General features: G+C 41.2%; 5 protein-coding genes and 1 long non-coding RNA gene across 15 annotated transcripts; 2 read left to right on the forward strand and 4 right to left on the reverse strand.

Annotated features, from left to right (window-relative positions):
* Positions 1 to 337: 337 nt before the first annotated feature.
* brd1a (bromodomain containing 1a) lies at positions 338 to 11,210 on the reverse strand. 6 transcript variants are annotated; one of them, XM_058077869.2, is made up of 13 exons: positions 10,752 to 11,210; positions 8,713 to 10,108; positions 6,600 to 6,756; positions 6,344 to 6,475; positions 6,148 to 6,276; positions 5,759 to 6,068; positions 4,736 to 5,026; positions 4,011 to 4,538; positions 3,767 to 3,908; positions 3,563 to 3,696; positions 3,028 to 3,137; positions 2,641 to 2,795; positions 338 to 1,692 (listed from the first exon to the last, which is right to left on the reverse strand). In XM_058077869.2, the coding sequence occupies exons 2-13, from the start codon at positions 10,089 to 10,091 to the stop codon at positions 1,509 to 1,511; spliced, it is 3,651 nt and encodes a 1,216-aa protein (XP_057933852.2). In that variant the 5' UTR covers positions 10,092 to 10,108; positions 10,752 to 11,210; the 3' UTR covers positions 338 to 1,508. The 6 variants fall into 6 exon arrangements, with proteins under 6 accessions (XP_057933852.2, XP_057933851.2, XP_057933850.2 ...); XM_058077868.2 differs by having other exon boundaries at positions 4,011 to 4,541; XM_058077867.2 differs by having other exon boundaries at positions 4,011 to 4,541; positions 6,588 to 6,756.
* A 309-nt stretch (positions 11,211 to 11,519) lies between these two features.
* zbed4 (zinc finger, BED-type containing 4) lies at positions 11,520 to 17,933 on the forward strand. The gene is made up of 2 exons (XM_058077870.2): positions 11,520 to 11,787; positions 13,323 to 17,933. Exon 2 carries the CDS (start codon positions 13,500 to 13,502, stop codon positions 17,187 to 17,189), a length of 3,690 nt encoding a protein of 1,229 aa, XP_057933853.2. The 5' UTR covers positions 11,520 to 11,787; positions 13,323 to 13,499; the 3' UTR covers positions 17,190 to 17,933.
* Positions 17,934 to 18,804: 871 nt separating this feature from the next.
* On the reverse strand, positions 18,805 to 48,613 carry alg12 (ALG12 alpha-1,6-mannosyltransferase). 4 transcript variants are annotated; one of them, XM_058078438.2, is made up of 10 exons: positions 48,425 to 48,613; positions 22,270 to 22,402; positions 22,135 to 22,190; positions 22,017 to 22,054; positions 21,655 to 21,849; positions 21,484 to 21,588; positions 21,168 to 21,390; positions 20,656 to 20,825; positions 20,513 to 20,588; positions 18,805 to 20,433 (listed from the first exon to the last, which is right to left on the reverse strand). In XM_058078438.2, exons 2-10 carry the CDS (start codon positions 22,399 to 22,401, stop codon positions 20,187 to 20,189), a joined length of 1,242 nt encoding a protein of 413 aa, XP_057934421.2. In that variant the 5' UTR covers position 22,402; positions 48,425 to 48,613; the 3' UTR covers positions 18,805 to 20,186. The 4 variants fall into 4 exon arrangements, with proteins under 4 accessions (XP_057934421.2, XP_057934417.2, XP_057934420.2 ...); XM_058078434.2 differs by adding an exon at positions 41,407 to 41,474 and having other exon boundaries at positions 22,017 to 22,190; XM_058078437.2 differs by lacking the exon at positions 48,425 to 48,613 and adding an exon at positions 22,627 to 22,808.
* Positions 23,044 to 26,108, forward strand: creld2 (CRELD disulfide isomerase 2). Of its 2 annotated transcripts, XM_058078443.2 has the most exons (10): positions 23,046 to 23,388; positions 23,488 to 23,570; positions 23,756 to 23,866; positions 23,955 to 24,046; positions 24,421 to 24,597; positions 24,665 to 24,763; positions 24,844 to 24,927; positions 24,996 to 25,091; positions 25,782 to 25,922; positions 25,991 to 26,108. In XM_058078443.2, exons 1-10 carry the CDS (start codon positions 23,245 to 23,247, stop codon positions 26,035 to 26,037), a joined length of 1,074 nt encoding a protein of 357 aa, XP_057934426.2. In that variant the 5' UTR covers positions 23,046 to 23,244; the 3' UTR covers positions 26,038 to 26,108. The 2 variants fall into 2 exon arrangements, with proteins under 2 accessions (XP_078645254.1, XP_057934426.2); XM_078789128.1 differs by lacking the exon at positions 24,996 to 25,091 and having other exon boundaries at positions 23,044 to 23,388.
* Positions 48,614 to 51,039: 2,426 nt separating the features above from the next.
* pim3 (Pim-3 proto-oncogene, serine/threonine kinase) lies at positions 51,040 to 54,541 on the reverse strand. Its single transcript, XM_058078571.2, has 6 exons — positions 54,083 to 54,541; positions 53,888 to 53,997; positions 53,752 to 53,802; positions 53,300 to 53,663; positions 52,453 to 52,629; positions 51,040 to 52,362 (listed from the first exon to the last, which is right to left on the reverse strand). The coding sequence occupies exons 1-6, from the start codon at positions 54,168 to 54,170 to the stop codon at positions 52,157 to 52,159; spliced, it is 996 nt and encodes a 331-aa protein (XP_057934554.1). The 5' UTR covers positions 54,171 to 54,541; the 3' UTR covers positions 51,040 to 52,156.
* Positions 54,542 to 89,490: 34,949 nt separating this feature from the next.
* LOC144898141 (uncharacterized) lies at positions 89,491 to 109,847 on the reverse strand. Its single transcript, XR_013627042.1, has 3 exons — positions 109,731 to 109,847; positions 92,407 to 92,468; positions 89,491 to 89,694 (listed from the first exon to the last, which is right to left on the reverse strand). It is a non-coding gene; the product is annotated as an uncharacterized LOC144898141 (long non-coding RNA).
* Between the last annotated feature and the right edge of the window lie 34,332 nt (positions 109,848 to 144,179).

Consider the following 144,179-nt stretch of genomic DNA (forward strand, 5'->3'; position numbering starts at 1 on the left):
TCAAGACAATCCTGTCTCGCAGGTCTACAGACAGTTCTTTTGACTTCATGCTTGGTGTTTGTGCTCTGACATGCACAGTCAACTGTGGGACCTTATATAGACAGTTATTATATTTCCAAATCATGTCCAATCAACTGAATTTACTGCAGGTGGACTCCAATTAAGCTGTAGAAAGATCTCAAGGATGATCAGTGGAAAAAAGATGCACCTGAGCTCAATTTTGAGCTTCATGGCAAAGGCTGTGAATACTTATGTAAATGTGATTTTTTTGTTTTCTATTTTTAATAAATTCAAAACATGTCAAAAAAACCTTTTTTCACATTGTCATAATGGAGTATTTTGTGTAGAATTTTGAGGTAAGAGATTAAATTAATACAGTTTGGAATGAGGCTGTAACATGACAAAATGTAGAAAAAGTGAAGCGCTGTGAATACTTTCCGGATGCACTGTATAATGGTCAATTTCATAGTCTTATTACATTAGTCTTATAACTTAATACAGTAGAGATCAGCAAGTCAGCATTGAACAAGAGTGACATCAGCCTAGTTACGTGAGAAAAACATTTGCTAGTTGTATCATTTTTTTTATTTTTTGCTTTTCATGTGACTTCATAAAAACTACTAAATACAAAATGAAATGACGCTAACCAATGCTATATCCAGAAAAAAAAAATTATTCTACAGCTACAAAAAAAACCTTAAAAACCATTCAGAAGAATCCCATCACTAAATGTGCCACTTTACCACAATTGTTCCTTGGATATAAAGTAATAATACTTTCAAATAAGTTAGTGCAGCTCCTACAACTACAGCAAACACAAAATAATAAAAATAATAAAAATCGCACACTTAAAACCCTGCAAAAAATAAATCTGGGTCGCAACATTTTTGGTTTGTTTGTCCACAAAATCCGACTTCATACATACTGTATCACGTTGTATCCAAACCATATAAATATACTATATAGGAACAAAAATAGACTAAAACTATTTCATACAAAAAAGGATTAATACCAAATGATTATAAAGGTCAATAATTTAAAACAGGAAATACTTTCATACATGTTCAGGCTTTGTAAGGCTTTTTTTTTTCTCTCTTTTCCTCAGCACTCACGCCTTAGCGCCACAAATGCATCAAGAGGTATAAATACAACAAAACTCTAGAAAATAAGTTAGTGTCGAGCAACTATACATATTTACAGTTTAAATACAAAGGAGGGACTTTTCACATGTGAATGTCGTATGGATATAAATGTTGCTGGAAAACGGCCAACATGGAAACGTTTGGCTTGAAATGGTGGAGGAAATCGTGGCGTGGACAGTGGAGGTGGTCTCTTCAGCACAGTGACAGGCCTGGAGGTGACACACGTGTGGCGGGACATTCATTTAAGCAGCATCGGCACGTTGAGGAGTGTGTTCAAGTGGGAATGGAGTGAGGAATAGTCGACGCCGCCGTAGAAGAAGAGGTACAGGAGAGGTGTGGGTTTTGTGCAGGTGGGAGGGCGCGGCGTCAGTCGACGTCGCTGAGGTCGCTGACTGGCTCGTCCTGCACTATGCTCAGGTGGTTCATGGCGCGGCTGAAGGCCACCTGGACCGCCTTGCGAATGCTGGACGTGCGGCCTTCCATCATTTTGATCTTGTCGATGGTCTTGTCCATACCCAGAGGGACCATCTTGGACCGAGGAAGCCACTGCCTGAGGTTTTGCAACATGTAAGAAATACTACAATCATTTGAATATAAGACGCTATGTTTTTCCCAGGTTGTCTTATATTTGGGGTCTGGAGATTTACACATGCATGGGGCGCCCAATGACTTCACCTCAAGCGAGTCAGAGCTTTTCTATGTCCAATTCCCTCCCTCAAAAAGTTGTAATACAACATGGTCTTTCAAAAGGTATGATTGACATGTTCATACCCCTTGATGGCACTATTGGCTTCCCCCCTCCACTATTTGGAAGGTGGTGTCATGTGTCACTGTTCACTTTTGCTCTGAAAGTGCTTACAAATGACACAATCACCATGGTGAACATGATGGATCTGGTTTTCACCTTTTAAAGGCCCGTAGGCAGTTTGAAGTTGAGATAATGCTGATGTTGAGCAGCTAGGAATAGAAATAGCTAGAAATATTATTTCCAACTGAGTGACATATTACAGCGGAATAGACATTGTGGGCTGTTGTTCACTCACGCTAGGCAAATGTAGCTTCCGTACATTGTACCATCTGCAGACACAGCTGCCCTTACGGAAACGTGGCTGCCAATTTGCGCCTACGGCCTATCCGACCACCACCTTCATACACCAACGTGGGCAGCATCGGAGGCAAGGTGGGTGAAGCGCCAACAACAGTGACTGGGGTGGAGGGAGCGAGAATCGAACCGCCAACCTTTGACTTTTAGGACGACCTGAGCCACTGCCGCTCTTTGAGTTGTAACTTCAAAGCTACTCCCCCCTCCCAGAAAGGTCCTAGATTAATAATTCATATTCAGGAACATATCATGCATGTGTAACGGCATGCAGCAGACAGCGGCTGTACAAGAGTACGTTGCTGAAGTTGCACCCAGTGGGAAAAGTGGCTTTGGGGGCAAACCTGCATGGTTTACACAAAAAGTCTCTGCTTAAAAAAATGAAAATAAAAACCTTACCAGCTGCGTTTGTTGTCGAAAAAGAGCACAAGGTAGAGTTTCTCGTCCGATTTGTACTGCATTTGTTCTCCGATGCGGAGCACGTCCATGGGGGGCATGGGGATGGACACCCCGTTGTGCTGGCAGCCCACACGCGGCATGTGGGGGTCGATGATCTGCAAAGGTGCATTCAATTCACTTGTCATTTTATCCACTCTTAATGTACGTGTGCATGCAATTACACTAACAACTTGGTCACGGTGGTCTTTTCACGCAATTAAATAGCAAGCAGTTGAATGCTGCCACCTAGAGGACACATTGAACAGTAATATCTATACAGTAGCTTGATCCATAACCCATAGGCTAAAAGTTTACCGGTGATGCTTTCTTTGCCTACAAAACACTCACCAAGGCAGGGTAGGAGGGGTATCCACTACATTTGGCCCAAACTAGCTTTAGGGGTTCCAGCGCAACAGTTGCAGCACTAGCGGGCATCCAAATATTGCTGTTGCCAACCTCTACAGAAGCGGGGACACCGAACAAGGATACAGGTGGGTTTAAAACACAGGAGCATCACAAGCAGGAGGGTGGGACATCCATATGGAACAGACAGATAAGTCACTTTACACGCCATGTTCTTGTTCATTTAAATCAGCCAAATGGGAATTTCTGATGGTCCAGATGTTGGCTTGTTGGATGCCATGGCGGCAGGAGTTGCAGACACTGCCAGAACACCACAAGAACTTGGCGGGAAGCAACTGTGAATCTCCAACACCAGGTGTCTGCACCTTTCTAATGCATTTAAATATGACATTTAAATGAAATACACCTTATAAATTGTCAGTGTTGCTTTATTTTCAGACATCCTGGAGATATCTGGGACTGTGCACAACAAAGTACTACACTACCTTGACATTTATGTGGCAAAGAGCAGCGTACGTACCTGCCGCAATCCGTGCAGCTTTGGCAAAATTCCCATTTTCTATGCAGGCGATTAATTCGCTCTTATCATCTACAGTGTTTCTCCGCACCATGGCCGGTTTCCCCTTTCCACACTTCGGAAGACTGAGGATGGTGCTGGAGATGCAGAAGTCGAGGTGTAAATGAAATGGACCTAACCATGACATGGAGTGGTTTATACCAAAACCTGGGTCCTCCTGGTAGACTGCTGCAAGAGGAAATGGACGACTCTGATGCACAGCGTCTTCGTGACTCTATGGGTCGGCTGGCTCTACTGGGCTGCTCAGGCTCCTTCATCTCTTCTACGTCCAGGAAACCTCTCGACAGCCCTGAGCGGGGAACAAAATGTACATTGTCAATAAAAAAACGGGGGACATATTTGTAATGATGTGCAGTAATGCTGCATTGAACTGAATGAGTCCATAAAGTACCCATATCAAGTCTTTTAACTGAAGACTTTCCCTCCTCTTCATCTTCACCCTCAGTGTCTCTCTGCTTCCTCTTCTTGCTGTGAAGTAATGTCTCCAGTCTCGGAATGACCACGGACAGGAAGGATTTGGTACCCAGCTGTGTGCCGCCATTATCCACCTCCCTCTCGCTCTCTTTTTGGTCAGCACTCTTGGCACTGTCATCGCTTGGCACGTGGGGAACGGCGACTTTGGATTTGCGGAAGAGCACAGCGGTACGTCGGCTCATGGTGCCCGCCAGCTCGGCCAGGGTGGATGTGGCCACCACGCTGACGTCGCCGTCAAATAACGAGTCCTGGGGGCCGTCGTGAGAGTGGCCATTGAGTCGTGGCGGCGACGATGGCGGAGGGTCGGGTAGGTCACCGTTGCATTTATCGTCACACTCTGGGGCGGCATCTATCGGTTTGAGGGTGGGGGGCCCAGGGTCTGTGTCTGAGTGGATGAGAGGAGGGATGGCGTCTGAAGGCTCAAGTTTAGGCGGGAGAGACTTGTCTGCTGGAGGAAACAACAAATATTATATATATAATAATACTATATATTTCTCAACATAACGTAAAAATGACAATGCGTCTAGAAATGTATACAGGTGGCATCAAACTTCACCACAAATCAGAGCTCGTCTTACTGTCTCACACACACTCAAATAAGACTATTTATGGAATACGGGTGATTTCAGTACCAGCACATACCCTCATCTTCTGGTAAATGTCCATTTGCCTTCCATTTCTCCTTCTTCACACCCTTAGATTGGGCTGTAGATGCCGATGCTGATGTGGAGGGGGCTACAAAAGACGACGGGACTATCTTCAGGCTCATTTCGCTGCGCACGTCATTGATGGTCTTCTTGAGCAGCTTGATGCGTTTGCTGCGAGAAGGGCTGGACTTCATGGCGCAAGTCAGGTCAAACTTCTCCAGGAGCTGCTGCAGCTGCTTGTCCGGGGGTAAGTGACTGCGATTGGCTGGGACGAGGAGACGGTCCACTGCAGGAAAGATGGGAGATGATCAGTTTTGTTTCAGTTATTCTGCCTGTACAGGAGATGGTGGGTTGTCTGTGTGGAGTAAATTTATATTAACTCTTCCAATCCCTGCACGGCACAGCAAAAAGTTTCATTGTGAAAAGGCTTTATCATTGGTTAGATGTATTTTTGTACTTCGGATACAGCTGTATTGTGATTGTAAAACGTTCCCCTTCGATTTGGTATTAAATTAATAAGCAGACTGAACCCATAGCCACAACAAAAGTGAAGATGAATCCAACCGATACAAACAGAAGGATGCCAACATCCAAGTGAATGGTTAGTTATTCCTATTACCCAATATGGTTAATAAGCCATTTAAGACGTAAATAAAACTCCTCGTTGTGCATGTCACAGTGAATGTGTTCCCAAGCAGACCTTAGTGGCGGGCGGACACATGTGGAGGACGGGATGTGACATGGGAGATTCAGATTTGAGTTTTTGCTTGTTTCGGGTTATGGCCCCAACAGTATTATTATGGTTATTATCTTATTATTGTGCCTCTTGTGAGATCATTTAAACTTCTGTCTGTCTGGCCCTTGTCTCCTCCAACTTTGACACAAAATAACAACAAAGAAAATTAATTTGCAATTCCCATAGCATCCATAGAAATACAATGCACTTGAAATTTAGATGAGCCTAATATGGACAATCAAAATGTAAAAAAAATGGACGTATAGATGGATGTCTGCCTACCATCCTCCCAAGAAAAGGACGTTGTCTTCACTTCAGGAATATCCATAAGATGCATGCCGCTCTCTGCGTCAAAGCCAATTTTCTCGGCATCACGTCGAGCCTTCCTGATCACGGCTCCACCCTGATCTCGAAGACGGACAGCTGCCCGGTAGAAATATGTGTCCTTGGCATTGTATTTCATGCAGTTGTCGACAATGAGGTTGAAGTCCAGCTCAAACTGGTTGAAGTTGGTGTAGGTCTGGGCGTCGATGCGCTGACGCATGGTGGAGAAGTCCATTGGGTGTTTGATGTGGTCAAGGTAGTCGGGCACCTAGAAAAGATAAGACATCAGCACATTAGTTCTGCCAGGTTTTATCAGCATGCGGAGGAAGCAGGTGCAGGAAATTCACCTCACTGACGTCAACTGGCTGACTGAAGATCCGAGCTTGGTCTTTGGACTGTAGCTGGTCTAAGAGGTTTCTCAGCAGGATACTAAAGGGAGTGAGCTGCATCTCCAGCAGGCTCTCGTGGAACTTTATCTACAACACATTGCAAAGCAACATGACCACATGCGCTCGATTTTGTACGCACCAGTTGTTCTATTACCTCCTCCCTTTTGAGCTTCTCCCTCTTGCGAATGAGCTCCAGCAGGAGCCGAGCTCTCTCGAGATCGTGCCGGAGCCGGTGCCACTGCTTCAGCTGGTCCTTCAGCGCCCGCGTTTCCTCCTCGTTCTGCTTCTGCCAACGAAAAATAAATAAATGCATTTGACAACATAAGATTGGCTGAATGTGCGCTACAAACTACACTTCCAGAAAGAAAAGACGACCAAAAATCATCTGATTGACTGACTGATGAACAAACCGGCTGAGCATTCTTCTGGGATTGCAGGCTCGTCTGGAGGCGACGTATCAATGGCAGGCCGTTCCTGGATTGCCTTTTAAGAGTCCAGTAATTGAGGACCAGCTCCACGAATGCTTTCTTTTTCTGGATGGACACCTGGTTCAAAATGGCTTGTAACCTGGCCGAGGCATGAAGAATGACAAGAGGGGTTCAAACATTAACAACTAGCACATGATCTGACAGTCAACAAATAGTGTGTGTGTATACATATATACAGTGCATCCGGAAAGTATTCACAGCGCTTCACTTTTTCTACATTTTGTCATGTTACAGCCTCATTCCAAACTGAATTAAATTAATCTCTTACCTCAAAATTCTACACAAAATACTCCATTATGACAATGTGAAAAAAGGTTTTTTTGACATGTTTTGAATTTATTAAAAATAGAAAACCAAAAAAAATCACATTTACATAAGTATTCACAGCCTTTGTCATGAAGCTCAAAATTGAGCTCAGGTGCATCTTTTTTCCACTGATCATCCTTGAGATCTTTCTACAGCTTAATTGGAGTCCACCTGCAGTAAATTCAGTTGATTGGACATGATTTGGAAATATAATAACTGTCTATATAAGGTCCCACAGTTAACTGTGCATGTCAGAGCACAAACACCAAGCATGAAGTCAAAAGAACTGTCTGTAGACCTGCGAGACAGGATTGTCTTGATGCACAAATCTGGGGAAGGATACAGAAAAATTTCTGCTGCTTTGAAGGTCCCAATGAGCACAGTGGCCTCCATTATTCGTAAATGGAAGACGTTTGGAACCACCAGGACTCTTCCTAGAGCTGGCCAGCCTTCTAAACTGAGCGATCGGGGAAGAAGGCCCTTAGTCCTTTTACTAAGGAGTGGCTTTCGTCTGACGAAAGCCACTCCTTAGTAAAAGGAACATGGCAGCCCGTCTGGAATTTGCCAAAAAGCACCTGAATGACTCTCAGACCATGAGAAACAAAATTCTCTGGTCTGATGGCTTTCGTCTGGCCACTCTACCATACAGGCCTGATTGGTGGAATGCTGCAGAGATGGTTGTCCTTCTGGAAGGCTCTCCTCTCTCCACAGAGGAACGCTGGAGCTCTGACAGAGTGACCATCGGGGCCTTGGTCACCACCCTGACTAAGGCCCTTCTTCCCCGATCGCTCAGTTTAGAAGGCCGGCCAGCTCTAGGAAGAGTCCTGGTGGTTCCAAACATCTTCCATTTACGAATAATGGAGGCCACTGTGCTCATTGGGACCTTCAAAGCAGCAGAAATTTTTCTGTATCCTTCCCCAGATTTGTGCCTCAAGACAATCCTGTCTCGCAGGTCTACAGACAGTTCTTTTGACTTCATGCTTGGTGTTTGTGCTCTGACATGCACAGTCAACTGTGGGACCTTATATAGACAGTTATTATATTTCCAAATCATGTCCAATCAACTGAATTTACTGCAGGTGGACTCCAATTAAGCTGTAGAAAGATCTCAAGGATGATCAGTGGAAAAAAGATGCACCTGAGCTCAATTTTGAGCTTCATGGCAAAGGCTGTGAATACTTATGTAAATGTGATTTTTTGTTTTCTATTTTTAATAAATTCAAAACATGTCAAAAAAAACCTTTTTTCACATTGTCATAATTGAGTATTTTGTGTACAATTTTGAGGTACGAGATTAATTTAATTCAGTTTGGAATGAGGCTGTAACATGACAAAATGTAGAAAAAGTGAAGCATTGTGAATACTTTCCGGATGCACTGTATACACACTAAAATATTACACATTATACACATAAAAATACATTCAAATATTTGATCGTGATTAATCGCATTTTTTTGTACATAGTTAACTCACAATTAACTGCATTTAATCGCAGATGGAAATACATTTTTAGCTAAGTATAAGTAGGGGAAATCTCTTTGTACCAAACGATTCGATGTGCAACTACTCAAAAATTTGGTCACACTCCCGTTTCTTTTTTTGCATTTTGAAGCTCTACTTAGAATGATGCAAAAATGGTGCAAAATATAATTTTTGCAATTGATCAACTAGAGCGGGTTTACATATGTAGTGTGTGTATTAATGAAGTATGGCATCTTTATTTGTGTACCTAGAAGCAGGAAACGAAGGCACGGCAGAAGGGGTTGCATCTTCACTTTCAACTTCAGGCTCATGTTTCCTCCTCTTCTTCTGCTGCTGCTGCTTCCGACTCGCCTTGTCCACTTGGCTGCAAAGTCCATTCTTGGGTTTGGCCTCATCGTAGATTGTAAGCTTCCTCCTCAAGCAGCCGTTAGGAGTGTGAGCGCCGCAGTAGGCAGTCTTTTTCACCGAGAAGGTGGGCTCTCCAGACTCGGTCAAGTCCTTAATGGGCTCCATCTTCATAAACAAGCCGGCTTTTTGTGCACAGCTGACGTGGAAGGCCGTGTAGCAGTTAGCTTTGTGGCACTGAATGCATGCCCCCACGCCTTTTTCTTTGCACAGGTAGCAAGTGAGCTTCCATCGGGCGGGCGGGATGTGGTTGACGCCATCGATGGGCTCGATAAAGGTGGTGTTTGAGAAGCCCACCTCGGGGACCCAAAGGGCGCAGACCACGTGGCCCCAGCGACCGTCGTCTGTCTTTTTCACAGCTCCGCCCTTGCTGGGGCAAAGGATGCAGCCTGCGGGTTGCGTGGGCGACTGCAGGCAGTGTCGGCAAAGCCACTGGCCCTCTGGGATGTAGGGCACGCCGTAGCACTCCTGGTGCACGGCCACATCGCACATATCACAGAAAAGAATGGCGTTGCTGTTGTGACACTCGTCATCCATGCAGATGCAGCAAACAGCATCCTCGTCGACAGAAGCTTGCCTTTCGCTGCCCTTTTCCAAGCCCTCCAGGTACAGCTCTTTTTCAAAACGGTCGATTAAGAACTCAAAGACATTATAAGACACTTGACTGACACCTTCACTTCGCCGTTTGTCGTTGACCAAATCAAGCCAGGCGTAATCTTCCTCATCCATGTCGTACTCCGTCTCCTCATCGAGCTCTTCTTCTGTTTTCACTTCAAATTTATAATAAGAAGGAGGGCGTTTAGGAACCGCAGGTAGGTTATATTCCACAGTCTGAAATTTAGGCTCAGGAAGTTTGGGTGCAGGATTAGCACAAGCAGGATGTCCGCCGCCTCCTTTATGTGCAGTGATGCCCAGTGCGGCGTTTCTCTTCTCTTGGTTGTTTTTTAACCGGACCGACCGTAACAGAACCTGCTGCTGCGGTTTCTCAGAGTTCTCCTTGTTGTTAGCCCATTCCGTCATCTCCTGCACCACTGGGTCGTCATCCGAGATGACGTCGAGCTTGTCGAAGATACTGAGGCGGTGGATGTGGCCATCAATTTCAAACTCGACCATTCTTTGGGCCTGGGCGTATGTCAGGATCTGCTTGTTGGGCGAGGGCTTGATGGGCGAGGGTGGCCTCGGCGGTGCCGAGACACGGTGGCTCCGGGCTTTCTTCTTCATCTTTTTGCTCCGTGTTTCTGCTGGGAAAAAAAGACATATTTAGGGTGCGTTCACACCAACAGAATAAAACTGACTGGTTAAAAATGGGTGATGCCAATCTTCTTAGCAACTTTGTCAAGCTAGTGCAAGAAGGGAAGGACATTGAGTGGGGACTTAATGTGCTGCCCGACACACAGCTGCAGATATCTACAGGAAAAAAGGAGTGTTTACGATTTATGTGGGGTGACGTTGCATCCCTCAGGCAAGCCAGATGAGCACCACTGCTTCAGGCCATTTTAACCGAAATGGTCAACTGTGAACGTAGCTTTACTCCTCAGTATGCAGTGATTTGTCCATGTCAACACCGACATTCTCTGTCCGGTGCATGCCTTTAATACATGTATTTATGATGAAAAACATATGCACCTTACTCCCAAGCATTCTATAAAGTTAGCTGCAGTGGGAAGCTGGCATTCTTGGCTATTGCACAAATCAGAGATACAGAAACAACTGCTTCAGTATTAGCGACTCCCAAGTAGCCAAGCAGCTAACAATAACATTAGCTCGCAGCCACTTCGCTAGCTAGCATGAATAGCTATCCGCAACTTACACAAAATTCAACACAACGTTACTTGTGGAGTATTACTGTGAAAATGCATAAATAAAGTTAAAATGACAAACCTTGTTGGTGAAAAGCGTTGCGTGTTGAATACCACAGCCAGCCACCAGCCGTACAGAGCAATGGCGACACGGCCTGCTAAGTGGCTCTCGCTCCGAACACACAGCTCTCATTCAACGGGCAATTTACATCAGATACAAACATAAAAGATGCTTGGGTGTCTGTTTGTTCCCCCACAGTGTGGTCCACGCTAATATTTGCTTTAAATGGCCGTTCATATCCTGCAAAGTAGAGCCGGAGAGACGAGCTATAAACGGCAGCCAAGCCTGGATGGCTCATCCCCCAACACAACAATGCATTTTTTTCACCAGACAACTCCCACCGTTCGGCGTGTGACGCTGGAGGTCATGTTGATAACGAGTCGTATTTCACACAAAAGCCCATCTGTCACGCAATCAATGCATTTGGCCTTCTGACGACACACGCACATAGACATTCTCGCACACGCACACGCGCGCACACACACACACAGAGCTAATATTGTAACAAAGCAGTAGTGCCATCAATTTATTTCGGTGGTGACTTTACGTACTATCATATGCTGGGTCATTGAATAATTTAGCACACCAAACCCATATTAACTATTTTATTTCTTCTAAAACCACCTACATTACCAATCCGGGTGGCAAATTCATACTCAAACCCTTAAAAATGTCAACTTAAACATATAACGTTCATAAAATATGCACACAGTCAGCTATTTAAAAATGACACTGAACGCAACACACGTTACCACTTCCTCACTTTAACGTGACGCAAATCATCACAAAAACCTCTGCAACATGGATATTTTATAAGCGCGTCCATATCAAAGTCATGTCGTGTGATGAATTAAAAGATACATCACACCTTTGCTACCCTAAAGACCTCTCTGCGCCCGGCCGGTGACATCATTAAAAACGGTTCCTTCCGTCCGACGCTGTGTGGAGCTGCTCCGGCCGAGCTCACCAGGAGACAAAAGCAACCAAGTGAACCACCTCCTGCTGCCGGATCATCAAATGTTTCACGTTTAACCGTTTATGGACCCAACACTTAACTGTAAGTAAGATAACGACACATATGGGGAACTTTTAATGTCGGGCCGGGCATAGTTGGGGAGAACTAATCCGAACTGGGTTGGGTTCGGCTAGGTTCTACCTCGCTTGTTTGCCTTTGGGTGTATGGCCTAGTTGTTTGCTAACCGGATCAGTGACAAATTTGTGGCGAAACGTGTTTTATTAGCAGTAGCACTCCGGTAGAATACTACTACAGAATACTATCTATCATACACAATAGCAGTGTTATACGTTGATGTTTGTTTTGGTGAGTATTAGCCTTTATGCTAGTTGTTAGCACCAGGATAGCCACCATGTTTACTGATGATGTAGCGTAACTACCTGGTTATTATTAGGGAATTGTGCATGTGTGTACGTTTTGCCATTATGTGCGGTTATTGACCAAACATCCAAGTCAAAGCTGGTTAAATTAGGCGCCACTACTACACTATGTTGGCCGTATTCTGTTGTCCTTCCGGACTAGCACTTTAGCCAAACCCGGAAAAGCTTGCTGTCAGTTAGCACGCACGAAATCCCTTGCTTTTTTGTTCAAAGGCAGTGCAAATGAACACAAATAATCACATCTTTAACTTATATAACCAATATTTTGTTTGTGTAAAAATGATCCATGTGCTGACAGTGCTTGACCATAGAAGGTTTGATAAGTTAACATTAAGTGCTATTTTCTATTCATTGCTTTGATAGACAATACAGACTATTTGTTGTACATAGTTTCAGATCTCTAGTCCGGGGATTCTCAACTGGTGGTCTAGGACCCAAAATTGGAACCCATGTCTTGACTTTTTAGGTTTAAATTAATATTCATATTCATATTTCATATAATCGGTCTTATTCATTGCAATTTTTAGAAGTGGATTGCTGATCCATTCCGGGTGGGTAAATAAATGTAATTCAAATATGTCATATAGGTACAATTGATTTTGGTAATTATTTTCTAATTTAAGTTTACTAATATGTGAGTCACCCCCTCTTGGGTATATGTTCTGTGACAACACTACATAGACAGTTATAAGGGAAATGTTTGTGGTCTATTTGATGTTTCTCCTCATTTTCTTAGTGAAATACCTTAATTACTTTAAAATTCACTTTGGACATGTATTTGTGGGTTCTAATGTTTCAAAAGACTAAAAAAACATGCATTTAGAAATGTTTTATGCATGTGTATGCATCTAAAAAAAGTTCAAGTGACATTTTTCAGTCAACCAGTGATGACATCATAGTTGGGTGACATGGCTGACTTCCGGTTGCTGTTTCCATGTATTACATGACAAGATGTTCACTATATTGTACGCTAAGCGAGGCAAAACATTTCATGTTAACCGAAAACACACAGTAACCAGGGAGGTTTTGCGTTTCCGCTGAAGTCATATGGCACCTCCCAGGAGACGCCTGCTCGGGCTCCACAAGGATAAGAGATCTAGGGTTTTAGTTGGTGTTATGCAACTGGTCATGTAAACAGAGTACGCATGCCACTGATTGTTTCAGAATGGACTCTGATCTTGTTTCCCCTCTCTCTAGGTTGTGTGCAGAGAGGTGCAACTATTTGGGTCATAAATGGAGAGGGACAAGCTGTCACCCAATGACCCGGACAGCCGCACAAACACAAGCCCTGCATGAAAGCTGCCCAGTGGATGTGTAGAAGTGATCAGACCTGACAAACAGGACAGAGAGAAACCTTTTGGAGCAGCCACCGTCATGGACAGGGAGGAAGATGTCTCGCACACGGGTGAGGACGTGCTCAGCTCCATAGACAAGAAACGAGAGGCAAAGGGGACCTGCTTGAAAATTGAGGGTCAGGACGGCTATGTGTTTAAATCCTACAGCATGAACCCACGCGAGACTGTGGATGCCAAGTCGTTGTGTTCCTCAATAACACTGGATAAAGACCTTCCCCACGCCATACGTGCATCTCAGGGTGACACAGAAAAAGATCCGGCGTCTCCATCTCATTCAAACAAATGGCTTGGCGTCAGCACTGATGAAAATACAGAGAGTGAAAACTATGAAACCGGCAATGAGCACATTAAAGAAGAAAGTCGGGATACAAATGATTTGGAGGACGAAACACAGGACTTTGAAAAATTTGAATTTGGCAACTCATTCGGCCCTTTTTTGACAAGAGATGGGGACGACTACAATAATATACTAAGTGGCTACACAAGCACACTTTATGACGTTGCCATGGATGCAGTCACCCAGAGCCTTCTGGCGTCGATGAGAAGTCAAACTAACCCAAGGAAAAAATCCCCCGCTTGGAATCATTTCTGCATATCACCAAGAGATAACACCAAAGCAATCTGTTTGTATTGTATGAAAGAGTTCAGTCGAGGCAAGAACGAGAAAGACCTTAGTACAAGTTGTTTGATGAGGCACGTGCGAAGGGCTCACCCTATCATGCTCTGCCAAGATGGCGCTGACACATCAGCACATAATCTTAGTACTTTAGCATCCTCCATCTCCCCGTCGCCAAACTCGCCTAAAAACGGTGACATAAACAATGTCATGTATCCTGGGTCAAAGAACACTTCAACGTCCACATCATCTGCTGAAAATTCCGACCTTTTGTCCCAGGATGTGTTATCCAAAGTTGAAACAAAACCCGAACCTGTTGGCAACGCGCTCGCACCCTCCCATTCCAGTGAAAACAACCTTGAAGAGATGCCTCCTGACGGAGGGACCGAGCACCTTTCCGGCCACACAAAAAGCTCTAGCTCCCGTCGGAGATCGGCCGTATGGAAACATTTCTACCTTTCACCCGTGGACAGTTCCAAAGCGGTATGCATCCACTGCATGAATGAATTCAGCAGAGGCAAAAATGGGAAAGATCTTGGCACAAGCTGTCTAATACGTCACATGTGGAGAGCTCACAAAGAGGTCGTCATTGAGGAAAATGGACTGGGCAATCTCATTCCCCCGCCCTACTCAAATCCCCCATCACTCTTGTCCCGCACTCAATTACATGACCCACTGGATATTAAAAAGGAATCACCACTTCCGTCTTCACCCGAAACCACATCAGATGAAGTACCACAAGCCATGATGGAAAGCATGGATATAAAAGAGGAATCCAATGAAGACATGCAACTGTCGGAACAAGAGTCCTCTCTCACGCTGCCCTTCAGCGCTCATGGGGAGGATACACCGTCAACCTCCTCACCATGTGATATCTCTGAAGCTCCCAACCTCAACCAGAATCATGTTATTTTCCAGCAGAACAAGAAAATAATGAAACGGGTGAAATCAGAGGTCTGGCAACATTTCATTGTATCACCTATTGACCAGTTAAAAGCACTGTGCCGTTACTGTACATGCGTCATCAGTCGAGGGAAACGCGGGGACTTTGGCACAAGCTGTCTAATGAGGCACCTCATGAGGCGGCACCCAGACGTCCTCCAAAGCCAAAAAACCACAGACGACAAGGAGCCATCCCCCCAGCCCCATGTTGACATGACGCCAGATGCAGTTTCAACCAAAGAAACTAAAAGCCACAGCAGTGAGAAAAAGCCACAAACAGTTTTCAGTAAGAAGACGTCCAAACTGTGGAACCATTTCTCAATTTCACCCACTGACCCCACCAAGGTGATTTGTTTGCACTGTAGCCGCACTATAAGCCGAGGCAAAAAGACTACAAACCTCGGCACCAGCTGCCTATTCAGGCACATGCAGAGGTTTCACGAACATTTTCTTGAAAGCAACAATACTATCTCAGGTGATGTGCCGTCTGCTGAAATCCGGGTCAAACGGGAACGCGTGGATATGCCAGTTAACCATACGGAGCAGAACCACGAGAGGTTTGATGAACACCACCCAGTTGCCAAAAAAATAACCAAACTCATTGCTGAAATGCTTGCGCTGGATCTTCAGCCATCATCGATGGTGGAGAATGCTGGACTGAACAGATTGCTCGAGTACCTCCAGCCTCAGTATTGTCTACCACCCTCTTCTTACTTTACCAGCACCGCCATACCAGATATGTACGAGAAGGTCAAAGACATTGTGCTGACACACCTAAAAGAGGCTGAAGGTGGAGTCGTCCACTTCACGACAAGTATTTGGGTCAGTAGCCAGACAAGGGAGTACTTGACCCTCACTGCGCATTGGGCCACATACGAGTCCAGTGTCAGACCCCAGGGCCAGGATTTCCACTGTTCAGCTCTGCTAAGTGTGTCCCAAATAGACTGTGATCAGGATATGCACGACATCCCAAAGCAGCTGGAGTATCTGTGGGATTCTTGGATCACCTCATCGGGGCTGAAGAGGGGTTTCACTGTGACCGACAATGCCAGCATAAGAAACAATCTGGAGGACCACGGCCTCGTCGCCGTGCAGTGTTTTGGCCACACCATTGACCTCATCGTTAGCGAAGCCATAAAGAGCCAGAGAATGGTTCAGAACCTTCTAAGTATCGCACGAAAGATATGCGAGCGTGTGCACCGCTCTGCCAAGGCGAAGGAGAAGCTGGCCGAGCTCCAAAGGGACCACCACTTACCGGAAAACCAACTTATTCAGGACATCCCTTCCAAATGGAGAACCTCCTTTTTAATGCTGGAGCGGCTGATGGAGCAAAAGAAAGCCATTGACGAGATGTCAATCGAGTGCAATTTCAGGGAAATCATCAGCTGTGACCAGTGGGAGGTGATACAGTCCCTCTGCAATGCACTGAAACCCTTCGAGGTGGCCTACCACGAGATCAGCAACCGCACTGCCACTCTGGGACAAGTGATACCACTCATTCATATCCTAAATAGAAAGATAGACCTGCTGTTTGATGAGACCGTGGGCATAGACACCATGCTCAAATCTCTGAAAGAAGCCATGGTGAGCAGGATGTCGGCCACCTTGCACGATCCACGCTTCACCTGGGCGACCATGCTGGACCCCCGTTACAAGACTTCATTGTTCACAGAGGAAGAGGCAGAGCGATGTAAGCAAGACCTGATCCAGGAGTTGGACTTGTTCTCTTCTACCTCATCTGAAAAGTCTTCACTGCCCAACCGCTGCAAGGAAGCCCTCGTGTCTGACGGCACCGCCATTTCCGACAAGGACAACATCTGGTCTCTGATGGCTGACTTGAGACAAAAGGTAAAACACGAGGAAAAGTCCAAGTCCTCCGAATTGGCAGTGCTGGAGTACCTTGAGGAGGACATACTGGATCAAAGCTGTGACCCGCTTGACTACTGGAACCTTAAGAAGTTCCTGTGGCCCGAGCTTGCCAAAGTAGCCGCCCGTTACGTGGGCTGCCCTCCCAGCATCGTCCCAGCAGAGGCGCTGTTCAGCACGGCAAGCGTCAACTGCGCCCTTAACCGCCCCAGGCCTTTACTGGAAAACATGGAGGGGCTGATCTTCCTCAAGGTCAACCTCCCTCTGATTTACTTTCAATACTGATGAAACATTAACTTGAAAGCCCTTTAATAATAAGGACCAAGTGACATAGCTGTGAAATGGGGGTTTCTATATTGTGTGATGTACAGAATCATTGTATACACTGATTTCTTACAATGCTGCAACAAGGGGTTGGGGGGGTAATTTTATTGTGTGTACTACTGTTTGAACACTTTGAAGATCACGAACTGTCTCAGTAAGAAGTGTATCAGGGAGGGAGGGGTTTTCTTGCTGTTGTGTGTTTGCATAATTATTCATGTGTGTTTTCTCTGGACTTTCTTGTGCCTTATCCAAATCTACTTCAGGTCAAAAATGCTGTAAATATTTTTTGTTCAAATCTGCGCAATCCACTTCAGGTTGCTTTTGAATATATTACTGATGCAGTTTTCTTTGTGAAAACATGGCCCAAAATAAATGCTGTGACTGAAAGATGTTTTAAATTAATGTTATTTAATTTTCATTGTGAAATTTGTGGCTCATGGTACTGTCATTTAGAGCTAGACTTTTTTTTTTCTTAAACTTGCTGAAGTGTTTTTAATAAGACTAAGATATTGCTGTATTTTCGGATTAAGACATTTGGAATTTACAATGTGTCTCTTAAGCACAATTTAGGTGTATGTTCAGGGGATTAATTTATGGGTTTGAGTAAAAATGTATTGTACATTTTTATATGGAACCTAATTTGATAAATGATTTAGCATTGAAACTGGAACCAGTTTGTAAATAAAGTTTTTTTTCTTTACGCTAGATACGCGAGATGTCTTTTGTTATATTTTAAATTAAGTTAGCATATTCCTGCTTCATTTGTATGTAAAATAAGAATGTGCAACTCTCCCAACAGACTTCTATTTCGCATATTATTGCAGGTAATTAGTTATTAAAAAACATTTAATAACTAGGACTGTAAACTGATTCAAATATCTAATCAAAATTCATTTTTATTCAAATGAATCATTTCCAACTGTGAAATCGTCCCATTTGTAATGTACTTCATGAACAAAGGACAGTAAATACAGTTTAAACTGAAAATATATATCGGAAAAACAGTTTAACGCCAGTCTCTCGACACTTAAATCGCACTTTTGTACAAGGTTGTGTTCAAAGACACGTCACTGAAATTCACATTTTGAGTGCACGTGATTTACAAGCACACATACTTGAATGTAGCAAATTGTGATAAAAATATCCACATATTGTTTTTTTCTCTATTTAGACCACACATACACTCATAATAAAGATGTGACGTTCGGATTCGGAGTGTTCCTGAATGCACCTTGCATGGTTGATTGACAATCTCCATAAATGTGTGCATAACTTAACTTACCCACAGAGCTTGCAGGCATATGCAGTCCTGAACAACTGTCTTGATATCTGACCGGATTCATCCGGACAGAAAGCCCATACATACTGGGAAAGGAATATTGAATTTGTATAAAGTATTTATTGAAGAGGTCTCACCAACACTAGAAGTCTGCATCCAACTGGCATGGGCATCCACGGTGAGTCCACGAAGGGATGGTCCTGTCATCCTTCGTCTTCTATCTCCTCTGCCAGTCGTAGCTGTGGTTCTCGTGCTGCTGCTCACATAGCCTAGTAAAATTCAGGCTGGTATCGGCGATACTTGGTGCCAATACACCAGATGTGTCTGGTCAATTTTAAAGCTTAGTGTATTTCAAATAATAAAGAATACAGAGCATCAGAGTTGTTTATTTTAAACTCAAGTGAAACATTAACCAGCGGGACAATTTGACAATATAACAAGCTAATATAAAGCGACAAAAAAGTACAAAATATGTGAAAATGGTGTTTTAAACAATACAAAATGAAGCAATATAGAAATTAAAATTAATTCACAGTTCCCACATGATATGTCAACAATCAGCCATCATTTCAACTGACTGACTATTGTATCGCTTACACATGATGTACTTACCCAAGTGAAAGAAAAAGCAGTTCCCACTAACCGCATATCATTTAGTCAATATCTCAATAATTCCCTTCCACTGTGTCCCTTCGTTTATCGCGGTTCATTGGTTCCAGACCCGACCGTGATAATTGGAGGATTCAATGTTAATACGTGGAATGTTTTCATAGTTACACCATTAAAAACCTCTTTATGATTTTCTAAATACAGGGTTTATTATTATTAGAGCCCTGTAGACATGAAATAACATTGCCGGGACTTAGATGGCCGCCGCTAGCATGGCAAACTAGCAACCTAAAGTGTTTGAAAAGGGGTGGAAAACACACGAATTGTACCCAATTTCTTAGCTGGAGGTACTTTAATTTTTCTATATCCTTGAGGTTGAATGTATTTTTAAGGTCTTTAAATGATGAAATATTACTTGAGGTTATAATGAATGCCACTACCCTCCCAAGTCTTCTAAATTAATATTTTATTTCGTACTTTAATTGATGGATTATTCCAAATTTGGATGGGTAAAGAGTCCCTATTTCTTGTCTTTTCTTGTCTCATCGTGATTTTTCCACACACTTCAGGTACTACTGACAACGAAATGATCTTTTTTTCCCTTGAAAAGACAGCGGCCAGTAAACTAGCCGGTTGTAATTGGTAGTCTTATTATTATTATTAAAACATTTCAGCTGCAATCTGATAGAGTCCCATGTTAGGGGGATTTAAACCTCCATCTTTTTTTATACAGCCAAACATCTTACCTACTCTCATTCAACTACTTATTTTCTTTTCTGTCTCTCCCTCCATCAATCAGATGATAACAATTCAACGCAAAACACCTCCAACCAGCGCCTGGGGAAAACTCATCACTGGCATGCCTCGAGACATTGATCATATACTATGTTATTGATCACATCCTTTACACATGCATAAAGTGATGTAAAAATGTTTAAACGCGGACCGTGAATAGCCCCCCAGTGCACTGCATGTATTGCTTACCCGCTCTTTGTACCTCTGCATAGATGCTAAAGAACACCTGTCGTCAAACGGTAATGCGTCATGGTCTGGTCTTTAAAATAAGCATTTTAAGCTGACACCTCTGACCTGTTGAACGCCATACTCTGCATCAGCACGCTTTTTCTCTCCAGTCTAACACTGACAGGAGGGAAACTAAACAAATTGAGGGCGATATTGCTGTAGCCTTCTATAAATGTCAGAGGTTTGTGAGTGTCCTGGAGTAGAAGAATCTTTGTGGCGTTTACCTCCATCAGCAGGTGTGAGAACATTTTCATTTCAGGACTTGAGGGGCTCAAATCTTCTCGTTTGTCATATCTGCAAAGAACCCGAAGGAAGGGTGGGGAGTTATGACAAAACAAGAACAACACTGGTCAAATATGCAAAACAGGCAGACCTCCAGTGTGGATGCTGCTCCATGAAGCGAGATACTCCAGTTTCAGCAGCGTAGGTGTCAACATGAACAAAGACATCTGAGAAGACAACATACTATTTATTTGTTCACACAATAGTCAAAAATAGTCCACAGGTCATTCCTACCTGCTGTGGCGGGCAGCAGCCGGTGAAGCGCCTGCATTCCTCGGCCTCCCGGGTAATTGTGGTAGGAAACAGACAGACCCACACTGGTGTAGGAGACGTTCAACAACAGCTGACCCACCACGACAGCTGATCCAAGTTTATACATCCAGGATTTGTGGTAGTTGCACAAACTACATTGCAAAGAAAATACGTTTACAATGTCTTTTCTTATATACGGTATAGTCATCTACAATCTGGTATTTTTGTAGTTAAGAGCTTATAAAAGTTGTTTGATATGCTTTTACCATTCTAAGAGCCGTGCAGACATGAAATAACATCCCTATAGTCACCTTTACACTTGTATTATCCAATATAGTAGAAAATAAGATGGCATAAAATAAGTTAGCGTACTTCCTGGTGGCTATTGTCTCATCGATGTTACGCTCTACTGCCGTTGTTTGTGTTTAAGAAGTGACTTGTGTTGCTAGATGAAGTACTTACAGCCAAACTGAAGTTTCTACATACGAACTTACATAAAAGAGCATCCTCGGGCAGCCACCAGAGTGAACACAGGGAAGGTGTAAATGATAAAGCGCAGCTCTTTATGCGGCAGCAGCGAGTACACGAGAATGAAGCCGACAGCGGGCAGCAACAAGGGTCTCATCCTCCGATCCCGCAGGCCCAGCGGGACAAACAGCAGCGTGCATCCAAGGGCGCGGGGTAAAACGGAGTAAAAATACCAGAGAAAGGGCGAGGTTTACTGAAAAAGGAGTCAAGGATGTTTAAGATTGATTAGGAATTCAGACACAAATGCAACAGTGCACTGTTGTTAAAGTGTGTTAAAGGATATTCCCCAGTTGGAACTTTTGTTGAAAACGGTGTTGTACCAAAAAACCTGACCTTCAGGCCACAAAAGTTTCCTCCAAAAGAAGGTGTCGACGGCGACTGTTAGAACTAAAAAAAACCACAACCAATCAATATACTACCAATATAAAGTGTCCATGTATGGTCCCCACTTACCTAATGATAACAATCCAGCAGGAACAGCATGGTAGATGAGCTCTAACAACCCAAGCTTCCTGCTCAGGAGTGACGATAGCAACATGAGACCCAAGAAGATGCAGAGCTCGGACCGGAACACAATGATGGCAAAAGCAGAGAGGCTGATGAAGCTGCCGTATTTGTGAGCCATCCAAGAGGTGAATGCCGTAAGAACTTGAAAAATAAAATTAACAGTGTATTTAGATATAAAAAGCAAACAAATTCTGCTTCATTGTAAAACAATTGGTTCTGCACGGCGAACGAGTGGTTAGCACACATGTGTGGTTTTAACTCATGGCCTGGGGTGAAGATGCAGGTGGGTGTCCTATAATGTATCTTACCTATTGGTAATGCAAACACATTAGGGAGCGTCCTGGTGCTGTAGAACATTAGGTGAAACTGCGACGCGCATGTCAGGCAGAAAAGGATCGCCACCGTGGAGCCAAATTGCCTCCTCACCTCTCTCTGCATGTGCCATAGCGCACCGATGACGCAGACTCCCAAGGAGGCTCGGACTGAACACAACAAATTAGAAACCATATCAGATTTTTGGGGTTGAGTTATGACAACTGGGTGAGATTATGGTGATTTTACCAATGAGTTGGGTGTAGAATTTGGGTGCATCCAGCAGAGAAGCCAGGAAGACAACAGGGGAGCAGAGAGCGGAGACAAACAGGGGGCCAATGAAAGTTCGAGGCACCACACCAGGGAACTCATGATGGTCATACTGGAAGAGATAATGTACAGGCTAAGTGAAGCATCTTACAGGCGATATTCATTCATTACACAGTGTCTTACTCTAAAATACAGGTTTGGAATTGTTGAAAAACATGACTAAACGCAGTGTAAATTCACAATTGGTTAAATAACCACCTGTTCACCACAGATTTGTTAGAACGGGAACTAAAAAAGTTTGGTGATCACTGCTGTACAATACCTGCTGTTGCTTACCTTGTCAAAATCCAATTTGTGATATAAAAGATCATGGGCTGCCTGTAGGTTAAAGCTTTCTTCCACTTTTGTGAACGGACATATAAGTAAGTGTAAAAATGCCACAGATGTTAGTAAAAGCAGCAGCGAAAGACCCAAAACACCAATTTTTTCAGCCATGACAGCTGACGAATACGTTCTACTTCCGGTATTAGCCGGATGTCTGTTCAAAAGGTTTTCGTTTTTATATTTTTCAAAAGCAATTTAAATACAACTTTTACTTGTATCATAATGAAGATAATAATTTATATTAAAGAATATACTTTTTTATTTTATTTGATCTTTATGGATTTTCCCGGTGTGGCGGTAGCGATTTGTCCCGAGCGTGGCGGCAAGTGATTGGCTGTAAGTTTGATTGGCAGATACAAAGAGCCAATTACCACACCACAAGTCGGCGGATGGGCTGAAGCGGAAAACGGGAAGCCGTGGTGGACAGTTTCCTCAGCCGGCATGTAAATACTGCTTTCTATAAAAGCTAATTTCTTTATTATTGCCCACAGTGCCATTAAATGTATCCGGTATTGTTATATAAGTTCGTTGTAGGGTGGTTTGTATTGTGAGTCCCGATGAAACGGCGAGATGCTGTCCACCAATCCAGAACTGAAGCTCCTGTGGCTTTTGCCTTGTGTTGTTCTTTTTTTACTTTTCGAAGTTATTTATGCAGAAAGGGATTTACAAAGCGCCTGCAGTACCTGCAACCAAATTACAACTAACTTTAACAAGGTAAGAAACAAAGATTCTGTACATATTTCAATGAACTAGCTAATGTGATGTTCAGTCGTAAAATAGCCCCCATAACTCTAAATATTTTGTGTATTTTAGGGCTATGACAGAACTGCAAAGCAAAACTTTGGTGGGGGCAACACAGCGTGGGAGGAGAGGAAACTGTCCAAATATGAAACAAGGTGAAACGGTCAGGTCAGCCTGCCACAGGTCATCAAAGCTGGAACAACAGAGACATGTGCCTAATGCCAATATTGCATACACTCATTAAGTTAATTAGACTATAACAACATTATTTTATATACGGTGGACCATGCATGCTTTTGCAATTGCTTTCAATGTAAAGCTGTTATTTTATTGCATGTAGCGAGATCCGTCTGATGGAGATCATGGAGGATCTGTGTGACAGCAGCAGTTTTGAGTGCAACCGCATGTTGGAAGAACATGAGGAGCTTTTTGAAACATGGTGGTTCAAGAGGTCAGGGTCAGGTTCACCCAAAATGTTGCCTGATTGAAATATTTGTCAATGGTGTATTTTTATTCTACAAATTGTGGTTGTGCTGCAGGAAAACAAAACACCCTGATCTTTATAAATGGTTCTGCATTGAGACTATTAAAGTATGCTGTCCTAAAGGCACATTTGGACCTGACTGCAACGGTGAGAAAAACATTGTTGTTGCTTTTCCATTAATATATCCCATAAATTATATCTCCCTGACACATTTTTTCACAAGCTGTGCTTATTGTGTTTTGGAATGAATGAGAAAATCCACATTGTGGCCATAAACTACTGTGGATTTGTTGTTTTTAAATAAAAAATTACAATATTGACCTAAATAAGTTTGAGTTTATAGTGGTCAGTTGCCAGTGGTCGGCAACCCATGGCTCCAAGGGGCACGTCAACCTCCTTGCTGCCTTCACTGCCAATAACACTGGCTTACCTCTGTGCTTGATATATGGCTAGAATATAGTATTGGTATTAACCAGACACATGAGTACATGACTTGCTCACTTATGTCGTTCATGTTTAAGCTTGTGTGGGAGGCTCTGAGAAGCCTTGTCACGGCAACGGCATGTGCAACGGTGACGGAACCCGCGTAGGAACTGGAAAGTGCAGCTGCGACCTTGGCTATGAAGGAGATTTCTGCCTCGACTGCATGGACGGCTATTTCAACGAAGTGCGGAACGACTCCTTCTCCTTATGCACAGGTACAACAATATCCCCTGCAATTTTTATAGTCACTTTCTGGATGATAAATGTGTTATTTTGTTGTAGGATGCCATTCTTCCTGCAAGACGTGCAGTGGGGCGACCAATCAGGACTGTGACGAGTGCAAGGAGGGCTGGGAAGAGGATGACCAGGAAGCGTGTGTTGGTAATGAACTATAATGTGCCTTCAAAGTAATAAATCACGACTATTATTACATGATCAAATACATTTTAAATATGTTCCAGATATAAACGAGTGCTCCAAGGATTCATCTCCTTGTAAAGAAGACCAATACTGTCTCAACACCGAAGGCTCCTACTCCTGCAAAGGTAAACACATGCCTCATTAGAAACAATGAAAATGATGGCACACATGTTTGTCTTTTTGCTTTTTTCAGCCTGTGATAAATCGTGTACAGGATGCACTGACGTTGGTGCTGACAAGTGCCAAGCATGTGCCAGCGGCTACCAGGACAATGAGGGCACCTGCATAGGTCTGTCGCGTTCAAACGAGCTAGAAAACGCTCAGCAAAACATTGGCTTACTATATGCTAAATTGTACAGTTTTTACTTCATTAAAAAAAAATATTTTACTTTAAAATTTCAAAATACTACTGATATTAAAATGCAAAATCTGTATTAAACATATTCAATTCCTAAAGAGGTCGAGTGGTGAGCATGCAGGCCACACAGCTAGGAGACCCGAGTTCGATTCCACCCTCGGCCACCCTCTGGAGTTTGCATGTTCTCCCCATGCAAGCGTGGGTTTTCTCCGGGTACTCCGGTTTCCTCCCACATTCCAAAAACATGCTAGGTTAATTGGCGACTCCAAATTGTCCATAGGTATGAATGTGAGTGTGAATGGTTGTCTATATGTGCCCTGTGATTGGCTGGCCACCAGTCCAGGGTGGGATAGGCTCCAGCACCCCCGCAACCCTCGTGAATGAATCAATGAATGAATGAATTCCTAAAGATGGGAGCAAGAAAATCAATGTAGTTTATAGTTTGTCCACATGAGGGGGCTCGTCATCAATTGTCACTTCAAACCAAAGTAGTAAACAATTCCCTGGTCAAAATATAATCTCAAATATAATGTAATCAAAGCAATGAAAAATACGTTGTACCATATGTACATATGATAAAAGAAAATATTAAATTTGTGCTTCTTGGTATTTTTCCACTAGATATTGATGAATGTTCCCAGCCAGAGTCACCATGCACCAAGGAGCACCAGCTGTGCGTCAACAATAAAGGCAGCTACGAGTGTGTTTGCTCCCCTGGTTACGAGGACCAAGATGGAGAGTGTGTACAAAAGCAGCTGCAAGGTGAGCGTCACAGCTATTTAAAAGCTGTTTACGTAATTACGTCTGAACATTTATATCTTTCTCATCAGACAAAGAAGAAGAGGAGACGGCAGAAAGTTCTCACACTGAGCTCTGATGGTGTGAAAAGCGGTACCAGTCAGACAGAACATTTGGGATATTCAACACTGCTCATTTAAAAAAAGAAAAGCACTTAAGCCAGAATCCAATATGAATTCCTGCTCTTTGAATGAAATTTTATGCTGTTATTGTGGCTTATTTACTACTGTGTTCAAACCACCACTTGTCTTTATTTTTTGTGACGTTTTAAAGTAAATAAAGATGTTTCCAATAAAGCAGCTGTCGTCAAGTACTGCATGCGCATTTTAATGTATGGTATGCTTGTTGACGCTATTATAATGGCCACAGGGTGGCAGTCCTAGCCGTGGAGAATTTCACACTACGCCAGTCAAAGATCCACTCTATGACAGGACCGTTCTGTTAAAACAACCTACTGCAAAAACACTAGTCAAAGATAATCTACATGACAGGAGTGCAATGTTGTTATAAGGACTAACTGCAAAAGCACTAGTCAAAAGATCCTCTCAATAATAGGAGGACACGCTCTCACTTTTTTAGGTCGTACTACAAAAATGCTAGTCAAAAGATGGACAAGAGCGCTCAGCTATTTTTAAGGATTGACTGCAACAACACTGGTCAAAGATCTTCTATGTTACAGGAGCGCACTGCTGTATTAAAGTATCTACAACAAAAAAAAAGTCAAAGATTCTCTCCATTACAGGAGCACACTGCTGTTTTTACGGACCTACAGCAAAAAAGGCAGTTAATTATCCTCCACTGCTGTTTTTAAGGATCTGCTACTTTTTGGATATCGTTCTCCTAAGTTTGGAACTCAACTTGTGGGCGGGATTTGGCCCGCGGGCCGCCAGTCATATATTGTGAACTCAGTGGCCTCTTCATCAGGTACACATCTACACTACACACTACATGCCATGTTTTTCCTTGATAAGATCACCAAAATATTAGAAAGCCCCTTCATGATGTTGCAGCGCAGTTCCACACCAAACATACGCACGGTGTGTCATTACAGTGTGCAGGTGTACCTAATAAAGCGTCCAGTGAGTTCAGATCAAAGCGTGTTTTTCTAACCCTTGCTTCCCCTTTGCGGTAGGACGTCCTGTACAATGATGTCAGCTTGACAGGCCCTCCAAGGTGCAGAAGCAGCCAGTTGAAACCTGCCCGTGAACACATGTAACCCTAAACCCCTCCATTTCACGCCAATTTCACGTCCGACGCTATAAGGCTGCAGCGAGCACCTTGTACCCCCCCCCACTCTCGCCCCCCCCACCCACTCCCGCCCCCCACACCCACTCCCGCCCCCCACACCCACTCCCGCCCCCCACACCCACTCCCGCCCCCCACACCCACTCCCGCCCCCCACACCCACTCCCGCCCCCCACCAATGCAAGTGGAGGAAGTTTACACATTAAGGCCTTGACCCATCATGATTGAATAAGGGGGTGACATAATCTCCTACGACTGCATAGGTCATCCATCCCTCGAAAACAGTCATAGCTCTTCTCTGATTGGCTAGTGTACGAGTGCTGATCACCATCTGCATTATGATGTCAGACTGAGCAACACAAAACAAAAACAAACTCTCCACAGTCACCTGTCTAATCAGAGAGTATTTTTTTTTTGTCCACGTGTTAGAAAAGGAAGCAGAAAGCCCACACTGGGCTTGAAGAAGGCGTCCTTACCATGAGTCAGCATACTGACTAACAATGCATGAGTCAGTGTTGGTTAAATTGGCTCATGTTCCGTACAGAAGTGACAGATGGAGGAAAATATTGGATATCCTGATACAGGAAGCTAGACAGACTTTTCAGCACCTTAGAGGGTTTTTTTTTCCAACCATGATGATGCAGCGTGAAATAAGTGGATGACTTTCTAATGGGAACATTAGAACATACATTCTTATTGCTTCTGAGACAGTATAGTATTGGAAACATATTTTTAGGTTATTGTTTTATAATATTTTTTCAATAATTTTTTTATAAAATATATTTAATGATATATTTTATAATAATATTTTTTTCAATTTGTATGTTACAGCTGGGATAGGCTACCCCCCACAACCCTCGTGAGGAAAAGCAGTAGAAAATGAATGAATTTGTATGTTCAATTATTTTTTGCACTTTTTTCCATCCATCCATTTTCTATACCATTTATTCTCATTAGGGTCGCGGGGGTATGCTGGAGTCTATCCCAGCTGACTTTTTTTGGAATGAGGGAGGAAACCAGAGTACCCGAGGAAAACCCACACACGCACGGGGGCAGAACATGAAAAACCCCCACACAAAGATTATTGTACTATTTTAATTGTATTATTTAATAATTGTTAAATTCGGGGCTACACGGTAGATGAGTGGTTAGTGCACAGGCCACACAGCTAGTAGACCCAAGTTCAATTCCACCCTCAGCCATTTCTGTGTGGAGTTTGCATGTTTTCCCTGTGCATGCGTGGGTTTTCTCCGGGTACTCCGGTTTCCTCCCACATTCCAAAAACATGCTAGGTTAATTGGCGACTCCAAATTGTCCATAGGTATGAATGTGAGTGTGAATGGTTGTTTGTCTATATGTGCCTTGCGATTGACTGGCCACCAGTCCAGGGTGTATTCATTGTATAGTGATGCTATTGTTTGCTTAGTAAAAGCCACTGGCATCTAAATCAGAACAATATGTTTCGGCAACATGCATTAACATACAGTAACTTTAAGGGACTTTTTCTTTGAGACTTTATGGTGGTTTCATCTGCAGCACACATGCTTCCTTCAAGATTCAGTAGGGTTGAGGATGAGGACACCAACGGGGTTACTGAGGAAACCCAGAAGCATGCAGGGTAACAGAGTGCACTGTTAGCCCTGTAAGCTCCATTCACATTCACATTTTTTTTTTAAACAAGCGCCAAACCGGAACCCTTTGCTCTCTTCTCCCTGGCATCAAAAGTGATTCTCCGTCTTACAGCTTCTGTTTCCCATGGCTGCCCTTAAACAACAATCCTCTTTGTTCCATTGTAAGGCGGTGGGAGAGAGATAATCATAGAGCTGAGGTGCATGGACGCTAAACTATAAGCCAGATGTGTGCTTTTTGTTCAGCTTTCATTGCCTATGATGTTGGGTGCTCCTTCAATTGACTGCCCTGTGATGCGGTCGGCTCTATGGTTGGTCCAGCAAAACTGACGAGGGTGTAGCAGTTGGCAACCCCTTTGTCATGATCATTACTACCGCCCAAAGGGCTGGAGTAGAACAGCATCATCAACATTAAGTCTACTAGTTGCTTAGTAGTGTGACCTACAAACCTTTTTTTGGGGGGGGGGGCTCCACAGGTCGATTCTCATCTCATTCAGTGTGGAAGTGGTTATTTTTGGGTGGCTTCTTTGTCCTTCTCTGTTTTAAACGCTGTTTTAAAAGTTTTTTCCCTACAGTGATACCGTGGCCTGCACAATGTGATGTAAACAAAGAATAATAGGAGTGTAAAAGTGACTAATAATGTTAAAACTCGTATTTAGAAAGTCATAAACAGAATTTCTGTACTCTAACTACGGAAATTCCAATTAATCGCAATAAACGAGTGTAGTAGCTGTAACAAAATAAACACATCAAAACACTGAGAAACAGCACATTTTTTAGTTTTGTTTTCAGAATGACCAGTTTGGACTATCGCCCTTTGCTGTTGTGAAGTACTTCCGTCAGAGGAGCAGCAGGAAGTATGTGCAAGTATGTAAGTAAGTGCCTGTTTCAGAGAATTGAAAATAGTCCTGGAAATTAAGACAGTAACATGCTTGTTGGCGTTATAGCAGATGAATGGGTTGCAAATAACAAGTGTGCATATAAGTATGACTCTCCGTGTTGTATTTTGTGGTTTTGTTGTTGTTATTGTTTGCTTAATATAGCTTTAAATTGGCCCCTGGAAGATCTGGCAACGCTTGCCTGGGTCATCATCTTTGCCCAGCAGAGAAGCATCACTGACATTTTTTTTTTGTCGTTCAGTGGGTGTGTTCGACTGCGGCATAATAAGGGAGAACATGAGACTGTTATGATGATACTCGAAAAACCACATGGCCCCAAAGGGAGCAAAAAAGCGGCCTGTCAAAGCAACAAACACCACACATCAATTCCACTTTTGTTCTATTATATTGGTCTGGATGTGAAACAGGCCTGAGTGTTTTCTACGTGGCTAATTTCCTGACTGTTATCAGTTCATAGAGCTTTGTTTTTCTTGGACGGAAACTCTAGAAAAGCAGCTTAATCCCGGGCCGACCACCACACTAGAATGACAACAGTTACGCAACCGGCTAGGCCACTTTCGGTCAGCTCAATGCCAAATTCCTCCATTTGTTTTATTTTTTTTTTGGAAGGGGGGGGGGTCTTTGGAGAATTACTAAAGCTATTGTTGGACCAGAACACAAGTATTCTGTCTATTTTTCAACTAGATCTGACTCAATGGAAATCAAAAGTCTGATTGGTCGGGTTTCTTTTCGGCATTCTAACTGTACAAATTTTTCAACCAAAGCAAGAATCCTATATTTCTAAATGGCAGATCAGTGTTTCCATTTACCACAAGTCAAAGGTCAACACTTTTGGTGTTTTGCTTCAGTGCTTTACTTGCCCCAATTTTTATTTTTTTATTTTTTATTTTTCCTTCTTTATTTCAAACATCATCTAAAGCACAACAAACCAAACATAAATTAACAAAAATAAAAATACCTATGTATATATAAACGTACACATGTTCGAAAGGGAATGGGAAGAAGTCAAGACTTATCTAGTCCCACCCCCCCAACCACCAAGATTCCAACCTCATCCCGACAAAACATATATTATTCCTTGTCTACAAGAATGACAACCCCACATCCAACCACCCTCACCCAGCTTGAGGCACCCAACTACGTGCCAAGAGCAACCAGTTCATTACTAGTCATTGTATCGTACATAGTCCAGTACAAAAGAAAAAAAAGAATGAAACCAAACCAATTTTCAACCAAATGTACTGTCTGTAAAGTACGAAACCTATTGATATTTTCTTGTTAGATGTGACCAAGGATATCAGAGGTAAATTAGTAAATTAAACGTTTCTGTACAGAGTTCTACCCATTCAAACATTAAAAGAATCGCTGAGTTCTGACTCAGTTTGTTTGAGGTAACTGAAGTTCAGGAAGTTCATTTGTCTCTCCAGTCGTCTTTTTTAACCAATGTTCTCTAAACTTGAACCCTATTGAGATGTCACTGATTAGGTTTGAGGTAACGGATCAATGGTCTTAAACTTAGACGACGCTCCCCTTTTCTAATTTTCAACCAATTTTCCCAAAGCTTTCCGGTAGTATTGTTCTATCTATCGAGTAAGAGAAAAAAAAACCTGAACCTGATACAAGGCCGCATTTTGTGTGTTGGTGGGGAGTTTCATTCAGACACAGTGAGGGATGCTGGGTCAGCTAAGCCTTGCCCACATCACCTCTCTGTCCGCTCAGCACTTTTGGACATACTGTATATCTGCCATGTTGGGCTGCCTGAGCCAATGACATGCCAATCATTCCACACTGGAGCCTTGAATGCATTCATGCATGCTTTTTTTTGCACCATTTATCATGTAGCGTACATTCACTGGACAGAATAGCTCGATGAAAATGGATGCCTTTACAAATATGTCAAAACTCATATTGCATATTATGGTCTGTAATGGGCTGCAGTGACACATCCAACCAAGTGGTGACCTTCAGGTGCCTATGCTTCAGTGGCGTGCACAAATAGTGACTTTAAAGCCACGGCAGCGATTCAAAAGGTTGGACACGGCTGTAGACGGACGGGACTCATCCAGTAGAGTTTGTTTCCCCTGGCGGCCAAACTCATCTTTTGATTTACTGTTCTGAGTCGGTGCATGTGTGAGCTGCTTCGCCTCAGGACCCCAATCTTGAGTTTACAGCAGAAGCGGTAAAAGACATTGATCCTCTCTGTAGTTACATAAAGAACACTGTGACTTCCCATTATGGTTTCCTCTGGAAGGAACAGGGCCTCCAGTGGTGATCTTGCACTCAGATAAAAGCATGTTTGTTTTATTAGCATGCACACACTCATTGACTGATCCACTTTGTCAAGGTGCTTTCTGATGAATGTACCTTAGGGTGCTTACTTATTTCAACAAAGCATTTTATGATTATCAACCCATCTGCACAGAATTCTGAAGGCTTGCCTGCAAAGTTCAATGCATTCCACTGAGGTTAGTTCAGGTAAAACTGATGTGTATATGTTTCTATTTGGCACTCTAGCATTGCAATTTTTTAATATATTTTAAATACCGTATTTTCTGGACTATAAGTCGCTCCGGAGTATAAGTCGCACAAGGCCAAAAATGCATGATTTGGAATCAAACTATGGAATGGTATGAGTAAGGACCTCAAACAATGCACAACGATGAGCCAATTCAAGAAACAATACAAGCAGTTGATGTTTGCTAAATACAAGGATGAAGAGTCTTGAACCAGTCCTGATGTGCTATATTTATCACTATATTGACACTATGGTACCCATTATGTCATTGGATGGTCATATCACTTCGGTATGAGGTGCATTATTAAAAAAAAACTTAAACTGCATTATGGAAAGCAGGAAGTGAACAAATGTAACAGTTACTGATTGTAAAAGTACCAGATGGAGGCGTAGGATTTAATAAGCTTTGCTTCTTCCTACTCCTTTTGGATATGTGGAACTGAACTGATTATGTGATGCACTCAATTGCAATCTGATGCATGTTCTAATGAAATAAAACCATTACCATTACCATTAACTTGGTAGAAAAAAAAACATACATAAGTCGCACTGAAGTATAAGTCGCATTTTTTGCGGGTAATTTATTTTATGACCAAAAGGCAAATTCTAACAATAAAAGAATAGAGAACAGGCTGAATAGGTGTAAGATATGCTAACACAATGGTTATTCAGCTACACAAAAAATAAACAGAAACAGAAAAGGTGTCCAGCGTTTATGTAACATAAACAGTTTTTTCATTTATAAGTCGCAGGAACAGCCAACCTATGAAAAAAGTGCGACTTGTAGTCAGGAAAATACGGTAATCTTTTCAAGTGTGCTGTTCAATGGTAAAAGCAAGAACCCAAATGATATTTTCTGCGATAGATCCTTATGTTCAAGATAATGGAAGCCAGAGGTATGTCTCTATTTGGTGCAAAACCCGTCAGAATGTTTAACTGATCGTATCCATGCTTCCCAAGGTTGCTGTTTAATGTGAAAGCAACGACCTTATGGATTTATTAGTTACATCCAACCTGATATATTAGAGGCAGCTAAAGTTAAAGGTCACATTGGTGGTTATGTTTCTATTCAGCGCTCTACCCGACCTACTTAAAAAAAAAATCCCTGCACTTTCCACAATCTGCATTTAAGAGAAATGCAACAACTTTGAGTTTGATCCATCGGCAGAGCTGGCTGAAGGTAAAGGTCAAATCGGTGGGTACATATTTCTCTTTGGCGCTGTACCTGTCACTGTTTTTAACAAATTATCACCACACTTTGCAAGATTTGCATTTAACAGGGATCCATCCACAGATGTGCAGGTCAAAATTGGAGGTATTTCTCTTCGCCACTCGACCCGTCACATGTTTTAACTAGCTCCAAGATTGCCGTTCACCATAAAAGCAACAATCCTCTTCATTTTTTTAGCACAATCCAACTAGCTAAAGTCATATTGGTGTGTAAATGTTTCTATTCGGCCCTCTAGCCGCACCGCTTTTGTCTGTATTATTTTTCTACGTGCTAGTAGAAAGTAGACGTTCTTGTTCTGTGCTCCAATATTCAATCAACCTCCCTTAAAGCCTTTGGGTTTTCTCTCCTGCTCCCAAAGTGAAGAAGAAAAGTGTCCTCTGCTCATTCCTATCACTTCAAATGTAAATGAAGCATGTGACCAAATGACTGCACAGCTTGATCTGGCAGGTTTACATAACATTGGAGCGGAGACGAGTTCCTGTGGCCAAGCGACAGCGCGGTTCCGGCTTGGCCTGGGTCCTGGTTCTGGAGCTCTTTAGCAAATAGCTGTGAATGGTGCCGCATCACGACAAACGGAGTGGAAGTGCCTCACATGGCATTGGAGAACTGAAGGCAAGCGAGGAGCCCACGCACCAGCCTGCTTGCTGGGCCTGCACACACACACACACACTCACACACTAATACACACACTCACTGAATTACATTCACAAGGATGCTTAAGTGTCACTCTATTCAAACCATCCGGTGACTATATTCAACACGGCAATGTATTTATAAGTTGCATCCGAGCTTGCTGAAAAAGCGTATGAGCTTGATGCATACACACACACACACACACCAACTCACTTGACTTTTTCCATCTTTCCCTCGCCTACACACACTCACACACGTTTGTACGGGCCAAAAGAGAGTATTCCCAGATGGATACTGGCAGAGTGGGAATTATGTAACAATTTCAGTCTCCAAACTTGAGCTCCGCATGGATGCACGTTTGTCATCTTCCAGGCATTTTTTAGCTACTACATACTCCTACTTGACTCATTGTGTACAGCTAAAAACCAAAATAATAGGATTGTTCATCCAGAATGCTACTATGTAGAGTGAAGACCTCGCTAATAATCCCAGTCGGACCAAATTGTATACTTTTCAGAGAGCATAAGACTGAATGTTGTTGGCAGTACAATCACATGACTTCTCCCAACCAATCGATGCATAAAACAATAATTTTATCAAAGCTAGCAGTTGAATACAGGTTTCATTAAATATAATCACAGCGGAACCTCAGTTAGCGTCCACTTAGCGTCCAATTAGCATACAATACGGTGCACGTCTTGTCATGCTATGAGTACGCTGTGTGAGCCCAACTGTGTCCTTGATGTATTTTTATCACAAAACCTTCTTAGCTTCTAAGAAAGACGCTATGATGTTGTCTATGATGTTGAATCTCAAAAATGCTATCACATAGCACATTTCTGCATAAAGCAATTCTAAATGAACTTAAAAGGTTTCTTTTACATTCATTGAAGACGTGATTCTCAAGTGTGAGTGTTCCCAAAGACACAAAACGCGGCACCATCCACTTATTTCTTGAAATCAGTTGCATTCAATAGTGTTTGTCACCTTCTTTATCAAAATACTAGCACTTGAAACTACTTTTGACCCCATTTGTTGTTATTGAGGTGAATTGAACTCATTGAACTCAACAAGACTCAATAAGACAGAAAAGTGGTGCATGGTGCAAGTGTCTTTGGGAACAGTCACGTCTTCAGTGAAGGTAAATCATTTATCCTTTTCATCCATTCTTTACATGCATTTGGAACTTTTGGTGTCATTTTACAACAAGGTACACAAAAATACAGTAGTTTCTGAGGCACTCATGAACAGCAATTTGTCAGTCATACAGCCTCTTTGTGTCGGTGGGTGGAGGCGGGGCTGCTTGCATACACACAGAGTGCAGAAGAGTAGAAATTACTGTAAATTGGTAGACTGCAATATATTATCATATATATTTTCATTGTACTATGAAATGTAAAATGAATGTTGGACTCTTGTTTCGTCGTGGAGACCCAATCTTGTGTATCGTCTCATCATGTTAACTGAGGCTCACATGACACCCCTATAGTAAATACGCTATACAAATATATCCAGATTATTATTAGTAATTGTATTAGTATTTCATTCATTCATTCATTTTCTACCGCTTATCCTCACAAGAGTCGCAGGGGGTGCTGGCGCCTATCTCAGCTGTCTTCAGGCGATAGGCACACCCTGAACTGGTGGCCAGCCAATCACAGGGCACATATAGACAAACAACCATTCACACTCACATTCATACCTATGGACAATTTGGAGTCCCCGGAGAAAACCCACACAAGCACGGACAGAACAAGCAAACTCCACACAGAGATGGCCGAGGGTGGAATTGAACTCTGGTCTTCTAGCTGTGAGGCCTGCGTGCTAACCACTTGGTCACCATGCAGCCTATCAGTATTTCATTTTAAATTAAAACATTGAAAATATTGTAAAAACATGTAAAAGTACAATCATTTTCTCATACTCGCCGTTTCATATGTGCTGTACCAAAACAGTGATGTAACATGTAAGGTTTGAGGCTGACAGTTTCATTGTGATATTGACAATATTAAAGATACACTAACCCTGATAAAAGGCTATTGAGCGTTCGAGAGGGAGGAGGGGGGGTTTATAGCCTAGCAACGATCTGCCCTGAAATAGGTTGCCGCCAATGCAAAAACAGCAGATGGAGAGCAGTTCTGCGTCTCTGCAACTGACTTCACTTGCAAAAGCTGATCTCTGTATTGGTTCAGCGAGTTGCATTTGAACTTTCACCCCGTCAAGGAGGTGGTTGCACAACTTTAAAAAAAGAGTAGTTGGACTGTTAATCCTGTACATGACGCCTCATCTCCCGCCAAGTCGGAAAACTCCTTACCCTCTGAGCCCCCCGCAGAATGCTACCATTTATTGACAAGCTGGGGGGAAGGAAAAGCGGTTGGAGGTTGCAGGGCAGGAGGGTAACTGGGAGCAGATGTAACTTTGACCACACACACACACACACACACAGTGCTCACATAAAGTCTAATCCTTGCGTCTCAATGGCGTCCTTCCCCTTAAAACCCATGCTCCCCTAAATTCCTGCCATCACCACCACACATTCCCAGGCCCTCTCCTTGCGCCCCCGCTTCTCATGCTCAGGGTTTAAACAACGGGCCTCAGTGTGGCCCACTGGCGTCACCTTGCTCCTCTACTGGACACTGGCTGGTCTGTTTAGGTGAAGCGGAACCACCCGGACGAGGACATACCATTAAAGTTCTTGTTTTTGCACCTTTTTTGTTTTGTAACACATTTGCACACACACCTGTCGTCAAGTGGAACAATGCGTGTGTTGTGGAGTTTTTTTTTTTTTTGCAAAATCCCCCACCTGGTCACATCACACGGAAAGGAACACAATAGCCTTGTTGTGTTGGCACCATTGCTCCAGAGGGAAATGCAGGGATTGTGCTGTCACCACCATCACCTCCACCCTCTTAACTCACGCCTCCAGGTGTTTTGTGGTGGAAAAAAAACATGCAAATTATATCCAAATCTGCACCAAAACGCCCTACCCCTACACAGGTTTGGTGGAAATCTTTTTTTTTTCTTCAGACAATTAATGACCAATCGAGAGGACTTTTGCAAACAATAGATCCTCCAACAGATGTCTTTAGTTATGTTGCTAACAGTTGTAAAAAACAAGTGAGACTCAGGTAAAAATAGTCTGTTGCCTGTTTCGCAGGCACGTGTCCATCTGTAGTCCCGAGCGTCTAGAAATGGGGAGGAGCGGGGCCCCAAAAATGCAGAGGAGTGATGCTGCTTCTTCTTGTGATGCCACCATGCCGCCATGTTCCAATCCCCTGATGAAAGAGGCCGCATGTTGCTGATGCTCATAGGTTCTTTCAGCCAAGCCACAAAGCCCTGCCCAGGAGCCCATAACAATGGACGCCAACGTGATTAACCAAACAAATGCCACTGGTGGCACAAAAACACGTCTGTCAATGCACATGAGCATTCCCGGCATGCCTCCCTGTTTACGTGATCCAGAGGGTTCAAAGGGGTTCACGCATTTGTGCGTGTGACTGAGGGCAAACGTGTTGGATGGACGCTGCCAACCAGCGACCTGAGTGAACTCTGCAATGGAATGGCTGTACAAACTGGAAATGAGGAATCTACATGAGTGCCCCCATTGCCAAAATTGCCTTTTGTTTTTGAGAGGCACTCGTTTACAGGAAGTCATCATGGAGCTGCGAGCGAAAGGATATTTATCTCACCGTGACAAAAGGCTACTACAACATATTTCACCCTCCTAAAGAATAGGGGGAGAGGCTTCCTTTAATTGAAAATGTAAAATCATCACTAACCTTCTGAATATGCGTGATAATAATCCCAATAATTTAATTCGACTTAAAGTTAATATTTAGAGTATATTCTGAACCTCTTTTTCCAGTGCCTAGTCATTATGAGATGACTGAATCAAAGTTAATACTTCACTATACACCTCATATTAAATTCCTGTGAACTGCACTTCCCTATTCATCCTAACAAAGATGATATCAAGAAATGGACATTGTGGTTATATATTATTATACAGGATTTGCATGTTTCCCACATTTCTTATCAAGAAGTGATTCTCTGCTTTTCATATTTTGCAATGATGAGGGACCTATTTAAATTCTCTCAACTTGCACCTTGCATAATGAAAGCACAGATGGGAAGGAGGGGGGGGTTATGTTTTGCCAAGTCAACATATTTTTGCATCATTTCAAAACAGTGCAAGCATTGAGCGCTGCATCGTAAACTTGACCCAATAAATGCTTTGTCACAGCAGGCTGTCTCGGAAAGTAAATATGGAAAAGAACCGTGTCTGTCCTCACGAGGGAAACATGTGACGTACTCCAGTGAGGTGGAGGGGGGGGGGGGGTGTGTGCAAGAAGATATTATTGTCATGCTGGGGCAAGTGAATGACACAGTGACACGCACTCCCATTTTGTCCTGGAAACAAAATACAGCAAATAGGAGTAGAAGGAGGGACAGCATGGCAGTCATTAGCCCTTTTTCCAGGTCTTGAATAATTAAGCGCTACTGAGCAGTCCACTGAGCAGATCTCTGAAATGCTATTTTTAGCCATCAGGAGCTGGTCATGACTCATTAAAACATACGACAGACAAACATGCGTAAAAAATCCCTGGCAGGGAGGATATCGTGTTTTCCCGCGTGCTCTATTTGCATGCAACACAAACACTCAGTCACATGATGCCCGCAACCAAAACGAGTCCAACATCAAATACAAGAGCTCTGTCATAAATCTGACGATGGCTCCTTCTCTGCGGCATTCCAGTGACGTCCGTGCAGGCTGAAAATGGATTCACTTTGTTCCTCGCTAAGCCTCAGCAAAGCAATAAATGTCTCACTTTTATGCCCTGGAACTACAAGGGCTAGCTAACGCACCAAACGAACAACCCATAAAAGCTGATGACACTGGAGCTGGAAAGAAGAGACGTGATGCTTAAAGCTGCACTATGTAGCAGTGTGACCCGGCAAGTAAACTTCACAGATTTGACAACGGCTCCTAAAAAGGAGACAAGCCACTCTGGTGTTGCCACGGCAACCATGGTTCATTCTGCTGAAAAGGGTACCAAAAGCATGACTTAGCATGTACAAATTACAAACTCATCAAATTGACAGGATGATGAGTACAGAAAAGTGATCCAGGATTTCGCCGAATGGTGCGACATAGGCTACCTGCACCTCAACACCACCAAGACCAGAAAAATGGTGGTGGACCGTGGTGGACTTTAGAGTCTGTTCTCATTAAAGGTGACCGTGTGAGTTGTCATTTTCTAACCAATTTGCATATCTTCTTTTGTTTACAAAGGATGGCCTGGAAGAAAATATATCATCATACTTTTTTTTTTAATAAATGCTTTAGCGGGCAATATGACGTCCAAATACCGACAATTTATGAACTTTTACACATTCAAAAAGACGATTCTAATGTTACTGTTTAGAGAACAGTGTGTTACCTGAACGTACTACTGTAGTACATTATTTTTGTTTATTCAAATTTAAATTCACGATTTCAAAGCCATACATTAAAGCGTAACAATCTCCATCTTGCAGACGAGCAACTAATACAGCCAGAGACGATATTGTTTAGCCCCAAGCCTCTGGTGACTGCCACTTATGCTCTGGCCTACCACTGAACCCCCCCATCACCAAAAACCTGCTGGGTAAAACCTCCTCAGCAGCTATATATAATGTATATAGAGAGTACAAATCCGTGTAATAAACTTTTCACCCCTTTATGTCCTCTGTTCTCTAGTAATCAGCATCAAAATGGGTGTTAATGTGCTAAAAGATTGGACCAAATTGATTAGTCATGCCTGGATCCTTTGCCTGGTCATTTGGAATGATTTTACTGTTGAGCAAGGTTCATTAAAAGGCATGTTTGGTCAAAGACAGCTACATTTTCCTTGACACTTTCTCATGCACTCCAAATCATTATAGAAGCAAAAAAAAATCTACTCCTTCACAGAAATTATTAGATGGATTATTGTTGTATTTATATTTGTTTTTTTTATTATTCATTCATTCATTTTCTACCGCTTTTCCTCACAAGGGTTGCGGGGGTGCTGGAGCCTATCCCAGCTGGCTTCGGGCGAGAGGCGGGGTACACCCTGGACTGGTGGCCAGCCAATCACAGGGCACATATAGACAAACAACCATTCACACTCACATTCATACCTATGGACAATTTGGAGTCGCCAATTAACCTAGCATATTTTTGGAGTGTGGGAGGAAACCGGAGTACCCGGAGAAAACCCACACATGCACGGGGAGAACATGCAAACTCCACACAGAGATGGCCGAGGGTGGAATTGAACCCGGGTCTCCTAGCTGTGAGGTCTGCGCGCTAACCACTAGACCGCCGTGCCGCCCTATTTTTTAATTATTGATTGTTTAAATTTAATTTGTGTAATGTTATGTATTCTATTTAATTTAATTATTTAAGATTTATTATCCACCCTCGGCCATCTCGGCCATCAACATGAATGAATGAATGAATGAATGAATGAATGAATGAATGAATGAAGATTTATTATCATACAAGAATATGTATTTGTTCATATTGAACAAATACATACTAAATAAATGACAAATATAAAATAAATAAATGAAATAAATAAATAATATATATAATATAATAAATAAATAAATACAAATATAAAATAAATACTCGCACACAGAGCAATGAACAACTTCCTGTCTCTTTTCTGCTCTGTGTAGGCATCGCTCACATGATGAGGTGTTCAAGCACACTACGTTACTCTTTTTTTTTTTAGACACCGGTACATCTTCAGGAACCTAGACTGTACACTAAATATTTCAGAGAATATTTTGTTTACATTGTTTTTCCCCACAAAATATGTGCACAAGTCCTTGTGATGACATATTCCACAAAGATGGTCGACATGCTAGCCTAAATTTGTATATATTTTACCTCAGGATCAAAATGGATTTTCATGTGCTCAAGGATTGCTGCAGATTGATTAGTTATGCCTAATGTGTTTGTTTTTGCAAGTCATTTTAGATTATTTCTATGCTGACAATTTTATGGAAACAGCTTGAGGAAGGTAAGTGTGGAAGAACCTGAACTTTGACCTAATGTGTATGCTTCTGAAGAGGACAGAAATTCCAACAGGCACATTTCCCCAATACTTTTGTCCACATTGTGCATAGAGACACATACACACACACACACCATTTGCCTCTCCATGATGTCATCCGTATGTTTAGTGACAGCTGGCTATTGTTAACCATAAATGATGTCACAAACCACTTCAGTATTACCCAACAGAAAAAAAAACCATGACCTTACCAAGATGGCCACCCATATCATCTTGAAGGTCACAATGACGGCAATCCCAGTGCTGCCTTATCCCATATCTGCCAACACAAATTGACAAGCTTAAGCACATTGTTTATGCACAATGGAAAAGCCCCCACATGGACGTGACATGCGACAACAGTCGAGCTACTTGATACCTGTAACCTTCTACGTCCAGCGTCACCGCTGATAATCTGGCGAGATGCAAACATACAGTGCATATGCATTTCGGCACGACCGACCTCTCCATGCAGATATGGGCGGCGTACACGCGAAGCCAAGCGTGCTTTGCTAATCAGGGAGCGCTGCCTGTGTTGCCGTGATGCTGAACTCAAGGCAGTGGAGCAGAAATAATCTCAGCTTCTCGCTGCTCACTGAGTGCATTCTTTTAAGCTACTGAACTAATGGCTTCCTCCTCTCCCTTATAAACCAAAAAAAGTGTCCTGGCAGAAGCAGTAGCAGCAAGCAGCATGGCTTGTTGAGTAACAAAGTCCTTTTCAGGACCTTTGCCATCCACCTGAGCGCTTTGCCACCCACGCTTGGATCGCTTCCACCAGTTTTCCGGTGGTGTTTTATCTTCTTGTTTGGCAGGGAAAGGAAGAAGGTTGTTTGCTACAAAGTGATAACAACACTTGCATGACCTGTAGGCTGTTTTCCTTTTTCTCCATGTACCTGAATACACAAAAAAAAAGCTTGCAAGCGCTGGGCAATCAATAACGTAGAACGACAACTACTACAATAAGATTGGCACTCGTGCTTTTCACCAGCTTATTCTGCTGTTCCCATTGAGTCATGTTTGTTTTTTGGATGTCTTATCCAAAGAATGGGATGGTATTCTACTCAGCCAGGAGTTGCCATTTGATATGATAATAATAATATGAGAGGCATTGTAAAAACGAATAAACATCAATATACGACCATTTTATTTCATGTTTAGATGCCTTAAAAAAAGCTATGTTAGTCTGTATTCAGATCTACATTCAAATTTAATGGATTCTCTTTGGCCGGTGCCCCCACCCCTCCAGGAAAGTTTGGTAGAAATTGGTTAATTCGCCCTGCGTAAAGCCGCACGCTTCCACCCATTCATTCATTTATTTTCGAACGCTTTTCCTCACAAGGGTTGCGGGGAGTGCTGGACACCCTGGAGTGGTCGCCAGCCAATCACAGGGCACATATAGACAAACAACCATTCACACTCACATTCATACCTATGGACAATTTGGAGTGGCCAATTAACCTAGCATGTTTTTGGAATGTGGGAGGAAACCAGAGTACCCGTAGAAAACCCACACATGCACGGGGAGAACATGCAAACTCCACACAGAGATCGCCGAGGATGGGATTGAACTCGGGTCTCCTAGATGTGAGGTCTGCAAGCTAACCACACGATTGCCGCGCCGCCCGCTTCCACCCAAACTGCATTAAAACATGACCCCATTAGTAGCGGCAATGCTGTTCTTAAATTATATTGACTAACCAAACGCAGCTCTTTATTGGCTGTGCTGGTGTATAAATGTACGCTTCACTGCGGCGCTATCATGATTACTCAACTCCCATCTTTATTACGTGCCATACAAAGCGCTGCAGAACAGAGCATAAAGTAGGCCGAGAGCGGCGGCGACCCTTCTCACACAACCATATTTGCACTTGTGTACATGTGTGCGTGCGCGTGACCTAGTTCTGTTCGGCCCGCATCTGAGTTCCCCGCTGCAGGTTATTCCGCGCTGGGATGCACTAAACTCGCTTCCTCCGATAAAACTAAAGCAGTCACTTAAGCATGTCGGCTTGCTGCGGAATGCCGAGCTTTAGCACGAGGAGTTGTCGCTCAGATGCAGGAGAGACTCAATGAGTACAAATGTACTGTATGTTCCACATCATGTAATTACTGGATGTTCATGTGTGTGTTTTGGGAGGGAAGGAGCACTGGGAGCCTTTTGGGAACAATGGCAGCTTATTATTGTTGCTTGTTTCCGCTTTTCTCGGAACAGCCTGTCCTAGTTGTAACATAATCACCGTGACAACTGCAGCCATCGCTGTGGATACACATGCACAGGTAAACAACGGAGCAGGGAGGGGGACAAGCAGGTAGACACAATGAGCGTCGGTCACTTTCAAATATGAATTCAAATGCATTAAGTTAATGACGCATTGTTTGAACAGGAGGCGCATCGTGAAACAGAAAGACAATGGATTGCATTGATGGGTCAGGTATTACACTGATCCACCCGGGGGTGCCAAACATTCTCACATGTCTTCCAATGAATTGAAAAGTGTCCCACAAAAGACTGAAACTGCGACTGTGTGACAGGATCAGAGTGTTCCAGGTTTTTATTGTTTTGTTTGTTTTTAATAAGAGAAGCGGAGATATTGCTGAGTCACACATTCGACGTTGAGTTTAATTGCACTCGGAGGCCTTGTGTTTGAGCATCTGGCCCGTCAGACGGTTTTCAGTTTTAGAACCGGCAAAACCGAAAGCCGATTCGACAAAAAAAAACACAACTAAATCTGCCACAAAGAACACAATGTAAGGAACCACGGGAACTAAATACGCAAGGCCTAACAACATAACAAGAGACAGCTGGGAGTTTATCGGTAATATTTTGGTATTGTGACGACCATTCCATGCTACACTTGCCTATGCATTCATTTATTTGTGGCGGCCTGCCCTTGCCCATAAACACACACACTACACACACACCTGGTCTGCCAGGGAATAAGAGGATGTAGCAAGAGGTATCAGTGTTTCCAAACTATATTTAGCAAGTAATCCCATCACTCTAGATCAGGGGTGCTCATTAAGTCGATCGCGATCTACCGGTCGATCGCGGAGGTGGTACTGGTCGATCGCTGGTCGATCGCGGCGTGACATTAAAAAAATATCATCCTAGCATCAATGCCGTCACTTGATTGATATACAGGGCAGCCATTCAGATGACAACTGAATGTTGCCCTTCGGGTGACCAATCAAATCAAACAACGTCTCTAAGTGCGGCAGAACTTACGATGTCAGCCTATCATCCATCCCCGTTACTTGATTGACATACAGGACAACCAGTCAGATGACAACTGAATTTTGACCTTTAGGTCACCGCTCATGCATAAACAACGATGCAAAGTGCTAAGCTAGTCGGCGAATTGCGTCAGATTTTAAGCCCTCGCTAAAGTTTATGGTCACTAAAATGAGTGAAGTAGCTGGACCAAGTAAAAAGGCAAAAACATATCACTTCCATACGGAATGGGAGGTGGACTTTTTTTTCACAATGTCTTTTTCGAAGTGCGTTTGCCTGGCTAACCTGGCTATCAGCAGCTACTGTCCGGACTATGCATCCCTGGCTGATTCAATTCAGTGCAAGTCATCAAAGTAAACTCAGGTAATTACAAAAAATGTTAATAGTTAATTATGTGTGTTTTGCAATATTGGCTCATTTGGTTATGTAAGGTACATCAACATACATTGTACGTACAAATAATCCTCAATACATTTGAAAATAAATAGATGTTTTGCATTTTTGTAGTGGGTAGATCATTTTGACTCGGTCATTTTAAAAGTAGCTCGCATGCTGAAAAAGTGTGAGCACCCCTGCTCTAGATACTCCTTTTCAAATAAAATGACAAGCGACAAGTGAGATATCTTCTGGGGTTTTACTAGTTTCGAGTAGGGTGACCAAATTTTGACTGGCGGAAACCAGGACACTTTATTTCAGGGGTCTCATACATGCGGCCCGTGGGCCAAATGTGGCCCGCAGGACACTAGTTTGAGGCCCCCGCCTTGATATGAAAGTTTAATGTTGCGGCCCGTGCAAGTTTGATTTGGATGCTGTATGATATCATGTACCCAGAAAAAAATATTAAGTTTGATTAATGTTCATGTTAAAGGTTAAATAACTGTTAATAGTTATCCTCCCTATCCGTGTGGAAGTGGTAAGTTTTTGGCTATTTAAGTTTAAAGGAAATAACTTGAAGGCTACCGTTTAGGTCGCTAGCTCTCTAGTTTGCGAGTTAGCATGTGTCTCAAGACCCTGCAGTTGCACAATATGTTGTAAATAAAAAGAGTATAAATGTGCTAATGCTTTTTCATATTTTGTGTAGAAAAATAAAAAGTAAGATATTTGAGAACAGTGGAATGTTTTATCAGAGCTTTTCTTGGAACCAAAAGCGAAGTTTTTTAATTATTAAAAATTTTTATTAAAAGTATGCCTCCTCTGTATGGATTAAAAAATGGTATGCTGTATTTCAAAGGTGGGACAAAGTCAGTGTTCTGCAAGTCTCAAGTCTTTAATTCCAAGCAAAGACATGCAACTACAAGTCAGGTCTCAAGTCAAGGCAAAACCAGGTCGAGTCAAGTCCAAAATCTTGACATTTCCGAGTCCTTACAAGCCATAAGCACTGTTTAGTCTCTAGTGTGAAATATATTTTCTTGCTGGAAAAAACATGATACTGATCACATTAGTCGAATACTTTGAATGAGGACATATTTAACTCATTCACCGAAAATCAAGTCACGTCCTGAGTCATTATTGCCAAGTCAAGTTGCAAGTCTTTAAGTCATCAAAATTGTCCAAGACGTGTGACTCAAGTTCGCATTTCTGCAAAAATCCTATCTAGAATTAAAAAAACAGAAACCTGAGGTGAGTTTTGGGGTGTGACCAATATTCAACTCTAAAACTCTGAATTTAACTCTGAAGTTAACTCTTTAACTCTGAACTCTGAATTTCATTCTATTAATTGTTGACTTTTTCATTTAAAACACATTTAAATATACATTAATGACTTTAATATCCTCGTACCATTAGGAGTTCTTGTAAACTTGCAATGTGATTTCTAGTTTTTCATATTATGACTACATTTCTCTTTATGACTTTTTCCTTTTAATAGTTTTACTTAATTATTATAAAATTACTGTTGATTTTTTAAAGCAGCCTAAAAGTGCTGCTTTAGTGACAAAATACAGCATGGTGTAATACACACAATGTAATTTTTAATAAAAATTACTTCTATTTCTTATCGTTTAATAAGATTCATTAAGATTTCATGCTAAAAATGTGCCAAAAAAAACATTAGCTTTAATTTATTCAAATTTATTGTAATTATATATAATGATTTGGTCCTTTAATATTTAATCTGAATTTAATTATTTTAATTGTTGACTTTTACATTTAAAACATATTTAAATATACACTACTAAAATGACATAATATCCTCATAACATTAGGAGTTCTTGTAAACTTGCAATGTGATTTCTAGTTTTTCATATTATGACTACATTTCTCTTTATGACTTTTTCCTCTTAATAGTTTTACTTAATTATTATAAAATGACTGTTGATTTTTTTATGGATTTTTTTTCTGGACACCCCTGGTCTAAATCTAAAGCCTGTAGCAGTTTGGAGCATTCTTAGAAAGTACAGTATAGTCATTCCCATGGTGAAGGCGTGGCAACAGCCCATTTTAGGGGCGTCACCATACCACATTGGTAGAGTACTCCCATACATTCCTGGTAGCTTCCATCAGCTTGAGGTGGGCGTTGCATACCAGTGGCAAACCTTCGCCCTTTAATCATGGTCATCCAGGAGGCGCGCCATCGTTTATTATTATGTTAGATTCGCTTGAGTAAACTGTCTGACGAGCACATTGGGAGCTCTGGGTAGCAGACTTAAGGAAGAAACCAATGAAGATGTTGCTTAATTTTTTAGTTCATTGCAATCTGAAAGGATTGTAGAAACAAAGACTGACTGACAGGGACCGTCAGCGCTTTCAACCATGACGGCAATCAATTGTTCATCCTTCTCACCTGTTTGTTGCCAAGTCACGGGTGGATGGGTTCTATCCCAGCATGCATTGGGCCAAGAAGGAGACACCGCAGCATGGTGATCTTCAGAGGCATTCGTCATTAACAACATGTGACCTTGTCTGTAAGACAGAAACCCGAGACAGTCCGAGGAATGAACCCAGGAACCATCCAAGTGTTGTTTGGGTTCTTCATGGACCAATGCTTCTCCACTCCACCAAGTTTCCTACACATTCAGTAGATATTTAAGTATGTCCAAACAGAGCCTAAGTGCTGCTTTAGTGACAAAATACAGCATAGTGAAATACACACAATGCCATTTTTAATTTAAATTACTTGTATTTCTTATCATTTAATAAGATTCATTAAGATCTCATGCTAAAAATATACCAAAAATTGATTAGTTACCATTTATTCTAATTTATTGTAATTATATATCTTTTTTAATATTTAATATTATAGATTATTATATAATATTTAATATTTTATTAATATTTAATCTTAATTTAATTTTATTAATTGTTGACTTTTTCATCTAAAACATGTATTGTTTGAAATATAATATATATGATTTAAATATATGCAGGTTTTCTACTATTACAGCACATTTTTGTGTGTAGTTTGATTAAATACGCTTGCTAAAAAATTTGCAAAAATACCGTATATGAGGTTTTCATTCATTCTTATATATTCTTTTTAATGTAAAATGTGTATTGATTTTTTTAAAATTGGCTGAAATATGTTAGTTTTCCTCTAGGAAAGTGCATTTCTGTGTTTCTCTTGTGTTGTGACATCTTATGCAAAGATGATGCTGTAAAACTAAACCCTGTAAAATGTGTCATAAATGTTATGTGGGTAAGAGAATGTTTTTCTTTGCAAACACAGTTTCACATCTCGAATGAGATATGTTATTGTTGTCAGTATAAGTATTGCCCGAAATAGAGTAGCATTTCATCACCAAGCTGTCATCATGCTGGATGACCGCAGGGCATCTTTTGTTGGAGATTTGAAACTTCCTGCACACAGTCCCTCCTTTCTTTGTTTTCACACACGTACGCATAATATAATCATCTGTTCTCACTCTTGTGTCATTAATTGGGGTGGTAATCCCCTAGCTGTTCTTCTTTCTTCTGGTTTCATCTCAAGGATCTGTTTGTGCCCGAGTGTGTGTCCTCGACAACTTTTTGTCTGTGTGTGTGTGTCACTGGAAGCCAGCACTTACCCTTCATGTTTACAGCGTCCATACACAGTGTCCTGTGAGCTGCAAAAAAAAGGCTTCCTTCATGGTGTGGCAACCAGGTACTCCTCTTCTGGATAATGAACCAGTGGAAAGTCCCAGTGGAGAGTCTTGCAACCTCCCCAAGGGTAGAGACATGTACACAACACAGGGACGAGGTTTAAACCACAGCACATAGCCCTTAAAGAAGCATCTCAGTTCATTACGAGTCTTCTGTTAAACAATCTGGTCACAAACAGAGGTGTAATACTCACCTGAACATGTAAAGGTCAAGTGACAAGTTGGTTGTAATACAGGGCCAAGGTTCATTACAAGACAAGCTGCGAGCCGAAAATGGCCCTCAGGCTGCACTTTGGACACCCCTGCTTTGTTGGTCCTTTGCAAGTAGGATTAATGAATCTGTATGCGGGATACAGTGGGACCAAATAATGCAACAACAGCTTCACGGACGCAGGAAGTGGTGGTGACAATGAATACCCATGCAGGAATAATGGGTGTTGCGCGTATTATTGTCGTGCACTCCCATGTAAGCAGTAAATTACACAGACCGTTTAAGCAGAAAGCAGGAAAGGCAAGAAAGTGCAGTCTGGAAGATCTAGAAAGTTCTCTGTGCAGGTCGCCTTGTGTTTATATACATATATATGTATGGAACAAGGCTAACTTTTGGACACTTTCTAGCTTTTCCTGTGGTCAGAATGATGAGGCTATGTCCTCCAGTTGTAAAGGTCATTAATTCAAGGTATTACAGTCATATATTTTAGCATATAAAGAGGTACAATATACACTGTAATGTAATGTAACCAATACGGCTAACTACTGGATGCTATGATAGCTGTATTTACCGTTTTCTGTGGTCGAGATGGTGCTATAGGCTGTAAAAGTTGAAGTTAATGAGCAAAACCTAGATCAATGAGAAGACATGTTGACAACAAATGAGGTCTTTTTAAGACCAAAGGGTCAAGGGTCAAAATAAACAGCTAGTTCATGGCAGTTATACTGCCTAGTGTGGTGGGAGACAGGAAGTAGCTAGTTCAAATTAGCTATACTGCCTCGTGTGGTGGGAGGCGGAAGTAGCTAGTTCATATTAGCTATACTGCCTCGTGTGGTAGGAGAAGGAACTGCAACAATAAATTATGGCTGACTGAAGCTCTAAAATTATAGGAGCATTGTCATATTTCATTGGGGTTTTTTTACCTTCACGTTGCAAATAAATAACAATGAGCAAATAAATAGAACTTCTTGATGCGGATGAGTCGACAACAACCAAATGTGCCAATGCAAAGCCATGCATTGTAGTGGCAGCATGTCCTCAAAGCAGGGTCATCAGCCGCATGGACACACAAACAAAGACACTAGTGTGAAGTGTAGTATCACTGGCGGTGGTGGTGTGATCGCTCTTCTTCTTCTTCTTCTTCTCGTCTTTTCCTGTTCTTGGTGTGCCGGCCTTGTGCTGCCCTGTGTGGGTTGACACCCACCGGCCCATCTGCGCCCACCGGGGGCCCCTTGGGTGCCAGGGGTCCATCTGGCGTCTTTCGATTGTGTCTGTCGGTTTATCACCTACAACTATCGCGTCCTCGGACAGCCGAGAGAACATGGAGAACGCAATGTGCCTCAAAAAAAAAAAATCAAATCAAGTTAACTTGCATATAATATTATATATTTGTTTATTTTTCATATGATATACCATAATGACCTAATATATAAGTCACCCCTCTTTTTGGCTTAATGTTCATGCAAACTCCCTATTTTGAGACAACCTGGGAAAAAATACCATTTTACAACAGGGTCAACTAGAGTTTTAACAGAACACCTCCTTCAAATTGTGACGGATGATATAAGCCACTCCTCAACTAAAGCAGGGGTCCATATGCACACCCGGCGACACTTAATGAGGATTTCACAGTGAGAGTGGAGAGGATTTTAATGAAGGTGGCCGTCATTTGCATGTCAAAAAAGACAATGGAGGATTAGCCGGGGCCTCATACAACCAATACAGATGTGAACAGACTGAGTGGGGGGTTCTTTATAGCAGTTTAGCTTGGGAAGTGTTAAGTTATTGTTTAATTATCAGAGGGTTTTTTGTGAAATTCATCATTCCTTTAATGTAATTTGGTACCAATCGTTTTACTTCCGGTCAAGTGAGAGGGTGCTACCCAGAGAGGGTAGCACTGACTTCGCTTTGACACAGCAGCATCATTCTCTGCTTCTTGTTAGCATGGTGCTTTCTGCATTGTCATCCAGTTGATGGCCCCTGTGATGTCTCTCGGTCAGGCTGGCCTGTGTGTCATATGAAAAAAACAACAAAGGAACCGTGCCATGAGCTACATTAGATGTGTCTCCACGGATGCTACATTCAAGGACTGTATTTTTTCCCCAATATGCTTAGAAATAAGACACAACAGTTATGTCTGTACGTAAAAATGGGAGTTTAATTGAAAATTTAGTATAAAAAATAGCAATAATCATTCGCCAGAGCCCCGAGGTGTCAATCAAGTGAGGCTGTGTGAAAACTGCCATTGTTTTGTTGTGCAACTTGAAAGTACAGAAACCAAATGGATGGCATTCAACGCTACCAGTAGTTAAATAACATTCAAATGCTCTTTCAAATTTAAGTAAACTTGTTTTATTCTGCTTTACATCGACAACTGTCAGTGCATCCTCCACATCTCAAAAAAAAAAAACAAAAAACATTGTCGATATGTAAAAATAAGTTAAAGGAATGCAAACTAAAGGCCAAGAATAGGATATGCAAAAATCTTTTAAGAAAAGGGGCGAGTTTAAGCACAGACAATAAATAAATAAATAACCACAGATTGTGGAATGTCTACATGTTACAAATAAATTAAATGAAAATGAGGAGGAAAAATATACACACACTAAAAGAGAAGGGGGGACACGCTGTACAATATTTGCCCAAAAAAAAGGGGGAAAAAAAACAAAACATCATGAATATTGCATTGATTGTGCATTTCACACCCCAAACAAGCCCCCTCAAGAACACAAGGGGCGGGGGGGCCATGAAGTGTCAAGCAGTGAGATGGCGGGAGGCAAACGGGAGAGAAAAGGCAGAGCGGGGTGGAGGTGTATGTGTGTTGACATTTGATAGACATTCAGAAAAAGACTGGATCCAGTTTGCAAAAAACACCTGTTCAGGCTATAGAGTGAGTGAGCAGCTTCGAAGAGTGATAAGAGTTATATATGTGTGTGTTTCAAGTATTCCATTCTTGGGAACCTCCCCCTCTCTAATGCTATCACAGCCTGTCAAGCTTGGCGCACAAACCGCGGGCTACTCCGAAATGAGATGAAAGCCCCCCCCAGAAAAGCAGCTTTCCAAAAAAAGGCACTCCAAAATCAAAAAATGAAATAAAAAAAAAAGGTTTTCTCCAAAGCTCTATGAGAGCAGCCATATCTGAATAGGAAGGCCTTGCCAGCTGCATATACCAGCCTACTAACAAAAACAAGTTAAGGGAGGGGGTGAATAAATAGTGCTGGTAAGACCGCCCAAACAGCATAAATGTTCCCCTTTAGGAAACAAGTATTTTTTTCTAGAACTGAATGAAAGAAAAGGAGTTTGGGTGGGGTTAAGATAAGCAACAACAAACGGTAATAAATTAGAAATTCCCTACAAAAGAGGAAAATTAAATTGTATTCCCGGCCATGGATTGGCCAGCTGGGCTCCAGAACGCCAGAGTCTTTTCAGTCCAGCAAGAGCCGCCCTCAGAGGCTCTCCTTGCTTGAGGTTGTACTCGATGAGGAGTCAGTGTCGATGGTCCTGAGGCGGATGTCGCCAGCATCCGGCTCCTCGGCAGATTGGGGGGCCTCGGCGGTGGGCTTCCTCATCCAGGGGTGGTCGCAGATTTGCTCTAATGTGGGGCGATCGGAGGGGCGGAGGGCCAGGCACCATTTGATCAGCTGCTGGCACTCTGGAGGAATGAAGAGACCATTCAAATGAGATGCTGTTACCATTGCTGTACTGCTCGTTGCAGCTAGGGGGCGACAGAGTCAACACTTACCCATTGAAACCCTCCTCCTGAAGTACAGCCTCCCTCTGAGGATCTCCTCGTCCTGCTCGAAGGGGATGTCTCCACACACCATGTCGTAGAGCAGCACTCCGAGCGACCACACCGTGGCGGAGCGGCCGTGGTACCTGTGGAAGCGGATCCACTCGGGCGGGCTGTACACTCTGGTGCCTGAAAACACGGAACAAATGGGCATGACAAAGTGGAAAACGCTAGGTCACATGACCGAACAACAACAACCTGCAGGGAAGGGAACGTGATCCCGGTCACGTGACCCCAGGCTCCGATTTCACAACAAACAGATGTTACGTGGCACTGAGTGTGACTCACAGCCCACGTTCACTTCCCGCACAGTATGACTCCAAGAGTTTTATTATTCAAATGTATGCACGGGGGGGGGGGGGTTGAGGCCTTAAGAGGTGACTTGGTCGATCCAAATATTGACGTTGGATACGTATATATGTATTAACATATACTGTTATATTGTTAGAAAGTCAGTTGTATGTAATAAAGAATCATTTTATTACGTTATTGTCGTATATTGTTAAATAGTCAAGTGCGTTGATACTTTTCTCGGATGCCTTGTATGACGAACATCATCAAATAAAAAGGCAAAAATAACAAAATGATTGAAACGATCAAGGAAAAAGTATCGATATTGGTATCGATGTCACTGGTTCTGTGTTTACGTGGTATTGGATCGTACCAAAAACGTGTAGTATCGCCTACCTCGACCCTCTACAAAAAACACAGCACTGCGTCACATGCTTTGTGAACGCCTCCGCGTCGGAATATAGTACCATCAAGGGCAAACACGCATGCTAAACAGGAAGTAGCTTACCGTCAAAATCGGTGTACACCGTGTCCTTGAGAATCGCCCCGGAGCCAAAGTCAATAAGCTTGAGCTCCCCGGTGCGGAGATCCACAAGCAGGTTCTCATCCTTGATGTCCCTGTGCACCACGCCGCAGCTGTAGCAGTGCCGCACCGCCTCCAAAACCTGGCGGAAGAACCCTCTCGCGGTGTCCTCGTCCAGGGCGCCCTTCTCCGTGATGAAGTCGAACAGGTCCTTGACGAGCTCCGGCCTCTCCATGACTATGAGCCAGCCGTCCGCTCGCTCGTAATAGTCCAGCAATTTGATAACTCCGCGAAAAGACGAGCTGACCTTCTTGAGCAGCAGGATCTCCAGCGGCACCATGGTTCCGTTCTAGAAGGAAGGGGGTGGGGTGAGAGCGGGAATCCATGAGTTTTTACCCAAGGATTAAACCGCAGACAGAACCAAAACAAATACTTACAAGTGAACCCCACTCGGTCACCCTCTCCTTGGCAACGTGTTTTACAGCAACCTGGGGAAATTATTTAAAAAAAAAGCCTTGTGAATAAACCAGTACATATTTATTAGCTTGTAACCTTAATTCACGGTAGACGTACCGGTGCGCCATCAGAGAGCCGGCTGCCGGCGTACACCGTCCCGAAGCCACCGCTGCCAAGCACCGAGCCCACTTGGTACACCTTCTCGAAGGGCTCCTTCTCCGCTTTGACTGTTGGGGACGACATATTGAGCTCCACGTTAGCCGTTAAGAAACCTCTTTTATGTCTTTGTAGATGAAAGACGGTTATACCCACCAGACTGAAGCTGGATTTTCACTGGCAGGTGGTCCATACTTGAAGGGTTGCAAATGTGCGAAAATGAACCAAACTTTGACAGCAACATATTAGAGAGGGGGGAAAGCCGGTGGTAGTGATTCCAAGACGGTTTCAAATAAATAAGCAATATTGAAGACTTAGGGGATTCGGGCGCTGTCTAAAATAGTGGTGTGGAGCGTCCAGCAGTGAACGCACCGCGCCCGTTCAATGCGTGTCACGACCGTAAAGTCGCACGCCGTTGCCCGAAAACCGACATTAAAGCTGCTTCTCGACTCGGTGGTAGTTCCAGTAAAAAACAAAAACAAAGTAAAAAAAACCAACGATCTTCCCAGAATGAAACAACAACAGCGAAGAGTCCCGACTGGAGTACTTTAAATGTCCTCAGCGTTGTGTTGTTATCCTGAAGAGTTGCCGCTGTCTGAGCTTTGACGCGGTCTACCCCAGCCAATATTTTGACGCGCGGTGGGACGTTACGTATCCCTCCGCCACCAATACAAACCGACCGTTTCGTTCAATATCATCACAACCATCACTTTTCACCAAACACGAGTTTGACTACAAATCATAACTGATAATGTCACTCGAACGCGCTTCTTTTATAGGAAATATTACCTATTTAATCAACGGACTACTTTCTTATAGTACGAGACGCGCAAGTATTCCCTGTCTGAAAGATTTGCACTGTGTTCACTATAGGACTCAGAGACGACGACCAATCAGATGTCGCATATAAATACTCGCTTCCGCCTATTGACCAATCAGGTCAAAGTTGTTGTTATAAAGCAGACATTTGAGCCCACGTGGCGGCAATTTTGGGATGCCCCCACCCCACCCTACACACGCGCGCACACACACACACACACACACAAACCCTCCCTCCCTCCATCGCCTTTCTTTGCACCCCCACACCCTCTTGTCTCAGCTCTGCAGCAAGAGACAGACAGTCTGCATGGAAAAGAAAAGCTCATTTCGTAGTGTAAATTACTCATAGGCTTGTATTCTGCTATTCTTTGTGAGGGAGGGGGCACTCTACTTCTTTTTTTAAACATGTAAGCTATTGTGGGGAACAATTGAGAGCACACAGATGAACAATGAAAATCATCTTCAGACTCAAAATACACCAAAAGTGACAGCTCGTGTTGTGTTTTTGGATTGAAATTGGACATCAGAGTGACAACAAAGAAAATAGGTTAAAGAGTGGACGCACACTCCAAAGTTTGTAGGTCCAGCTGTCCAATTCCTCTTCCCACTTTTCCATCATGACATGACCTTGGCTCACTGTGAACTTTCCACTCTTTATCTCCCCCATCCTGCGATAACCTGTGCATGTACTGTACGTGTGTATTTTTGACCGCTAACCAAACACAAGAGTTTGAAAGTTCCAGAGAATCTTATCTTTCCATACACCGACTCAGTGCAACGTTATGTAAATGTCCACACGCAATGCAAACAACATATATAACGGACTGATGCTCTATGTATTCCTTACTGTGCAGAATAGATTTCTTAACCAAATGCACAATGTACATCTCTGAAAAACTGTGAACATGCATTCAATATTAGCGACTGCATGGAGGAATTACACATCTTAATCCTGCAAAGCATCTGCATGAATATGACCGTTTATTATTCAGTGCTTATACAGTGTTACCCATTCAAGTCAACACTAACAATCATTCAAACCAAGGTTGTATACATGCAAGGATACCATATGGATTGCGGTTGGTTTGTCCAAGTAATGCATGCATTCCCGGCATGACTCATAGTGCCCAAAAAGAGCTCCACTCACTGTGGAATTTTCCTTCGTCAAGGACGAACACAAAATATGTTTTGATGACCTTGTGGATTAGAATTTTAACTCATAATGTCTCACTACCTTTGGGTGGCTTCTTACTGCTATGTCAAAACTATTTACAGCCTGGGTTACGGATGTCCTGATCCACATTCTGATCAGGTACTGAACTTGTTTTTCATTAATTTGCTACCGCTTATCCTCACGAGGGTCGCAGGGGTGCTGGAGCCTATCCCAGCTGCCTTCGGATGAGAGGCGGGGTACACCCTGGACTGGTCATCGCATGGCACATGTAGACAAACAACCATTCACACTCACATTCATACAATTTGGAGTCGCCAGTTAACCTAGCATGTTTTTGGAATGTGGGAGAATCGAACCCAGGTCTTCCTGATCTCCTGACTTTGTGGCCTACATGCTAACCACTCTTCTATAGTTGTATATGGTTACAAAAAATGCTTCCCTGCACCGAGACACAGAGGGGGAACTACAGCTGTAGCTATTTAGCCGAATATCCAACATCCAACATGTCTTGTGAGTGGCAGGTGTCGAGCAGCAATGAGGTGCATTACCGCACCGACCATGTTAGAGTGTGGCCCAAAGTTCCGAACATTATACAGCAACCGGATAGGCCCGATCTTTATAATACAGCAGATTGGCAGCTGATCCAGATCCTGAAGATCAGATCAGGTCATCGCAAGTCTATGTGCTGCAATTTACAGACTATGTGAGGTGCAACATGAGACTCAGGATGGCCCACAGTGTGATTTGCAACTTGGGAGCAAGGGTGGGCTGAGGTGAGGTGCCCGTTAAATGTCAAGACTGTGCCATGGAAGAACAGCAGTAGAAATACAGTATAGAATACGAGGTGGAGATGCAGGTTGTTCATTCATTTCATTTTCTACCGTTTATCCTCACGAGGGTCACGGGGGTGCTGGAGCCTATCCCAGCTGTCTTCGGGCGAGAGGTACACTTTGGACTGGTGGCCAGCCAATCACAGGGCACATATAGACAAACAACCATTCACACTCACATTCATACCTATGGACAATTTGGAGTGGCCAATTAACCTAGCATGTTTTTGGAATGTGGGAGGAAACCGGAGTACCAGGAGAAAACCCACGCATGCACTGGGAGAACATGCAAACTCCACACAGAGACAGCCGAGGGTGGGATTGAACTTGTGTCTCCTAGCTGTGAGCCCTGCGTGCTAACCACTCAACCACCATGCAGGTTGTTTTTTTCTTTAAATTACACTCCTGATCAAAATTGTGAGACCCATCATCCTCATCAAGTATTCACTCTGTGATTGGCAGGTCACACACAGTGATGGACTCACTGTCTGTATTGCATCTGTGTGTCAGGCATTACACTCGTGTAAGGGAACACTCGTGCAAGTAGGTTTCTCGACTTTTTCATTGGAATACATGCAAAGTGAACCAAACTATTTTCCCTTGTGAATATATATATGTATATTTTTTAATGTTTGCTGACATGTAAATGGGTGCAATGAGTGTTGTGCCTCACCTTACATGACTCCACCTAAAAATACCTGCACATAGGCCTAGTAAATAATGCCTTCAACACACAGTATGCATCCCTCAATCCCATCTTCCGGAATATTGGACAAATTTACATGACTAGTCACGTTTATGAAGTATTCATGATTGTGTTTTTCCTCTCATGTTATTGACACCACTTGTGGGCTCCCGGAGCAATGCAGCAATGCAGCAATGCAGCAATGCATGCTGTGCAGCACTCATGGGAAATCCTCATCAGAGTATTTATGCGTGTATGTATATACACGGGATATGTTTATGTTTGTCACTTCTCAGAAAGAAAAAAAAGCCATGAAGAAGAAAAATGGCTTGTGGCACTGTGATGGGCTGTCATTGTCCACCCTCTTGTCTTCTGGCGGCTGCTATGCCTCCCACTTTCCTTTGCTGTAATTACCACCTTAGTAAACCGTGTCAGCCAGGCCCAAAAGGGGTCCAACTGCATTTGCATCTCTAATTTGATGACTTTGACTCGGGACACACAAAAACCAGACACACCAGAGGGTATGTGGCCACATCAGAGTCTCGGAGTCACCCGCGGTTATTTTTAGCCCCAACCATGCTAGTTCGTAGCGGCTGCGTCATTTCGGTAAGCCGAGCATTGAAATCGATCCAGTTGGCTTTGCTGGTGCGCTTCACCAGGGAATAGTGTTTGACATGCAAGGTACTCAGGACAAGTGCTGTGTTGGCTGACATGGACCGCCACTGATAAACATTATGAACCATTCAGCTGTACAGTGGTCATGTATTGCACATGCCAGCCAGGTCGCTGTATGGATTACAGTCCCGTCTCTCAACATTATGTAACAATGTCAGCCTTAGTCAGTCTGGTAATCTGTCAGCCACATTGCATAACTACTCATTAGCGCTTTTAAGACATTCCCTCACACCTCCTGTGTATGAATATTGTCTCAGACAATACTGGGTCCATAGGGTGATAACATGCATGTTAAATACATAACATCCACTGATACACTAGACACTCAACCGGCGTTGTACCTTGGTACTAAATGCGGCCAGAAGGAGGTCAAACGCAGGGCAAAGTGACTTTTGCAGAACAATCATAGGTTCAGCTAAAAGGCAAATAAAAATATTGAGTTGGACGCCCGTGGGTTGTTTTGCGTTATGCGTCATCGCCATCCGACAGGTCACTGTTATCTTTAATTAACAAAGAAATATAGCTTCTAGCAAATACACAAACCGAACACAACGACAAACAAGGATACACAGTCTATGCCTGCTTCCAAACTCCTCCTTCATTATCGACTTTCTTTAAGCAGTCACTCATTTATTAGTCTTGCGACTCCAACTGAAAAGGACGGTGGTCGATTTTTTCCATGCAAAATAATGTAAATCAGAATCATCCATCCCAGAAAGCCGAAATGTTAACATGTTAATGTTAACGTGTTTATAATTCTGCAATTCTAGTTTGACATGCAGAATTTAAGTCGAAATGCATATAAATGATGAATGAAAAGGATTTAAACTACTTTTACCTTCATTGAAGATGTGATAGTTGACATGATTCCCAAAGATTCATTCATTCATTTTCTACCGCTTATCCTCACAAGGGTCGCAGGGGTGCTGGAGCCCATCCCAGCTGTCTTCGGGCGAGACAGCCAATCACAGGGCACATATAGACAAACAACCATTCACACTCACATTCATACCTATGGACAATTTGGAGTCGCCAATTAACCTAGCATGTTTTTGGAATGTGGGAGGAAACCAAAGAAAACCCACGCATGCACATGCAAACTCCACACAGAGATGAAAGGGGAATTGAACTAGCTGTGAATTCCCAAAGAGATATATATAAAATGAATCAAACCAATACTAATACATTTATATGGTTTCACAGTTACAGGCAACCCTCTGTAACTGGCAACCGCGATATGGCCCGCGGTGAAAGTTTGACGGCCCCGCTCTAATGGATTTGGATGGAACATACAGTATGGCTACAATTGCAGCTATCACGGTGACATTGCAAGTTTTACTTAACAGTTTCCATAAATGGTCTCTCAATTGGAATTTGCGCTCATCCTCATTAAGAGATTGTTATTTACCAGTCAGTAATCACTCTGTAAGTCTATTGCTCAAACTGTTAAGAAAAGCAGTTGCTTAATCCGCCGCAGCAAAGCGGCTGTATATAATTTACACATACTGTATACATTGAAGTTTTAGCTAAGTGCTCCACTTCCCTTCACTGACTTGATCCATTTAACTGCCCTTCCCTGTCTTAAGAGGATACAGAGACCAAACCTTTAAACCCCCCCTCAACCGGCCCACGACCCTGGGAGGGGGGGGCACCATGAATAGAAAAGGTCCAGCGAGCACTAGGTGCGATAATTAAAGAAACATTGTTTTTTCTTAACAGTAGGATTAAATAAGCTCAGCTTCTTCCTGCTCCTCTTCCTACATGTTGACTTGTAAACAGGTGCTGTTTCTCCATGTAACTTTGCTAAGCATGGCAGAAACAAGTCCACCCATTAACATTACCGTTACTATTACCAGTGGTCTCTTTCCACCCTTTGACCCGCACCTCCAGCGCTGTGATTGGCTAGCTGCTGTGACAGGCGTAGTGCTGACTCTGTGTCTGTGAGGGCCCGAGCTCGGCCACAAGCTGCCTGGTCAGCAGTCTGTCACGAACCACACACACACACACACACACACATATATATACGTATATGTATATATGAACACACATTTATTTTGCAGAAGAAAATTGACTAAAATGTGCAAAGACACTGACAAACCCTTGCATCCACACACACACCTCCCCAATATGGAGCCCATGGTCACATCATTATTAATTCACCAGCGTGGATAATCGCCACATGTCACTTCCGAGCTTGTAACCCACTGAAAGCCTTAATCCCCAGGTCCCGATGTCACAACACGGTGACAATAGCAAGAAAGGCAGCTTCAGACTCTCTTACTGTGACACCAGCACAAAAAAAAAACTGCCCCTTTGCTCCGCCCCCGTGCTCCAATCCTTCACACCTGAGCGCTCACGCTGAAATGTGGTCAAAGGAAGGAGATAAAAAGTGGGTTGGGAGGGGGGGTGTGCATGATCTTCAAACTCAATTTGGTTACGTCCAGGTTTACATGATCGGGCTAATTAATGGTTGGACAGCACTGGTGTGACTCGACAGGCTAAAAAAAAAAGATGCTAAAACCAATCCAGTACAGGTCAATGTACATGTACATGTAATATACAAATAATACAATATATGCTAAGCTATTTGAACAAAAGCTTTGTGTTCTATAGAAGGTGACACAGCAATGTTCAAAAATGGTAGAAAACCGTGAGTAATAAAAAAAAATTGTGAGCCATAAAAAATATATATTTTTTTTAGCACCCCACCAACCCCCAAACTGTTTTGCCAGCTTTATGTTGGCTTTCTCCTTCAATTTTGGATGAACATTTGCAATAAAATAGACTGTTTTCATTTTCAACCGCTTACCCTCACGAGGGTCGCCGGGATGCTGGAGCCTATCCCAGCTGTCTTCAGGCGAGAGGCGGGGTATACCCTGGACTGGTGGCCAGCCAATCACAGGGCACATATAGACAAACAACCATTCACACTCACATTCATACCTATGGACAATTTGGAGTTGCCAATTAACCTAGCATGTTTTTGGAATGTGGGAGGAAACCGGAGTACCCGGAGAAAAGGGAGAACATGCAAACTCTACACAGAGATGGCCGAGAGTGGGATTGAACTCGGGTCTCCTAACTGTGAGATCTGTGCGCTAACCACTCGTCCGCCGTGCAGCCCACTGTTGTAATTATTACATTAAAATACAGTAAAAAAATTGGCATATTTCAGACATATTTGCAAGTAGTGATTAATCATGATTAATTTGAAAACCATAATTAATCTGATTAAAAATTGTAATCTAATAATGACAAAATAAAAACATTTCTAAATACGTCTTTAGTAGCGAATGAGTTAATACGTGTGATCAGTGTCGGCTAATCTCACTCATGATGAGAAAATAAAAATAAAAAATGATTTTTTTCTACCACAAATATAATATCTGACAATAAATCTCAATAATAATGAATTTCTGTGTGCCATCGGCCAATAAAAAAAATGAGAGACGGACTTTGGATAAGCCTGGTGTATGTAATGCTTTATTTGGGTCATTGAGGCTAATGATGCTGATTAGCACAGTGACCTCCTACTTAAAAAAACCACAATCTTCTTCGACCCCCACCACCACCACACCCACCACCCCACACGCAGAGTTAATGAGAATTTATCGAGATGCATCAGCCTCAGTGACGAAATGTCTCCTAACGAAGGGCCAACTAATTGCGTGTCAATGGGCGTTGCACACTCAGCGCTTTGCAATACAAGACTGCCCTTTTTGTGGCTGTAATTGGTCACATTTTGCATTGTAATCAAAACAAGATTCAGCGCTTATTGAACAATTATATGTTACATGATCAATTATTCCCCGAGCACCTCCCATGTCAATATTAGGGTAATTTAATTGTCACGTAACAAATGACGCTTCAATTCTTCCTGAGGAATGTGTCCAAAAATAAGGTCATTATGGGAACGCCATGTGAACGCAGCTCCCAGCCTCTTTGCCACGCCCTCTGCTGCATTCAAGCCATTTGTCAAAGCAACGTGCCTCCTCACGACACATCACATGCAAATAAACACTGACGACTTTTTACGCCTCATTCCTCGGGTGCAGATGGATTGTGGGTAATTATGGAGAGCCCTTGAACTGCGCGTAATTACGTGCAGGAATGCGCACAGCTGAGAACCCAATGAGAAGCCACGTGTTGGCATGGCAACCAGAAAGGTGTTAATTATTTTCTTCCTTGAAGGCAAGGGTGGAATCCCCTTCAAAGGGAAGAAACACCTGCGAGTCAACCCCCGGCCCCAATTTTGGTTTTATTGCCTCTGCTGGTTCCCTGTATTTTCACAATCTTTTTCCGTTGCCGATTCTTCCAATTTCCACCTACATCTTCGGACCCATTAACTCTTATCTCACCTTCCCTCCAGTTGATGACCCTCTCTCCCATCAGAGTCCCATGGATAAAATAGAACAGTATACAAAAGCAGGAAACAAAGTAGAAGGTAAATACTGAAAACATCCATCCATCCATTTTCTATCTCGCCTATCCTCATTAGGGTCGCAGGGTATGCTGGAGCCTATCCCAGCTGACTTCGGGTGAGAGGCGGGGTACACCCTGGACTGGTGGCCAGCCAATCACAGGGCACATATATAGAAAACCTACGCACTGGGCCACCATCCATGAGGCCCCTGCTGAAAATTGTACTAGGAGAAAAAGAATGTACAAAAAGATGCAGATGAGCCACTTTTACCGTATTTTCTGGACTATAAGCCGCACAAGTCCAGAAATGCATAATTAGGTTAAAAAAAAACATACATAAGTTGCACTGGAGTATAAGTCGTATTTTTTGTGGGTAATTTATTTTCCAAACTACTTGACCAAAACAGACATTACATCCTCTTGGAAGGCAAGTTCTAACAATAAAAGAATAGAGAACAGGCTGAATAGGTGTAAGATATGCTAACACAATGCTTATTCAGCTACACAAAAAATAAACATTAACAGAAAAGGTGTCCAGTGTTTATGTAACATCAACACTTTTTTTCATTTATAAGTCACTCAGGAGTATAAGTCGCAGGAACGGCCAACCTATGAAAAAAGTGTGACTTATAGTCCGAAAAATACGGTATATATAACGCTCTCAATGCACACAATAAGCATCAAATGTACTTATTTGTTGATATGATGTACACAGAGCAATGAGCAAATTCATGCTGCCTCCTTTCTGCTCCATTGTCCTTGCACCGTGTTCAGGCGTACTCGTAATTGTGAGTGTTAGATGCTAATTGTTTTTTTTCTATTCACGTACCTCCTATTATATTTAGTGTACCGCAGTGGTCATATTTGTTTAGAATTTATGGCTTTCTGCTGAAGTTTATTTGTTAATTTTATTTCTACAATGTGCAGCGGGCCCTTAATAACAAACAAGCCTTGGGTTGCTAATGGTCCCACAGCCCGCCCTGTGGAGACCCCTGGTCTAAATAGTCAAAAGCAGTTGGTGCTTAGTGGTTGTGTGACATCCACATCCACACTACTGGTGGGGCTTCCATATTGCAGCTTTGCACACATTGCAACCCCAAACCATTCAAAAATCTTACATGAAGATGTTGCCATTTCTTGATGTGTAAATGATGGGAAAAGTACACTGTGAAACATTTTGTTCAACTTCTTCCTTGTGCGTGCAAACATTCAGGTCGCAAAGCGGCCGGGATGTGGGAGAACTGGTTTGAAGGACTCATACCTTCATAAGATGACGCACGGTACATCTATGCGTTCACAACGGGAATACATTTAGAAAAAGTGAGAAGGAAGGCCTGTAGTATGAGTGTAGTGTTTCATGTTGACGCCTTGGCTTTCTTTTGCAAACATTGTGTGACAATTTAGACGGTTACTCCTATTTTCTTTTCATTAGAAAGAGATTGACGCCAACGCAGTATTATAATAAGTATCAAAAAGATGGCAAAATGAAGCATTTTAGGGCACATTTTTAGCACAGCATGTTTGTGGAAGATTCAGGTTAGGTTTCTTTAGTTTTTCCATAGTTATTTTAGGTAAGCCTGTGGGGGTTTATCTGTAAAACTGTAATTAAATACTGGTTTTGGTGTTAGTTTAACATGGAAAACACACCAAAATTAATCACCAGTGTGTTTTTTTGATCAAATGGCACCCTGGCTCTTTTCATGTTTCTGTTAATAAATCCTACTCAATAACAACCGGATTGTTTTTACTCTGCTTGCCATGTTTAATTTGAGTGATGGGCAAAACACGCTTCCACCCCCATTCTTCCTGCTTTTTAATTGGTTCGTCAACAGGACCCCTGCCTCTATTTGTCCAGGAACTCAGCAACAACCACACACACACACACACACACACACACATACATCGAAACTCACACAAACCCATCAAAAGCAGTAGGGGTGTGTGACCACTGCTGACAGGGGCCAACTCTTTCCAGGGGCCGCTATGTCCCGCTCTCAGCTGATTAGGAAACTACGAGTAAGGTTATCGCAAACTTTCCTGCCAACAGAGAAAACACCTTGACACGCACGGGTTGTGTTTGTCTTCAGTCCGCGCCGTGTTGCCGTGTAAACAGTCCCTCGCTCACATCTCTCCCGACCATTTTTCCATTTCAGAGTGCGGCCCACCCCAAAACAGCCACTTCCTTCAACAACAATACTAACAGTGACTTGCGTTTTTCCACCAAAACAACTGCTCTCATGCCTGTTATGCTTCTATATCAAATACATATGATAAATAAATGGTAGGAAGTACGCCTCACAAACGCATATATTTACTTTATCGGCCATTACCATGATCACTTTTTCCTTTTATATAATAATAATACGTAATAGTAATCATAACTCTAAATGCAGCTTCACAATGCAGAGGAAGGAATGGGAGTGAGACCAAAACAAATCAATTGAGCAATTAATTGAAAACAAGCATTAAAGTGAAACATCAGCTGATCAAAATCTCACAAAAAAAGGAAAGCACCCCCAAAATAAAACTAAAATGTTCAAAAAAAGGACTCAAACTGGTTTGAGCATGCTTGATGCCAGTGTGGGAAAGGCTCCAGCAACCCCCACGGGGCGGCACGGCGGACTAGTGGTTAGCGCGCAGATCTCACAGCGAGGAGACCAGGGTTAAATTCCACCCTCCGCACCCTCTGTGTGGAGTTTGCATGTTCTCCCTGTGCATGTGCGGGTATTCTCCGGGTACTCCGTTTTTTAATTTTTTTTTATTTAAATTAAAAAATAAATAAATAAATAGGAAGTAGGAAGAAGCAAAGCTTATTAAATCCTACCCCTCCATCTGGTACTTTTACAATCAGTAACTGTTACATTTGTTCACTTCCTGCTTTCCTAATATAGTTTAAGTTTTTTTATTTTTTTGTAATTTTTTAAAATTAAAAATAAATAAATAAATAAATTTGATTTGATTATGTTGAATAAATGCATATTCAAAATTATTAGGAATTATATCATAAATTGATATAAAAATAGGTTAATAAATTGTTTTGTGGGCTGCACGGCGACCGAGCGGTTAGCGCGCAGGCCTCACAGTTCAATTCCACGCTCGGCCATCTCTGTGTGGAGTTTGAATGTTCTCCCTGTGCATGCGTGGGTTTTCTCCGGGTACTCCGGTGTCCTCCCACATTCCAAAAACATGCTAGGTTAATTGGCGACTCCAAATTGTCCATAGGTATGAATGTGAGTGTGAATGGTTGTTTGTCTATATGTGCCCTGTGATTGGCTGGCGACCAGTCCAGGGTGTACCCCGCCTCTCGCCCAAAGACAGCTGGGATAGGCTCCAGCACCCCTGCGACCCTGGTGAGGAAAAAGATTAAGATATGCCTTTATTCGTCCCTCAGTGGGGAAATTTGTAAAAAAAAAAAAAAAGCGGAAGAAAATGAATGAATGAATGAATGATGCCAGTGTTTCCAGGAGGTTACTGGGAATGTTGTTCCCGGTGGTGAAGATGGCTTCACGGATGGCATCCACTGTCTGGAACTGATGTCCATTTTTGTAATCTTCCCTTTCTATCCCCAAATGTTTCCAATTGGATTTAATTGAGGGGAACACACAGGATGGTATATAATTTAATCCTCTTTGTCGGGTGGACATTGTGAACTTCTTGTGAAGTCTTTACCACAAAGACAATGGCCTTCCATCATGAAGGATGCCCCTGCAACATCTTCATGCCCCTGCAACATCTTCATACCCATCCGCCTGCACAACTTGAAGCTCCATTGTCCCATTGAAGGAAAAAGCACCCCAGATCATGATGGCTCCCCTCCACTGTCCCGTGTGGAAAACATCTGAGGTCAGTAACTCAACGTTTTTTTGTTCATAAAACCCTAATCTGCACTTGGCACCCGTAGCAACCTTTATTTGGGTTATTTGAGTTTATTAACAGCCTATTTGACTTTAATGCTTGGGTGCCATAAATTGCTTACTCTAAATTTCCATTTTTGTCTGACTCCTATTTCTTCTTTTTGTATTTTGAAACTCGACTTAGAACCTCCTTAAGAAACAACGATGCAAAATGTAAATTTTTGCCACTTGTGTTAAAATTTTGATCAATAGTGTGGAGCTATAATGTATACCACTATAATGAAACATATGCATTTATAGTAGTGTTACTTTAGTAGCATATGTACTCTATTGTTAAATACCCCCACACCTCAATTTATTGCATTCGTTTTAATCCCTGAAGGGAAATGAAGTTTTCACTCTGCTGTATTTATTAACTTGCATGCATATGAGTATATATATTAAAATATATCCATGTAAATTAATGTTGCCGTAATGAGAAAAGGAATTGCTTGTGACAACGTTGTTTAATCTTAATGGATCAGCACAAGTCCACTGGGAACGCTGCCACATGTCACCTGGGGAAAGTGGGAGTCAGGTCAAAGACACAAAAAATAAATGTATTAAAGACTTAAAAACAATGAGTATACCTGTGCTTTCATTAAATGTGATTAGTTTCAGGAATCAGAGGCGCTTGCAGCCAATAAAAAAAATAAAAAAAACATTGGAAAGATACACAGTGACTGCTCCTGAACTACTGTATCGGCACGTTGAAGTTCATTTTTCCAGAGCTGCTCAGTGCCCTCACATGTCCAATAACAGGCTACATAGCAATATCAGCAGTGTATTACCGGACACGGATTAGCAGCGCAGTGTGTGTTAAAGGGGGGCAACACACTCTGCAGGTCCACGAGCGAGCTGATTGATGAAAGCAGCCGTAACAAGGTTTTCAGGGGTTGGGGGGGGGGGGGGGGGGGGAGTAATAGAAATCTTTGCTGACCTGTCGCCGTTTGACATAAGCTGCAGCTTTGTTCTCCCCGGGCCAATCAAAACATCACATGGTGTGAAAGGCTGATAAATGGCTCGCAGCCACTGCAAAGTTCAAGTTCCATTTAGATGACGCAGCACAAAAAAATAATCTGATAAATGTCACTTTCAACAGAGGAAGGAGGAACATCAAAAGACTGTTGATTCTTTGCATGGTAGCCCTGTCAGGAATGATACTTTAAGAATGTTGTACGGTGATTTATTGCAGTAAGAACCTGAGGGTGGATTTTTTTTCACTTGATGGATTGGCATGTTATGTATTTGATTCCATTAATGATGTTAAAACCTGACTTCAGATCAAATACCGTAGCTATGGAATGTACCGTGCAAGATTCAGCGGGGTAATCGGCAGCATGCCATCATTTTCCGAGACATCGGTTTTTAAGTTCACAAAAACATTGTCAATCATGGTGTCAAAGGCTGGGAAGTGAAGAACATATGCATGAAGTAAGGACTTGATTGGGAATCTTTGGTGACATATTATGTTCATTCATTCATTCATTAATTCATTCATTTTCTACTGCTTATCCCAATGAGGGTTGCGGGTGGTGCTGGAGCCTATCCCAGCTGTCTTCAGGCGAGACAGCCAATCACAGGGCACATATAGACAAACAACCATTCACACTCACATTCATACCTATGGACAATTTGGAGTCACCAATTAACCTAGCATGTTTTTGGAATGTGGGAGGAAACCAGAGTACCCGGAGAAAACCCACGCATGCACGGGGAGAACATGCAAACTCCACACAGTGACGGCCGAGGGTGGGATTGAACTCTGGTCTCCTAGCTGTGAGGTCTGTGCGCTAACCACTTGTCCGCCGTGCAGCCACACCCAAAAATATGAAGAAAAACATATTTTTACATCCATAAAAGGCAAGGTTAGTGTTTCTCATCCTCTTTATCAAATCGCTGACACTGGCAACTTTATTTGGCCCCCGTGGAAATTTAATTAACGTTTCAACGTTAGCTCATTGAATCAGTGTTGGAATAACGTTAATTTCATAACCATAGATCAAGACAATTCCGATTGTATTTCAATTACATGTGACCAATAAAACAACATTGAAATTTCAATGTAACTAAAAATCAATGTGATTTCAATGCAGTAGATGGGCGGGACGATACTCCCGTCAGGGGTTCCTCAGGGTACTATGCACAGTCCACTTTTAATGTAATGGACAATTTGGAGTGGCACATTAACCTAAAATGGGGGAAGAAACCGGGAGTCCCCCGGAGAAAACCCATGCATGCACAGGGAGAACATGCAAACTCTACACAGAGATGGCCGAGGGTGGAATTGAACTCGGGTCTCCTAGCTGTGAGGCCTGTGCGCAAACCACTCTTTCGCCGTGCAGCCCACATATTATGTGGCGTAATCAAATATTCCCAACCAAAATGTCGTTGAAGGTTATTTTTCTATTCTGGTATTTTTACCAGCTCCTAAAATGCACAGCCACAACCCTTTCCGACAACATATTTGTTTTGTTGTCATTTTAACACAAATCACACATTTGGCTGAACCGGACCACACCAGAGTTCATATCTAAGCAGACCAAAACTGTGGTGCATAGCAAGGTTTGCGTATGACCAAACCAAATGTACCAGCAGAGCAAACGCACCAGAGTTCCTGTTAACCGGAAACAAATACGGCAAGTGTGTATGTACCCTTAAATGCAGATGGACAACTTCTGGCCCACGTGCCGTCAACGGCCCCTGAAAGCACTTAATCCGGCCCGACATGCAATTCAAAAAACCAATAAAACCTCACATGAACCGTTCCAAAAAGGCCCAAACCCACAAATGATCATTGTATATAATAACAAACATATGTTGGATCATAGTATCACATTTTTCAGAGATGCAGTATGGCCCCGATGTACAGTTTAGCTGACAAGACAAAAATAAGATGGAACATTACACTATGTCATGCAAGATGTAATGTTGGCTTTCCCCTGCAAGGTCAGCTTCACATTTAATAGATAACAAATGACTACTATGCCACAGTGTTCTAAAACATTGGGTACTTTTTGCATGGTTTAAGACAACGCCAAACCTTAGTGACTTTAACGGTTCTTAGTGGATCTTGTAGTGAAACATTAAACCGCAGGACTTAGCCTCAGGTGCAAACACACATAGGATATCAAAGCAAAGTTCCTTGTGTGTCAAAATAAGTCCATGTGTCTCTCACTGTACAGTACGTCCTGGCACCTATGTGTTAGCGTCTTTTTATGGGCTCGTTGTAAGGGGTGTTCGCGGGCCAGAACCGGCCCCCCACTGCATGCATTCGCCTCATGATCAAAGCGTCGTTTGAAGCCGTGGAGGTTTTGATTTCTTCATCCATTCTGCTCTCCATAAAAGCCAGACCACTCCCGAGTCCAGTGGGAAAGGAAGGGGGAGGACAGGGCAGTGGTGGGAGACCAATGGAAGTCCCCTAAATAAGATGATGATGTTGCTATATACGCTAACTGTTAAAAGTCAAGAAAAATAGAAGACTGGTCCAAACCAATCAATGATCAAGGATGCATTTACAGAAAACCCAACGTGCATCAGCACTGAACTCTGCATTTTACTGAAAATGCAGGAATTTTGCCATCAGGCTGCATGTTAGAGGAAAAAAGCTGCAAAATCCTTGACAAGGTTTCCTAAAATATATACAGTAATGGAAAACAGGATCAGACCACTCTTGCTTCTTCAGTTTGGGGGTTCATTTCAGTGTCTGGTACAACTAAAGGCACATTTTGTCATGTAATGATAACATCAGACTGCACGGGTTCAAATCAGTCCAGGGGGGACCCCGCCTCTCGCCTAAAGACAGCTGGGATAGGCTCCAGCATAAGATAAGCGGCATAAAAAATGGATGGATGTTTGCTAGAGTTCCTACAAATTCTGTTGACAATTATTTACTATTATTTCCTGTGAAGAAAAAAATCGACTGTAATGGGTAGATTTAACGTCCCAGTATGCACGTTTTCCCCGTGCATGCGTAGGTTTTCTCCGGGTACTTGCAAATATGTCTGAAATATGCCAATTTTTACTGTATTTTAATGTAATAATTACAACAGTGGGCTGCACGGCGGACGAGTGGTTAGCACACAGACCACACAGCTAGGAGATCCGAGTTCAATCCCACCCTCGGCCATCTCTGTGTGGAGTTTGCATGTTCTCCCTTTTCTCGGTTCTGGTTTCCTCCCACATTCCAAAAACATGCTAGGTTAATTGGCGACTCCAAATTATCCATAGGTATGAATGTGAGTGTGAATGGTTGTTTGTCTATATGTGCCCTGTGATTGGCTGGCCACCAGTCCAGGGTGTACACCGCCTCTCGCCCGAAGACAGCTGGGATAGGCTCCAGCACCCTCGTGACCCTTGTGAGGATAAGCGGTAGAAAATTAATGAATGAACGTCCCAGTAACGAGACTTTTATTATGAAATTTAGCAGGGGTTTTTTCCAAAAAGCCAGAGGGATTTAATAAATGTACATATTTTTGAATGCCTTTAAGAGGTTTCTTAGCTTTTCATTCCTGAAAGTGTGAACAAATTTCAAGGCTCAAAATTTGCTAGGCTGAAAATAACATACTCCTCAGATTAGCCTGCTGACTGACTTGTTCTGAAGCAAACGCAACACGATGTCCTATCATCAGTATCTTGAGGTGCAAACTGTCCTTTTTCTGCAAAACCTCCACCACAAAATCAGCAGACCGTCTCTAGGCTTTTTTGCAATGGCTCATTTACGACCGCTTTCCACCCCTCTCTGAGAGATTTGCATGGAAAATTGATTTCATGTGGATGAATAGGAACTGCCGAGTGCAATTAGATTTTACACCTTAAAATGTAATTATTAGCCCTTGAAATGTTATTCATATGCTTTGTTCTGTGCCGCTGCACCTTCATTTTTCACCGCGCTTCAATTAATGTTCAATGACAGAATACACTGGGGTGATTTGACCTAGAATGGAGATAATGTGTGCTGATAATATTAAAGAAAAAACACTTTGTGAATAACTTTGTGATCCCTGATGATTACATCAAGCTTAATCTTTCTTTAGGGAGTAGACTCACTTCATGATATTTTCTTTTATTGTTTTTTTTTTTCTGTGAAGAGAAACATATGTGATTCGCTTGCTTCATATGCACAAGTATTTTCAGTGTATGTTCTGCTATCCATCATGTGAACATCTGTGACAGAACACGGCACCACCCTCCTTCATAAATACACATTGTGTACACTAGCCGCCTTAAAAAGCGTCTTCTCCCTCCCTCTGCACTGACATAAAGGGGTCGGAGAGGTCACAACACGAGGTGACAAGCTGAGTGAAGCCCTTCAACGCTCTCCTCTTCATGCATTATTGAATGGGGGGGGGGGGTGAGCATACGTTCGACCTCTAGCATACAAGTGCATCGTGAGCATGTGTAGCGCCACGTGGCTTCCGCCAACCCTGCAATCGGTGTGTGCCATGTGACGCACAAACAATAGGAGGCAGTCACCAAGCGACCAGTCATCTGAGCATTATCATCGCATCCCCGTGCAGTTCATAATCATACATCAACAGGAAATGGCTGAAAATAGAATCGTGGCTGCGTCACACTTCGATGCTAATTTGGTTATAATCGGAAAACATTCTTAATTTGAGGCTCATGATGACAAATGTCATACCAAAGACTTGAGAAGGAAATTGTTTGGAAAAGGAATTAAGTCAAAATATTAACATCATAATTACAATGCAGCTGCACAGAGGTCAAGTGGTTTGCACGCAGGCCTCACAGCTAGGAGACCAGAGTTCAATTCCACCCTCGGCCATCTCTGTGTGGAGTTTGCATGTTCTCCCCGTGCATGCGTGGGTTTTCTCCGGGTACTCCGATTTCCACCCACATTCCAAAAACATGCTAGGTTAATTGGCGACTCCAAATTGTCCATAGGTATGAATGTGAGTGTGAATGGTTGTTTGTCTATATGTGCCCTGTGATTGGCTGGCCACCAGTCCAGGGTGTACCCCGCCTCTCGCCTGAAGACAGCTGGGATAGGATCCAGCACCCCCGTGACCCTCGTGAGGATAAGCGGTAGAAAATGAATGAATAATTAGAATGTCTTACTACTGTATTAACGATACATTTTTGATATTATGAGAAACAAACAAAAGAATTGTCTATATGTGCCCTGTGATTGGCTGGCCACCAGTCCAGGGTGTACCCCGCCTCTCACCCGTAGACAGCTGGGATAGGCTCCAGCATACCCCAGCGACCCTAGAAAATGGCTGGATGGACAAACTAAAGAAAATAAAGTTGTACATTTTGGATAATTAGGTTGTCAGAAAGTTATAATATTATGGCTATAAAGTCCAAATATAATGGGGACAAAGTGAAAAATGCATTTTCACCTGTGTTCCTTGAAACATATATAACATCTTAGCATATCCATGTGTTGCTTGACAAAACATCAACGTGGCATCTACTTCTTCATCCCAAATTTTGGTGCTGATATATCTATGATATGATATCAAACAGCGCAGGGACCCCACCCGTCCCCATGGTTGAATATGCAGCATTCATGATTCCCTAAGAGGCAACAGCTGTGACCTACCTTCTATGGCCTGATGTCTCTATGTATAGACACCCATAGCACCCAACCATGTCCCGATATAAACCTATAACCTCCTTTCACACTTACTGCAGTATCATAAGCCCTTGTATTTGAGGTGTGGACAGGCACCGAGCAACACTGGATAGCTTGTCATAGGGGAAGATTCTGCACTGTTATGGCATGCGTGTGCTATCTATTCACCCCGGGGCAATGGTACTTATGCACTGAAGCACAAAATGTACCAGAAGATGCTGAGAGGTGAGGAATGGGGACAAAGGGGAGGGAAAGCCAAAAGTAGTAAGAGGAAACTCACATGGCGCTGAAAGGTGGAAAATAGACGTATTGATGAATATGCTTGAACCTCTTATCCGTAATTTGTTTGAATGGATTTAGTTTGAAGAGTAGTGTTTCTATAGGAGCTAAAACCCTGAATAACCTGCCTACTGCTCCTAGAGTACGCAATATCATAAATGGTTTTGCAGTCAAACAAGTTTGTGTATAAAATAGCCCAAAGGTAGAATACAGTCATCCCTCGTTTATAGCGATTTATTGGTTGCTGAAGGCAATACCGAATGCAATGTTAATAAATATAATACTTTCACAGTTAGAGCAAAAAAAAACTGTTTCTAGCTTTGGGTTTTAGAATTATTTGACATGAAACAGACCCAAACCCCCCCCACACACACACACTTTTGCACTCCTGTTATTCTTTGACTACATGTACTTATTCTAAGCTTGGGGAAGAGGAACAAAGAAGCCAAAAACGTACCACTTCCACATAGAATGAGAGGTGAACTTTTTTCTCAGCCATGGGGTGTTGGCTCAGCTCTAGTAGCTCAGTAGCCAGTCTCCTGACACTGCGAAAAGTAATATAATCTAACACCATGTTGCCAAGTGACCAGAACACTACATATAATTTGTTTTTCAATATTCTTTAACTAATCATAGGCCATTCAATCACAAAACAGTGATTATTTATGAATTAATAAAGGCATAATTCTTTGTTAATCTTATATTAATAGCCTACTTAAAAGATATTGTGTACAGTGTACACAATATGGTACAAGTGTATGTACAATATAGTGGATACAATTTAAAGTACTTATGGACCAAACAGTGTTGTTTGGTGACCTCCACTGTCTCAATACACACAACAATATATATTAACACAGCGCACATGCTATTTTAAAAACAAATAGCCACCAGCTAATGCTAGTAGCGTCGACAGGCCTTGCTACATAATACTAGCAGTGCTAGCATTAGCATCACATTTAAAGTAGCTATTAAACAGAGACACTGCTAAAGTTACAATAAAACTAAACATAAAACTCAATAAGACTACCATCTATCAATATAGTAGCTTTTTATTCATTTCTTTCTTTTTTTAGTCACTTATTTCTTCTAAGTCTCCGATTGTTAGTCATAAAACTGAACTTCCTTGTCAGTGAAGACCAGTGGCAGCCCACAAAGTTGCCTGACTAAATTAACAAAATGAAATGCTGTAACCTTTTTGGTGACCGTTTATTTTCCGAGACACATATTGACGAGCGTCCACTACAATCTGTGTTGAATGTCAATACGACACCGTCCAGCATTGTCTGATGTGGCAACAAACAAGCAGGTAGGAGTACGCAAAGGTTGCAGTAACTGATGCAGTCACGAGCGAATGTTGACATGACATGGGCGCAACCTGGAAACATTCCGGAATCCCATCTTTCCCTCTCAGATCAGCTGCTTAGTAGAGTAGAGAGTGGATTTCAGATCCCGGTTTCCATCTTTCTTGATAGAAGAGCTCTGGTTGCAACTAAGCATTTGTTATTATGTGTGCTGGGTGTGCTCTGTTGATCCTCCCAGGGTAAATAAAGTCAAATAAAGCCTGGAGACAGAAGTTGGTCCAAGGAGTGTCCCGATTCCTGGGGATATCCCTGTCGACTGTCAGCTTTAGGTGGGTAAACTTACAGTAGTGACTTACAGTAGTGACTCACCTTAACTAACAATGACACTATAAGTATACTTATGCATACATGGAAGTTGATGCACCAGCTGAGTCATAAACGGAAATTAAAGTGTGGACTGGGGCAAAATATTTGACTACACCCGCAGTGAACTCTATTATGCATGCAAACTGTAGCGCTTGTAATAGTTTAATAGTAACCGTTTGAAAAGGAGTAGGAAGAATCTGAGCTTAGGAGCTGTGAGCTCAGGCGTTTTTTTGGGGGGGCTGAATTGTGCGCCTCTGTAGCATTTTTCGTGTGCTTTATTGTCTTGACAGTGGTGCGAGTTGGTGCACCGCCCCCCCCCCCCACCCCCGCCCCCTTGTTGCACTCAGTGTTCCCATCAGCTGTATCCAATTTGCACACATCTCATTAACGCTCACATTTTAAGGCTGCCTCTCATCTTGTGCCAAATGAATACACACACATGCTTGTATAAGCTGACAAAGAGAGAGTAATTTCCCTTGACTGTAAGGCAGGCTCACACTTGTATGTACGTATGCAATATATACACCATATTGTGTATTTACAGTACATACATGCATTTGTGTCTTTAAGTACATCTCTTATGCAATCTTGTTATCATTGAAAGAAGTCTTTGTTGAGCTCAGTTTTGGCCTTTTTTTTTTTTTTTTTGTCCAGTTGTCCATCGCCTGCCAAAACGAATTGACAAGCTAAACTACAGGCTCTTTTAAATGTCACTGCTATATTTATCCGCCATGTAGACGCACAATGTCTCTGTCTGTCCTCCTGCAGAATGAGGTCTGGAATGGCACCAATGTGAACCATAACAAGGCCGAACATAAGATAAACTGACCGATTTACGGACATGCCAACAAGAGGCTGTGATTATGTTACATAAAGGAACACCCCCCCCCCCCCCCCACCACCACCATCTCACCCCGTGTGTGTGTGGCACAGCTTGATTTTACTGCTCAAATAATGCTATCATTGGCTGACATCAAAGCAGGAAATTGATATGCGCTGAGTTGAATCAAATCCAAACTGACTTGAATTAAAGGGGCAAATATGGTGGCGAGGTTTGCCAAATGATTATGCAATACTGCTGCTTTGCAACTTTATTAAATTTATATATTTTTTTACCATGTCTGCTGTGGTATTATTCTGGTAATTGAAGAATGTGGGGGGGCACTTTGACATAGTTTGTACTTTAAGATGTTAAAACTAATCCAGTGTAGGTCATCCACAGTTAACCTTTCTGTATAAGCATTCATTCATTCATTCATTTTCTACCGCTTTTCCTCACGAGGGTCGTGGGGGTTGCTGGAGCCTATCCCAGCTGTCTTTGGGCGAGAGGACACCCTGGACGGATGGCCAGCCAATCACAAGGCACATATAGACAAACAACCATTCACACTCACATTCATACCTATGGACAATTTGGAGTCGCCAATTAACCTAGCATGTTTTTGGAATGTGGGAGAAAACCGGAGTACCCGGAGAAAACCCACGCATGGAAACTTGAAGAACATGGAAGCTCCACATAAAGATGGCCGAGGGTGGAATCGAACTAGCTGTGTGGCCTGCGCGCTAACCACTCGACTGCCGTGCAGCCTCCTTTTTTAAAACAATTTTACAGTCTTTTTTAAAGTATTATTTTATTTTTATTTTTTTTAACATTATCATCTGGTCCTTGAACAAATGTAATCCAGGTAACTTGACTTATGTCAAAAAACATACTGCAACTACTTGGTTCATGTTAGTGCATGTTGTTTTCATGCTATTCCACTCCAGAATATGTCACTTACTCAAGTAAGTCTTCCTACTCAAGAACCATCAACCATCCATAAAGTCCAAAAAACATGCAAACTCCGCACAGAGATGGCCGAGGGTGGAATTGAACTCCGGTCTCCTAGCTGTGAGGCCTGCGTGCTAACCACTCGTCCACCATGCAGCCACCAAATCTGTTCAGTGAAATCCTAAACAATGGATGACTATAATGAATATGACGATAATGATGATTATTAACTTTTCAAAAGACAACCCCTTCATTACCGGCCATTTTAGGTGATTTTGTCTGATCTTTCAAGGAGTCGCCAATTAACCTAGCATGTTTTTGGAATGTGGGAGGAAACCGGAGTACCCGGAGAAAACCCGCGCATGCACGGGGAGAACATGGCCGAGGGTGGAATTGAACCCTCATTAATGTATGTATTATTTATTTATTTATAATTATTTATTATTAATTTATAAAAAATAAATTACCATTGTTGTTTCTGTTGTTATTACTAATTGATACAATTAATAATGGGTAATAATTCCAATCCCATTTTTTTTAGGGGGCCCGTTACCTCTCAGTAGTAAAAATAATCTTCATTCTTCAAGATTCTTCAACTCTTCATTATGACTGAATGAGCGTTTTTGGATGGTGCCTCGTCTTTTCCAAACTGTTTTTTATTCCCAAAACTGATACTTAAACGGCCTTTTCAAGCCTCCCACATCTCGCCGTCCTTCCTGTTGAGTAGCTGCATCCTCCTTTCATCCCTATGACCCATTTAACTGCAGGACTCTGCCCATGCAGGTAGATCTACACTGATATCGTTATGTTCTCATTACAGCCCCCCCACCCCCCCTCCCCGGCCCCGGTGTGTTCAGGGCATACAAATCTAGGCCAAGAACTTGTCTTTTTTTTTTTACAGTGCAGACATAAAAACATTGAATCTTGGATTTGAACACTTCCTATATATAAAATATGGATCAATATAGCAATAATCTGCTGAAGATAATGCCTACAGAGTAGCTGCACATGGCTGTTTAGTACATATACAAACATTTATGAGGCAATTCAATTTATGGGATGGCAGAGAGAGAGAGAGAGGCAGCCATCTGTCATGTTGCATTTCCTGGACAATCACAAGCAGTCCAGTAATGCTATTTGTCCGGTAGTTTCTTTATAAAGAACACTCAAGTCTTGGCTAATGATGCGTCAAAACCTCTTTCTGCTAATTTACGACTAGCGGGATTGATGCTGGCTCATGTCGGTTAGCTCGCTGGGATTTAAGTGTGGTCAGCTGTTCAGTAAGATCAACAGTAGAAAGTGACCAGGCGCCGGCAGCTACCGCTCCTCTTGCCTTTATTTCCCCCCTGGTCTTCATTATTTATTTATTTATTTTGGTCGCTGACTACGGCCAAATTACGGCGTGAGTTGGGACTCAATCCAGCTATATCCTGCTCCCTGCAAGGCAGCTGAGATGAGGATAAAACTGATCCAGAGTATCAAAACACCTTGGTTCTTCAACTGGTCTTCTAAAGTGTGATTGCAGCCTTTAAAATGGAGGCACGAACCATCAAGCCTGAGGCCGTCATTCTCGTCCGTCAGTCAGGATGTATTGGACGAGAGAGTGAATTGGAGAGAAATCACCTGGAATCTTGTTAGCTTTATTCCACACGAGAAGGGGGGTGGATTGTCAAGCTCCCCGGGGAGGAACTGCAGTGCGGATTAGTTAACCCTGTCTAACCCAAGGTTGTGCTCGACCTTCTGCAGCATAAGCCCTTAATGACTTCACAGGCTCTTCCTTCCTTATCAATCCCTTTCTCTGTCTTTTCGTTTCATCTTAATCTCCTCACTTGCTCCTCTATATACCGTGGTTGCGGGAACCCCTCCCTTTCTGTCCACCTCCAAAGGTGAGACCTCCCATTTCAACCATTTTTAATACAGTGTATCTTCTCAAGGGACAATACTATAGAAATGAATCTTGGAGATATATGAGAGTTGTCTGTGTACTGCTTATATAGCACTACTCATTGGAGATGACTAAAGATGTTTTCCCCAGTGCCAGCAGCACTCATGTAGCCCCAGATGGTGACGCCACCACCACTGTGATAGACACCATTAATTACCTCGTGTTGCCAACAATAATGGCTGTGTCAAATGGGAGGGGTGTACTGACTTTTGTAAGATACTGTCTGGTTCTTGTACTCCTGCACTAATTTAGAATGAGTACATTAATACTTGTAGAATAGAACACACACTCTCTTGTTTACACTCTTCATGCCCTTGGAAGTCATGACCACACCGAACATTAAAATAGAGGCCTGCTTCTCCAGTCTAGACGTTTTATATTTTTTGCTGCTTTCTGCATGAGGTTACCTCTTGCATAAGTGCCTCCCACACGTGCATCACTGGAACTGTTGGATCTTTGATTTATTTCTTCTCAGCAAGAACATGTATATAGGGGGAGTTTTGTTTAGGCTGATGCATCATGGAAAGCGCGGCTCACCTCTCTCTGCCTTATAAGGTAGCGGTAATGTCTCACAGCAGAGAAATGAGTTGTTGTTACAGTCTCTGCAGCCATATAGCCACTAGTGGTGTGCATGAGTGTGTTTAAGTAAATGGTGTGTGTGCAGGCCAGGAAAGCCAGCTTGTCTATTTAGGGGAAAGAAATGTAGTCCCTTTCAGGGGGGAGGAGAGGCAGCGGGAATAAGATAGAGCAAAGGTATTCCTTAAACACAGAGAGGCTTTACTAAAACCCCTGTTTGACTTACCCTACTCCCTCATCACATTCCTGTCTTTCCATGGGGGTCCACAGTTGGACAATCCCACCGCCAAGGGACCCTGCTCTCTCACGTGAAGGGAGCTTAGGGTTGGGGGTAAGAGAGGAAAAATAAGGAAATGAAGGAGATGTTGTGATCCCATGTGACGGTACATTGTGGAATTCATGTTTCACAGGCAGCACTCATGCAGCCCCAGACCATGACTAACTTTGTTGCCAGCTATTTACATAATGCAGCAATGGTTGTTTGCCGAGTAAATGGTGTCATAAAATTTCTTACTAAAATGTGAGGGGTGTATTTACTTATGTGAGATACTATTCATGTCCGGTTCCTGCACTCGTGCACCAGAGTGAGAGGGCGGTAACAGAGAAAATAATGAGGGAGATGTGATCCCGTCTGACAGTATATGTCGGAAATGTTGTAATCCCATGTGACAGTACATTGTGGAGTTCATGTTTTCCTGACTGCAGGCAGCACTCATGCAGCCCCAGACCATGACTAACTTTGTTGCCAGCTATTTAGATAACGCAGAAATGGTTGTTTGCCGAGTGAATGGTGTCATAAAATTTCTTACTGAAATGTGAGGGGTGTATTTACTTATGTGAGATACTATTCCTGTTTGGTTCCTGCACTCGTGCACCTGGATGAGAGGGCGGTAACAGAGGAAATAATGAGGGAGATGTGATCCCGTCTGACAGTATATGTCGGAAATGTTGTAATCCCATGTGTCAGTACATTGTGGAATTCATGTTTCCCTGAGTGCAGGCAGCACTCATGCAGCCCCAGACTATGACTAACTTTGTTGCCAGCTATTTAGATAACGCAGCAATGGTTGCTTGCTGAGTGAATGGTGTCATAAAATTTCTTGCTGAAATGTGAGGGGTGTATTTACTTATGTGAGATACTATTTGTGTCTGGTTCCTGCACTCGTGCACCTGGGTGAGAGGGCAGTAACAGAGGCAGAATGAGGGAAATGTGGTCCCCTCTGACAGTATATGTCGGAAATGTTGTAATTCCATGTGACAGTACATTGTGCAATTCATGTTTCCCTGCATGCAGGCAGCACTCATGCAGCCCCAGACTGTGACTAACTTTGTTGCCAGCTATTTAGATAACGCAGCTACATATGGTTGTTTTCCCGAGTGAATGGTGTCATAAAATTTCTTGCTGAAATGCGAGGGGTGTATTTACTTATGTGAGATACTATTCATGTCCAGTTCCTGAACTCGTGCACCAGAGTGAGAGGGCAGTAACAGAAGAAATTATGAAGACGATGTGATGCAATCGGACAGTATGTGTCGAAAATGTTTTAATCCCATGTGACTGTACATGAATTAATTGTAACATATTAATTAATAACATTTGAATAACATAACATTTGAATTAATGTTTCTGTCAATAAACCACAGCACTCATGCAGCCCCAAACCAAATGTCTGTGACGTGATGCCTTCTCTGTTGTTGTAAATGGAGAGAATCGACATGTGTTTATGTCTTTATGTCTTTTCCTAAAAATCAAATTAGAACGCAATGGAGGATGTTATCCTGTAATAAATGTCATCAGACACAGCGGGGGTCCTCTCCAGGTTGACCTTACATTGACCCAAGCTTGTTTTAAAAGTTATGAGTGCAGGAAATATAAGCAGATGAAATAGGATTGAAGCGCTTTAATCTCATCTATCGCAGGGACCCCCTCCCCTTGTCCAGGCTTAGAGACCGATTATGGCATATGATATTGAATCCTCTTTGGGCTACAGCTATTGTGTGAGGGTTTACAGGCGGACCGTGCTTGTGTATGAAGGCGAAGCTACCATGCGCGAGACTCGCGAGCCAGCCGTTGTTAGACCTTGCATTGAGGGGATTTTAACCCCCTTCGGCGTGAGGTTGGGAGTTCAGCAGGAGGGGGCTAAGTAATGACCTTCAATGAGCATCCATCACTCAGTGGTGGGATGCATGGCTGCATCCACGCAGCGCAGGTAGGCGACAGCGGCGCAGGGCTTAGCGTCACTCTTCACTGGTGAACCTCCATTAGATTTACATAATGTCCTGATTATAGCACGGGAGTTTAAAGTGAGATTCTTTATAGCGTCTGCATTTCGAAGTTGATTGACTGCTTTTTGTTTTTGTAGCTAAATGTCAAGAAAAAGGTTGGTTTCTGTGAAAGCCAATGTTTAGCGGTAAACACAGTGCAGGTTGGCCTGACACACATACACACACAAAAGAGGTGGGTCTTCTTGATTTGGCAGACATAAGCGCACACGCTGACTGATTTACAAGGTAATGTCACGCTGTCGTAAAATGTAAAATGCTGTAAAAGCTCCTGACTGACAGGTCAACCTGAACTCAGGAGTTGTGACACTATGTTGGCCAAGACTTGACTCACAGCTTTCAACACAGGACCACATTTGTTCTGGACCCAAACCCACCAAAACTCATACTCATGTTTACGTGTCAAAGAGCCACATAGTTAACTCTAGAATTGCATTTAAAAACACATCATACCGTATCCATCCCCTTCTTATTGTAAAATAGATTTAATATATATTTTTAAAATCTATATATTATTATTTTCATTAAAAAAAAATTACCTATATAAGTGTGGAAGTGCTTGTTAATTCAGTACTTCCTCAGCTCTACAGGGGGCAACAGTTAAGCATATGCGTCACAATGACGCACAAGTAGAAGAAGACTTTTTCCATTGATTTCAATTGATTTCCATTGAATTCCATTCATTCATTTTCTACCGCTTATCCTCACAAGGGTTGCGGGGGTGCTGGAGCTTATCCCAGCTGTCTTTGGGCGAGAGGCAGGGTACATCCTGGACTGGTGGCCAGCCAATCACAGGGCACATATAGCCAAACAACCATTCACACTCACATTCATACCTGGATAATAATTCGGAGTCGCCAATTAACCTAGCATGTTTTTGGAATGTGGGAGGAAACCGGAGTACCCGGAGAAAACCCACGCATGCACGGGGAGAACATGCAAACTCCACACAGAGATGGCCGAGGGTGGAATCGAACTAGCTGTATGGCCTGTGCGCTAACCACTCGACCACCGTCCAGCCTCCTTTTTCAAAACAGTTTTACAGTCTTTTTTAAAGTATTTTTTTATTCTTATTTTTTTAAACATTACCATCTGGCCCTTGAACAAATGTAATCGAGGTAACTTGACTTATTATGTTGGAAAACATACTGCAACTACTTGATTCATGTTAGTGCATGTTGTTTTAATGCCATTCCACTCCAGAATATGTCACCTTTCCTACTCAAGAACCATCAACCATCCATAAAGTCCAAAAAATGTGTGTTTCCAAGCAGAATATAAGCCCTCTACGTCAGGGCTTCTCCAAAGATTTCAGGGAATTTGTAAGGAAAACTACTGGTTATATTCATTTCTCTTCATGTGGTGGTGGGCCATTTTTCCTTCTTCCCCCTGCTTAGAAGATAATGTATGGGTGGGGGCGCAGACACATTACTGTGGTTAAAAAGTGGCCTGGTTTTCTGTTTCACAAGAGTTCCGAACGCACAAACTGAACTGACGGCACCTGTTGCTAATTGTTGAGCAGTCAGTCACTCTCCAATAGGGTTGTCACTGTTTATGTGTGTGTACAACCTAAACATGCCCCCCTTTTCTGTGTGTGTGTATGTTGGTGACGTCCGCAGCCGAGGATCATATGTCACCACAAGCACCACGCGTTTACTCGACGCCCGGTTTACCTAAAAAATGAACACAGGCGGCCAATCATCCATTATTCAGTGCCAGCCTCTGTTTAGCCAATAACAGCCTGTGTAAACTCCCGCCCTGTAATAAGAGCGTTCACCGTGCAAGACCATGTCAAACTGTGTCATGAACCTCAGCTGCTTCCAAGTGTTCCAAATACATCAAAGTCCTTTTTTTTTTTTAAACCAGTTTCAGGAATGGAACCCCATTCAAAAGGGTATGCTATGGATTTTATAGCCAAGTGAGTTATATAGAATAAGGATATATTTTTACAAGAATTAAGTGAATATGCAAGAACTAAATGATCTAAAAATAATCAGGTCATATTGCACGCAGCCCTGTGATATTTTTTGGACACTACATTTTCATGAAATGATCTTGTCAGCTCACTGCCGACATGTTGTCACTTTTACTTGTCGTTCCATGAAGTCCACTGAGCAGCGCCGTGTCTGTTTTTTATGAGCGTACATGAGCATGTGGTTTTGAATGGATATAATATACAGTACATGTTTGACAGTCTGGCCCCCGCCCGAGCTCCTCCGCCAGCAGCAGACCACCGGCATCATGCGGACCTTCCTTTGTCTGATCTAATTAAAGAGGCCATCCTACCATGTTGGCTCCAGGCTGATTCATGTCTGTTTATCCAAGGCAAAAAGTTCATTTTCACTGTTGCTTTTCCTTCTCAGTCTCTCTTTTTATTTTTACCCAACGGCAAGTCAGCGTGCAACAAAGGGAGGAAGCGCCCCTGACATTAGCCTCTGTTATTTTTAGTTGCTGGGTTATATTCGGCGCCAATCTGCCAGATTTAGAGTGGGTGATTGTGAGGATCTTTGGCGTATATTCGGGGTTATTCTCAGTTTTATTGGACCAGCGAGTTTGGGTCTCATGTCCTCTGTCTTTGTGATCTTTCTTTTTTATACAGTATATATATGTATTTATATTTTTTTGGGACTCTCATGTGCCAGATTCTCTCTCCCTGTTGCATAATGACTTTTAGAGCTCCGTGGCAGCCGCTAGACGTGAAGTACTGCCAGTGTTCTGCAGGGGGAAAGCGTGAGAAGCTGCAGAGTGGATTTTATTTGACAGGTTGTTTGTCTTTCTGACTGTATCATGCCCGCCTTGCAGTACAACAAGCTTAAAGCGTGCATTCATTTGGAGGTCCGTATTAAGACTCACTTTGCCATTTGGCTCTTACTTGTGCAACCCCAAGTCAAAAACAGCACCTCATATTGTCTGACGGCTGTATTTATACGTGCAAACGAACCCTTTGCATGAGTGCTTATTATGGATGCATGTATTTGGAATGATTGCACATTGCAACTCCAATGACTGGTCACTGTCTCTTTCTCTCTTTGCTAACTGGGAACACCGAAACCCACAATCCTCCCACGCTTGCACTTGCTAACTCCCAATCACTGACTCACTAGACCAAATTATGTTCAACCCAAACCAACCCACTGACCTCGGCGCTGCTCTGTCTCCCTCACCATTAACCAACGGTGTGGTAGAATCCTCAGCTACAGTCCTCAGCTTGCAGGTTGGCTACATTTGCATTCAGAGCAGCTATAAAACCATCATTTGAATTACATTTCACTGAATATTTAAAGAGGCACACTTGTCCCTTATCTGTCACAAAAAATTACCCCAAAAAGTGATATTTTTTTCATTCATTCATTCATTCATTATCTACCCCTTATCCTCACGAGGGTTGCGGAGGTGTTGGAGCCTATCCCAGCTGTATTTAGGCGAGAGGTGGGGTGAGAGTCGCCAATTAACCTAGCATGTTTTTGGAATGTGGGAGGAACCCGGACAAAACCCATGCATGCACAGGGAGAACGTGCAAACTCTACACAGAGATGGCCGAGCGTGGAATTGAACTGTGAGGCCTGCACGCTAACCGCTCGTCCACCGTGCAGCCCACAAAAAAATTGTATTAACTTATTTTTATATCAATTTATGATATAATTCCTAATAATTTCGAATATGCATTTATTCAACATCATTTCAAATCAAATTGCTTTCCTAAATATAGTTTAAGTTTATTTATTTATTTTAAATTAAAATAAAAATAACGAATAAAAAATAAAAAATAAAAAATAAAAAATAAAAAATAAAAAATAAAAAATAAAAAATAAAAAATAAAAAATAAAAAATAAAAAATAAAAAATAAAAAATAAAAAATAAAAAATAAAAAATAAATAAAAAATACAAAATTCAAAATAAAAATAAAAAATAAAAAATAAAAAATAAAAAATAAAAAATAAAAAATAAAAAATAAAAAATAAAAAATAAAAAATAAAAAATAAAAAATAAAAAATAAAAAACAAACTATTTTAGGAAAGCAGGAAGTGACCAAATGTAACAGTTACTGATTGTAAAATACCAGATGGAGGGGTAGGATTTAATAAGCTTTGCTTCTTCCTTCTCCTTTTGGACACGTGGAACTGTGAACTGATTATGTGATGCATTCAATTGTAATCTGATGCATGTTCAAATGAAATAAAACCATTACCATTACCAAATTCAACCTTAATGCCACCTTAATGCACTTCATGCAAACAGCGTCGGTCCATTCTCATATGCATGACACATTAAATGGAAACCCTAGTTTGTCCATTCATATACAATAGCTTATTTTATTTCAAGTATCATACAAACATAGTACATTTTTCCAGGGGCCTTGTTGAAGGTTAGCAACCACATTGTAGACAATTGTGGGATATTTATAAAAAAAAAAAAATAAAGCGTGAAAGGGGGCGGAGCAGACATTCTCACATTGTAGTCCCATGTTTAGTATGTGGTTGTCTACTTTTGCTTACAGTTAAGGAAGTGGGTGGCAGCGCTAGTTGTTGCTGCATAGTGGTGGTGAGTGGGTGAGTAAATAGTCTGCGGAGCAAAATAGCTGCGCTTGCATAACACTTTGATTTCAGCACCGAGGGCCCAGAGAGAGGCTTACTCCATAGTTATCTTCACCGGATCACAGACAGGAGCGTTTAAAGTGAATATTAGCTAAGTGCAGCACTCCCAGTGAGATGTTGTAATTAAAGTCTCCGAGTCAGACAGCTATAAATCTGATGTTCAGATAGGAGCTTTTATTTTAAAGAAGGATAACCGAGCTTGTGTAAAGACTAAGTCTAGACTTAAAGTCTATCAGGGCACATTGTTTTTTGAAGAAACCTTTCCCCAGCAAAACACTGTGGACTAATCATGTGAACTTTGACCGCAGAGTCCCAAACTATTCAAAATCATCTGTTTGAAGAGTCGACCTTATTTTTCAAAATCAATAGCTGTGACATGGACAAATATTCTCCCCAAAATGGGGGCCTGGCGGCATGTTCTGGCTTGACCTTTGACCCCGGCCCCGCTTTGCCATCTTGTTCGGTGTCATTCATTCATTCATTTTCTACCGCTTATCCTCACAAGGGTCGCGGGGGTGCTGGAGCCTATCCCAGCTGTCTGTACCCAGCTGTGTGTACCCTGCCTGTCGGGCGACAGGCAGGGTACACCCTGGACTGGTGGCCAGCCAATCACAGAGCACATATAATCAAACAACCATTCACACCCACATTCATACCTATGGACAATTTGGAGTCGCCAATTAACCTAGTATGTTTTTGGAATGTGGGAGGAAACCGGAGTACCCGGCGAAAACCCACACAACTCCACACAGAGATGGCCGAGGGTGGAATTGAACCCTGGTCTCCTTGCTGTGAGGTCTGCGTGCTAACCACTCGATCACCGTGCAGCCTTGTTCAGTGTCCATCGTTTAAAATCTCTTATTATACTGTATATTTAACATAACTAATATTAACACTAGTCAAACCCTTGTGTGTTGACTAGTATGTCCATTCACACACAAATAATACTGTCTTTCCATTCACAATGCAAATGATTGGCATGTCCATCCACATACCCATAATGCCAACACCAGTCTATGAAAACACAGCCAACAACTGTCTGACCATTTTTGTTTACATGATGCAAAAGTCCATCTGTCAACATTTTGTGGAACCGCTTGTACACATAATACAAACACTAGTCTATCAATCCACATACACGTCATGAAAACCAGTCTGTCCATTCGCATATACATCCTGTAAATTACCGTCTGTCCATTCGCATACACACATAAAGCAAGCTGCAGTTTGTGCGTTTTTGTCTTTCAGAATAATAAAGAAAGAATGTAAGGACTTCATATGAGTTCATCCAAGCGGTAACGTAGTTGGACTCACTGCTTATACAGTAAGTTGATCCCACAAGATTTCTTTCCCTTTCGAGTTTTCTGGGCCAGAGCAGCATCCAGATGTTGAGAGTTAGTGACAGAGAGGCCTGCGGAGGGGCTGACGCACTTGCTGGCTCGGAACCATCCATAAACTGGGCCCCCCTCTCCTACTCCTCTCTGTGTTATTGTTTTGACTGAGTTTGAGTTTGGGGAGGGGGGATGGAGCGGGTTCACGTGGGGGGTACGGCCCTGCCTATTATGTCTGAGTATCTTGGAATGTAGGTCAAGATTCATCTTTTCCACCCTCCCTCTCTGCTCTGCCTCCACATGACCACTGCCAAAAAAGTCTTTTAATCCTGCTTCTTCACTCCACCCACCGTCTTGGTCGATGCGCCACCGCGGGCCCGCCTAACCTACGCCTTCCTCCTCCCCTATCTCGCCCCTTGTCTCATGGCGCCAAATGCCAGGCATTTATCAGGGATAAGCAGATGTCCCCCTTTGCTGGAGGGAGAAAAAGGAAAAACTGCTAGAGGGGTGAAGAAGAATAAAAAGAAGAGGGAAAAGTGGCAGACAGACAGAGGCGGCTGTCAATTTATTTATGCGACTGCTGCCTTTGAATGTTAATTTAAAGGGAACTTGAATCAGCCATGTGTGCACTAAAGATGTTGTGTTTTATTGGTGTTTTTTTGTGTATGTGTAACTCCCATCCTCCATAGGCAAAATAAACTGTGAAATTGTTGGCAATGTCAATTTAACATGGAAAATAACAGTGTAACAGGGTTATAATGTTATTGTAAATATTATATATATGTATGTTCATGTTATACGTAATTACACAAATTTAAGTGATACCTGATGTGTTTGTGTTGTCATGTTGATGTGGAACTCTGAGCATGTCACCGTGTACCCCCTACTGCTTAGTGTATATACTAAGTTTTGGCCACTCCTTCCTACTTCCCTTTTATTCACAATCGCTATGTGAGAGGTATGCATGTGTGTGGCTTAACAAATGTCTTTAGTTCAAAACTTTATTTCTCATTTTTGTCTTGTGTTGTAATCTGTGTAGGGGCACGTTATTCGGCCACATTATGACTACAACGTATTTGTTATTCTCCACTAGGTATGCTATTTGTGTTTCACTTTGTAACGCTTTTTTTCACGATCTCTATGTGAGAGGGGGACGTTATTCGGCCACATTGTGACATTGTGCACTTTGCCTGATACATTCCAGAAAGACTGGAATTAAAGTCCTTTGACTGGGAAAACTGCACTCAGAATCTATACTAGAGCAAAGTTGGACAACTGGCGGCCCATGGGCCATACACAGCCCACAAGAGCATCTGATCTGGCCCTCCATGCAATCCTGAAAACAAACTAGCTCCTGAGGAAACCACAAATGCTCGTAATTTACTGTATAATTACATCAAATAGTGAAATAGTGTAGGCTATAGGTTTTAGTATACAAATGAGGCAAACTTTATCTATTCCCATATTCTGTACACAAACAAACGTGAAGTTTTCCTCCCACATTCCAAAAACATGCATGGTAACTGGAGCAACTGGGGGTTGAGTATCTTGCCCAAAGATACTTCGATATGAGGATGGAACCTCCAACCTTCAAGGTGGGAGACTACCACTCTATTAATTGAGTATACTGGGATAGGCTCCAGCATACCCCTGCAACCCTAATGAGGACAAGCACCATAGAAAATGCATGGATAGATACGTATGTAACAACATAAGTAGAAAATAAATGATAATGATGCAGTTCCACTATTGTGGTCTGGATGCATGAATGTGCGGCGTCGCGAATAAATATTTGTCATTGCGATAGTTAACAACGTGTGTCTTCAGGTTGAGACTGTGTGTCTGCAGATAGGAGTGTAAACACACACGTCTGAAGGTTAAAGCTGCGGCGGATGCGTCACAGCTCGGGTAAAGACAGTAGCGTGACTCAGATAGCAGCCTTCACGCTGGCCTCAAACCACAACTTTTTGAGTACTTTTCGGCGTATCTTTTTTATACTCTGATAAGTTCAATGAATTGCTGATTGACCTCGGTAGCACTGATTTAAAATTATTAGAGGATGATAGGACGGTGCGGCATTATACTTCACCTCCTTGTTGGGCATTTTGTAGTGTTTGTTGGTCCCCCGCCTGCCTTTATCTGGTGGCATCATCATCGCAGTCATATCAACGAGAGACGAGCTTCATTCTTTGCATGCCGCTCGTCTTGTGTATGAGCGTCTGCAAACACAAACATGCTGATATTAAGATTGCAGATAGCGACAGTATTTTATCATCATCCGCATCTTCGGTCAAAGTGACATAAAGTGTCATGAGACTTCATTTTAACATTCTGATTTCACTTTCCACACATACGCACACACACCTGGCCCTGGGGGCTGAGAGGCATTGGTGGTGGAGGGGTGGTAAGCAAATGCAGCCATTGTTACGGGTCGCCTATCACAAGTTATCACGTCCAAGAGATGTGGCACAGTCACTGGGTTCACTTGCTTAATCATGTGTGTTCGGAATGTGTGTGTGGCTTATTTAATTTGTGTGGCTTATTTAAATCTAATGACATCCTATTCAAATGCTGTTGATTATTTTTTTCCCCTCTAAAACTAGTAATTTTTGTCCACCTTTTTTTCATCATTTCACACTTTGTTCAACAGTCCATGAATGCACCATAATTATGTGTTCTGACACCGTACACCGTGACTCCGATTCCATCTGTTCATTGATTATCTTACATTGTCATTCACTATTGACGAGGAGTACCTCCACACAGTATACTTTAAATGTGTTTAAAACATGTGTGAGGCATATGGGGGCTTTAAACCTGGGTCGTGTCGCAAGTCAACAACGGCAGTTGAAGAGAGAAGGGGAGGGTTCTGGAGGTGAATCTAATGTAATAATTACAACATTTTTATTGAAAATTTTGATCCATTCATTCATTAATTTTCTACTGCTTATCCTCAAGAGGGGTGCTGGAGCCTATCCCAGCTGTCTTCGGGCGAGAGGTTGAGTACACCCTGGACTGGTGGCCAGCCAGTCACAGGGCACATATAGACAAACAACCATTCACACTCACATTCATACCTATGGACAATTTGGAGTCGCCAATTAACCTAGCATGTTTTTGGAATGTGGGAGGAAACCGGAGTACCCGGAGAAAACCCACACGGGGGAGAACATGCAAACTCCACACAGAGATGGCCGAGGGTGAAATTGAACTCTGGTTTCCAAGCTGTGAGGCCTGCACGCTAACCACTTGCCCACCGTCCGGCCTAATTTTGTTCCAATATCAGCAAAAAAATTATTTTGGCCTGCATCAAAAATAGAGCTGGTTATTGGTGGTTAATCGATTTTACTCAGTTAATCAACAACTACTTTTTAAAATTTAAATATGTAAATATCCTCTGATTTCAGTCTCTCAAGTGTGAATATTTTTTAATTTCCCGAGTCATGCATGAAAGCAGAACTATTATCTTTGTGTTTTAGCCAAAACAAGATATTCACACATATCAGCTTTGACTTTGGAAAACAGTGATGGGCATTTTTCCCTCTTTTCTGATAACTGTAGGTGTTAGCGTCACATTAATTTGGTCCATCTGACCCATTCATCCATAATTTCAAACAACAAGCTTCAGATAAATCGACTAGGAAAACGATCATGATTGTATTTTTGTGTACATTCATTGTTTTACTGAAACTATTTGACAAAGAGGCAGCTTATTTGTTTCTTACTCCTGAATAAAAGGGCGGAATCCAATTAATCGATTAATCAAAAAATAATCAACTGATTAATCAGTTATTACAATAATCGTTATTCTCAGATTTAAGCACTATGATACAAGCAATCCATTCTATCCAGCAGCGCCCAGATGGAACCCACGTAATCACAATGACAACGTGTGCTAACATGCTAACAAAGTAGCATTTATCGTGTTTGATGAGCAATGAGCGACATGGGGTTGCTGACTATTTCTCTCAGTTTGACTAATGTCACTCCGTCAAGCCGATCGGTACTCAAGGCTGCTACCATGGGATCGTATCAGGACACCGCAACATACAATAATAATAAATGTATGTATGTATGTATGTAAGCAAACCTTCCACTTTAATCTATACCACTCCTAAACTGCCACTTGACACAGCAGCAAAATCATTATCCTCTTCCGTCAAATCAAATCCCCACTCGGATTGCCTAACAGATGCACATAATTAGATCTGTGACATTATCTGCCAGGGTCAGAGGTCAACCCCACGGCACCCTAGGGCAACGGCAGAAAATCAGCACTACACAAAAACAAATCAGTTTCTTACAAGAAGGGAAAGACAAGTGGACATTGGTGTGGCCGCTATCAAAGGGACGCCACGACAGCAGAAAACAGGAAGCAATAAGAAGCTGTAAAGCCCGATTGGGGAGCGTGACTCACGTTAGTGAAACGCACACATTCACGCCCACGCCGGAATTTCTGTTACAAGTCTGTTTGTTTTTCTGGAATTGCTTGGATATTTGTGTGATTTGTTTATAGTAAAAATATGCCACATTGCATTGTAGTCAACAGTCCATAGTCAAGCACCGTATCAGTACAGTTAGCATAAGCTCTGGTTAGCATGTTTTTCAGTTAAGGTAAAACATTTACACAGTATTGCCTCGGTTTGTGTGCATTTTACGGTACTCTACTGTGCTTTTTGTCGTGTTGATAATAAGCTGTGTGAATCTAACTGTGTTCTTAATGTATTTTTTAATCACATCCTTTGTTTGTTAGCATCCTATTAGCTAGCTAAACAAAATGGCAACCAGAACTGGAAGCTAAGTCATCAGCGGTTGACTCTCAGAAATTCATTCATTCTTTAATTTTGTACCGCTTTTGTGAACACAAAACACAATTTTAAGTTGTAAAAGGCATATAAAGGACCAATGAAAAAGATACTACACACTTTTACCTTCATTGAAGATGTCCCGGTTCCCAAAGACACAATGTGGCAGAAAGATCAACCACCACCACCTGCAGAAAGGTGTTTTGTGTTAACATTTTGGCGTAGATTAATTGGATTTATACGATTTCCTATAGGAAAAATAGATTTGGTTAGCATTCATTTTAGATATAGTTGGACCTTATGGAACTGATTCATGATGCTAACCAAGGTTCCGCTGTATTTGGATTATTCCAGGCCATTCATTCTTTTTAGGGCATTGCTTTTCAATGCTTTAATCTCCACATTCATCAGTGCTATTAATATTTTACCTTTACTTAACCCCAACGCTCTTCCATGTCGGAATTACGCGCCCCTCGCTACTGCCATTTAATCACTCCAACCGCACACTCATCCTCTAATCGCCATTATTGAGAGTGGAGAGTAGAAAAAAAAACAATTGTTTAGTTTATTAGTCAACAGATGCTTGTTTCTGTTTTTAACGCCCCTCATTCTCATTTCCATAATTCATCCCCTGACTTATTAAGAAGATAATCCCCTTGTTATACTGTCGCCACTGTGGAATTCACCAGGGAACTGTGTGTGTGTGTGTAAGAGGGTGGGGTCACATTAAGAGATATGAACTCCTTACCCCTTTCCTCGCTCCTCCTCCTCCTTCCTCCGCCCTCATCCTTCCCTGCGTCAGCTGCTTGTGAATGCTAATGATTAATTGCTTATTGGCTAGGACCGGCTTTGATTGGCATGTGCGCGGAGTGGACTTGACGAGCCGCCAAAGCTGTCAGACAGGATGCACAGCAACACACACACACACACATAAATAGCGGCTGATAGTAAATAGTCTGGTGGATCAGAACCCTGTGAACCCTTCACAAGCAGTGCTACCACATTATACAATATTAACATAAACACAAATTGCTACTGTACTGTTAGGAAAAAGTTTTTTCTTTGCTTTTTAACCTTCAGGCAAGGGCGTGGTTGCCAGTTCAGCTTGGTAATTTTCATATATTATAGATTTTCTATTTACCTTTATGATTATGACCTCACAGAGCAGCTCTCTGTGTCAAATGTATGTTCTATATACCTATATATATATATATATATATATATATATATATACATATTTAATTCTGTCATGCACAAAATGCACACAACATATTTATATAATATGCACGCACATATACGTATATATACATAAACATGTAAAAATGAGGCTAGCATACAGTAAGTCTGTCCAAACATTAAGATCTCAACATAATGCAGTCACTATTCTGTCCTTTCGCATACATACTGTATATAACCAAACACCATTCCCACATACACATGTGGCAAATACGTATATGTCTGTCAATTCACGTACACACATCATGCTAACCCCTGTCGGTCCGTTCACATACGCGAGGCAAGCATACGCGTGTCCATTCTCAAACATGTCTGTCTGTCCTTTAACATGTAAATATAATGCAATCGTTCTGTCTATTCACACACTCATAGAACGTTTGTCCACTCATACACTGTACAAACACGTACAGACAAAACTCCATTCACATTTAAACACCCCATGAAATTCATTAGCATTAGCATTAATCCCCAGTCTGTGTGAACGCACACATTTTTTATTTTTTTATTTTTTGCCTGTGCAGCCATGCGTGCACCCGCGCTGACTGACACTGTTCTGTCAATCACGGCAGCACGCCGCTGTGGCTGCGAACTCCGTTTTAATCATCGTTAGAGGCAGCGGCGACGGCGACGCTCATCACAGAACGCCGCCTGCCCATCGCATTGCGTGCGGCTCTACAGTATAACTGACTGATTGCATGCATAAACATGAATGAAGGGACAATCAAGAGAAGATGCTTCGCCTTGCAAACTCAATTTGCCTCTCGCCATCCATTTTTTTTTTTTGCGTGAAGTGATCTGAATAATCCATTTTTATGCTGGTTTTTAGCCTTATTAATACAAGCCCTCTCTTTAAGCTAGCAAGCAGGTGAGAAGCAGTGATGCGAGAAGCATTAAATCAGTTTATTTAGTTGCAGCCAACAGCTCAGCCTAATACCTGTTTCATAGGAGAGACCTGAATGACAGGGTCATGTACAGTATTAATCCTCGTTTGACCCCAATAAGGGTCATCTGCCGCTCGGGCTCATTACCGTTCACAACGTCTGCAGCTGTAGTTTCACACAACGTTGTGTATTGCATGCTTGGATTTTTAATATAAATTGTTTATCCGAGCTGTGGAAGGCCCCTTTTCCTGTTTTCCGCCGAGATAAATGATAGCAATTTCCTTCATTGAATCACTTGCGCCGCATTTTCTCCGAGCAGAAATTGGAAAAACACTCTTTAGCGCATAGAAAATGGAAAGTTATGCGCTCACACATACATGGCAGAGGCGGGGTGTCAGATTTTGATCAATAGTTCTGGGAGCCATGTTGCATTTCCTCTGAAGCACTGACCACATCGTATTTGCCGCTGCGGACTGAGTAATTGGTGCACGCCATCATGATAGCCACCATAATGATAACAGCAGCCATGTTTGTGTGAGTAGAAATGGTCCTCTGGGATATACCTTCCAGGTTGTGCAGCACAGTCAAACCTGAATTTTTGACACACATCTTTTATTTGAATCTGACGTTAATGGCTGATACTTTTATGGAACACACACAAACACGCACTCATACACACATTGGCTTTAATCCACATTTCTTGGCTTTTGCCGGGAATAAACAAAGCAAGTGAAGTATTTACGCAAACAAAGACTGCTTGTGATTAATATTTGCACATTTGCAAATGCTTCTGTGCAAATAACTGGACTTGACTAGTTTGTTGGTTTTCAGGATTACCACAAAGCTGTTTTTCTGGAGTACTGGAGCACACATCTTGTGCTGGAAGATACAGCCATCCCAAGGAGAGCGGAATTCCTAAGAGTTGACAGAGCATGCATAACTATGGGTATCAATATGACGTGAAAAGAAGTTTCGGTAGCGTTTAAAATCATCAAAATAGGGCAAGATACTGTAACGATTACATGTTATCATCATTGCCCGTGTTTATGCATTGTTAAAGTTTTTTTTAGATTGCTTCATAGTTGAAATAGGTGTATCCCAATAACAGCACTGTAAGCTAGCTGAAATTAACTTGATTTCTTGTGTTATAATGCACAGAAAAGGGAAAGAATTATGTGTTCATGTTTCACATAAGGATTGGGAATGATGGACAAAATTCCAAATAATAAAGTTGCCCTTTAACCTTATACTTACCTACTTACTAGTTTTATTTTTTACATTTTAATTAACATTTTATCTATTTTTTCTTGCTTTATTTATTTTATTTATTTTATTTATTTTATTTATTTTTATTTCTTTTATTGTTCCCACTTGAATGCTTATGGTAGATGAGTGGTTATGCATTTCAATAGATTAATACATTATTATTATTATATTATTATTATTATATAGCTATATTTATTATATTTTTTCATGTAATATTGTATAATATTACATATAATATAATATATAATATAATATTGTATAATGTATAATAATATTGTATATATTATATACAATACACATATAATTTTCAAGATTGTATTTTCTCAGAGTGTCGTCATTGATAATCAACAGATATCAAAGGTAATTTTTTTAAATGTTGTATTTTTATTGTATTATATTTTATGGATATTATATAATATATGTATATTATATTATATATTTTTTAAATTTCTCTCTCTTTCTCTCTCTTTCTCTTCTCTTTTAAAGGATCTCCCTCCATAAATCAAAGATGGCGGTTTACTACTCAAGTGGTTTTAAATGAAAGGATCTTGTGCACATTCTCCCTTGGCCCCTCCCCCTTCTGTTGTGTGCATCAACTAGCAACGTATTCTGTCGAGAGGACGCCAAATTCCATCCGGTGCCAACAGCGGCGGTCACATCTAAATATACACCACCTCCATTTACCCCCCCCCCCCCCCTCCAATTTGATTGCACGTGCCAGAATGTCCTCTTGTGTGCCGGGGTGCTACTCCGCCTTTCCAGTGGGTCACTCTTTTTCACAAGTGTGTGCCAGCTTCTATTTTCTGCCCTTTGGGAGGTTCGCCGCATTGGTGTGGGTGTAAGACTCACTAGGAAAGGAAGATGGGAAATAAGGAGACAGGTGAGGCGAGGAGAGGAGAAGCTGCAGGATGAGGGAGCAGGGAAGGGAGGGGCTGAGCGTGTGTCCTCAAACACCCTCCGAGGAAGAGGAGGCAGTGGAGATGAGGATGAGCAGTGCGGCGTGGTTGTGGAGGAACGAGGTTAGTAAACCATTTGGAATTGGATAACAGCCTCCCCGCGTCGCCACAGTTTCACATGGCGACGGCTCAGTGAGTGAAAATAGCAGATTAACCGACATATAGGCGGGGTGGGGTGGGGGTGGGAGGCCATTTTAATCTAGCGTGTGCAAATCCAACACATATGACGGATTTGACTGCATGACGCGTGCTTCCAAATGAGGAAATCCTTGATTATTAGGTGCAATAGATTGCAGCCAATCAGAAAAAAAGGGAGAGGGGGGGGGGTGCTAAAAAATGTCTGCAGCGGGAGCCGCAGTGTCACCCTGCCTCTCTTTGTTGATTTTGGGAACAATTTGTCCTCACAGGAAAATGTCACGCTACCCTGTCAGCTCTGACTCCCGCCCTCCTCTTCCTCCGCTTCCTCTCACTTCACATCCTATCATGTCCTCTTCTTTTTTGCATCCATGGTACACACTGTTCAACACTAAACACTGGCTATAAAACACACACACACACACGCCCTGCTTCTCAACCTGACTATTTCAACTATTGGTGCTGCCTGGAGCCCATTTTTCGCCTGCAGCTGTTTTTTTTATTGGCCCTCTGCATATACAAAAATATTATAATGAGATATATTATTAGATATGACACTCATGTGCTTTGCCACCAAGCTGTCAGTAGCTTATTAGCATATATGATCTACATTAAAGTGGTTTTCGCATCTTTAATGCACAAAAACCACACAAAAAAACCCTCTACCTGGCTATATTTACACATTTTTACAAAACAAGGTATTTACACGTCTTTTGTGTGAGAGGCAAAAGGAGGTGATGATGCAACTCTCCAATAATGCATTTCACTTTTAAGCTATTAAAATGTATCAGAAGTGCAAGAAGTGGAAGAATCATTCATTTCATGACAGGAAGGAGGAAGTGAGAGTGCGTGGAGGAGTGAGGTTACGCATTGCAGGGAAATTTTAACGCATGCACACACACAAGCACACACAAGCGAGCACACGTACACACATAGTTCACTTCCAAATGTGAAAATAGTAAATAGCTCATGGTGTTATAGATGTAAAAATAAAATATTTTGATATAAAATAACCCATTTTTGTGTTATTTATGTTGGTATACATATGAGCTGTCACAAAAGTGAAAATGTATCTTCACAAAAAGCTGTTTTTCTCCCGTTTTTTAGTTGGGAACTGATACTTTCCTGAAACATACCTATGTTTTACTGCTGATTAATAAAGAACAGAATCTAATCTTTATTTAGATCCGCATTTACACACAATCATCTATGTGCCTTGAAAGATCAGACAAAATCATCTAAAATGGCCGGTAATGAAGGGGTTGTATTTTGAAAAGTTAATAATCATCATTATTGTCATAGTCATTATATTGATCCATTGTTTAGGATTTCACTGAACAGATTTGTGGGCTACACGGTGGACGAGTGGTTAGCACGCAGATCTCACAGCTAGGAGACCGGAGTTCAATTCCACCCTTGGCCATCTCTGTGCAGAGTTTGCATGTTCTTCCCGTATTACTCCGACATTCCAAAAACATGCTAGGTTAATTGGCGCCTCCAAATTGTCCATAGGTATGAATGTGAGTGTGAATAGTTGTTTGTCTATATGTGCCCTGTGATTGGCTGGCCACCAGTCAAGGGTGTACCCCACCTCTCACCCAAAAGTCAGCTGGGGTAGGCTCCAGCACCCTTGTGAGGATAAGCGGTAGAAAATGAATGAATGAATGAACAAATTTGAACCAAAACGATGGACTCATAAAGTATGGAATCTACTGTGATGACATCTTCCAGGTGAATAAACCTATTGGTCAATTTGAAATGTGGAGGCGGAATCTCTTTTCTTATTGGCTGATAAACACCCGAATGACACATTACTTATTCAGAAAAGTACCAAATAATATTGCATACAATTCACTAAAAAAATGAAGCGGTTACCCTTCAAACCCTGCTTCTTTTGCTCCACTTGACCACCTGTGGTTCTCCATCCCCATGGCACCCCCACCACACACACACACACACACACACACTTCACCTATTACTGCCATTGCACTCATGTCTTATGACTTGGCTTGTGGCTCAACAAGGCCAGAATCCATAAGCACACACACACACACACACACACACCACACTGAAATAAACCTCCCACGGGTCACACTCGGGCCACTCAGGCACGTGAATGTCAGCGCAAATTTGACACATTCGCACCAACACACACACACACACACAAGCACACATATATACATAGACATATAAACACACACTCGTACACGCTTGGCTTTCCACGCCATTCATGGCAGCACTACTCTGTCAGACCTCTATTTATAGTGATGACTAAGCTTTGCAGCACTGTATCTTTTCTGCATCCCAACGATGATGGCTTCTATAGTGCTAACACACACACACACACAAACACACACACGTGCGCAACGTAACGGTGAAGAGTTCATGTGGCCAAGGGCAAAGTCCTTCAACCTTGATGTGAACCTTACTGTAAGTGCAGCAATGAATTATATATCAGTGAGTTTTCAGGATTATTCTACATGTATATTACATTTTGGTGCAAATCTGGATAAAGGTGCAGATACAGCATGCCGCTTTGTTTTGTTTGTCTCCAAAAATTGCTTTTATTCCTCGTAAGCCAGCACCAACACACTTGCTATCCGCCATATAGCTTTATGCAGATCAAACAGCAATGCATTTAGATCTCTAAGTTTACTCGCAACAACATCAAATATGAGCTTGCAACCAACCCGGTCAAGTCATATGTCTATTTAAAGGCCTTGACGAACACGTTTTTTAAGTCACTATATCAAATGTGACGGCAAGAGAACACAAAAACAAAATATAGGTTTTGTATTTTTTAACGCTGTGTTTCTATGAGTTAATCCGACACCGAACTGGTTGTTTAATTTTGGCAAGTAACAACAAATAGTCTGAAGGCTGGACATTTTAGAGGTTGGCAACCAACTGCCTAGTTTTTGCTGGTTATTGGCTTCATGGGGGTAATTACTCAGGTCAAAGTTCACGCCCAACAAGGTCAAAAATCAGCTTGCAACAAACCCTGTCAAGTCATACATCCATTTAAAGCCCTTGACAAATGCTTTCCATATCTGTCATCATTTCATATAGTTCATATACCAAATGTGATGACACAAGGACTCAAAAAGGTTTTTATTTTTTACCAGTTTGTAACACCGAGTTAAGCCCCCACTGAATTGGTTGTTTAATTGTGGAGAGTAATGATAACTAGTCTGAAATCTTGACATTCAGGAGGTTGCTGGTGACTTCACAAGGGAATAAGGTCAAAGTTCACTCTCAACAAGGTGAAAAATCAGTGTGCAACAAACCGGGTCAAGTCATACGTCCATTTAAAGCCCTTGACGAATGCTTTCCATATCTGTCATCATTTTGAGCAATACTGCATGTCATATGTCACACAAGCCACGCAAAAACAACATATATTTTTCAAGTCTAAAAACAACAGGAAACACTTTGGCAGCAGTACTTATGCCTATCATTCCTAGTTCAGCTAAGGTATCCTTCATAAAATCCACTTGCAGACACACACACACATACACTTACTTCCTGGTCACATGCTCAAAACTTGCTTTCATAATGGTTTAACTGCTAACTATGGCAGGAATGCAAGCGTGTGCGTGGGCCCGCATTAGCGCCACGCTCATCATGTGAGCAGGCTTACAAATAAGCGACACACCGTCACCCACACATGCACGTGCAAAGAGAGGACGATTTAAGGGGGTAGGGGGGGGCCTTCGGTGGATTAAGCATTGTTTCGCAAAGCAGCGGGGAGTTAAGGCAATACATACAGAGTATTAGGAATGTAAATGTCGCTGCTGTTGGACATACCAAACCCTACCCAACATGATACGAGATGTTCTCACATCGTGTTCATACCATGCAATCATACAACACATGACGATTGAAGCCTCTTAGTGTCGGTGTCTTCCTTGTGTGAACTTGTCCTATTTAGGAAAATTGTTGTTACTGTGACTTTTCCGGAAGTGACTTTCTTCAGAAATTTGAATGATGAGAATGCAAATTCTCATCTACAGCCTTGGATTAGACAAATTCAGAGTTTAATTTTGCAATTTCTCTCAAAAACGACATTTGGGGAAATCGCACAGGCAAAAAAATCATACGTCCGTTTGTGACCTAGGCTTTAGTGTGACTGCTAAATAACCCTCCATGGGGCCAAAGAAATTTGATAAGGAAGGTGAGAAACACTGTTGAATTCATTCATTCATTCATTCATTTTCTACCGCTAGTCCTCACAAGGGTCACGCGGGGGTGCTGGAGCCTATCCCAGCTGTCTTCGGGCGAGAGGCGGGGTACACCCTGGACCGGTCGCCAGCCACTGTTTTGGTTCAAATCTCTTCATACATTCATTTTCTACCGTTTAGCCTCACAAGGGTGCTGGAGCCTACCCCAGCTAACTAGCTAACTTTTGGCCGAGAGACGGGGGTACACCCTGGACTGGTGGCCAGCCAATCACAGGGCACATATAGACAAACAACCATTCACACTCACATTCATACCTATGGACAATTTGGAGTCGCCAATTAACCTAGCATGTTTTTGGAATGTGGGAGGAAACCGGAGTACCCGCAGAAAACCCATGCATACACGAGGAGAACATGCAAACTCCACACAGAGATGGCCGAGGGTGGGATTGAACTCGGGTCTCCTAGCTGTGAGGTCTGTGCACTAACCACTCATCCGCCGTGCAGCCCGTTTAATTAAAAAAAGACAAATATGTTTGTCTACGGCTCTCACTGTAGTTTGCTGGAGCCCCAAAGCTTTATAAATGGCTTCATCACATTTTTTTCCCCACAGGGGCATTGTGAAAACATATTCTGATTATTGTCAAAATACCTGGCAACACAAGAGAGTAGCTAGATAATTTGTGACTCACTTCTGTGAGGGACTATAAATCAATGGTGGAACATTGTACACTATGTTCAGTACTGTGTTCTTGTAAGTCAGCTATTGCGGGAATCCCCGCAGATAACCTTTGCTGTTCAGCTGAAACGAATGGCTGGTGAATTCATGTGAACTGTGCACACCGCCAAGAGTCATCCCGCCAAGAGTCATCCCTTGTTCATTCAGTTAAGCGCCGCATGTATATCAGACACGTTCAAACAGCAAAGTCAAGAATTTGAATGATGCTGGACTGTTTGAGCTGGTTCGTTCCGTCCGGGGGGGGGGGGGGGGGGGGGGGCTTGAGAGAGCAGGGGCATGAGAGAGCAGGGGCGCATCTTTGTCACCCTGCCAAAAACAACTGTAACATCAGCCGGCGTCCTGTCAAAAAGTGGCCACTGAGTGTAGCAAAGATGGTGAGTGTGTGCGTGCATCTGTGTGTGTGTGATACCACTTGAACCAGAACAGACTGTACCATCTTAGGTGACATATTGAATTGCAAGCACTAGGAGCATTGACCCCTTTGCAGTTAACAGTGAACCCCACCCCACCCCCCTTGTGCACTTAGTAGCACATTTTTGCTGATGTTTTCTTACCTTTGCTCTCTCACTGTGACTCAGCGATTGGAATGCTCCCATTGGATGCATGTTTATGAGTGTGTATGTGTGTGTAGACCCCTGAGTGTGTGTGTTATCTTTAGCCACCTCACGCCAAACATTGACCTTTCTAAAGGTCTCACCGTCCAGTTGTCCAAATGAAGACACGCACGCTGCATGACTGACCTATTGAGGCGTGTTTTACACTGGCAGCCTATTCCTAATAAAGTCTTCAATTCATAACCATCCAACACGGTGATAAAGGGTCAAAACTGGGGATTAGCAAATAGCAAATGCTATTACAGAAGAACCTTGGTTAGCATACAACCTGGTTAGCATTCTGGAACGGATTAATTGGATTTATGTTATTTTTTTATGGGAAAAACATTCAACTCGAGCAGTGGTCCCAAACCTTTATGGAACCACGGACCAGCTCTGGTTCCCACAAACCTTTTATTTATTTTGTGGAGTATAAAACTAAGACAACAAGAAATGAAAAACACAAAATGAATACAGTATTTGTTGTTTTTCAGAGAGAAGATTATAACGTCGCTTTTTGATGTGTGTCAGAACAGGCTAGCATGAATTTATTTGAGGTTGTGGACAAATAATAACATCATCAAACTTTATCTTAATGCTTTTCACAAAGTATTAGCATTTGGGAGCAAATACAAGATGAAAGAAAAACAGTATAGTCTGTCTGTGCAGCAATGGAGGTTGGATGGTGCACTCAAGGACCGTTAAACAAAGTTGGATAACTCGGCGCTTACAAGAAACAAGATAAAAATATAAAAACTGCAAAGTGAAAGTCAACTGAAAGTTTCTTGGTTATAGTATGTTTTGGTTATAGTCGAACTTCATGATGTTAACCAAGGTTCCATTGTAATTGGTATTCAAATGTTGGTTCGCTACTGTATATTTGTTTAGATTTTACCTACATTTTGGATTCCATGTTATTTGATTGCAGGAGTTCAGTTCAGACGAAGATACCGAAGGAATTACGGATTTTTATTAGATGTGAGCTATAGTGATAAAAAATATGAAGTACTACATTATTACTGAAATACTTCACCAGGTGTGAATATTAGGTTCACTTTTTGAAAGTGCGACTGAAATAAATGGACTTGTCAAAGACATTCTAACAAGTGTTTGAGCTGTTTTTTATTGCCCCGCAGCACATTCTAAAAATATAATTTAACAAGAAAACACCAAAATACAATATATAAATACAATATATTATATAATATTAACTGAAAAAAATGTCATCCTAGTGAAAAAGCCATAATATTATGAGGAAAATTTTGCTGTAAAGTTTAAATATTAAAGATGTAAAAAAAAAGCTGTAATATGATTATTATGAAAATAAAGTCAATATAAAAAAGAAAATTGAAATTGTTAGAAATTAAAAAAATAATAATATTAAATAATAAATAAATTGCAGAAATGGAAAAAAACAGTTGTAAATTTACAAGAATAAAGTCAAAATATTGAGAGAAAAACTTGTATTCTAGCAAGAAAAAAGTGGCAATTTTTACGAGAATTAACTCATAATATTGTGAGGAAAATACTGTCATTTTATTGCCATATAGTTGAATATAAATGAAAAAAAAAATTTTTTTTAGAGCCAAAATATTTGTTGACCTATACCACAAAGCTGAAATACAGCTTTTTCTTAAAATATATACAATATATAACTTTGCTTTACAAAATACCAAAGTGGCCCTTGCACCGTTTCATTTTCCAATGTGTGGTCCTGGCTGGAAGCAGTTTGGACACCCCTGATCTCATTTACTGAGATGTTTGAGCATTTTTTTTATTTGCTTGTAAAAACCTGCTAAAAAAACACGTAACAGGAAGCAATTGTTTAAACAACCGACAAAGCTCGAGTTTAATAACCGTGTAACTAGAATTATTGACATGCATAGTCTTAATAGATCCTGTGCTTTGCTCTACTAATTCTATTCAAAGATAGTGTATGACACAAGAGCACATAGAGGATCTTTGAATATGAAGAAATCAAGTGGTGTCCCGCTACTAGTTTGTCCTTAACATACATGTGGTTAAACATATGACGGGGGAACATGGCAGCCTGTCAGGTCAAAGTGATAACTGCTACCTCGGAATGCAAACGATGTCGTCCTGCTCTTTTGGCTGTCGCTTCCTTGACCGCTCAGCAGTTATGTGTCGTGCACAGCTGAGCCTTTTTTTGGCACCGAAAAAAGGCAGGGGGGGGTTGCCTCTTAACCCCCACTATGAGATCAATTGGAGTGTTTTTTGTCGGTCACCCAAGAATAGCCCTTTATGATGTTTCTACCGTAAATAGGGCATTAGGAAAAGGCATCAGCAGCCTGGAAGACTGGAAAGGTCACCAGGAAAATAAATATGACTGGGATTAATCACTTAACTGCATGCCAATATGACAAATTTCTTTTGGGGGGGGGTCATGTTGCATGCGATGAAGCAATGAAGGCAAATACAAAATGAAGCTGTAACAGTTGTGAGTTGTCAAATGGATAACTGAGCCAGGGCCTCTCTCTCTGGTCCAAAGGTCAACCCCCTCACCCCCAAGGACCTCGCTCGTGTTTTTAAAAGAGAGTCAAATGGCTTTTGCTCCATTTTATGAAAGAAGCTCACTTGTTGCACGGTGGAAAAAGATGATGCAAACATATCGAAACAAAACAAAACCAGATGGAAATCATGTATGGAAGTATTTTGCATTAAGGGAAATAAATCAACCGTTACCCTGAAGTCGTTACATATTTAAAAGGTGGCGTTTCGTGACAAAACACCAACTGACGATAACGTGTTACTCACTTTACGAAGCGAGAAATACTATGAGGGTATGTTAAAGTTCTTTGAAAGAATTCATCTCTATTTTACCACCCTGGGCTTATTTCCTCCGCTTGTGTTTGTCTCAGCACACCATCTCTCATCATTAGTGCAACTGCATGAGGGGCCATTAGAGAGAAATTGACCCTGCAAGCAGGCTCCTGCTGCTGCGGCAGCAAGCTACAGTATAAAGGAAGGGTGCTTGATGGTTGACCAGTATGCTTGAGAGCGCATTGGCCCACTTTCAGCCATTTATCAATACTCCACTTGACCCCCCGAGCACTGCTCTCACACACACGCACACATTTATGTCATTATAAGCTGGCAGCTCACAAATACACCAAAATGGTGATTGCAATCCTTTGCACCTGCCAGCTGAAAGTTTTCAACTGCATGTTTACATGCACATGGGTCAATGTCGTGCATATCACTCTTTAAGGCCGCTATTGTTTCTTATGAGACATATTTTTGTTACATTTTTTTTTTGTTACACAACTTCACATTTCCGTGATTCAGCATTGTTATATTGTGTCTTTTCCAGAAGTGACTTTCTTAAACAGCTACTTTATTTATAAGCCATTAGTGAGTGAGATAGCCACTATCCACAAATGGCAAAAACATGGAACAGTGGTGAACCTTCCCAGAAGTGGGCGGCCAACAAAAATGACCCCAAGAGAGTAGCGACGTCTCATCTAAGAAGTCACAAAAGACCCCACAACAACATCCAAAGTTAAGTCAGTGTTCATCACTTCACAATAAGAAAGACACAGGGCAACAATTTTGCCAGAAAACACCTTAATGATTCTCAAGACCTTTGGGAAAATACTGTGGTCTTACAAGACAAAGTTGAACTTTTTGGAAGGTGTGTCCCAAGTAACGCCACATTTCAGAAAAAGAACATCATTGTAACATCAACAGTAAAATATGGTGGTGGTAGTGTGATGGTCTGGGGCTGTTTTGTGACTTTGGGGCAGATTTGCTGTCTACCTAATTATGCATTTCTGGCCTTGTGCGACTTATACTCCGGAGCGACTTATGTATGTTTTTTTTCTACCTAATTATGCATTTCTGGCCTTGTGCAACTTATACTCCGGAGCGACTTATGTATGTTTTTTTTCTACCTAATTATGCATTTCTGGCCTTGTGCAACTTATACTCCAGAGCGACTTATGTATGTTTTTTTCTACCTAATTATTCATTTCTGGCCTTGTGCGACTTATACTCCGAGCGACTTATGTATGTTTGTTTTCTACCTAATTATGCATTTCTGACCCTGTGCAACTTATACTGCGGGGCGACTTATGTATGTTTTTTTCTACCTAAATACTCTGTGGTCTGACAAGACGAGAGTTGAACTTTTTGGAAGGTGTGTCCCAAGTAACGGCACATTTCAGAAAAAGAACGTCATTATAACATCAACAGTAAAATATGGTGGTGGTAGTGCGATGGTCTCGGGCTGTTTTTTGACTTCGGGACATGGAAGATTTGCTACAAATGCGATCTCAAGTTGAAACCAACTTGGGTTCTGCAGCAGCAGGTCAATGTTCCAAAACACACCGGCAAGTCCACCTCTGAGGAAACACAACAGGAAGTCTTTGGAGTGGCCTGACCTGAATCTTATTGAGATGATGTGGCATGCCCTTATGGAAAAGCCTCCACTGTGGCTGAATGACAACAATTCTGCAAAGAAGAGTGGGGCAGAATTCCTCCACAGCGCTGGAAGAGACTCATTGCAAGTTATCACAAACGCTTGAATGCAGTTGTTGCTACTTAGGGTGGCCCAACCAGTTACGAGATTTTTTTTCTCCCTTAATAATAGATGAAATTCCACCCTCGGCCAACTCTGTGTGGAGTTTGCATGTTCTCCCCATGCATGCGTGGGTTTTCTCCGGTTTCCTCCCACATTCCAAAAACATGCTAGGTTAATTGGCGACTCCAAATTGTCCATAGGTATGAATGTGAGTGTGAATGGTTGTTTGTCTATTTGTGCCCTGTGATTGGCTGGCCACCAGTCCAGGATGTACCCTGCCTTTCGCCTGAAGACGGCTGGGATAGGCTCCAGCATCCCCCGCAACCCTCGTGAGGATAAGCGGTAGAAAATGAATGAATGGATGAATAATAGATGATTGTTTGATTGTTTGGCCAACACTTCCTCACTCCACTGTGCTGTATATTCCTACAAGTAAATCACACACATCATTTGTGTGTGATTCCCCCCCCCCCCCTCCTGTATAACAGGCTGCTATGAACAAGGCTGTTTATAGAGGGTTGTACTAAGTGTGTGCTCATTCCTAATCCTTGTGGTATTTTGACCAACACATGTCACAGACTTGCTTGCCTGTGATTAAGACACTTAAGTGGCTCTTTTAATCTGTAAATAAATTGCATAATATGTCTCGGTACAGCATGGATACAAACACAAACCAAGCTTTACTCCGCATGTAGCTGTTAGATAATGCATACCTTCACATTCAAACATGAATAGCTGCAGTTCAATTTGGAGTGAGAGAGAGAGGCGCTATGAGGTTGAAGTGATGGATGCCACCTAAAGATGGTGATGAATGTACTGTGTATGTAAACTAAGCACTGCATCACTCAGCAGCATGACTCTGTGTCATTAATGCTGTCAATAACAAACACATTTGTTCCTGTTGGCAGGTGCATAGTCCAGTGGTGACTCCTTCCTAGCTTGAACTTTGCCACGTTTTGTTTGTCATATGCTTGTTTTTATTGCCGGAGGTGAGAGGGGATGTTAAGCGGAGTCCTCGTATTACCCAACACTATATGTGTATGTGTATGTGTGTGTGTGTGTGCGTTTATGAGCACAAGAAAGAGGAAGGTGTGGATTATTTTATGGGCCCTGCAGACACGTGACTGGGTGATTCCAGTTATTTCAAGGTTGTTGTGACAGAAGAGAAAGGACACACTTACGCATGTCTGGAATAAGTGCATGAATATTCATGTTTTAGGCATAGATAGTGCTTTTTTTTTTTTCCTTGAAAGCATCATGTGTGCATGTGTTTTTCTGTGTGTACGTGGTTGTCAGGGGGTACAAAGATCAGCCTCAAGAAGCGGTGAGAGAGAGCTCTCTGGGGGACTTTTCCTTGACAGACTCGCTACTTGTTCTTGCTCTTGAGCATGTGCGTGTCTCAAAGCATCTGTTTCAAACCACAGCCATGCCTCAAAGTGCACTGTGATGCACAGCTGTGTTGGTTTTTCATAAAAAGCCACAAATGTATCATTTTCTTCAAATCAGGGGGACATTAAAAGATGCAGCACATGTAAATAATGGTGTTTTACAGATATACAACTGCCTATTTGCAGTATCCCCTGCAGAGTGCTATTCTTTAGTAGTAGTAGGTCCTCTTGTCAAGGAGAAGATCTTTTGGCTAGAAATAAAATCTTAAAAATAGGCTCCTTTCATATAGAAAATCTTTGATTGGCATTTTGCAATAGGTGAATAATAGGTGAATAGCTGAATAACCATTGTGTTAGCATATCTTACACCTATTCAGCCTGTTCTCTATTCTTTTATTGTTAGAACTTGCCTTCCAAGAGGACGTAATGTCTGTTTTGGTCAAGTAGTTTGGAAAATAAATTTCCCGCAAAAAAATGCGACTTATGTATGTTTTTTTTCTACCTAATTATACATTTCTGGCCTTGTGCGACTTATACTCCGGAGTGACGTATGTACGTATGTTTTTTTCTACCTGATTATGCATTTCTGACCCTGTGCGACTTATACGCCAGAGCGACTTATGTATGTTTTTTTTTCTAACTAATGATGCATTTCTGGCCTTGTGCGACTTATACTCCGGAGTGACGTATGTATGTTTTTTTCTACCTGATTATGCATTTCTGACCCTGTGCGACTTATACGCCAGAGCGACTTATGTATGTTTTTTTTTCTAACTAATGATGCATTTCTGGCCTTGTGCGACTTATACTCAGAAGCGACTTATGTATGTTTTTTTTCTGCCCAATTATGCATTTCTGGCCTTGTGCGACTTATACTCCGGAGTGACTTATGTATGTTTTTTTTCTACCCAATTGTGCATTTCTGGCCTTGTGCAACTTATACTCCGGAGCGACTTATGTATGTTTTTTTCTACCTAATTATGCATTTCTGGCCTTGTGCGACTTATACTCCGGAGTGACGTATGTATGTTTTTTTCTACCTGATTATGCATTTCTGACCCTGTGCGACTTATACTCCGGAGCGACTTATGTATGTTTTTTTTCTACCTAATTATGCATTTATGGCCTTGTGCGAGTTATACTCTGGAGCGACTTATGTATGTCTTTTTTTCTACCTAATTATGCTTTCTGTCCTTATTCCAGGAAATTCGGTATATCTTTGCATGTAGAACAGGGGTCTAATTTGCAGCCCGCAGGACCATATTTGGCCCCATACTTGACAACAAAGATTAGTGCAGCCTGCCACAGAGTGAAATGTGCAAGGGGGGTCACTGGACAGAACATGACACAATTGGAGTGTCAACACAAAAATGACACCACAACATGTAACAGTAAACTACTATGCTAAATAATCACCAACTATGCTAACTAGCAGATACAGCTCATATAATACATCGGGAAGACAATAACAACACATCACAATGAGCAAAGGTCAAAGAAGAGCAAACAGAAAGTAAAATAGACTCTGAACTTACCGGTCAATGAGAAGCAGCTGTGTGTAAGGAAGGAAGCTGATTGGTCAGATTGAAGGGGAAAGACATGGGCAGAGAGGGATCTCATTGGCTACAGAGAAGAGGCCGGTGCCTCCTCACCTGGTGGAAGGAATAATGAGTCACAATAAGTCTTGAATGTCAACAGAAAGCTTTCATTAAAACACGTTTTCCATCAGCTAAACTCTGTCATCTAGAAGTCACATGTCTTTATTTATAAAAGCACACCAGCAGCTGACATTGGCCGCTATACAACATTTATTTATAACCACCTCTACTCGAGATCAAGTGACGTTGTGCAGGGTTTATATGTTCTGAGTGCATGAATTTGACACAGCAGCCACTGCCAGACCCCCTTCAGGATCATCACGTGTGAAATGAATCAAACCGTGGACTCACGCTCACACGAGCAGCACCTGCCACAGCGGCGGCCATGATGTTTACATTAGAATGAATGGATGTACAATGACTAATGTTCTATGTACACACCCTGCGAGATGTGTACTCTAGGTTTTAGTAAAGGTCTCACACTGACGACTGTTGCATCAATTACATAAAGTGATATTCCCATCACTCAGAATGAGCAAAGTAGCAATTTGTTCTGCAAAACCTGACAGTTAGAATTAAATTCAGTACTCTGATGAGGCCGCCGACGAGGTCTTCATTTTGATTTTCTTCAGACATTCACTTGCTGGTGTGTTTTGGTTTCAGTTTGAGATGACCGCACATTCTCCTGTTGGGATTTTTTGGTAGACAGCAGAATTCATGGTTCCGTTTATTGCAGCAGGTCTTGCAGCAAAACTGCCCCAGACCATCACACTACCACCACCATATTTTACTGTTGTTCATTTGATTTTTACGCCAGATGTAAGACACACGCCTTCCAAAAAGTTCAACTTTTGTCTCATCAGACCAAAGAAATCATTTTTCCCAAAGGTCTTGGGGATCATCAAGGTATTTTTTGGCAAAAATGAGATGAGCCTTAATTGTTATTATGGGGTCTTTTGTGACCTTTTTAATGAGTCGTTGTTGTGCTCTTGGGGTAATTTTGGCCTACCACTTCTGGGAAGGTTCACAGCTGTTTTAACCATTTGTGGATAGTTGCTCTCACTGTGGTTTGTTGGAGTCCCAAAACTTTAAAAATGACTTTATAACCTTTTCCAGACTGATAGAACTCAATTAATCTCAGTGAATTTATGTTTTAACAGTTTTTCTCCATTAATAATAAACATTCATTCATTCATTCATTTTCTACTGCTTATCCTCACGAGGGTCATGGGAGGTGCTGGAGCCTATCCCAGCTGTATTCGGGCGAGAGGCGGGGTACACCCTGGACTGGTGGCCAGCCAATCACAGGGCACATATAGACAAACAACCATTCACACTCACATTCATACCTATGGACAATTTGGAGTCGCCAATTAACCTAGCATGTTTTTGGAATGTGGGAGGAAACCGGTGTACCCGGAGAAAACCCACGCATGCACCGGGAGAACATGAGATGGCCGAGGGTGGGATTGAACTCGGGTCTCCCAGCTGTGGGGTCTGTGCGCAAACCACTTGACCGCCGTGCAGCCCATTAATAAACAGTTTCATTTAAAAACTGCATTTTGAGTTCAGTTGTGTTGTCATTGACTAATATTTACATTTCTTTGATGATCTGAAACATTTAAGTGTGACAAACATGCATAAGAATGACTCATTAAATTATCAAAGTAAGTAGGAGGGATATTCTCAAAATAGCTCGGGATTGCTATGATGTGCTGTGAAATATTAGTCACCTATGGCAATAGTAATGGTTTAGTTTATTTTGAACATACTTAAACACAGTTACAGTGAAGTACATTACATATTTACACATATTCATGATATCTAAAAATGAATATAGAAAGTACAGGACATTATATAAGCACGCAACTCCTGGGAATTGTTCTGCTTGGATTAATATGGTTCTGTTCACGTTCCAGCAGGAAGTTGGAGAGTTTCGCTGATGTTTGCATCGAGAGAGCAAAAGTCAGGAAGCTGCAGAGGTCATGTGACAGTTTAACACACACACACCACCTTGTAATGTCATCCTGTTTTTGCCAGACGAGGACACGATGTCAAGGAGGTACTTAACGAAGTCAATATTTCCTTCATGTGCTTATATTCCTTTTTGGTTGCGCAACTTCAATATTTCAAAACTTGTCAATGGAGACCAAAATAAAAACCAAAAGAGTTTCACGGTCAACAGGCAAGAAGAAAAAAAAAAGCTTGAATGGTTCATCTTTAGCAGCGTGCGTCAATAATTTATTTGAGGAAAAAAAGTGAATGGAACTCGGCCTTGATGTTTGCTCATCAGCTTTTCAACTTATAAAACTTTTTTTTTTCCGCATTCCTCTCTCATCTTTTCACTCTCACTGGAAGCTTTAGAAACAGCGGATGCTTCCAAAGTAGAATAAGTCTTTCTTTGTTTTCTTATGTGTTCTTTAGAGAGCTTTGCTACAGTGTACACGTTTTTACATCATTTAAAGCCCCACCGTGTCTGATAGCTGGCTTGATTTAAAGATGTGTAGCAAAGCCTGACAGGCGGATTTTAAAACCAATTGTTGACTCTTGCTCTGGTGGCCCTTTTGTTTTGATCAGAAAAGAAAATCAGATGGAAACAAATATGCTCACTCTTAGCTTCAACCACCTTGGCTACCTTCTGTTAGGTGTACACAATCATAGAAGGGAACAAAAAGCATCGCAGCACTGCTTTGGATACTAGACATTCATCTTAGTTTTCTCAGCCGTCTTGAGTCCGGTGTTCCCGGACATGTAAGACATCTAAGACATGGAAGACATGGAAGACATGGAAGAAAATCCCCGAAAAGTTTGAGGAAGAAGGGAACAAAAACATCACAGAGCGCTACTTAGGATACCAGATTTTCATTGTAGTTATCTTAGCCATTCCCAAAAATCACTACTATTATTGTTTTAACATGTAAGAAAACCCCTAAAAGTTTGAAAATGAAGGGAACAATAACATAACCAAGCGCTACTTAGGATACCAGATTTTCATCATAGTTATCTTATCTCAGCCATCTTGAGTCCCGTGTTCCCAAATATCACTACTATTATTGCTTTCCCATGTAAGAAAATCCCCTAAAAGTTTGAAGATGAAGGGAACAAAAACTTCCCAGAGCACTACTTGGGATACCAGATTTTTAACTTAATTATCTCAACCATCTTGAATCTTGTGTTCCCAAAAACACAGCCATTATTGCTATAATGTGTAAGAAAAACCCTTAAAAGTTTGAAGAAGATAGGAACAAAAACATTGCAGAGCACTACTTAGGATACCACATTTTCATTGTAGTTATCTTAGCCATTCCCAAAAATCACTACTATTATTGCTTGAACATGTAAGAAAAACCCCTAAAAGTTTGAAGAAGGAGGGAACAAAGACATCAAAGATCGCACCTTAGGATACAAGATTTTCATCATAGTTATTTCAGCCATCTTGAATCCCGTGTTCCCAAAAAACACTGATATTATTGCTTTAACATGTAAGAAAAACCCCTAAAAATTTGAAGAACATGGGAACAAAAACTTCCCAGAGCACTACTTAGGATACCAGATTTCATCTTAGTTATCTCAACCATCTTGAATCCCGTGTTCCCAAAAAACACTACTATTATTGCTTTAACATGTAAGAAAACCCCTAAAAGTCTGAAGAAGAAGGGAACAAAAACATCACAGATCGCGTGTTAGGACACCAGATTTTCATTATCATATTGCTTTAACACAGAGGTAGGGAACCTATGGCTCGGGAGCCAGGTAGGGCTCTTTTGATGACTGTATCTGGCTCTCAAGTATTTCTTACCACAATAAAAATGTATTTTTGCTAACATTTTAAAGTAAACCATCACAGAAATGACTGTTAAAAATAATATTCAAAATCAACAACTTTCTTATGCATTTTAATTCGTCCATCTATATTCTGCTGCAATACGGCCAACCATATCTATCTTTCCTGATGATATTTTCCAGGTCAAACACCAAAACTTGATTATTACTGAGTAATGCTGTAGTCTACCTCGGTCATTGAGATGTCAAAAAAACATGTAAATGTAAACTTTCCTCCTTTAGTCAAATAGCTAAAGCTGCAGAACCAAGCCTTCTGACGAAGATGGCCAAAAGAATGAAATACGTCTACGGAGTACGGTGCAAAACTATGCAGCAGCAGAAATTGTATTAATGGCAACAAGTATTTGATTTATTATTAGACACTGTGCTGCTCACGAAAATGTGCTGGCCACACCCCATTGGCGTGGGGTAGTGTGCCTGGTCTACGTAATTAGAGCCCATTTTATCTAAAACTGTTGGTCTTACATAAAAATGCACACATTTTATTGCATTCAATGTTTAAAAAATGTATATGGCTCTCACAGATACACATTTTAAAATATCTGGCCTTCATGGCTCTCTTCGCCAAAAAGGTTCCCGACCCCTGCTTTAACATGTAAGAAAAGCCCCTAAAAGTCTGAAGAGGAAGGGAACAACAACATAACCAAGCGCTACTTAGGATACCAGATTTTCATCTTAATTATCTCTGCCATCTTGAGTTCGGTGTTCCAAAGAAACATGACTATTATTGCTTTAACATGTAAGAAAAACCCCTAAAAGTTTGAAGAAGATGGGAACAAAAACTTCCCAGAGCGCTACTTAGGATACCAGATTTTCATTGCAGGCTTTTTGAATCCGGTGTTCCCAAAAAACACTATAGTTATTGCTTTAACATGTAAGAAAATACCCTAAAAGTTTGAAGAAGGGAACAACAACAAAACCGAGTGCTACTTAGGATACCAGATTTTCATCTTAATTATCTCAACCATCTTGAATCTGTGTTCCCAAAAATCACTATTATTACTGCTTTAATGTAAGAAAATCCCCTAAAGGTTTGAAGACGAAGGGCTGAATGATGCGTTGACAAGGTAAACAATGCTGGCAGTGCTGGCATTCACGTCACTTCTTTCACAAGTGAGCAGGTAGGCGTGCACGGTGCATGCCTCACATGCTTTTTGTCTGCACTCATCAAGGCGAGAGAAACAACAGCGGCTCCAAAGTGTTAATTAGTTTGTAGAAAAGAGTACACAATAGCAGCGATGCTCCTCCGTGGGAACAACACGACCTTTTCCGTACAAAAACCCGACATGTGTAAATAAAGCAGACTGTTCAAAAACGTTCTAAAGTTCTCCTGTGTTTGTTTGCTTTCAACTGTTGTCTTTTCCACAGTTTTCCGGAATAAGGACACATTCAGGTAAACACTCGGTCAGGATTGGGAACAGATAAGCCTTTACCAGAGCTTGAATAATGGTTTTGTTAACCTATTAATAGACATTCATTCAAAGTCTATTTATACATTAGCAATGGAACAAACAGACGCACACTTGCGGCGAGATCACTGATTGGATCACCGGTGCAGACAAAGTCCCACTGGGTCGCTATGGTAACCAGAGCCAAAATAAAGCAGCCGTCAAGACACACACATAGTAACCCCTCTGGTCTTGGCACCTCGAAGCAGACACAGAAGGAGCTCTACATGCAGGTTTATACTACATACAGTATACAGTACTGTACAGTACAATATGGAGTTCAGTAATACATACTACTTGTTTTTGTGTCATACATGATGCAGATTTTCCACGCGCTGTCACGTTAAGAAACACACACAAAAAAGAAAACAACTGTCTGGCATCACCACCGCCTTGACAAGCTTGTGATGGTCAGGGCAGGTCGGCTTTGTTTTCACTATCAGCTATGATTGGTGATTGGTGGAGACACTGTTTTTTATTCTGTTGAATGACAGCGTCTGGACAAATTTTTTACTTGAATAAATTAATATTCCAATAAGGTACACAACAATACAGTAATTACTCAGGAATTAATGCATGTTTTTCTTACATTTTTTTAATTAATACAAATAATTAGTGTTTTTTTCAGAAATGTGATTTTAAAAAAGTGATACGAATATTTATGTAAATAAATGGAGCAGACAAAAGGTTTTTTAAAAATAAAAAACAAGCCAACTTATATGGACATAATATGTACAAATTATAACAATCACAGTATATGTATAAATGTAATATATTTACATAAAAACATGATTTATTTACAAAAAAATACATTGAATAGGTGGATATGGTATAAGTAATATATTCACGAGGGTCACGGGGGTGCTGGAGCCTATCCCAGCTGTCTTTGGCCAAGAGGCGGGGTACACCCTGGACTGGTCGCCAGCCAATCACAGGGCACATATAGACAAACAACCATTCACACTCACATTCATACCTATGGACAATTTGGAGTCGCCAATTAACCTGGCATGTTTTTGGAATGTGGGAGGAAACCAGAGTACCCGAAGAAAACCCACGCATGCATGGGGAGAACATGCAACTCCACACAGAGATGGCCCAGGGCGGAATCGAACCCTGGTATATGTAATACATAATATTTAAAATTAAATTTTTGTAGTAAAACCTTTTTTTTGCTCCCCTGTAACTGATTATATTAAATAATCATATTTTCAGCTGATACCGGTCCTGTATATAATGACACCTTTTTTAAACTTACATTATTATATTCATCATACTTTTTTAATAAGAATTTCTTTTCTGCATTTAAGTTCCACTAGCTTACCCAGCTGGGATAGGCTCCAGCATACCCGTGACCCCAATGAGGACACGTGGTATACACGATGAACGTGTCACTCTGCATGCTCTCAGCATTAGCACTCAGAAAAAGCACATCAAAACAATTACAAGCTATTTATTTCTGTCATTTGCAAGAACGTCCTGTTGTTTGCATGCATGTGACAACACACTGGAGCTCTTTGTAGATCAAAACTGCCTACTTTCACCCTACATGACCTCGGGGTGTACTCCACTATCAATTGAAGGCATCTTGAAGGCACCTTCCTCTGCACGCTAGTGATTGCATGCTCAAATTCAGCCTAAAATCCTCCTTTAAGAGCTCCTACTGCAAAACAAACAATCGGCAGTACATGATCACTTCCTGTATGCTGACTCATCCTCAAAGACAACTGAGCTTTATATGTGTGTCAGCTATTTTTAATTCAACACAACAATAACAACAACAACAGCAGCAGAAGTCCGCCTCTGGCTAAAAGGATGTTTTTCCAGCAGCCACGTGCCTGTTGATGCTAACCAGTGACTCATAGTCACCCTGCTTACAGTACCACTTCAGTTTTAGCTATTTATTAACAAGAAAATTGCAATTCACTTAAAGACGGGGAGATGCACTGGTGTTAACAACTTGAGAAAATGAATTAAGCGCTATAGGAACTGCTAATATATCACAGCATATCATAACAGTCACCTGATACAAAGCAAACTCGTCGATATGATAAATGTTAGCAAATAACTAACCACAGCAGCATACATTTTCATGAAAATTGATGTTTTATATTCCTATTGGGTGCTGCCATTGCCTTCTAGTACAGTTTGAAAAGTTCCCAGTTTTCTTAAACGCACCGTTAGTTCTGTAAAAGTCACTCCTCTTAAAGTACACATTTAGTAGTTCTATTTAATAATAATGGTGATATTAATAATTACAAAAGAATATCCTTGACAAACTGAAAAGAAAAACAAGTAAAATAACTAAATTCATATAAAAAATGTAACTAATTTATTATACATTTGTATTTATTTTGAGAAAAATACTTTTTTCTAGGCTATTTTAATAAATAAGAAAAAAATGTTAGTTATTTTATAGTTAATTTAATACATGACCGTGAGCTGTATTTTTTAGAATAATATATCAGTATTTATGTTGGAAATAATTTTATATAATATATATAATTAAATGGTATATGAACAAAGTCATCTTTTCTTAAAAAAAGAAAAAATATCACAGTATAGACAAAAATGTCATATGAATAACATATTATATTTTATATATATTTATATTCATAAATATAATATATATATATAATATATAAAAATATTTTTATATTTATTATATATTTAATATACAATTTCTATACATCATTTAAATGTAAATATATTAAATATAAATCATTTAATTGACTTATTTAGACAGAATAGTTACATAAATAAAAATTTTTCCAATGATATTTATTGAAATAAAGATGCATTTAAATAAATAGTGACTTTCTTCTTGTAATCTCATGACTTTCATGTCATTTTATTTTTAGGTTATTTTAAGGTTTATTTATTATTTGTATGAGGTTGGTAATTCATGAATGAATGAATTTATCACACTATCGCACAAGTACAATGATGGACTGTATTTTGTTTCGGAGTCCAGCAGGTTGTAGTAGTTTGTCACGCTGAGCCGACATAGTATGAGTGTCTAATTATAATCTCAGTGCGTCCTGAAATAACAACAAAAGGCTTGTGCGGGTTGACAAGGACACTGTAAAAAAAAACAATAGCGTGTGTTTTGGTTCCGAGCTGTTGCCACAAGTTTTTGTTTGCGAGTCAGCTCTCCAAATAAGGACGTGTTTTTATTATGAACGCCTTCCCCCTCTTCCTTAAATACGCTAAGAGGCAACCCCTTCCTGTACAGTACAACCAAAATAGTAAAAAACAGGATGCGGAGATGACACTTTTGTGTGTGTGTGTGTGTGTGTGAGTGAGAGTGTTGTGGCGGGGGGGCTATAAAGGAAGCCAGCAGGAAGTCTGAGCCGATTGTTTTTCTGGTTCACCAGGTTCACCGTGGCTGCTTGCATCTTCATAACAATGACCAAAGACTGCTCTGCGTTTGTGTGTTGTTGGAAAAAGACTTTGTGTGTGTGTATATGTGTGTGTGTTGCCCCGATCATGTAACACAACATGTGTAATGGGATTATGTGAACATGTTTACGGCTCTTTGGGAAAAGAGGGTGTTATGTCATAACGTGGAGTCGCGGAAAAACACCCATGTGCTTGTACAGATGATGGAAGAATGGTTGAGTTGATAAAATGCAGTCAAATGGGGGGGTCAGGAAGCCAAGTGGGGGTCACCTTGACTCTAACACGGAAAGGGCAAGAACTCCTGACTGGAATTCAAGAAAAAAATGTCACCACAACAAAAACTTTTCATGTTGATTCCATGTTGTTTTGTATTAGTAGTAACTACGGATGACCGATAATATCAGCCCGCTAATATTACTGGTCCGATATTATTATTAAAATGTAATATCGGTCACAATTAGTATCAGGTTTTTCCCTATAATGAAAAATTATATATTTTTAATGCTATTTACTATCCTATTTTCCTGGCGTTCAAATGATGACCTCATTAAACCATATCTGAAGTGTGTAAACAAGCATGGCTACTAACAAGCTAGCTCAGTCCCGACTAACATTCTGTGGTGTCTCCTTCGGATGTTAAACAATGACTGCAAAGCGTTGCTTTGGAGAGGCGAAACCCAGGGTGAAGGACATCAATGGAGAAATCATGGAGTGTATCGCCCTGGATAACAACCCTTTTCTATCATGCAAGACGCCAGACTCCCCAAAGTATTTTTAAGCTCATTCCCAAGTAATTTTTATAGCCTTTCGGATCTTCCTTGTGAATTTCTGTTAGAAACTAGACATAATGCCCAAAGTCAGCAATTTCCCAACACTGTCAGTGCCTCCTCTTTTGTTGTTTATTGCCTCCTTCCTGCTCTTTGCACATTCTCTCATGAGCTTCTTCTATGGTGTTCAACATTTTATAGATCCCTCGCAAATAAAGGATTTCATCACACAGTATTAAATAATGCCATGAAGTGGTGTTGACAATGTATCCCCATATGGCAAATATGCGTGTCGTGTGTACTATAGTCATGCACTAGACATAAGCACTACTTGACAATTGCGCTGGAGTGTGGTCATTTCATGGCAAATGCTTGCAAGTGTAAACATGGTTTGAGTGTTCTTGCTAATCAGACAATAAAATACAGAGAAATGTCATACATGGAGACGCTTGCAGTACACGTCTGAAGGGGGAGGGGTGGTGCATGAGCTGGAAGATGTTTGTCACTGCCAAAAACTCTAAGGGCGTTGCATCAATTGATATACGTGCTGTGATAACGCATTAACACGTACACTGATGATAACATGTAATAGTTAGTAGCAGTAGCAGTATCTTGCTGAATTTTGATTATTTAAAACACTGCCGAAACGTCATTCCTCGGGCGCATTGATACACATAATTATGCTAGTAGACATAGTAGATACATAGATACAGCGACAAGACTTACGATGTCCTCTCTCAATCGGATGGCTGTGTCTTCCAGCACATGATGTGTGCTCCAGTCTTCAGGTAAAAATGCTGACGGCAACCAGTATCTTGTTGAGTCTTGGTATCAAAATGGAGAGCTAAGTAGGAAGAAGACTAGCGATTAGCGAGGCGGCGAGTTAATCTGTGAGACAAAAATATTTTTTCATGTTAGCTGCTACAATAATAATAATATTGCTGTAGCTTGGCAAAAAAAACAAATCAGTTATGTAAATGGAACACTGTTTTTTCTGTTTTTTTGTGGGGGATTTTGCATCAAAATAGGCATTTCCCATGACGTCTGTTGCTAACTAGCTTGTATTAACGGGCGCTTAATCTCGCGCAAGAATGCTGACGGCAACCAGTATCTTGTTGAGTCTTTGTACAAAAATGGAGAGCTAGCTAGGTAGGAGACTAGCGATTAGCGAGACGTCGTGTTAATCCATGAGATAAAAATAGTTTTTCATGTTAGCTGCTACAATAATAATAATATCACTGTAGCTTGGCTGAGAAACAAGTCAGTTATGTAAATAAAACACAATGTTTTTTTTGCATCAAAATAGGCATTTCCCATGACGTCTGTTTTTTCTCGCACTAGAATGCTGACGGCAACCAGTAACCAAGTCTTTGTAGCGAAATGGAGAGCTAGGTAGGTAGCAATTAGCGATTAGCGATTAGCGAGGCGACGTGTTAGTCTGTGAGATAAAAATTGTTTACATGTTAACTGCTACAATAATAATAATAATATTGCTGTAGCTTGGCTAAGAAACAAGTCAGTTGTGTAAATTGAACACAATTTTTAGAGACTTTTGTGAGGGATTTTGCATCAAAATGGGCATTTTCCATGACATCCGTTGCTAGCTAGCTTATATTAACTGTTTTTTCTCACACTAGAATGCTGACGGCAACCAGTATCTTGTTGAGTCTTTGTAGCAAACTGGAGAGCCAGGTAGGTAGCCATTAGCGATTAGCAATTAGCGATTAGCGAGGCGACGTGTTAGTCTGTGAGATAAAAATGGTTTACATGTTAACTGCTACAATAATAATAATAATATTGCTGTAGCTTGGCTAAGAAACAAGTCACTTATATAAATGGAACACTATTTTTAAAGATTTTTGTGAGGAATTTCGCATTAAAATGGGCATTTTCCATGACATCCATTGCTAGCTAGCTTATATTAACTGTTTTTTTCTCAAACTAGAATGCTGACTGCAACCAGTATCTTGTTGAGTCTTTGTAGCGAAATGGGGAGCTAGGCAGATAGGAGACTAGCGATGAGTGAGGCGGCATGTTAGTCCATGAGATAAAAATATTTTATGTTAGTTGCTACAATAATAATAATAATAATAATATCACAGTATCTTGGCTAAGAAACAAGTCAGTTATGTAAACGGGACACAATTTTTTTGTTTTTGTGAGGGATTTTGCATCAAAATAGGCATTTCCCATGACATCTGTTGCTAGCTTGCTTATATTAACTGGTTTCTCACGCTAGAATGCACAGAAAAGTGAAAAAAGTCCCTTTTAAATATGCAGAAAACACAATAACTAGCCAACACAAAGACATGCATGCAACATTATGAAAGCGTGTGATTGGCTACTGAGCTTTAGAGTTGTTTCCAGTAAAACTACAACAGCTCCTCATGACCTGAACGGCACTTTTTCCATCATTGACTTTATGTTAAATTAAATTAACATTTACATTAAATTAATTAAATTATGTCCTAACCTGGTGATAAAATAAGGCCATAGATACTGCAAACCAGTATCCACATGTATATTGATCGTGTGTATATGTTAATTAGACACACCTCCAAGCATTGCCAGGCAGGAGCCAATGAGGCAAATGTTTGTGTTGAGAAAGAGCGCACGTGTCGTCTTCCGATCGCTGCAGTGCTGAGTGGAAATGTAAACACACTTCCACCTTCCATGTAAACACGTGTGTGGGTGTGTGTGCTGATGTACCATGATATCCCATCTCCAACACGGATATGCCCCTCCTCCCTACAGTATAGATTTTTTATCCTATTTATTTCCATGTGTTTAAATTCATATTTATTCTTTATTCTTACATATATAGAATGTATGAATAAGAGAAATAACTGTGAGCATCTTTCCTAAGCTCCATTAGCCAGCATACGTCACATGTTGGCCATCAATCCGTATCTGTGTGCTGCAAAGGATTTTCCACTTTGCACTTTGTGTTTACTAATTAATCCTGCCCCAGCAGCACTTTGCGGGGACGGACCAGATAGTGGAAAAAACAAGAACGCTAATGATTTGCCATCACTGTCAAGAAGAGGCGCATATGTGGATGAGTAGTAAGAATACACGCTGATATTCCGGCACAGCAAAGGGTTTTCTCTTGGTCTCGTCTATTGATCTCAAAGCTTTCCAGCAGCCATTAATTCACTGGACGCTGAGGGATGTCCACGTTGTGTATTCATCATCTTGCATGATGTTGATGATGACGATGAGTCAGCTGTCAGTGTATGTCAGCTGTCACAATATGACAACCAAATATATTCCAATATAAAACAAACATACATAATTCATTCCTTCTCTTTTATATGTATGTCTATATTTATTTCTGTTACTAATAATAACGGCTTCTCGGACCTCAATCAATAGAATTCTGCCTTTGAATGTATTGAATATATTGAACAGCTACAAAAAAAGCATAAAATGATTAAAATGATGAAAGAAGCCCAGAATATTCTATCACCCGTTAATGTGCCTGAATGCCATTTAACACGATAAAGCTCATTATGCTTTACATTCAAGTGTTTCCTCTATGCATGCATTCATTGCTAAAACCCTTTAAGAGCCTTCTCAATTCCCACCCACAGGAGAACACGCCATTCTGGAGGAAAAGCCCATTTAACCCATGCTGTATATTACAGTAATCCATCTGTCTTGAACAATACGTAGCATAAAGATGCACATCTCCCAGGCAGGGCTGTATGATGTGCATATGAATGAGGACTCTCAGAAAAATCCCTTGTCTTTTTTTCCCACTGTACGCTAAACAGCAAAGAGGGACAACTTGACAAGAGGAGGAATTCTTCCTGGATGCTTAATGGGGAAGCATTCCTCTGAGGTCTTATAGGAGGTGCTTTAGTGGGGAAGTGAAATCCATCACAAAGAGGCTCACAGTATACTACTAATGACTTACATATACTGTCTCTGTGGTCTGCATATCAACACAAAGCACCCCATTGCAGAGAAAAGTTGCAAATAAATACTTGGATTTCATAATGATGCATGTGTATGGTTTTCATGAAGGCGCTCTGCCAAGTCTCAAGGGGGGGTTATGAAATAAACAAACCAAGAATCTAAAGTACCATAAAATGGAAAATACCTGGAACATACGCCCTGATGCATTATAATCTACGCAGGACTGTACCAATTTTGAGGCAGGGGCGGTTTTCGTGATTAATCCGTTCCACAGGGTCTGTTGAAAACTGAATCGTATGAAAATTGAATCAATTTTTCCGATAAGATGTAGTGTAAAACCAGTGAATCCCTTCACACACAAAAATATTAATGTAAAATACTTTTAATAGAGAATAATTATAGTAGCGTTATAAGAAGAAACACGGGTGGCACGGCGGTCTAGTGGTTAGCGCACAGACCTCACAGCTAGGAGACCAAGGTTCAATTCCACCCTCAAGCATCTCTGTGTGGAGTTTGCATGTTCTCCCCGTGCATGCGTGGGTTTTCTCCGGGTACTCCGGTTTCCTCCCACATTCCAAAAACATGCTAGGTTAATTGGTGACTCCAAATTGTCCATAGGTATGAATGTGAGTGTGAATGGTTGTTTGTCTATATGTGCCCTGTGATTGGCTGGCGACCAGTCCAGGGTGTATCCCGCCTCTTGGCCAAAGACAGCTGGGATAGGCTCCAGCACCCCCGTGACACTGCAAAATACACATAAATGACAAATACAATTGGGGACTGCTCCTGAATGCTCCTTTTTTTGGGCAGGTTGACAAAAATGTACATCCGCACTTTTATTTAGGAGTTAAAGACAACAAAATATCAGGAGAATGTTGACTGCGGTGAGTCGTGCTAATCGGAATATTATATTATTATGTTGGCTCGTCGTCAAAGCTCAATTCTGGTCATGGTTTTCACAAAGAAGTGGGTCTACACCCGTTTTCAGTTTTTCCCACAGAGCAGAGCACACAAGCTGACATTTACAGGCTCCAGAGAAGGGCGGGGCAAATCAGAAAGGCAACACAGAAAGATCAACTGTGGGCAACCTGTGACCCATGGATCATATATGGCCTAATTAGCATATATGCATATTCATATACTGTATGTGCACGGGTGTGTATATTTTGCATGACTCTGTGATGCTGCGTGCTGGTGTGTTTGTGTGCATGAGCAGGTATATTACGGGTGACGTGGGATCAATAGTGAATTAGACCCGATCACAGCTGCTTGCCCTGGAGACAGACAAGCAGGGGTGAGGCAGAGGCTGGCCTGATACCGCTCCCCAACGGGCTTGCCGGGAGAGAAAGGAGCTGTCAGATGGGGGAAGAGACAAGCCGGGGTAGGTGTATTGATCAAGGAAGTGAAACAGGAGATTAAAGCAATGTGGGTTTTTTTGTATGGGAAACCTCAACTTGCATATTATTCCAAATCAGTCATGAAAGAGACAAACCCCATACTGGGTCTATTATCTTAATAACCGCGGGCTTGATGTGTGCAATGCGTGAAGCCACCTGTGAGTTAGAGGTGGAGGTTTAGCTGCGGGGGAGCTTTCTGGAGTCATTTCCAGGGCGGTGTAAAGAGCAGCACCATCTGTGACCGGCTCTCGAATGAGAGGCTTAATGGGTTCAGAACCATACGCTGTGCTGTATGGTATACAACGCCTATGTAAGACATAACATTTAGACAGGGTTTACTCAGAACTTTATAAAAACCTACGTAGGAATGTGCAATTTTGCATTCATTTAATTATAACACACGCCAAACAGCATGTTGCTTTTTATGTTATTTTATTGCATAAAACTGCATATTACTGCCTTCCCGTGAACAATGTATGTATTAGACAATCGTTTCACAGTTACCCAATAAAAAAGAAGAAATAACATGCAGGGAGTTTAATTTATTCATGAGGTAAAACTATGAAATGTGCCTATATCAAAAGACAAACATCCAGATATTAAAATATGATTACATATATTTGGGGGGGAAAAACATAATAATGTCAATAAAAATGGCAATAAAATTAATTATAGTTATTATGAAATAAAATTAATATGCATATTGGAGTATGAAGTGGATGACAACATAACAGTTATTTTTAAAAAAATTTGAAAATTATAATAAAATAAAACCAAAATGGGCGGCGGCACGGCGAAGGAGTGGTTAGCGCACAGACCAGGGTTCAATTCCACCCTCTGCCATCTCTGTGTGGAGTTTGCATGTTCTCCCCGTGCATGCGTGGGTTTTCTCCGGGTACTCCGGTTTCCTCCCACATTCCAAAAACATGCTAGGTTAATTGGTGACTCCAAATTGTCCATAGGTATGAATGTGAGTGTGAATGGTTGTTTGTCTATATGTGCCCTGTGATTGGCTGGCCACCAGTCCAGGGTGTACCCCGCCTCTCGCCCAAAGACAGCTGGCATAGGCTCCAGCACCCCCGCGACCCTTGTGAGGATAAGCGGTAGAAAATGAATGAATGAATAAAAACCAAAATGGGATTTTAAGAGACGTTAGGGTTATTTTTAGGGTTTATTTTTCCAACCATTTCTGGGTGATTAGTCATGACAACTGTTTTAATTTCTGTTTAATTAATTAATTTTAGTTCAGAAGTCATGGCCGCTCCAATCATATTGTTCTGACCCCGCCCCCCCTCCTGTATGCTAATCCCAGCCACTAGAGGGCATATCTGTATGCTGCTGAGGGATTGCTATGATAGACTATGATATGGCGCAACACAAAAAGCATACATTTGTCTCCACAATAGAAACGCGCGTCTCGGCCTCCTGAGTGCACATTAGCATACCTCTATACGAGGGTCGCGGGTTGGGCTAATTACTGCCTTGCCGTTGTTTCTGTAATGAATTCTCTTTATTAGCATCTCCAAAGCATGCTTTCACACACGGTGCCTTGTGTAAAAACCATTTAATGAAGCGGCAGAGACAATTAGCGCAGGGTCGGTTGTACGCCAAGCTCGAGGCTGCGTTAGGAGCATTAGATTGGGGTAATTAATCGTGTGTTTTTTTTTTTTTAATCTTTGAGATACGAGAGGAAATTACAATTCATGTGCGTTTTTAATGATTTGTAATAATTAACACAGCACACATAACGTTTACCGCTACACTTCACTTTTTTACATTAAACATTTTATTAGTGGAGAGCACTGATTCTCAATTATTTTCTGTCATGCCCCCACGGTTTGAAATGAGATCGAGAACCTGATCATATGTATTTATCTATCTGACTGAACGCGAAACTGAAACCAGTAAAATGCAGCAAAACGGAGAGCAGTGAAGCATAGAAGCGTATTCAAGAGTTAAATTGCATGCCGAGTACAACAAATGCAGACATGTTGGCAGGTCTGCACTAAAAATGAAAGTCCTCCCTGCCTCTCATGCCACCCGGACAGTTCACCACTATAGTGGTGTACAGAAAGGCTAATTTCCACATCATAAAATGGCACCCATGAGCCCATAAGCACCAGTTCTTTATTTGATAGGAGCCAATCATCATTGAAAATTGCAGGAGATTATTATATACTTAACAGCATAACAACATAATCTGACTGACGGTGTGATCATTACCAACAACTCTAAATTCATCACACAGCAACCTAACACCCCAAAGGTATATGTGTGAAATATACAAACATGTACCAAAACAAGTTTAAAATGAAAGCAAGTGCTTCCCATAATGCATTTCATTTGAGAAAAGGACCCAAAGCCCCGAGGGAGGCTGACGTCATTGCAGCCATATATATATAGATACGTAGACGCAGCATCGAGTGGCTTTTTCCAATGCTGTGTCAAGGCTATGCTATAAATCAGGGGTCTCAAACACGCGGCCCGCAGGACACTAGTTTGAGGCCCCCGCCTTGATATGAAAGTTTAATGTTAGTGTGGCCCACGCAAGTTTGATATGGATGCTGTATGGTATCATGTACTCGGAAAAAAATATTACGTTTGATTAATGTTCATGTTAAAGGTTAAATAACTGTTAATAGTTGGCAGGTCTGCACTAAAAATGAAAGTCCTCCCTGCCTCTCATGCCACCCGGACAGTTCACCACTATAGTGGTGTACAGAAAGGCTAATTTCCACATCATAAAATGGCACCCATGAGCCCATAAGCACCAGTTCTTTATTTGATAGGAGCCAATCATCATTGAAAATTGCAGGAGATTATTATATACTTAACAGCATAACAACATAATCTGACTGACGGTGTGATCTTACCAACAACTCTAAATTCATCACACAGCAACCTAACACCCCAAAGGTATATGTGTGAAATAAACACGCGGCCCGTAGGACACTAGTTTGAGGCCCCCGCCTTGATATGAAAGTTTAATGTTAGTGTGGCCCACGCAAGTTTGATATGGATGCTGTATGGTATCATGTACTCGGAAAAAAATATTACGTTTGATTAATGTTCATGTTAAAGGTTAAATAACTGTTAATAGTTATCCTCCCTATCCGTGTGGAAGTGGTAAGTTTTTGGCTATTTAAGTTTAAAGGAAATAACTTAAAGGCTACCGTTTAGGTCGCTAGCTCTCTAGTTTGCGAGTTAGCATGTGTCTCAAGACCCTGCAGTTGCGCAATATGTTGTAAATAAAAAGAGTATAAATGTGACTATAGTCGTGTTTTGTCATGTCTACAGGGCTCTAATAATGCTTTGTTAATTTTAATCTGAAAAAAATAATTTGTCTACCCACCAACTATATGTGGTTTCTTAAGTTTTTATTATTTGCCATTTTATTATTATTATTATATTTATTTATTACTGATTGATTGATTTTCTTTATTCTTGATTTGTTTATTTATTTTTCATCTTATTTTGTGTAGAAAAATAAAAAGTAAGATATTTCAGAACAGTGGAATGTTTTATCAGAGCTTTGCTTGTAGAAAATCGAAACCAAAGCAAAGTTTATTCATTTTTCTGTTTTGAATAAATGCGTTTTTTGGTTTGTTTTTTTTTTTGAAAAACCTGATGCAGTCTCACCCAGACCCTAGCTCCAGTGGCCCCCAAGTAAATTGAGTTTGAAACCCCTGCTATAAATGATTACAAGTAAATATACGTACTTCATAAAGCATCTTTCTATGAATACATTTAAGTTGATGCCTCTCGTTAATACATCCACACACGTACTAATATACCAGATCTTCTATGTGACATGAGACAGTGCTCTGCTGCTTTATGAAATCTGCTGCAAAAATGTTTTGAACTGAGCTTGCAGGCGGGTCTGATGTCATTCACTCAAATAGACACAGATTTAGAGATTCCCCATTACGTTTCACCTGAGGATTTTGCGTCTTTTGGCTCTTTCCTTACAGCTTCTGTCCAAAACGACAAGCATGCATCCGAAAATGGGAGTGAAGGAGCCATTGTGTTAAAATGAAGGGTCCAGAGGGAAGAGGGGTTAATGTGAAATCACCAGTTCTTTTCAAAAAGCGATGTGCGCGTGGCAAACGCCAGCGGCATCTAAACTGGTCCCTGGGGTCCTGTATACATTTATTTGCTTTGCTCTTTGTCCAACAGCTTAAACAAGCACATAAAGCAGGAAACACAGCAGGTGTCGGAGACATCATAACACGGCGTCTTGCATCAGCGTTGCCTCGCCAGAAGAGTTTCCATCCTCCTCAGCCGTAAAGACCCAACGTTTGCATCAGCATTGACTTTGTCTTGCCTCAACACGTGCAAGCGGGCAATGCAAGCGCAGCGCAATGTGGAGCGGAAGCACAAACAACGTGTCAATAGGCGGAGGCAGGGGGAGTCAAGCTCATTTTATATTGGAATTCTTCAAATGTAAAAATGGGTGTCGAGAAAAGAAAACACGATACAACACAAGATCAATAGCCACTTTTGATAACCGATTGAACCACAGATTGAGCCACTAAATTTGAAATACTTCTATGCTAGGACTACGTTAAAAAGCCAGGGTGTTTCAGTATGGAATGGTAATGGTTTTATTTCATTTGAACATGCATCAGATTACAATTGAATGCATCACATAATCAGTTCACAGTTCCACATGTCCGAAAGGAGTAGGAAGAAGCAAAGCTTATTAAATCCTACCCCTCCATCTGGTACTTTTACAATCAGTAACTGTTACATTTGTTCACTTCCTGCTTTCCATGATACAGTTTAAGGTTTGTTTTTTTTGTTTTGTTTTTTTAATAATGCACCTCGTACCCAAGTACGGTGAAGTACGAGGAATCAAACTATGGAATGGATTGAGTAAGACCCTCAAACAATGCACAACGATGAGCCAATTCAAGAAACAATACAAGCAGTTGATGTTTGCTAAATACAAGGATGAAGAGTCTTGAACCAGTCATGAAGTGCTATACATATCACTATATTGACACTTACTATGGTACACATTATGTCACTGTATGGTCATATCACCTTGTACTTTGGTACGTGACAAAAATTAAAAAAAAAAAAATTACAAAAATTAAACTATATTAGGAAAGCAGGAAGTGAACAAATGTAACAGTTACTGATTGTAAAAGTACCAGATGGAGGGGTAGGATTTAATAAGCTTTGCTTCTTCCTACTCCTTTTGGACATGTGGAACTGTGAACTGATTATGTGATGCACTCAATTGGAATCTGATGCATGTTCAAATGAAATAAAACCATTACCATTACAAATTCAAGTGGACAATATGTAGTTAATATACCTAATTGACTGAATTAAAACCTGGGGGACACTGAGTCCTTCCTAGGCCAGCTGCCAGCGTGTCCTAGGTCTTCCCTGGGGTCTTCCCCACGGCTAGGGATGCCCAAAACACTTCACCAGGGAAGTGTCCAGGAGCTCTCTCAAATGGCTCCGCTCAATGTGAAGGACTCTGACTGAGCTGAGTCCTTCACCACCCGACAAAGGAAACTCTTTTCAGTCACTTGTATCCATGATGCTTTGGTCACTACACAAATCTCATGACCCTCGGTGATGGTAGGAACAAAGATCCGTCAATCAAGAGCTTTGCCTTCTGGCAAGACCGTTTCAGCAACTGTATTACTGCATGCGGATTCACCTGTCAATCACAATCACTTGTGAAAAAGACCCAGAGATTCTTGACCCCTTCCATTTTTGGTAAGACCTCACTCCCAACCACTTTTCCGACTGACAACCATAGCCACCGGTTTCAAGGTGCTGAGTCTTATCCCAGAAGTTTCACACTGAACTTCGAACAATCCCAGTATACAGTCAAGGTTTCAGCTTGACACAGCCATCAGGACATCATCTGCAAATAACAGACCAGACCCCCTCCACCCTTTGGCTATGCCAAGAAATTCTGTCTGTAAAAATTATAAACAGAATCTCTGACAGAGAGCAGCCTTGCTTGCAGGCCACTGTTTACTTGGAACAGGCTGGACTTACTGCTGGCAATGCCAACTTGGGTCCTGCTCTGTTTGTACAAGGACCCAATGGCACGTCTACTACGTGCCACCAACCTCGTACTCCAGGAGCAAACGCTGGTCCAGTGTTCCACAACCAGTAAGACATGAACCTCATGTAGCTGAGGTTCGAATAACCGTTGTACCCTTGTGACCTCCCCTCCAGTCACCTTTCCTGAAAAGGGGGCCCACTAATTCACAGGTACTGTTCCCGACTTCTGTGCAATGTTGAAGAGACATGTCAACCAAAACAGTCCCACAACATCCAGATCCTTAAGAATTCAGGGCAGAACTCGTCCACCCTCTGAGCTTTGCCACCATAATGGACATGAATATCCATGACCTCAGAATCAACTTCCCTTTTGGAAAGAAGTATTGATAATACTGTCTGTGTATTTACTTGGTAGCGGATCAAAATTTGCAGTATCGACCACCCTTAATAGGCACAACAAACCCTTAGTAAACATGATGCTTGGTCGTCACGGTTACAGCTTGATAAACATTCAACAGTTAAGCGATATTATGAAAATGTGAATCACTTCAAATATCACTCTGAAAATTAGGTTTGCAACATTTAAAATTGAATTTATTATCATATTGTTGCATTTGACAGACACTTTATATTAGCAAGTGTATAAAACATATTGGAGGTGTCGAGTTCATTCCAGTTAAAGAGACAATGCAGATGTTAGATAATTCCACTTCAATGGTGAATAGCATGCATGCAAAGTCCAACCGATAAGTGAACTGAGCGCAGATTGCATTTCCTTTAGAGACGTCTTCGCCGTCTTCTATTCATACGAGACGGAAGCGCATGTGTCCTCGCAGCTCCGTGGGGGCTGACTCAATGTCAATCACAAACAAATAAGCCTCGCCTTAACGCACCGACTCTTGCTGATGACATGCCTTTTATTTTTCACCTACAACCATGCAAACACCGCCAGAAGGGGGGGTCGGGTTAAAACATAACATAAAAGGCTAATTGCAGGGAGGTTTGCTCCTGCTACTTAAGTACATTTGACTGATTGTCTACATAGTCTCAGAGGAAATGATAGCGTTCCTAAGAGTATGTAAGAGCCCATAAAGCAACAAACACACCTCAGCAGCATGTTCTAATAACACAGTTAGCAATAAGGGCGGGGCTGATGCATCATAAAAACGCCACAAAGACACACAACATCCCCTTGTACACACTTTCGTTTTTGCTTTGTGCAAATACAGTCATTGATGGATTGGATGAGGATTGACTTGACTCATGAACAAGTCATCAGCATTTAAGGGTACAGTGGTTCGTCATTGGGCAGGTACCCTTAAAAGAAACCAGCTAGTGGACCTTGCTGCACGTCACTGGACTATACAGATGTACAGAAATGTTTCAAATATATTTGATATTTACATTTACATTTAAATGGGTCGCAAAAGACACAATAACATACGGGATGCTAATACGTGGTAAATCACATTATTTGTTGGAAAATTTGCTGTTTTTAAGACACATATATTCCAGAAAAATCACATTTTCTGCCCTCTGTATTGAGTTGCAGACTCCTATAGAGCAGCTACACACAATAACTGGCACAGAAAGCTTTCTAGATCTTCCAGAATCTGCACCTATTCAGCTGTATTTCTTTGGATGTCATGCTTCCTGGGAAAATTATCAGTTTTAATGTATTCCACCCACAGCCCGCCTCCAGGCACGCCCACTTGGTCACATTTCCAAGTGATTTTGAGGACTGCAAACCCAACTTTATAAGTGTTGATAATAAACAGCGATTTATCTAAAATGTCCATTTTTAACATTTTGCCATATGTGTTGGAGTTTCTCAAAACTCTCATGGAAGGTAGGTTTAGCATTTTAGCATTAGGTTTTCCACAGCATAGTGGTCATTAGATGTTTTTTGAGGGACTACCATTGTTTAAAAACTCTGGTAGACCCACTGTTTGGGGTTGGAAACGGCTATTAGCATGTATGCACACTCTATAATGCTACACAGACAACCGCTTTTGGTCCATGACAGTTAGGACACTGATAAATTGGTACTTCCTACTTGTTGGTATGCTAGCATGCACACTCCCACAAAAGTAAAACCCTGCAGAAAGACACAATTTTTTTTAATTTGAAAGATTTCAGGCCAGCACATTCAAGGCTATCCAAACACATACTATTGTGTGTGTTTGGACACACACACACACACAGCTATCGTATTCTGAACCCGTCGTCTGCCCTTCCTCTCCCCTCTGACACAGTGAGCTCCAAGCGGAAGCTCAGCTCCTTACCATTCTGCAGAGAGAGAGGAGCTTTTGTCTGCACAGCACAGACGTCTCTTTCTTTAAACTCTACTGTGTGTGCTCTTGTCTTTCTGTTTATGTGCCACAACCCTTGACATCCCACCTTTTATTGTGTGGACATTTGTCTTTGTGGGGACATTTTGGCAAGCAAATTGAAGACTGAAGCATTTTAAAAAAAGAGAAAAAAAAGCAGGATCTTTACTTTGGAAGACAGTGTCAGCCTTGAGCAACATGCAAATGAGCTTCCTCATTGGGATGACATCACCGCGTGTGACCGTCGCATAAAGTTACATTTCCTGATGGGAAAACAAGGGTTGGCGGTCGGGATGGTCGTGCTGCCATCAAACTGAACAAGATGTGTTTGTATTGCTGACACGTTTTGTCACGGCACTTCAGAAGTGAAAGTAAAAGTAGTGTGAAAGTGGACCTATATTATTTGCGAAGATGGATAGTAACCAAAATGGATTTAGTAGCCTTTACAATTAAATAACTTTTTTTCAAAAAATGCATAAATGTAGGAAAAAAGTTACAAAAATAATGCTGAATTTTTTTTTAACCACTGGGGGCCTGATTAATAAATTAATTCATCATTTGCATTGCTTTCAACTCCTTGGTGCGTTTCTTCCATAGAACAAGGGCATGAACGCTGTGAGTCCTTTTGTCAGTCATACAGTGTCTTAGTCTCGGAGGGTGGAGGCGGAGCTGCTAGCATACACACAGAGTGCAACAAATGTAGTGTAATAGAAACTAGTAGATTTTAATATTTTGTCAAGTACTGTTAAAATATTTCACAATACCCCGAGAAAATTCTAATTATATTAGCGTGAAGTCAGAAAATTATGAAGAAAAAAATTGACGAAACATAATTTTTAATTTTTTTTATTAAATGAAAAATACTAAAAAGGTGCCATTCTTGGAAAACCAGGTTGGGAAAAAGTTATCATGAGAATTAAGTCAAAATAAGTCTATTTAATCAAGTTTTATTTTTTTATTTTTTATTTTTAAAGCAAAACTGGATGTAATGTAAAGACAAAAGGTCGAAAGGTTACTTTGTTGGTGGCCGAAGTTAAACTTGTTTTGCAGCCAGCAAGATCAGAGTATCCATGAACGTACAGGAAAAACACAGACATGCCATAAAAAGACCTAGCATACCACAAGTACTAAAAAAGCCATTTTGATGAGATTATATATATACGGTACATGTACTCAAAGATTTCCCCTACACAAGGCCAGACTATACAATCACAATCAGACAACGTTGGAGCAAGTCAAAAAATATACAATTATCCAAGTAAATAAATAGATGTGACTCATAGGGTTCATGTGTCGGGTTTTGCTATAATTTGATTCAATATTACTCACGATGTGGAGACACGGTGGACAGGGAAGATTCAATAAAGTATTTTATTAACAAAAAAGCTGTCTCACACAGAGCGAAACGGCACACAAAGAGGCAAAAGTAGCAAAATAAGAAAGTAGCTTAGAACGCACAGCTGGGGTTAACATAAACTCACCATGGGAGGTGGAAACAGGAATGTGCCCGAACAGGAGAATAATACCACAGAACAAGAAAACAGCTACCAAAGATGCAACGGAATGCAACACAGGATAGGAGTGAGAGAGATGCAATAGCGGCAAACATATTTCACGTTCAAGTATGGAATCAACATGACGACTAATGCTATGCATGGTTTACGAGCAGGCTGGAGCAGAGTGATCAATAGCAGTATTTGGCCTGCATGATTTCCCACAATGTGCGCGGACATACAGTAGAGAAGGCCACGCCCACTCTTCCAAGCATCACCCCCCGCCCCCCTTTAGATATGACTCAGGACAGTAAATGTCGTCTCTGATGTGGCAACACGCAACACAGCGCCATCTGGGACTCATTTCCCTCCATTTTGGAACAGCTGTGGCTAAAGCTTTCATGTGTTGTGGCAGGAATGCAGGACGGGAAAGGTAAATTACAGGGAAGCGGCACAAACGCGAGCGGCTGCTTTGGAGGTTCTGCATCGAATCCTCTTGATTTTGACATTTTTCACTTGGACAGATGTGGCCTGAAGAGACATGGGCCATGACAAATGACTGGACTTGTTACTGGTGGCATGAAAGGAGGCTTTTTTCCGACCGCAACCATGTTTAACTACTTTGTGAACATATTGCTGCAACTGTTTTATAATCCTACACATCACTCATGTCAGCAAAGGCCAATGGCACCGCCGTTTTTAGATTACATGTCAGGTAAAATGCTTTAAAAAGCATTGATGCATTGATTTATGTGGCATGCCCCATCGAGATTGCCATTTTACTTTAATTTAATGCAATATTTATTCATTTTAGTTGTATTCATTTTACTTTATTATTTTACTTTCATTTAATGCAATATTTATTCATTTTAGTTTTATTCATTTTACTTTATTATTTTACTTTCATTTAATGCAATATTAATTCATTTTACTTTATTATTTTACTTTCATTTAATGCAATATTTTTTCATTTTACTTTATTAATTTGCTTTAATTTAATGCAATATTTATTCATTTTAGTTTTATTCATTTTACTTTATTATTTTAATTTCATTTAATGCAATATTTATTCATTTTAGTTTTATTCATTTTACTTTATTATTTTACTTTCATTTAATGCAATATTTATTCATTTTAGTTTTATTCATTTTACTTTATTATTTTACTTTCATTTAATGCAATATTTATTCATTTTAGTTTTATTCATTTTACTTTATTATTTTACTTTCATTTAATGCAATATTTATTCATTTTACTTTATTATTTTACTTTAATTTAATGCAATATTTTTTCATTTTACTTTATTATTTTACTTTATTTTAATGCAATATTTATTCATTTTAGTTTTATTCATTTTACTTTATTATTTTACTTTCATTTAATGCAATATTTATTCATTTTAGTTTTATTCATTTTACTTTATTAATTTACTTTCATTTAATGCAATATTTATTCATTTTAGTTTTATTCATTTTACTTTATTATTTTACTTTCATTTAATGCAATATTTATTCATTTTAGTTTTATTCATTTTACTTTATTATTTTACTTTCATTTAATGCAATATTTATTCATTTTAGTTTTATTCATTTTACTTTATTATTTTACTTTAACTTAATGCAATATTTATTCATTTTAGTTTTATTCATTTTACTTTATTATTTTACTTTAATTGAATGCAATATTTATTCATTTTAGTTTTATTCATTTTACTTTATTATTTTACTTTCATTTAATGCAATAATTATTCATTTTAGTTTTATTCATTTTACTTTATTATTTTACTTTAATTTAATGCAATATTTATTCATTTTAGTTTTATTCATTTGACTTTATTATTTTACTTTAATTTAATGCAATATTTATTCATTTTAGTTTTATTCATTTGACTTTATTATTTTACTTTAATTTAATGCAATATTTATTCATAACCATTTCATAAGTGATTAATGAACATACCTATATCAATGCAAATTCAATCACAAGAGTGTCTGATTTTCCGAGGCAAACCCTCACAATCACTTCCTGTCTGCTAGTCACGGTAGTCCCCTTGGGAACACATTTATAGCAACACACATGCATACAAGTCTTATTTACGTTTTAAATGGAGTCATTTTCTCTTATAATATCTACTATATTGGACAGTAGGATTGCATAGGTGACTATAGGGGTGCTATTTCATATCTAGAGGGCTCTAATGTTTTTAAAAAAAACATACTCAGAAGGTTGTAAACAAGTTTTCTGTGATCTAACTATGAAAATATTTGGGTTATAAATCAGGAATCCTATTGAACTATGAAGAAATTAACTTGTCACAGTCAGGTCTGGAAGCCATTAACTGCAATAAACGAGGGATTACCGTACTATTTTTATAGCTTATTATTTAGATGAGCATAAATTAGGTGCATCAGACATCAATAATGAAAGAAAATGTCCCACCAACATGTGTAAAAAATCTTATTTTTTATATTTTAAGACACATATATTAAAGACTGTGATAGTTTGACATAAAAATAAGCAAATAAAATTAAAAAAATAATTGCAAACATCCTTTCAATGTGTCACCTTTGTATGTCCAAAAAGTTACTTCCTGTAACAGGAAGTATTTCCGACAGATGGTCCCCCTTTAAATACACAATGGTTTGCAAAAGCACACTTTAGCGCTTCCTTGTGTTGTTTTTGTGGCACTTTGACTCAACGCCGCCAAGAACCAAAGCCTGTGCAACAGATGAAATGTACAGCTGTGAAAATAGCCCCATTTGGAGGTATAAATATGGACGATGGCTGATGTGTACATGACTGCCTGTTATTAGCTTGTCAGGGTGCAGGGCCAGCCTCACCAGGAGGGAAACAAAAGAAATCGGCGTTCAGAAAGGCCGTCAAAGAGACAAGCTCGCAACATTAAAACGTTAATGGACGCCTTGAAAGGTTTTATCAGCAGCTTTCAGCAAAGTCATCACAAAATGCCAGCATAGCGTACGGTTCCCATACTGTAACATCATCCCGCTGTGCTCTAGGAAGGCACCTTCAGCTTCCGTATCAGCACTTTATTACCTCGCAACTTTTTCTTCATTAGCACAAAAGGTGCTCATCCAATTAGACTGTATGGCCAGGTGCGCTTTGTCCATTGAACTGTATTATAAAAGTACTTTCTGTAAGATTCCCATCCTTTTTCTTCAGTAAAAATGGCTGAATTTGCAGATTTCCCGATCAAAACTACAAGAAAGAAGGATGAAATTCATCCATTATATTTGTATGCTATGAAAAAGATTGAGAATAAATGTGTACATTTACAAGAATAAAGTTGTACATTTACGACAATAACAATAAAGTGGTGATATTATGAGTTTATTTTCCTCTTGCTTCAGGCAAGCTTTTATTTATAACATGGCAGCAAAATACAAAAGTGGAGCATAAATATGTGGTATAACATGCCCAAGGCCAAAAGTCACAAAAGTACCCCCTCTTCGTAGCTGTTTCAGGCAATGCTCGTAACATAAAGTTACTATTTTTTTAGGATTTGTTGTTCAGCGTCACAAACTTCCAACAAAAATTTGGGGGTCTTAAGTATACTTCTTATAAATTGACTTGACTTCATTTTCTTGATAATCTCAAGTTGTACATTTGTGACATTTTTCACGTAATTTTACAACTTTAATTCTTATAAATTGACTTGACTTTATTTTCTTCATAATCCCACGTTGTACATTTGTGACATTTTTCACATAAATTTACAACCTTACTTCTTATAAATTGACTTGACTTTATTTTCTTCATAATCTCAAGTTGTACATTTGTGACATTTTTCACGTAAATTTACAACATTACTTCTTATAAATTGACTTGTCTTTGTTTTCTTGATAATCTCAAGTTGTACATTTATGACATTTTTCACGTAATTTTACAACTTTAATTCTTATAAATTGACTTGACTTTATTTTCTTGATAATCTCAAGTTGTACATTTGTGACATTTTTCACGTAAATTTACAACCTTACTTCTTATAAATTGACTTGACTTTATTTTCTTCATAATCTCAAGTTGTACATTTGTGACATTTTTCGCGTAAATTTACAACTTTATTCTCTTTTTTTTCCAATTTTTCCAACACTCCGTAGTAGTATGCTCTGCTGAATGAATGAATGCATTTGACTGCCAAGATGGAGGACTACGAATCCCTAAACTCACCAAGAGGGGATTAGACTTTTACAACAAAGTATCACAGCGATTCCAGTCAGATAATGGACACTTCATACTCAACAAGCAAAACTGCTGTCAGTGCTGCTCCAGCTGTTTCTAAAATGATGCATTCAGCTGCATGACATAACTCCTGAGACACAAAATGTTCTACTTATGACAGACATCATTTTAAATGGCTTCAGGTCAAACGTCAGAAGCGGCCTGTGACTGTAAAAGGTTCGATAACCACTGTTTAACATCATAATCATTCCACCCCTCCCAGAATCAGAACTGGTACAGTCCCGCCATTTTATTCCATCGTGAGCGACTCAGGAAGTGGCGTGTTAACATGCTAGCAGACACACAAATCACTTTCATTTTGCATCTTAGCCCCGTTTCCTTCTCCTTTCCGCCTCCCTTTTCCTCCCTCATATCAGCTGACTCTCTCGCTGTACTGTATAATCCACACGGGTCTAATCTCTTGGTTCGCCACTATCCCTTCTGATGCACGCCACTTTTTTTTTTCCAAACCTGATTTATTAGCCTGGTTAGCCCCTATAAATAGCTGCATGCCCGGTACACGTATCGGGCTGCAAACACACAAACGGCAAGGAATAAGCGCTATATTCATATTAAGCAGCTTATGTCGTGTAAAGGCTAGTGTCTTTTTAAAATACCACAGATGACTCAGAGGGGATTATAAAGTGATTTTTTTTTTTTTTTGTACCAGAAGGCGGGAGAGGGAAAGCTGCAGAATGCTTTCAAGGTGAACAGGGCTGCTTTAATGTCACTCAAATGTAGCGTGCTGGTGTAAACATCAGGTTTATTTCCTGATGAATACAAAAAGAGTGAGTGTCCTGTCTTGTTAAGACAGAGTGGAGGATTACTCTAAACAAGAATAAAATACATGATAATGATGAAAATACTACACAAATGCACACAAATTTAATTTTTGCGTGCTATTTCTGTCCCATGACATGCTGAATATAGGTCCTTTTTTGGGAGAATGCGTGCACTGTACGCCCCCATTCTTTTTTAAATGGTGCAGTAGAGCAGAGCCCACACTGTGCGTGTGCTGTAGTATCCTACGCAGAGGCTTGGCCCAGGGTTGAGCGAGTGAGAGAATTTTGACAGAGTGCCAAGCCGACCTCGTTTCCCCCCACTCCAGTACTGGCCAGCTCAGCTTAGCTTGCAGCTCCTGGATCTCTCTGGCCTGCACTTTATACATGTAACCCAAGCCTCGCTGTCCCACAAGGCTACACGCTAACCTTTGAAATCAATACTACATCCCAACATGCACAATAAAATTCTATGCGCATATTGTGCATAACATGCATGGCGCTGGAGGGGTGTGTGTGCATGCATATTATGTCAGGGACAAACACACAGGTCTGAAATGCTACAAGGACTAATAATGAGACTATTGAATGTAGTGACAGTGTGTGTATGTGTGTGTGTGCATCACTGGCACTCTTCCCTTCCCTACAAGGAACTCATTGACCGGAGTAGGTGCAGAGCCGCGCCCCTCCTCGAGGCTGATGCAGAGACTGTAGGGAGCCTCCGGTGGCCACAATCATGAAGTGCGCCCCTGTGCCACCCAGAGGCACACTGACACACCTTTTCTTATTTTATCATCTAATTCTTCACTACACTACACTCACATGCTGAAGGAGCCAGTGCAGCCAGTGGTGGCCATCTAAACTGCTATGGGGGCCATATTTTCAGAAAGCCAAGGACCGTGGGGCCAGACTTCTCCCTTCACAATTATCCTTATGTTGTATATAATGGGTCACATTTTGATCTCAACAAATGGATGATATAGTCATAAATGGTGTCATAATAACTTGTGACACTAACAATAACTCCAAAGATTTACTACAAACATGTTAAAATCCTCTATATGACATAAGCACTGCCAAAAAACGAGTCAAAGATCCACAACATGCTATTTTTGAGAACCTACTACAAAAGCGCTCTGCTGTTTTTCAGAATCAGCTGCAAGAGTAAAATATCTCCTGCATGACAGGACTGCTCTGTGCTGCAGAAAGGCTAGTCAAAGATCATCTACGTGACAGGAGCACTCTGCTGTTTTTAAGGATGTTAGCAGAAACGCTAGTCAAAGATCCACTACATAATCGGCACGCTCTGCCGTTTTTAAGGATGTGTTGCAGAAGAACCAAGGTCAAAGGTCATCTATATGTGGAGTGCTCTGCTGTTTTTGAGAACCTATAGCAAAAACGCGAATCAAAGTTCCTCTATATAACAGAAGTGCTCTGCTGTTTTTAAGAATGTGCTGAAGAAAACCTCCATTCAAAGATCCTTTATAACCAGAGCGCTCTGCCGTTTTTAAGGATGTGTTAGCAGAAAAAACAGGGTGAAGGTCATCTATAAGTGGAGTGCTGTGCTGTTTTTGAGAATCTATGGCAAAAATGCAAGTCAAAGTTCCTCTATATAAGAGAAGTGGTCTGCTGTTTTTAAGAATATGCTGGATAAATCTCCATTCAAAGATCTTCTATAACCGGAGCACTCTGCTTTTTTAAGGATGTGTTGCAGAAAAAACAAGGTCAAAAGTCATCTATAAGTGGAGTGCTCTGCTGTTTTTGAGAATCTATGGCAAAAATGCGAGTCAAAGTTCCTCGATATAAGAGACGTGCTCTGCTGTTTTTAAGAATGTGCTGGAAAGAATCTCCATTCAAAGATCCTCTATAACTGGAGTGTTCTGCTATTGTTGAGAATCTATGGCAAAAATGCGAGTCAAAGTTCCTCTATATGAGAGAAGTGGTCTGCTGTTTTTAAGAATGTGCTGGAGAAAATCTCCATTCAAAGATCTTCTATAACCGGAGCACTCTGCTTTTTTAAGGATGTGTTGCAGAAAAAACAAGGTCAAAGGTCATCTATAAGTGGAGTGCTCTGCTGTTTTTGAGAATCTATGGCAAAAATGCGAGTCAAAGTTCCTCGATATAAGAGACGTGCTCTGCTGTTTTTAAGAATGTGCTGGAAAGAATCTCCATTCAAAGATCCTCTATAACCGGAGCACTCTGCTGTTTTCAAGAATGTGCTGGAGAAAAACTCCATTCAAAGATCCTCTATAACTGGAGTGCTCTGCTATTTTTGAGAATCTATGGCAAAAATGTGAGTCAAAGTTCAAAGTGGTCTGCTGTTTTTAAGAATGTGCTGGAGAAAAACGCCATTCAAAGATCCTTTATAACCGGAGCACTCTGTGCTTTTAAGGATGTGTTGCAGAAAAAACAAGGTCAAAGGTCACCTATAAGTGGCGTGCTCAGCTGTTTTTGAGAACCTATGGCAAAAATGCGAGTCAAAGTTCGCCTATATAAGAGAAGTGGTCTGCTGTTTTTAAGAATGTGCTGGAGAAAATCTCCATTCAAAGATCCTCTATAACCGGAGCACTGTGCTGTTTTTAAGAATGTGCTGGAGGAAAAACTACATTCAAAGATCCTCTATAACTGAGTGCTCTGCTGTTTTTAAAGGCCTACTGCAAAGATTGTCTATGTGATAGGCTCCTACTGCTAAACAACACCTGTCAAGATTATCTTTATGACAGGAGTGTTCTGCTGTTTTTACAAATGTGCTCCAGAAACGCTAGTCAAAGAGCCTTTCTATAACAGGAGCACTCTGTTCTTGTTCTTGACAACCTGCCACAAAACAGCTCGTCGAAGCTCTTTTACTATGCTTGACTGTTTTTAAGAATGTGAACAGAAATGTTCGTCAAAGATCCTCTATATAAATACAAATATACTCTGCTGTTTTTAAGCACCAACTACATAAACACTTCTCAAAGATAATAACAGGAGCACTATACTGTTTTTAAGGATGTGCACAAATACCTCCTCTGTGTGACAGCAATATGCTGCAAAAATGTCTTTTAATTTTGAAAGTAAAATCCCAAACAGTATGACGTCCACATCCAGTTGAATATCGTTAGCTTGAATGTTGGAGTGACAGCATAGAAGCAAAGGAATGTTCAACGTTAGGGTCCTCACAGCGTAAGAAAGACAAGGCAACAATCAAGTTCAGGAGTAGGAAATGGGCTTTTGAAGCTATAAATAACAGAGAGTTCAGAGATGACATCTTTTTTAGGGAATTTGCATGAATCCAAAAGAAATATTTATTTCTGTTGATGACAGAAATAGCTCTGATGTTACTTTTATCAACACAGACAAAGACACAATAAAGATACATTGGTGGTGCTTCAGTTGTACACTGGTACAACTGGTAGTGGGGAAAGTAGTATTTTTAATTGTGCATCCACAAATGAAGTTTTAGATATATTGTAAATTTTGTTTCACAAAATGAGTCTATTTGCATTCCATAAATACATAAACGGCACTGTCACAACATATTTGAGCGGTACTTTCTCTAAATTAAAATTAACTTTATCATTTTGCTGGGGTCAATATATTGCCATGCGTGTCTGTGTTCCTCGCCTCCAAACAGGCAGGAAGAGAGTTCACTCTGTGCATCGGTTTCAGCACCTTGGCGCATTTCTTCCACAGAACGGAGTGAGCCCTTTTGTCAGTCATATAGTCTCTGGGTGGAGGCGGGGCCGCTAGCATACACACAGAGTGCAGATGAGTGTAAAGTAGTAAAAATTAAATTAGTCAATTGCAATATATTGTCATATTTTTTCATAAATGTTTTCTTGTCCCGTGAACTGAGCCCTACTATATTAATATTGACATTAAAAATAATACTAATTTTAAATAAAACTAATTAAAAAAAATAAATACATAATAATAATAATAATAATAATAATTATTGGTAAATAATAATAATAATAACATAAATAAATAATAATAATTATTATATTATATTAATATTAATTAATTAATAATAATAACGATAATAATAATAATAATAAATATTATTATTATATAATAATAATAAATATTATTATTATTATTATTGTTATTATTATATTTAGTATAATAAAAACATTTTTATTATATTTTTATTATATATAATTAAATACTAATTATAATTATAATAATTATTATTATTACTAACTATTATTATTATTGTCATTATTATGAATATAATAATAATAATAACAATAATAAATAATTATAATTATTATTACTATAAATGTTATAATAATAATAATTATTGTTATTATTATTTACCTTAGCACTGCATAAAGGGTATGTCAAAAGATGCTGCATAAAAATGACTCATGCATGTGTGTAAGTGTATTATTATTATACAAGCAAATCCAGTTCACATTTAAAAGATCCCGTCAGGGCGACAGTGTGTAAGTGTGTGGTCGCCTGGGATTGGCTCACACTGCACACTCCCCCCTCCATCGCCCCGAGCCCCTCCCTTGCTTCCAGAATGGGGATGCTCAGACACGGGCCTGGTCACCACGGCAACGGCCACATCAGGAGGGTAGCCTGGTGTAAATACCTCCCTTCACCCTTGAATGTCTGCTTTTTTAGCCTCTATTTTCAGGGGGCACAATAAAGACTTTCTTTGATACAGACCTGATCAAAACCAGATGAAAAATAGCTAGAATTGGATCTTAATGAGCTTTTAAGAAGAGCTACCATATGCAAAAG

The sequence above is a fragment of the Doryrhamphus excisus genome, linkage group LG2, assembly GCF_037039965.1.
Source record: "Doryrhamphus excisus strain RoL-2023G ecotype Guam linkage group LG2, RoL_Dexc_Guam_v1.1, whole genome shotgun sequence".
Classification (NCBI taxonomy): Eukaryota; Metazoa; Chordata; class Actinopteri; order Syngnathiformes; family Syngnathidae; genus Doryrhamphus; species Doryrhamphus excisus.

Coding starts and splice junctions, on each gene's coding strand:
- brd1a (XM_078798661.1), bottom strand. CDS start 10,091: ATGAAGAAGAAAGCCCGGAGCCACCGTGTCTCGGCACCGCCGAGGCCA. Junction 6,277..6,343: donor AGAAGCTCAAAAGGGAGGAG/GTAATAGAACAA, acceptor AATGTGTTGTAG/ATAAAGTTCCACGAGAGCCT. Junction 3,909..4,010: donor AGTTAAAAGACTTGATATGG/GTACTTTATGGA, acceptor TTCCCCGCTCAG/GGCTGTCGAGAGGTTTCCTG.
- zbed4 (XM_058077870.2), top strand. CDS start 13,500: ATGGACAGGGAGGAAGATGTCTCGCACACGGGTGAGGACGTGCTCAGC.
- alg12 (XM_058078432.2), bottom strand. CDS start 22,785: ATGGCTGAAAAAATTGGTGTTTTGGGTCTTTCGCTGCTGCTTTTACTA. Junction 22,403..22,626: donor ACAAATTGGATTTTGACAAG/GTAAGCAACAGC, acceptor TATCTCTTCCAG/TATGACCATCATGAGTTCCC. Junction 22,191..22,269: donor ATTCTACACCCAACTCATTG/GTAAAATCACCA, acceptor TGTTGTGTTCAG/TCCGAGCCTCCTTGGGAGTC.
- creld2 (XM_058078443.2), top strand. CDS start 23,245: ATGCTGTCCACCAATCCAGAACTGAAGCTCCTGTGGCTTTTGCCTTGT. Junction 23,571..23,755: donor CTGTCCAAATATGAAACAAG/GTGAAACGGTCA, acceptor TATTGCATGTAG/CGAGATCCGTCTGATGGAGA. Junction 24,764..24,843: donor TGACCAGGAAGCGTGTGTTG/GTAATGAACTAT, acceptor AATATGTTCCAG/ATATAAACGAGTGCTCCAAG.
- pim3 (XM_058078571.2), bottom strand. CDS start 54,170: ATGTTGCTGTCAAAGTTTGGTTCATTTTCGCACATTTGCAACCCTTCA. Junction 53,998..54,082: donor GAAAATCCAGCTTCAGTCTG/GTGGGTATAACC, acceptor CGTCCCCAACAG/TCAAAGCGGAGAAGGAGCCC. Junction 52,363..52,452: donor CAGGAGGAGGGTTTCAATGG/GTAAGTGTTGAC, acceptor TCATTCCTCCAG/AGTGCCAGCAGCTGATCAAA.